At 40.6% G+C, this 121896-nt stretch overlaps 1 protein-coding gene and 1 pseudogene across 3 annotated transcripts; both read right to left on the reverse strand.

The window, feature by feature from the left end:
- Positions 1-20017: 20017 nt before the first annotated feature.
- On the reverse strand, positions 20018-21846 carry LOC307188133 (proteasome subunit alpha type-2-like; annotated as a pseudogene). Its single transcript has one exon. The product of its transcript is annotated as a proteasome subunit alpha type-2-like (transcript).
- Positions 21847-59976: 38130 nt separating this feature from the next.
- On the reverse strand, positions 59977-116921 carry AP1S3 (adaptor related protein complex 1 subunit sigma 3). Of its 2 annotated transcripts, XM_079924702.1 has the most exons (5): positions 116797-116921; positions 78396-78574; positions 76418-76526; positions 67383-67520; positions 59977-62281 (listed from the first exon to the last, which is right to left on the reverse strand). In XM_079924702.1, exons 1-5 carry the CDS (start codon positions 116797-116799, stop codon positions 62246-62248), a joined length of 465 nt encoding a protein of 154 aa, XP_079780828.1. In that variant the 5' UTR covers positions 116800-116921; the 3' UTR covers positions 59977-62245. The 2 variants fall into 2 exon arrangements, with proteins under 2 accessions (XP_079780828.1, XP_079780827.1); XM_079924701.1 differs by lacking the exon at positions 59977-62281 and having other exon boundaries at positions 66998-67520.
- Positions 116922-121896: the final 4975 nt, after the last annotated feature.

Consider the following 121896-nt stretch of genomic DNA (forward strand, 5'->3'; position numbering starts at 1 on the left):
AGAATTTTTAAGACTGAAGACACACACCAGTCAGAATGGCCATCATCAAAAACTCTACAAACAATAAAGACCCAGCTCCACTCAATGACTAGCAAGCGACAGTGCTGGACACCCTATGCCAAACAACTACCAAGACAGGAACACAACCCCACCCATTAGCATAGAGGCTGCCTAAAATAATAATAGGGTCACAAACACCCCAAAACACACCACTGGACATGATCCTGTGCACCAGAAAGACAAGAGCCAGCCTCATCCACCAGAACACAGGCACCAGTCCCCTCCACCAGGAAGCCTACAAAACCCACTGAACCAACCTTACCAACTGGGAGCAGACACCAAAAACATTGGGAACTACAAACCTGCAGCCTACAAAAAGCAGACCCCAAACACAGTAAGTTAAGCAAAATGAGAAGACAGAGAAACACACAGTAGAGGAAGGAGCAAGGCAAAAACCCGCCAGACCTAACAAATGAAGAGGAAATAGGCAGTCTACCTGAAAAAGAATTCAGAATAATGATAGTAAAGATGATCCAAAATCTTGGAAATAGAATGGAGAAAATACAAGAAATGTTTAACAAGGACCTAGAAGAACTAAAGAGCAAACAAACAATGATGAACAACACAATAAATGAAATTTAAAATTCTCTAGAAGGGGCTTCCCTGGAGGCACAGTGGTTGAGAGCCCGCCTGCCGATGCAGGGGACATGCGTTCATGCCCTGGTCCAGGAAGACCCCACATGCCGTGAGGCGGCTGGGCCCATGAGCCACGGCTGCTGAGCCTGCACGTCCAGAGCCTGTGCTCCACAACGGGAGAGGCCACAACAGTGAGAGGCCCATGTACCGCAAAAAAAAAAAAAAAAAAAAAAAATTCTCCAGAAGGAATCAATAGCAGAATCCCTGAGGCAGAAGAACGGATAAGTGACCTGGAAGATAAAATAGTGGAAATAACTACCACAGAGCACAATAAACAAAAAAGAATGAAAAGAATTGAGGACAATCTCAGAAACCTCTGGGAAAACATTAAACACACCAACATTTGAATCTTAGGGGTCCCAGAAGAAGAAGAGAAAAAAAACGGGCTGAGAAGATACTTGAAGAGATTATAGTTGAAAGCTTACATAATATGGGTAAGGAAATAGTCAATCAAGTCCATGAAGCACAGAAAGTCCCATAGAGGATAAATCCAAAGAGAAACACACCAAGACATATATTAATCAAACTATCAAAAATTAAATATGAAGAAAAAATATTAAAAGAAGCCAGGGAAAAACAACATACAAGGGAATCCCCATAAAGTTAACAGCTGATCTTTCAGCAGAAATTCTGCAAACCAGAAGGGAGTGGTAGGACGTATTTAAAGTGATGAAAGGGAAAAAACTAAAACCAAGATTACTCTACCCAGCAAGGATCGCATTCAGATTTGACCGAGAAATTAAAAGCTTTACAGACGAACAAAAGCTAAGAGAATTCAGCACCACCAAACCAGCTTTACAACAAATGCTAAAGGACCTTCTCTAGGCAGGAAACACGAGAGAAGGAAAAGAATTATAATAACAAACCCAAAACAATTCAGAAAATGGTAATAATAACATACATATCGATAATTACCTTAAGTAAGAATGGATTAAATGATTCAACCAAAAGACATAGACTGGCTGAATGGATACAAAAACAAGACCTGTATATATGCTGTCTACAAGAGACCCACTTCAGACCTAGGAACACATACAGACTGAAAGTGAGGGGCTGGAAAAAGATATTCCATGCAAATGGAAGTCAAAGAAAAGCTGTAGTAGTAATTCTCATATCAGACAAAACAGACTTTAAAATAACGACTATTACAAGAGACAAAGAAGGACACTACATAATGATCAAGGGATCAATCTGAGAAGAACATTTAACAATTGTAAATATTTATGAACCCAACATAGGAGCACCTCAATACATAAGGCAAATGCTAGCAGCCATAAAAGGGGAAACTGACAGTAACACAATCATAGTAGGGGACTTTAACACCCCACTTTCACCAATGGACAGATCATCCAAAATGAAAATAAATAAGAAAAACCAACCTTTAAATGATACATTAAACAAGATGGACTTAATTGATATTTATAGGACATTCCATCCAAACACAACAGAATGCACTTTCTTCTCAAGTGCTCATAGAACATTCTCCAGGATAGATCATATCTTGGGTCACAAATCAAGCCTTGGTAAATTTAAGAAAATTGAAATCATATCAAGTATCTTTTCTGACCACAATGCTGTGAGACTAGATGTCAATTACAGGAAAAAATCTGTAAAAAATACAAATACATGGAGGCTAAACAATACACTACTAAATAACAAAGAGATCACTGAAGAAATCAAAGAGGAAATCAAAAAATTCCTAGAAACAAATAACAATGAAAACACAACAACCCAAAACCTATGGGATGCAACAAAAGCAGTTCTAAGAGGGAAGTTTATAGCAACAAAATTCTACCTAGAAACAAGAAACATCTCAAATAAACAACTTAATTTTACACCTAAAGCAATTACAGAAAGACGAACAAAAAACCCCAAAGTTGGCAGAAGGAAAGAAATCATAAATAAATGAAAAAGAAATGAAGGAAATGATAGCAAAAATCAGGAAAACAAAAGCTGGTTCCTTGAGAAGTTAAACAAAATGGATAAACAATTAGTCAGACTCATCAAGAAAAAAAGGAAGAAGACTAAAATCAATAGAAATAGAAATGAAAAAGGAGAAGTAACAACTGACACTGCAGAACTACAAAGGATCATGAGAGATTACTACAAGAAACTATATGCCAATAAACTGGACAACCTGGAAGAAATGGACAAATTTTTAGAAAAACACAACCTTCCGATACTGAACCAGGAAGAAATAGAAAATACAAACAGACCAATCACAAGCACTGAAATTGAAACTGTGATTAAAAATCTTCCAACAGGGCTTCAGTGGTGGCTCAGTGGTTGAGAGTCCGACTGCCGATGCAGGGGACATGGGTTTGTGCCCTGGTCCGGGAGGATCCCACATGCCGCGGAGCGGCTGGGCCCGTGAGCCATGGCCACTGAGCCTGTGCATCCGGAGCAAAACATTCCAACAAACAAATATCCAGGACAAGATGGCTTCAAAGGAGAATTCTATCAAACATTTAGAGAAGAGCTAACACCTATACTTCTCAAATTCTTCCAAAATACAGCTGACGGAGGAACACTCCAAAACTCATTCTACAAGGCCACCATCACCCTGATACCAAAACCAGACAAAGATATCACAAAAGAAGAAAACTACAGACCAATATCACTGATGAACATAGATGTAAATATCCTCAACAAAATACCAGCAAACAGAATCCAACAGTCCATTCAAAGGATCATACACCATGATGAAGTGGGGTTTATTCCAGCAATGCAAAGATTCTTCAATATACACAATTGAATCAACATGATAAATCATATTAATGAATTGAAGGACAAAAACCATATGATATTAATAGATGCAGAAAAAGCTTTCGACAAATTTCAACACCGATTTATAATACAAACCCTCCAGAAAGTAGGCATAGATGGAACTTACCTCTACATAGTAAAGGTCATATATGACAAACCCACAGCCAACATCGTTCTCAATGGTGGAAAACTGAAACCATTTACACTAAGATCAGGAGCACAACAAGGTTGCCCACTCTCACTACGATTATTCAACATAGTTCTGGGAGTTTTAGCCACAACAATCAGAGAAGAAAATGAAATAAAAGGAATCCAAATTGGAAAACAAGAAGTAAAGCTGTCACTGTTTGCAGATGACATGATACTATACATAGAGAATCCTAAAGATGTTACCAGAAAACTACTAGAGCTAATCAATGAATTTGGTAAAGTAGCAGGATACAAAATTAATGTACAGAAACCTCTTGCATTCCTATACACTAATGATGAAAAATCTGAAAGAGAAATTAAGGAAACATTCTCATTTACCATTGCAATAAAAAAAATATGATACCTAGGAATAAACCAACCTTAGGAGAAAAAAGACCTGTATGCAGAAAATTATAAGACACTGATGAAAGAAATTAAAGATGATACAAATAGATGGAGAGATATACCATGTTCTTGGATTGGAAAAATCAACATTGTGAAAATGACTCTACTACCCAAAGCAATCTACAGATTCAAAGCAATCCCTATCAAACTACCACTGGCATTTTTCACAGAACAAGAACAAAAAAATTCACAATTTGTATGGAAACACAAAAGACCCTGAATAGCCAAAGCAATCTTGAGAACGAAAGATGGAGCTGGAGGAATCAGGCTCCCTGACTTCAGACTATACTACAAAGCTACAGTAATCAAGACAGTATGGTACTGGCACAAAAAAAGAAATATAGATCAATGGAACAGGATAGAAAGCCCAGAGGTAAACCCACGCACATACAGTCGCCTTATTTTTTGATAAAGGAGGCAAGAATATACAATGGAGAAAAGACAGCCTCTTCAATAAGTGGTGCTGGGAAAACTGGACAGCTACATGTAAAAGAATGAAATTAGAACACTCCCTAACACCGTACACAAAAATAAACTCAAAATGGATTAAAGACCTAAATGTAAGGTCAGACAGTATAAAACTCTTAGAGGAAAACATAGGCAGAACACTCTATGACATAAATCACAGCAAGATCCTTTTTGACCCACTTACTAGAGAAATGGATATAAAAACAAAAATAAACAAATGGGACCTAATGAAACTTAAAATATTTTGCACAGCAAAGGAAAACATAAATAAGATGAAAAAACAACCCTCAGAATGGGAGAAAATATTTGCAAACAAAGCAACTGACAGAGGATTAATCTCCAAAATTTACAAGCAGCTCATGCAGCTTAACATCAAAAAAACAAACAACCCAATCCAAAAATGGGCAGAAGACCTAAATAGACATTTCTCCAAAGAAGATAGACTGATTTCCAAGAAACACATGAAAGTATGCTCAACATCACTAATCATTAGAGAAATGCAAATCAAAACTACAATGAGGTATCACCTCACACAAGTCGGAATGGCCATCATCAAAACAATCTACAAACGATAAATGCTGGAGAGGGTGTGGAGAAAAGGGAACCCTCTTGCACTGTTGGTGGGAATGTAAATTGATACAGCCACTATGGAAAACAGTATGAAGGCTTCTTATAAAAACTAAAAATAGAACTACCATATGACCCAGCAATCCCATTACTGGGCATATACCCTGAGAAAACCATAATTCAAGAAGACTCATGTACCACAATGTTCACTGCAGCTCTCTTTATAATAGCCAGGACATGGAAACAACCTAAGTGTCCAAAAATAAATGAATGGATAAAGAAGATGTGGTACATATATAAAATGGAATATTACTCAGCCATGAAACGAAATGAAATTGAGTTATTTGTAGTGAGGTGGATGGACCTAGAGACTGTCATACAGAGTAAAGTAAGTCAGAAAGAGAAAAACAAATACCGTATGCTAACAAATATATATGGAATGTAAAAAAAAGAAATTTGTTCTGAAGAACCTAGGGGCAGGACAGGACTACAGACGCAGATATCGAGAATGGACTTGAGGACATGGGGAGGGGGAAGGGTAAACTGGGACGAAGTGAGGGAATGGCATGGACATATCTACATTACCAAATGTAAAGTAGATAGCTAGTGGGAAGTAGCTGCATAGCACACGGAGATCAGCTTGGTGCTTTGTGTCCACCTAGAGTGGTGGAATAAGGAGGGTGGGAGGAAGACGCAAGAGGAAGGAGATATGGGGATATATGTATACGTATAGCTGATTTACTTGGTTATACAGCAGAAACTAACACACCATTTTAAAGCAATTATACTCCAATAAAGATGTTAAAAATAAATAAAGAAAAATTAAAAGTACTAAATGCAGAGCATAATTTCCATAGCTAAAAAATGTCATTAGTACCAGTTATTAGTTCATCTATTTTAGTAAAATGATTCTCCTTAGAAACTGATTTTCCTTCGTTAAACATGCTGAACCCAAATAAAATTGAGGGATTATAATTACCAGGAGAAGGAAAGATCAACTGCTTGATACTGTTCCATAGGCTGTCCTTTTCATTTCTTCCTTGTGAATCATATGAACTTTAGTGAGATCTCACACCCATGTTTTTCATTAAGGAACAGGTAATACATTTAGCTTTCTTTTTATGACTCAGTCTAGAGAACACTATGATCTGGCCCCTGGGGTTTTGAAATAAATAAACTACTCCCTCATCAATATTGAGATAACCTCAGAGAAGCTGAGAGATAGGTTTTACTCAGCATAGGAAAAAACCAGTACATTTCACAAATACATATATATATATATACATACATACATACATACATATACAGCACGGTGATAGAAGTTGTCTGCCAAGGTGTGTGACACAACACCCACCTGGGCTTGCAGGTCAGGAGGGTAATTCTCTCTGACACAGTAGCTTCCAGGGTCAACTCTGAGAGGGAGGCTAAGGACTGATTTATCACCTGCATTGGGAGTACTGATTCCCACTGCTCTCCTGATTCAGGCAGTAAATCACCTATACGTTTTGTACCCACATTATCATTTGAGGCACAATTTGATTCTAACTACAAAGGGAGCAATACTTGGGACTCGGTGGGGGTGAGGGGCCGGGATCTGTCTCCTTCATTGGTGGGGCAACATATGTATAGCCCCCCATCCCCATAACCAACTATATACCTTCCTTTTATTTCACAGTCTTGCTTTTCCTAAAATATTCTCAGCATAGCCTTCCCTGTTGAGTTAACACATTACTCTTTTTTTTTAATAGCTTTATTGAGGTACAATTGATATACAAAAAAACTGCATATATTTAATGTATACAACTTGATGAGTTTAAACATATGCATATACCTGTGAGACCATCACTCCGATTAAGGTAATAAACATATCCCTCAACTTCAAAAGACTCCTCCTGCCCCTCTGTGGTTTTTTTCTTTGTTATTTTGTGTGTGTGTGGTAAATACACTTAACATGAGATCTACCCTCTTAACAAAAGTTTTAAGTGCACAATACAGTGTTGTTAACTTTAGGCAACATACTATTCTAAAAATATTGTTGAAAAGGAGCTACATTTGCAGAGTGTGCTCAAGGAGAAAGACTGTTTATCCTGCTCTTCCCCTAGCAGTGCTTCTTCTTGTCATTAACAGATTTTAAATGGTCACTAAATACTGTCATCACTGTCCTAAAGAAGGAGAAACTATAGGATGTATTCTTTAAAATGACTTTGTATGGACTCTTGGAACAAACTGAGATCTAAGCTATATGGACCCAAAGTCTTATCCTTTCCCAGATGTTATTTCTTACCTCCAAATGACATTCATTAGATGAAGAAGGCAGGTTTTTTTGTTCATTACAAACAAGTACAAATACTGTTAGAAAATGTCCCAATCTATTCTTAGCACCTTTTGAAGTCTCTCAATTTCATAAAATCGAGCACACATTGTTTCTACTCTTTCCTGGTCATTCAACCAAATTTTCTCTAAGGTCTCTTCCTCTCCAACACAGGAAATGGAGATTGACTCAGTCTGCACACACATACAAAGCTAATGTCTTTATGATCCTGACTACAATACAAGAACCAATTTAAGTCATCTACGTCTCAGACTCCTGCCTCTGTGTTTTGAATCCAGCCACCTTGTCCTCTTAGGAATGGCTTTATTATCCCACCTCAGCAACTAGCCCTTCTCCCTGGTAGAGGGGCATTAAGATGTGACAGGGGAGGAAATTATTGTTTTGGTGCAGAAGCTAAATCCAGGAAAGAGTGGGGTAATTGTCAGGTAACTTGAGGTAGGTAACAATTGAAAGGGAGTGGATTTTTGATTCAGTTGTAAAACTTGACCTCAATTATGGGAAAATTTCAAATCAGTTCCAAGCACAAAGTTAGTTTACTTGGATTGTGTTAGAGGCAGAAAAGGGGATGTGAAAGTTAGAGAAAGTTTAAAGGAGGACAAGTATGTAAGAAAGGAAAATGAGGAGAAAGAGGCTGAACCATCCAATTAATGTTTAATGATAACTCATGGTGCTGCCCATGAGTCACTTAATATATTGTTGACAGAAAATGAAGATGTATTTAGATACCTCCCTACCTATTTAAAAAGAACATAAGGTACTTTGGAGCTCATCATGAGACGTTTTGCGTGGATATGATGAACAAAGATGAGTTATGACTCAGTGACTAGCTAGAGGAAATGAGTCATAGGATGGAGTATGTAGCTGTTTGAGCTTCTGCACCAAAATCAGCCAATATGACATTCAGTTTGTAAACTTACTGAACACTATTACTATGGTTAATGTATTCATTTATCAACATAACATGCATTTCTTGATCCTGTAACTTGAGATCCAACTTTATAATTGTTTTCTCTCAAGAGCCAAGAGATTTTTACTTTCTTTTTTTCCAAGTAAACATCTGCATTGATCATGGAATTTATTCAAATTACAGGAAACTCATAAATACAATGAAATAATCTATGCTCTCTTCCTGTGGGGCCTAACAATTCATATGTATTAAAAAGAAGCCCATCATGGCAGCTATGTCACAGCCGCATCATAAAATATACAACCTCAGGGTCCAGAAAATGATTCATAATTTATCCAATGAAATACAAAATACCAAATTTTTCATGTTAAAGGAAAAGATGGTCTTAAATTTCTGTTGCATTTGGTTCTTATATTCATCCAAACACTTGGATTCATATTCATAATGAATAAACATCTCTTTTTAAAGCAAAGTGAGACCCTGAAGATAGAACATATTTTCTTTTTTTCCAGCGTTACTGAAGTATAATCGACAAATAGAATTGTACATAAAGTGTACAACTTGAGGAATTGATAAATGTGTATTATGTATCGATAGCCATAATCAAGTTAACACAACCACCCCTGCACAAAGCTATGCTGTGTGTGCGTGTGTGTGTGTATGTGTACGGTGAGAATGTTTAAGATCTACTCTCTTAGCAAATTTCAGTACAGTATTATTAACAATAGTAACTGTGCTGTACATTAGATCTCCAGAACTTATTCATAACTGGAAGTCTGTACCCTTTGACCAACATCTCCCCACTTCCCCTCCCCCACCTCTGACAACCACCATTCTACTCTGATTTATGAGCTTGACCTTTTTTGAAGATTCCATATATGAATATGATCATATAGTATTTTTCTTTCTCCATCTGGTTAATTTCACTTATAATGTCCTCCAGGTTTATACATGTTGTCACAAATGGCAGATTTGCTTTTTTTCTGGCTAAATAATATTTCATTGTATATAATTATACCACATTTTCTTTATCCATTCATCTGTCAAGACAATGAGGTTATTTCCATATCTTGGCTATGTGAATAATGCTGCAACGAGCACAGAAGTGCATGTTTTCTTCAGATATAAACTCAGAAGTGAGCTTGCTGGATCTTATGGTTGTTATATTTTTTTTATCTTTTGAGGAACCTCTGTACTATTTTCCATTATTGTTGCACCAGTTTACATTCCCACCAACAGTGCACAAGGGTTCCCTTTTCTCTACGTCCTCGACAACACTTCCTTATTTCTTGGTTTTTTGATAACAGCCATCCTAGCAGGTGTGAGGTGATGTCTCATTGTGGTTTTGATTTGTACTTCCCTAACGATTAGTGATGTTGAGCACATTGTTATGTATGTGTTGGCCATTTTTATGTCTTCTTTTGAGCAATGTCTACTCAGGTTATTTGCTAATTTGGATTACTTGGGGGTTTTGTTTGTTTGTTTGTTTTGCTATTGAGTTTGAGTGCCTTATACATTTTGGACATTAACCCCTTAACAGATGTATGGTTTGCAAATATTTTCTGCTATTCTATAGGTTGTCTTTAAATTTTGTTGATTGTTTCCTTTGCTGTGCGGAAGATTTTAAGTTTGATATAACCTCACTTTATTTTTGCTTTTGCTGCATATGTCAAGGAGATTTATCCCTATGTTTTCTTCTGGGATTTTTATGGTTTCAGTCTTACATTTAAGTCTTTAATTCATTATGAGTTAATTTTTGTAAGTGGTATAAGATAGGGGTCCAGTTTCATTATTCAGCATATGGCTGTCCAGTTTTCCTAACACCATTTATTGCAGAGACTGTCCTTTTCCCATTGTGTGTTCTTGGAGCTCTTGTCAAAGATTAGTTGACCATGTATGGGGTTTTATTTCCGGGCTCTCTATTCTGTTCCATTGACCTATGTGTCTGTTTTTAATCCTGGTACCATACTATTTTAATTACTATAGCTTTGTAATATAGTTTGAAATCAGGAAGTGTGATGCCTCCAGCTTTGTTCCTCTTTCTCAAGATTGCTTTGGCTATCCAGGGTCTTTGTGGTTCCATATGAGTTTTAGAACTATTTTTTCTATTTCTATGAAAAATGCCATTGGGATTTTGATAGGGATTTCATGAAATCTCTAGATTGCTTTGGGTAGTATGGATATTTTAACAATATTAATTCTTCCAACCATGAACGCAGGAAATTTTTCCCCTTATTTTTGTCTTTTCCAATTTCTTTTATCCATGTTATACTTTCCAGTGTACAGGTTTTTCACTTCCTTTGTTAAATTTATTCCTAAGTATTTCATTCTTTTTGATGATATTAAAGAGGTTGTTTTCTTAATTTCTCTTTCAGATAACTCATTGTTAGTATATAGAAACAACTGGTTTTATATATTTACTTTGTATCCTGCAACTTTACTGAATTTGTTTATTAGTTCTAACAGTTTTTTGGTGGACTCTTTGGGGTTTTCTATATATAAGATCATGTCATCTGCAAACAGAGACAGTTTCACTTCTTCCTTTCCTATTTTGGATGCTTTTTATTTCTTTGCCTTGCCTAATTGCTCTAGCTAGGACTTACAACACTGTGTGAGTAAATGTGGTGAGAGTGGGCACCTTTGTCTTGTTCCTGATCTTAGAGGAAATGTTTTCAACTTTTCACTGTTGAGTGAGCTTTTCATATGTGGACTTTATTATGTTGAGGTACATTCCTTCTATACTTAATTTGTTGAATTTCTATCATGAAAAGATGTTGAATTTTGTCAAATGCTTTTTCTGCATCTATTGAAATGATCATATGATTTTTGCCTTTTATACTGTTAATATATTATCAAATTTATTGATTTGTTTATATAGAATCATCCCTGTATCCCAAGCCTAAATCCCACTTGATTATGGTGTTGAATCCTTTCAACATGCTATTGAATCTGTTTTCTAATATTTTGTAAAGTGTTTTGAATTTATGTTCATCAAAGATATTGCCTGTAATTTTCTCTGCTTGTAACGTCCTTATCTGGCTTTGTTATGATGTTAATGCCAGCCTCATAAAATGAGTTAGGAAGTTTTCCCTCCCCTTCAGTTTTGGGAAGTTCAAGAAGGATTGGTGTTACTTCTTTAAATTTTTAGCAAAATTCACCCAGGAAGCCATCTGATCCTGGGCTTTTCTTTGTTTGGAGACCTTTAATTACTGATTCGATCTTACTAGTAATTGGTCTTTTCAGATTTTCTATTTCTTATGGTTCACTCTTGGTAGGTTGTATGTTTCTAGGAATTTTTCCATTTCTTCTAGGTTATCCAATTTGTTGGTGTGTAATTGTTCATAGCAGTCTCTTATGATCCTTTGTATTTCTGTGATATCAGTTGTAATATCTCCTCTTTCACTTCTAATTTTATTTATTTGAGTCATCTCTCCTTTTTTCTTAGTCAGTTTAGCTACAGGTTTGTCAACTTTATTTTTTTAAAAAAACAGCACTTAGTTTCACTGATCTTTTCTGCTGTTTTTCTAGTCTGTATTTCATTTATTTCTGCTCTGATCTTTATTATTTCCTTCCTTCTGCTAATTGTGGGCTTAGTGTATTCTTCTTTTTCTAGTTCCTCAAGATGTAAATGTAGGTTGTTTATCTGAGATCTTTATTTTCTCTTAATGTAAGCCTTTTTCACTATAAATTTCCCTCTTATAACTGCTTTTGCTGTGTTTCATAAGTTTTGGTTTGTTGTGTTTCCATTTTTCTTTTTTTAAGATACTTTTTGATTTTCCTTTTGATTTCTTCTTGATTCTTTGTTCAGAAGGGTGCTATTTTATTCCACATATCTGTGAATTTTCCAGTTTTCCTCCTGATTTCTAGTTTTATGCAATTATGATCAGAAAACATACTTGATATTTCAATCTTCTTAAATTTGTTGTCTTGTTTTGTGACCTAAAATATGGTCTATCCTGGAGAATGTTCTCTGTGTGTTCAAGAAGAATGTATATCAATGTTACTGTTGAATGGAATGTTCTTTAATGTCTGCTAGGTCCATTTGGTCTAAGTGCATTTAAGACCAGTGTTTCCTTACTAAATGTCTGTCTAGATGATCTATCCATTGTTGACAGTAGGGTATTTAAGTCCCCTACTATTATTGCATCACTGTCTATTTTTATCTTCAGATTTGTTAGCATTTGCTTAATACATTTGGGTACTCTAATGTTTGGTGCATATGTATTTACAATTTTTGTATCCTGTTGTGGAATTGACGCCTCTGTCATTATGTAATAACCTGTTTTGTCTTTTGTTACAACTTTTTATTTAAAGGCTATTTTTCCAATGTAAGTATAGCTACCCCTACTCTCTTTTAGTTTCCATTTACATGGAATATATTTTTCCATCTCTTCACTTTCACCCAATGTCTGTTCTTAAAGGTGAAGTGAGTCTTGTACGAAACATATAGTTGGGTCCTTTTTAAATCCATTCAGCCATTCTCTGTGTTTTGACTGGATAAATAATTTATTTACATTTAAAGTAATTATTGATAGGTAAGGACTTACTATAGTCATCTTGTTATTATCCTTGTCTTGTTATTTGTCTTCTTGGCTTCAATATGCAACATCATATATTGAATACATACACATTTATTTAAAATATTTGATCAATCATCATTACCTAAAGGTGTTGGCAGGATGTACAAATTACTTTTGATAGGTAGAAAATCAAATAGCTGCTCAAGATTTTTACTTTCCATTCCTGATCTCCATGGTTTGACATCTCCTGAGAAATGTAACCTCATCTGGTGTAGAAAAAAAAATGATAATGACCCAAAGATTCACTAATTTAAATCAGGAATTGGCAAATTGGCATTTTCTATAAGTGATCAGATAGTAAATATCTTAAGTTTAGTGGGTTTTACAGCCTCTGTCACAGGCTCTGTCACAACTTCTCTGCTGTTGTAACACAAAAGTAGCCATAGACTGTATTTAAAAGAATGGACCTTGCTGTGTTCCAATAAAACTTTATCTACAAAAACATGTGGTAAGTCAAATATGGCCCACAGACATAGTTTTTCTGACCCTTACCTAAATTATCACAGGTGATTTTACATGTCCTACTCTTCCTTAATCAGGTAGTAATGAGAAAATGAAAAATATAAAACAGTAAAATTTAGTCATGAGAATAATCCACAGGACTTTAGTTCTCAGAGAATAACAGGACAAACATCTTTTCCTCCATATTTAACTGATAGTAACGTCTTGAACTAGTGGATGGGTTCAAAGTATACTTTGTCAAGATAACCAACAGCAAATAGGACTCACTAATGTAAGAGAGGAATCAATGATGACTCCAAACTTCTCAGCATAAGTAAATGGTGATGCCATTTATTAAAATAAGAAAGACTAGGTAGGAATATACTTGTGGCTGGGGTTATAATTAAAATTCTAGATTGGAATGTTGATTTTGAAATGTCTATAAAACATCAAAGTAGAACTGCCAGGTAGGCTGTTGAATGTACTCAGAGAAGAGGTTTTTGACTAAAAAGATAAATTTGGGAGTCATCAACTCATAGATGGCATTTAAAGCCATAGAAATGGATGAAATTAGGCAGAGGATGTAAAAAGAGAAAGCAAGACAAGGAAAGATCTTGATGTACTTTCTGAATCATCCAAGAAAGAACTAATCACATTCAGCATAGTTAACTAGTGCTAAGAGGATTTTATTGTACTCCCAATCTTGGTGAATCTATAATATGTGAGTGGCAAAAAACCCACTTTTCTATTCCCCAAATAATTTTTTTTCAAATGTGTTGGATCACATAACCTTTCTCTAAGAACTGTCTTGGCGTACATGTTCATCTAAACAAAATTTGGGAAATGCTTATAATTGTGATTAGTGTAATATATTTAATATAGCTTTTTTTTTTGTTTTTTAGTCACACGGTGCGGTATGCAGGATCTTAGTTCCCCGACCAGGGATTGAACCCATGCCCCCTGCAGTATAAATGCAGAGCCCTAACCACTGGATCACCAGGGAATTCCCATAATATAACATTTTTTAATAAATTGATTTTCTTATACATATCACCTATTTTTTTCTAGTCAAAGGGATAATACTAGCCTTCACAGCATGAAGAAAAGCTGCTGATTTCAAATAATCTCTGCAATTCAGACTTGCACTGCATTTTAATTTCTATCTATATAACATACTCAATGCACTCCCTCTTGTGGTGTTACCTGCCCAGAGATATAGGTAAATTCCCTGCAGTTTAATAATGTGAAGAGAACAAAAAAGAGTGGATACTTTCTGTCATCTGCTCAAACATTTTATCCTTCACATGTACAAGACCACTCCCTATTTTTAGGAAGGTAATAGGAAATGGAAAAGGGAATAATAGGTGAGAGAAGAACAAGAGTGCTCAAGACAATGAATTTATTGCAAACAGCAATACCATTTTCTGGAGAATGGGGAAAGAGGTGGAGTAGTTCTACTTTCAGTATGGTTGAGTGGCTCCTTTCAGACCAACCCTCCAGTAAATAACAACTACAAACTCTGGACAAGGTATAAAACAATTAACTGAAGGTACTGAAGGGTGAACAGAAGCAGGCAGAAAATGGAGTGGAGTCAATATTTGTAAAAAGAGAATGGCACTAGGTAAAATTTTAGTCTTATAACTTTCTGATGGATGGGAGTCTTTTTTTTTTTTTTTTGATGGATGGGAGTCTTAAGGATAAAAGAACTGAATTGAAATTTGAGCTGCCACCTACTGCAGGAGAGACAAAAATTTTCTATTTCAGTACAGCCAAGTGACCAGCCTGATTTTCTTTTTTAAAAATCAATATTCTTCAAAGGAACATAATAGAATCAAGAGTTTCTATAACACATTCTTCACAATGTCCAGGATATAATACAAAATTTCTCAACATATAAATAAATAGAAAAACATGGCCCATTCTCAAGAGAAAAGACAATATAATATAGACCAGTCCTGAGATGACTCCGATGTTGACATTAGCAGATTAGGATTTTAAAGCAGCTACTATAATTATGCCCAAGGATGTAAAGGAAAATATTCTCATAGTGTGTGAAAATTAGGACATCTCAGCAGAAAAATAAAAACTATAAAGGAATCAAATATAATTTCTTCACCTAGAACATGCTATATATGAAATTAAAGTGTTACCAGATGGGCTTAACATCAGACTGGAGATGATAGAGGAAAGATCAGCCAACCTGAAACTAGATCAGTGGACGTGATCCCATCTAAAGACAAGTAGAGGGACTTCCCTGATGGTCAGTGGTAAGGAATCTGCCTTCCAATGCAGGGGATGCGGGTTCAATCCCTGGTCCAGGAACTAAGATCCTACATGCTGTGGGGCAACTACTGAGTTCGCACACCTCAATGAGAGAGCCCACTTGCCACAAACTACAGAGCCCACTCACACTGTAGCCTGCGTGCCACAACAAAGAGACCATGTGCCACAACTAAGACCCGACACAGCCAAAAAAATAAATTAAAAGTAAATAAAATAAATAAATATTTTTTAAAAATAAAGACAAGTAGAAAAGAAGATTGAAAATATGAAAGGAACAGAGCCTCAGGGACTTGTGGGACAATATCAAAAGGCCCACTATATGTGTAATTGGAGTGCCAGAATGAGTGAAGAGAAAGTATGGGGTAGAAAAAATTTTTGAAAAAATTTTCAACTTCAATAGGTGAATTGTTTTCAAATTTGCTTAAAGTAATAAATTTACAGTGAACACCAAGCAGAATTAATGCAAAAAGAACTACTCCTATACCCATCATAGTCAATCTGGTGAAAACCAAAGAGAAAATCTTAACAGTAGACAAAGAAAAGTAAAACATTACACACAAAGGAAAAAGAATCACTGACTTCTCATCAGAAACAATGATTTTTAAAGTGCTGAAATGTTTTTTTAAATAGTGAATGCAAAATTGTATCTCCAGCAAAATTATCCCTCAAAAATCAAGATCAAATACGGACATTTTCAAATAAGAGAAAACTAAGATTTCATGGCCTGCAGACCTACACTGCCAAAAATGGTAAAGTTCTTCAGGCTGAAGGGAATGGAAACCTAAATCTTCAGGAAGAAATGAAGAGTATTAAAATTGAAAAATATATGCAAATATGTAAGAGATTATTTTTCTCTTAAATTTAAAAATACATATTGACTATTTAAAGAACCGCATTGATCCAAATATTTGAAGATAGACAGGATTTTTCACTTTTCATCTAAATGTTATCAAGCTTAGATCTTACAAGGTCATCAAATTTGTCCTGGCATGAAACTGACATTTGAACATAATAGTTATTATTTTCTGAAATTAAATATATGTTTTCTATCAACATTTACTTGTCACATTCATTCTATTTGCATTTTTTTCTCCCCTTTATAGAGAAATGTGTCTGGAGTTAATAAGCTTAGCAAGCTTCTAGCCTAATAGGATTATTCTCAGAACATCTCTTTTGAAAGGGAGACATTTCCTAATGGACTTTCTTTTAAAGAGATTTCTGAGTTGTGAATCAATGATAAATAATGAACACACTCCTGTGTAGTTAGAACTCCTAGGTCCCAGAATATGTACTTTATACATTGACTCTGCTGACATTAAAGTTAAAATAAAGATCGAAACATGTTCAGATAAGAGTAAAATTCTTAGAGGAAAACAATAAAATTTATACCCCCTGGAAAAGAATTATAATGTACAATTCCTCCAAAAAGCAAAGTGTAATTAAAAAATTAAGTTAAAAATGCATTCAAATGCTGGTGGACAGAAGAAGGAAATTATGTACTATTTAAAATCTTGAGCAAAACTATCCAAAATAAAGTCATCAAAATCATATTATATTCAGAATCTTTTCCTAGTTTCTAGAGGTAAACAAAAAAAATATATTTTCCCAGTTCTTGCATTTGCCTGCTGGACATTTGTTCTCAGTGCGCTGACAATGCCTCAGTATCTATGTATCAGCAGTTAAAGTCATCTTCTGTCTTGAAACGTTTTCTCTCCTAACTTCTCACTCCCTAGTATCACCATTGTCATTGTCTCTGAAGTTCCAAACTTAAAAAGGAGGCTTGGTTTCCTCTTACCTCTCATAAAAGGATTGACCATGTCCTGACTATTTTTTAATTGCAAAGTTTCTCTAAACTAACCTTTTATTTCCCTTGCCCCTGCCTCCAATCTAATTCAGGATACAGAATATGTCACTTTTCACCAAGAAACCTGGATTTGGGGATAAAGAATACAGAGGTGAAAAAGATATTGTCCAGGCCTTAAATTAACTGGTATGTATTGAGCATTTAGATTAATTCATCTAATCTTACTACAACTCTATGAGGGAAACATTATTATTACCCTAACTTTAGAGAAGACTAATATAGAGAGAAATTAAGTAACTTGTCCAGGTAACGCATCTATGTACAGTAGGCCTAGACTGAAGCCAAGTCAAAGTATAAGTCTTAACCAATACAAGTGTTGCCTTCCAGGGTCAGGTACTCAGGTCATAAGGTAACCTGACGGCATCACCATGCCTTTACTCCAGGACAAGTCCTCTCCAATCAATTAAGTTCAACGTGCCAAAACACGTTAGTCATAGAAATTTGTTCCATGGATCAATACCTGTTTTCTTCTGTTATATTCACCCTCAGCTTTAGAGGAAAGATAAAGATGGAATCTATCTAGCTAATTGGCAATATTTTCTTGTGTTAGGGGACCAATCTATCCTATATCCCAGTGGGTTCAGCTTCTGCTGGGTTGGCCCTAATTATTTATCGCTTCCCTGCTCTCAGTCGCTAAGGTCACTCCTATCCAGAAGAAGAAGCATAAGATACAAACAAATTTTTTTAACTTTTTATGTTATATTGGAATATAGTTGATTAACAATGTTGTGATAGTTTCAGGTGTACAGCAAAGTGATTCAGTTATACGTATACATGTATCTATTCTTTTTCCATTTAGGTTACATAATATTGAGCAGAGTACAGTATAGGTCCTTGTTGGTCATCCATTTTAAATAAGATGCAAAAATTTTAAAGCAGCTGGAGTTTAAAAGTGTCCCTGCCAGACCTGGAAGAAGATAAAAGAACCGTTGCTGCTGAAAACGCCAGTACCGCCAATAGAAAGCTATTCTTCCATGATCCTGAAGATACAGAAAGAGAAGAGCTGGAGAGGGAGAGGAGAATTTATGGGGTTGCCAAGGCTGCCAACATAACTGGAAATTTTTCCATTGCATTTTGGGATGCACTTTCTGAGTATGAAATCCATCTTCAATTGTGCAGGAGGCCTGTGGTGGAGGAACTCTCTTCCCCTCTAAATCTGTTTATCCTATTAGCACAGATTAGGAAGAGGGTCCCAGAGACTGGGCTAGGATAGCCTGGAGGTCAAGGGGGACTTGCTCCATATGGGATCCCAGGAGCAGAACATTTCGTCCAACCATCTATTCATCATCTCCACAACCAGTGTCTGCAAGCAGCTTTCGGCCAGAGCCACGGCTTAAGGGGCCATACTCTTGGGAGAAACTGGCAGGATCTGAGCTTTTAGACTGTCAAAATCCATACTGGCTGGCACAAGAACAGAGATTCCTTTTAAAATTGAACATGTCAGCCAAATTAATCCTATTAAACTCTAAATGACCCTCCATTGAGGAAAGCATGTTAAGAAGATTGTTGCTATATTACAATTCCTTCTCTACCACAGAAATCTTCTTAGGAAAAGAGAATTTTTTGAAATGTCATAGAATGTCAGAGGTAGAGGTAATCTTGAAAGACTATAGACTGCCTTAGTAATCATCCCATGCAACCATTTTATTTTACAAATGCTTGGCATAAAGAGAAAGAAAATTCATCAAAGTATGTGAATCACCTAAGGTTTTTTCCTTAATTGAAACATAAAATATATATAATATATTATATCTATAATTTGGTTTATGAAATAAAATAATAAATTCTGATGATTTTTAGTCCCTTAAAATAAACCTCAGTATAATCTAATCCAAAGCCTCTTCTAAGGATAACTTGAAATACCACTCCTGTGTTGATGCAAATGTCTACTCTGGCCAGACTGATCTTCTCTCCACCATTAGAATAAGCCTTACAAAGCATTTCTTTCTGAGCTCTAACCCACTCTTGATATATTTTCACAGGTTGAGTCCACTGTCTTTGCCCCTGTATTACTATACATATCTTGACTTCCTTCTTCCCTGTGGACTTAATTCTAGGTTGAACTTTTAACATGGTAGAAAGTTCTCAAACTGCAGGTTTGGGGCTTCCAGTGTCAATCAGACTTTAGGAAAAACAAGCAAAGTCCAGCATGAGATAGACTATTGCCAACCATCACTAATAGTAACATTACAGCTAATAGGTAGAGGGTGCTTAGTAAGTGTGAGACAACTTAGTAAGCGAATTACCTCATTATCATGGCACCTGATTTTATCTGGAGGTTGGTGATATTAAACTCTCCATATTTCCTACAAAGAAAGAGGCTCAGGGACTTCCCTGGTGGCACAGTGGTTAAGAATCTGTCTGCCAATGCAGGGGACAAGGGTTCGAGCCCTGGTCCAGGAAGATCCCACACGCCATGGAGCAACTCAGTGTGTGTGCCACAACTACTGAGCCTGTGCTCTAGAGCCCGCGAGCCACAACTACTGAGCCCACATGCCACAACTACTGAAGCCCGTGCACCTAGAGCCTGTGCTCTGCAATAAGAGAAGTCACCGCAATGAGAAGCCTGGGCACCACAACGAAGAGTAGCCCCTGCTCGTCGCAACTAGAGAAAGCCTACATGCAGCAACAAAGACCCAACACAGTCAAAAATTAATAATTAATTAATTAATTTTTTAAAAAGAAAGAGACTCAGAATTAGGAAATTCTCCCAAGGTCACATAATTAGAAATAGTAGAACCAGAATTTTAATCCTAGCAGTCTGATATCAGAGTCCTCTCTCTTAACCACTATGCAAACCTGCCTATAAACCTATGATGGACCATAGTGAGAGACAAAGCTGGGAATTAATTTGTGATTAGAATTATTGGGAGGCTTCAAATTTTGTGCTACAGGGCACAAAAGAGGGGCACCTAACCCAGCCGGGGGGGAGTTCCAGGAAAATTTCATAAATGAGTTTCCTTCAGAGCTGAGTTTTGAACAAAAAGTAGGAGTCACACACTATGGCAGAGGTGTTCTCTAATCAGTGGGAAGACCATTGAGGAAAGAATGGAGGTATAAAAGGGTGTGGGGCACTTTTTTTTAACAATTTATTATGATTTATGTGTCATTTTAAAAATGTCAGTCCATTAAACTATGTAGAAATAAGTATGCAAAAAGTTGACAAGACAAAGTATAATTTAGATATGTTTAAGTAGACAGATTGTCTGAAATTCTGGATTTTTCAGTCACTTTATTATTATGCTAGGGCAGCTAAGTAATCCTTAACTTCAGCTGGAGTAAGACTTGTAAACCTGGCTTCACTGAAGATTCCAACTTCTATGTAATCTTCTGTCCTTTGCCCTTCCAAACTTTCCTTTAGGATTAATTTGACTGTATGAGCGGCATCTTCAAGTTCCAGATCTTGGTTATGTCTTTTCTCAAGGAAAGATTTCCTATTCACATAGTTCTTTCCCATTGATGTGACTTTCCAGGCAAAGTAAGGTCCAGATGGATCTGACTGAAATAAATATGGTCATCCCTCATTCCAACCACAAATAGTTAAAAAGAAAAAAAAACCTCCAAGTGGAGGCACACCACCTGACTGGGTGTATTCTTGCATCACAGAAGTTAAGCTCTGTACTAGCAGAGTTGTGAGAATGGTTTCTCGGTAAACAAGATAGATTGCTGAAGTAGTTTTCCAGCTCTGTGCACCGGCACTCTGAGATCTGGACTTATGCCACCGTACACCAAACCTCTATGCTTGGTCATCACTTCCACTTTGTGCACACTTCACTCATCTTACAGAATGGATTTCTGTTTCTTCTCAGTTGCTGATACCACACCATTTGCATCTATAATTCCCACTGAAGCGGCCCCTCCAGCTACAGCAGACAAAGCATATTCAATCTGGACAAGTTTTAGATACAGGCTGAATGCGGTCAGCGAAAAGCTATAAATGTGCCCCACCATCTTTACCTGGAGATCCCTTTTTTGTCGTTTATAGCAGCTTTATTCATAATTGCCAAAAACTAGAAACAACTCACATGCCCACTCATCAGTGAGGAAAGCAGAGTGAGTTCACTGATTGTTGAGTAGGCAGTTGGTGGGTATCAAAGGATAACATTAAAAACTCCCAAACCAGATAGTGAAGATTAAATAATAAAACAGAGGAATGGAGGCCTTTCAAAAAGATAACAGTGCAAAAGTAACTACTAGAAAAGTAAAACCTTCCTAAATATCAAAGGGAAAAAAAATTAAAGAAAAAAACACATCACATAAAGAAACATGGAAAACAGTACAGTACATAGAAAATAATTTGAAAAAGTTAAGACCAAACACAAAAACCCATCAATAAGTGGACTTAACTCACCTATTAAAAGAAATAAATCTCAATTATATTCACAGAGCAAGATCTAACTTTATGCTGTATTCAAGGGACACATGTAAAAGCGATTCAGAGGTTTAAATGAAATGAGCAAAAATATACTAGGAAAATATAAATAATAAGAAAGCAAGTTTTCAGATTCTGATGTCTCAAATAAATAGAATTCAAGCCAAAATTCATTAAAGATAACTAAGGTCCATATAAATACTGTTTTAAAATTCACAAAAAAGATCAAACATCTCTGAGCATCAAAGCACTAAGGTCGAAGCTAGTTTTATTAAGCAAAACCACAGGAGATGCAAAAAGAAAAGGAAACATACTAATAATAGATTTCCACTCTCAGTACAAGATAAATCAATAGACAATAAATAAATATATAGAAGACCTAAATAACATATTTAATAAGACAGCTCTTACAGACCTATACTGAACTTTAACCCTGATAATAGAAAGCATATTTTCTTCTCAGGAACACATAGTCTATTTACAAAAGTGATCAAATATTAGGTCACAGGGGAAACAATAGTAAGTTGCATAAGACAGAAAAATAACTCTCTGATGACAATGCAATAAAACCAGTAATTATTAATAAAGTATTTTTTAAAAAGCTGAAAGACCCTTCCTCCTGGAAATTTGAAAGCTGCTATTTAACTGGCACAGGCCAGAGGAGACTAAGGAGATATGACAACTAAATGTAATGTGATCCCCTGGATTGGATCTTGGAACAGAAAGAACATTAATGGAAAATTGAAAAATCCAAATACAGTCTGGAGTATAGTTCACAGTACAGTGTACCAATATTGGTTCTCAGTTTTGACAGATGTACCATGATAATCTAAGATATTAACAACAGAGGAAATTGGTTGAAGACTATGTGGGAACTCTGTATTATCTTTGCAACAGTTCTGTAAATATGAAATCATTCCAAAACAAAAAGTTTGTTTTAAAATTTTTCAATTGAAAAACACTGCTATCAAATAGCTATTAAGTACAAAGAGCTTTATAACCGAAATAACAGAACTTCTAAAAATTATTATGTTATTTTTGACTCAGATATTTATTATTCTCTAAGACATGACCAATGGGCCTACTTATCATTCATAAAACCTCCAAAAATCTATTAAACTTTCTAATGTCTGTACACTGAAATCAGTATTACAAGCCATATTATTAAAGAATTATGATAGCAAAACTGAGTGCTTGAGAGATTTTGACATAGAGCCTAATATATAGGTAAGAGAAGCCAAAGACTCACCGTTCCTCATTAATCTTTATAATTGGTTGAAACACTAGAATTCAGAATCTGTGGGATAAATTTAAATCTGTTAAGAGAGGAAAATTCGAAGCCTTAAATACTTTATCAATACAAGAAAATATTTTTTTAAAGCTAAACTCCCAACTCATAAAAGCCAAAAAAACCCACCACCACTACAACAAAAAATAAACCATGGGCTTCCCTGGTGGTGCAGTGGTTAAGAATCCGCCTGCCAATGCAGGGAATACAGGTTCAAGCCCTGCTCTGGGAAGATCCCACATGCCACAGAGTGACTAAGCCCATGCACCACAACTACTGAGCCCGTGAGCCACAACTACTGAAGCCTGCACATCTAGAGCCTGTGCTCTGCAACAAGAGAAGCCACTGCAATGAGAAGCCTGCGCACCGCAACAAAGAGTAGCCCTTGCTCGCCACAACTAGAGAAAACCTACGCACTGCAACAAAGTTCCAACACAGCCAAAAATAAATTAAATAAAATAAATAAATTTTTTAAAAGCTTTAAAATAAATAAATAAACCAAAATATAAGATAAGGAAATAAATAATAACTATAAAAACAGAAATTAATGAGGGAGATGACAGAAAAGCAGCATATCTAATTAGTAAGACAAAATATTAATTTTTAAACAGTAACAAAATGAATAGAACACTAACTTAATTGTAGGAGAAAGCACAAATACACAAAATTAATGCATTGGGGGAAATAATCACTGAAATAGAAGACTTTTAAAATAAGATTAATTTGCAGACCTCTATACAAATACATTTGAAAAATTAGATGAAATGGATAATTATGTAGGAAAATAGTTTTCCAAAACTGACTCATTAGATAGAGAGTTCAAAGAGATATATTGCTGTAGAAGAAATATAGAAAGTTTATAAATTGCTTGTATAAATTAAAATAAAAAGAACAAAAAAAAAACTTTTGAAAAATTAAAAAGGTGAATTCTAGACTCCCCACCTATTCTGAAGTTCTTCATTTTGATTCATTTTATTTTTTTCCTGGTACTCTCTTCTGCCATTTCCCTCCATATTTTTCAGCTTGGACACTGGTTCAGAAAGAATTTTCTCATCTAAATTTCTCTTTTTTGGCTTCAATTCATATTAGAAGATCTTCCAGTAACTTCATCAATAATGTAATTTCAGTTTATTGGTCTTACATCTAATCCCAAATGGCAAATATAACTTTCATATGCCCTTCTGAAAATCTTATTGTTGCTTAAAATATTAATTTGTTAAAGGCTAGAAAAAATTCAAATTCCAAACAAGAGACTTGGCTTTACATTTGAAATAGGTCTCTTCCCAATTGGACTTGATCAATGTCTTACGAACTGTCTTTGAATTCAAACCTGTCATGTTTCCCTCTGAACTCCTCCTAGAGGTACCATCTGATCTCTCCCCTCAGAAGCATTTCTCCTTCTCATAAACTGTCACTTGAGTGAGTAAACAAGTTTCTTTTTGGCATTTCCTCACTTTTGCCATCATTGTGATATTGGGTGTTTTTCTCTGAATTCCATCAGCCCTAGTGGAAATCACTGGCATGAACGATCAAAACCATTTATGTGGTTCACAATGAATTAAAGTAATTCTTATTTTAATGGGAATAATAAAGTACTGAATGACCTTTGTTATCAAATGATAAAAAATATTGTTATTGATTATTCTTTGATTATTTGATTATTCTTTGATTATTCTTTCTTTTGAGTTTGAGTATTTTTTTGTTGAGCCAGACTCTTAAGAAATAATGTTGGGGCTTCCCTGGTGACGCAGTGGTTGAGAGTCCGCCTGCCGATGTAGGGGACACAGGTTCGTGCCCCGGTCCGGGAAGATCCCACATGCCGCGGAGCGGCTGGGCCCGTGAGCCATGGCCGCTAAGCCTGCGCATCCGGAGGCTGTGCTCCGCAACGGGAGAGGCCACAACAGTGAGAGGCCCGCGTACCGTAAACAAAAAACAAAACAAAACAAAACAAAACAAGAAATAATGTTAATTGGACCGGTGCTATTTTTTCATTTATATGTTTCATGCTGTCAGCAGAACTTAAAATTTTAAGGAAAATCAAGCTTTTCTTCTAGAGGAGTTATAATGAATGCACAGATAACTCTGTATAAGATTCAGTTGAGACTGTGTCTTTTTAGCTGCAAAGAGGAAAATACAATTATTTATCATTTTTTCTTAAATATTCTCAATAGAATAAAAAATTAAAGATGCTAGAAAGTGTCCTGGTTTCATCTTTCACTCCCCTCTGCTATCTCTCTTCAATTTCCTTCTTTCTGTGACTTCTCTTTTCTTTTAGAGCTTAAGACAAATTTTGTTTTTCATCATTATCTTGGGTTAAGTTCTGTTGGGAAAGAAATGAGAAGCATAGGAGTTGATAAGCATAAAAATTCAATTCAAATAAAACTGGCTTTTGCATTTTTCAGTCTTCAAATAAGAGTCACAGTTAGGTTTGAGAGGAGCGTTCATTCTGCTGCAGTATTGATACCCACTTCTTATTCAGTAAGTATATCCTGTGTGCCAACCACTGGGAAGGGGTGTTGCTGGACTCTGGGGATAAAATGGTGAGAAAAACAAGACAGAAACCTGACCTCACAAAGTATAGAATCAAGTCAGAAGGTTAATTAAATAATCATGTAAATTAATGTAAGTTTGGAGCATGCTAGAAAGGAAAGGTAGGTGTCGTGATGAGCACATATTACGGGAGATCTGGAGCATTCCATCAAGGTCAGATGAGGCTTCCCTGAGGAAATGGCATTGTGCTTGAGAGTTGAAGATGGCTGGTAACTAGGCATGGGGTAGAGGATGAGCAGAGTATTTGGGTAGGGGAATGGACTGTATGAACCTTCTGCAGAAGGTTGGTGTAATAGGAGCCGTAAGAAGTGCTTCATAATATAACGTCACAGTGATGCATCCGTCATTTTGAGGGAAAAAATAGAAAAATGGGTCACAGTACTTAGCACAGAATAAGTACTAAATAAACTTGGGCTTCTATTATTATCATTTTCCATTTCAACATGCCAACTCCCACCTCTCTCCACAGCTGCAGCTCTCCCAGCCTGCTTCCAAACAGCTTCCGAGGATGACAGAACTGTACTCTCAGCCCCCAGGCGAGAACCCCTTGCGATGTGTATTCTAAATTCTGTGACATAGCAGAAGTCTTCCTTGAATACATAAAGTTAATGTATTGTTCATTTAGCAAATACGTGTTAAGCAAGTATGTGATTAACAATAAAGACAGCTAACATTTGCTGAGGATGTACTCTTGGACCAGGGATATCTTATGAGTTGTGAGCTCTTCAGAACAATTTTATGAGGCAGGAACTTTTGTGGCCACCATTTAGCAATGGAGGACAGAGAGGTTAAATAATTTCTCCAGGGCCACATACCTAGAAAGTGGCAAGGCTGGACTTGGAATGCAAGAAATCTGTCTCCAGGATGTGAGAGCTCCATACTGCCTCTTTGAAGACAGACAAGTCATTTGCTCACCTAGAGCTTACAACCTACTTGGAAAGAGGCAGGGAGGTGGTGGAAATTCAATAAACAAGTAAATGAATAAGCTGGATAATTGCCATTTGTGATTAGTTTTACAAAGCAATTAAACTGAGTGATGTGATGAATAGGGATTAAGGGTGGGCAGGGGAACACTGATTTAGAAAGAGTATTCAGAGATGACTTCTTGAGGAAGGGGCCTTAGAACTGATACTTAAAACATGGAAAAGAGACAGCTCTGTGAAAAGGGGAAAGATTCCCAGCAGAGGAAATAGCAGGTGCAAAGATCTTAAGGTAGGTCAAGATTGGTGCATGGGAGGACTAAAGGAAGCCAGAGCAAGAAGATGAAAGAGGAGGGAGATAAACCAGATCATGTAAGACCCTGCTGCCATGATGGGAGGTTTGAATGTCACCTGAAAAACAATGGGAAGCCAGTGGACATTTTAAAACAAGAACCGGGGTAAAAAGATCTGGTTAATATTTTTAGAGTTTCACATTAACTTTCGCAGTGGAGAATAGATTATAGGAGTCAAGAATGAAAGAAGAGGGCTTCCCTGGTGGTGCAGTTGTTAAGAATCTGCCTGCCAATGCAGGGGACATGGGTTTGAGCCCTGGTCCGGGAAGATCCCACATGCCTCGGAGCAACTAAGCCCGTGCACCACAACTACTAAGCTTGAGCTCTAGAGCCCATGAGCCACAACTACTGAGCCCACGTGACACAACTACTGAAGCCCGTGTGCCTAGAGCCCGTGCTCTGCAACAAGAGAAGACACCACAATGAAAAGCCCGTGCACTGCAATGAAGAGTGGCCCCCGCTCATGGCAAGTAGAGAAGGCTGCACGCAGCAATGAAGACCCAACGTAGCCAAAAATAAATAATAAATAAATTATTTTAAAAAAATGAAAGAAGAGAGACCAATTCAGAGCTACTGCTGTCAATCCATTGAGAAGTGGCGATGGTTTACATTAGAGTATTGACATTGGACATGGAGAGATGGAAATAAAGATATAAATTTAAAGTCTTACTCATGAATTGGATGTAGAGAATGAGGCCAGGGAAACCAAAGATGACTCTTAGACATTGGCTTAAATAACTACAAATGGTGGTCCCTCCTAAGGGAGACAAGCAAAGAGCAATTTGGGAACAAAAGTCATGAGCTCCACTTTGAATATGAAGACTCAAATACCAATCAGATCTTCAAGTAAAGGTGTAAAGCACAAAGTTGTATATGCAGTTGGACCCTAGGGCTAGAGAAAGAAATGTAAGAGTCATCGACATGTATGGTCTACAAAGCCATAGAGATCCCCCAAGAGGGTAAAGAAGAGAAGAAGGCTTAGACCATAGTTCCTCAGTACACTGGCTAGTTCACCATCCCTTTCTGGGTCTCAGATTCCCCACCAGTTCAATGGAAGCAAAGCAATAATGATACATTCTGTCTCAGGCTGAAGGAATTCCTTTTATTCATTCTTGATCATTCCTCTACATTGCTGGCGAGTAAGGAGATATTTTTATTCTTTTCCCTAACAGGTTCTCAAATAGGTTGAAAGATTGATGAGGGCTTTGGAGCAAAACAAAGAATTATTCTTAGAACACAGTTCAATTTTCCTTCCACTGAATGTGGCCTGCAGATAAAGCTCCAGAAAAGTCCTTATTCATTTTCCTTTCAGAATGTTTATGATAATGGAGCCAGGGATGTTATTAACTTCTTTATGTAAACCTGATGAACCTGAATGACATTCCATGGCTCTAAGGAGTAAAGAGGCACAAACCTCTGTATTTAAACCACATAATCATACCTGAAAACTCAGTTTCAGCACCAAGATTTACAAGGACCAAGCAGATGCTTTTGTCAGTCAATCAACAAGTATTTACTGTGCGCCCTTAGGGTGCCTGGTAGTGGGTGAGACTGTTTTTGTGAGCGAGCAAGTGGGTTCTCTGCTTTGAAAACAGAAATTTAATCTCTTTTTCATCCAAGCATTTCCCTTCAGCTTTTCCAATATGCCCTTTTTTGTGAATGACTAACAGAATAGCTCCTGCAAAGGCAGCCTGCAAATCCCAGGCAGAGGCCCCGAGTGGAAAGATGACTCATCTGCACCTGACATCAAAGCCTCTGCTCCTTTCAGAGGAGTAGGAAGAGAATGGTAATGGCCTGGGTAAAATGACCCAGATGCCCTCATGAGTCTGTGTGGGTCGTGACGGCTTACTCCTCCCCCGCCTGATGATGATTTCAACCCAAAGAAAGTTTAAGCTGTGAAAGCACCAACTTCATTGTCAAGTTGACTGGAAAATTAAAAACAGGAGTTTTTCTTCCTGTCGAGTAAGAGCCAATCTTTGTTGTTAGTTTTTTTCTCTTTGGAAAATGCTGAAGGAATGCAGTCCCTTTTCATAGTGTGTTTTGTATTGATTTGTGTCTTAGCTCAGGCTACTATATCAAATACCACCAACTGGATGGCTTAAAAAACAGACGTTTATTTCTGGGATATCCAAGGTCAAAGTGCCAGGAGATTCGGTGTCTGACCAAGACCACCTTTCTGGTTTGCAGATGGCTGCCTTCTTGCTATATCCTCATGTAATGGAAAGAGAGAGAGCTCTGGTCTCTTCCTCGTTTTATAAGGACACTAATCCCACCTGGGGGTTCACCATCATGACTTCATCTAAGCCTGATGAAGGTCCAAAGGCCTCACCTCCGAACACCATCACACTGGGGGTTAGGGCATCAACGTATGAATTTGGGAGGGACACAAACATGCAGTAAATAATAATTTACTTACAACATATTAAAAGTGATCATTTCCAGTTTGCCTTTTACTTCCTGATTTCCAAGGACTTTACCAGGTTATGCACAGAGCCATTCCACTATTTAATCACACTTATTCAAACAGAGGTTCAAGTGCACCAAGTAACCCCTGGGTCACAGTTCAACAAAGCTCTGACAGTCGTCAAAAAAGTCAAACAAATGTGCCCCTGGAAACTTTCTGGCCATGTCACAGTTCAGCCCCCTTTGATATTGGTCCTGGGGGCTCCCACCCAGGCTCTGTCATTGTTTAGTCCCCTGGGTCATCTGATCTATTCTAAATCCTTCTCTTCTTTCCAGGGAAACTAGATATCTAATTAACAGATCAAGCCTAAATTGATGATTGTTAATTGGTTACTTGGTCTTCCTCTGAAATCTCCATTCAAGTAACCGTCCACTCCAGCACCCACAGATCACTTGATTCTCTGAATTTCTATTTCATAAAGGTCTTTGCCACGCCTTTCAGCCTTTTTTGATACACTACTAAGTTTTCATTGTACCTTATAGTTTGTTTTGTGGCTCTTGAGAGAGGTAAACTTACTTTATCGTCATCCTAATTTTTCTTTTGTTCTTTTACTCAGAGCACCCATCACAATGCTTTGCACTAAAAGTTCACCCAATAAGAGTTTTTGAGGTTAAATATAATTTACATGATGGTGACCTCTGGAACTACAGTCTAATGGCATAAATCTAATAGCAGCATTTCAGATATTATAGTAAGTGGGTAAGAAAGATAATTCAGGGTAAGAAGGACTTTGGGGACCTCTTAACATATCCACATATACACTATGGATGTGGGAAACTAATTAATTTGATGCTAGTCCTGCCCCAGCTTAGGCCTCAGTGTAACATCGTCACCCAAATTCACACAGGACTGATTAGTAACAGAAAACCAGTTGTTAACATCATGAGAGAAGGACCTAGCCTATGCACGACAACACTAGCAGAGGACACTTCCTAGAGTACAAGTTTGCTAAGGAAAGCAAATTACAACAAAAAGTAGATGCCTGATGAATATCGGAAAAGAGTTAAACAGATATTCTCAACAAGCTTTGGAAAGCTGATGAAGTGCCCTGTCCTTCTTTAGACGGATAAAATTTTGGTCTCTTGAAATTGGAACCCCAATCTCTGGGAAATGCCTAGAGTCACCAAGACCAATTCTTGTTCTCTGACTCCTTTTTCTAAAGTTTATGTAAATCTGTATCTTCTGAACTCTATATCTGCATTTTATTTCAAAACTCTCTTCCTTTCCCCCTGTCTTTAGGGGGGTCATTGCTGTGCTGGTTGTTACTATTATCACTCTCATGGAGACCCTGACTAATAGACCCCTGAGGAACATCTGCCTGGTAGCCTCTAACCCTTTGTATTCAATGTTCAATCTGGAATGTCCCAAGTTTGGGTGTGTGTCTAGAAAGTGAATCAGTTACAGGAGTTCATCCTAAAGAGATCCAAACTCTTGGCATCTACTGGGGAAAAAAGGAAGAATCATAAATAATTACTAGAGTATATACATAACTGATTCACTTTGCTGTACAGTAGAAACTAACAACATTGTAAAGCAACTACACTCTAACAAAAATTTTTTAAAATAATAATAATAAATAAAACCACATATCATAATATCATTAAAAATACTGCAATTTTTCAATTCACATTCAAAAAACAATAGTATTCTAGCTATATTCATATATCATCCACGTAAGTATCTTCATCATAAAAAAATATTATTAGAGATCAGAAAAAGACAGGTGGTTCATGGTTATTATACGGGAAATCTTTAGGGAAAGAGCAGGCTCAGAATGAAGCATGTGATAAGTGCAGGAGGAATAAAGGCACTTATATTTTAACTCTATAAAATCAATGTGTGATGGTGTAATAATAATCTCAAGGTTTAATAATGTGAGTAATGTCACAGCTTGTGATAAAGCTGAGATTTGAACTAAGTTCTTGTCTGGCTCAGATGCTTCCCTATATTTCCCACCATGTGCTGGGCCCGTGGGTTGCTGCCTCTCACCTCCAGGAATCAGTCACTATATTTCTATTGACTTTCTACTTGTTTTCTGTAGGCATTTCATCTCTGCCAACATCGATGCTAAAGTGGAATAAAAATGAGCTATATCTGCATGAAATATATCCTACATTTTCTTGAATATTACCTCATCTTATATATTTATTTCTTCATCCCATTCCTGAAATACATCAAGTCGAATAAATTTCCCAATATGGTAAGTATAAACTGATGTTCCAACAGCCTTGAATGAACCTTCATTTTCTGTCCAACAATAGTTCCTACTGTTATTTCTCTCGTTCTTCCATTGGTGGAAGATTTGAATGTCAGTAACTCCGCAGGGCCACCGCTTCCCCAACCCCCAAGTTCTGAAACTCATCAGAGGCCCAGGCCCAGCTCTGGAATATTCCTCCTCCAAGATTCTAGGTTCCAATAACTCCAACCTCTTTCCTCTTTTCCGTAAGACTGTGAACTACCTCTGTGACACATGATGATTCCCTTTTAGCCTTTTCAACCTTCCATCCTGTCCAACAAATTCTTTATATTAAATTCTTTCTGCTAAAATGATGGATATCTGTTTTCATGACTGAATCCTAACTGATACAGTTATTGATACCAGAAATTGAAGTTCTTTCCCACTCACTGACTCACATTTGCTTTAGTAAGGTACCTAAAGTAACTGGTATTTCCTGTTCACCTAAGTCCAATGGGCACAATGTCATGATGTTGTAGACTAGTGTATTATTTTTTGGACTATCAAGATGATCAACATCTCTACATACTACATTGTGGCAGACAGTAAGAGAGTGAACACAACCCTGAGCCTATACTAAGAAGATATACTTTTGGGCCTGTCAGGTAAAAGCAAACTACGTCTAGTAGTCCTTGCAAATTGGCATAGGGACAAAAGCAGTTGTGAGGTCAGTCACTGCATACCAAGCGCCAGGGGCTTTCTGATTTGCTTCAGTAAAGATACTACATCTGGAACAGAGGCTACAATTGGAGTCACCTCTGATTAAGTTTATAATAATCCACAGGCATTCTCTCACACCTCTCTTCCTTCTGCATAAGCCCAATAGGCAAGAAAAATGTGGATATAATAGACTTTACCACCCCTGTGTTTTACAAGTCTTTGAGGTCATTTTGTGAAAGGCTTAGGGAAAGACTTAGAGTATATAGCTGTGATTCTGTATGTGTGTGTGTGTGTGTGTGTGTGTGTGTGTGTTTAAACCAATCAGTAATGATATTTTCTCAGCACTACTATGTATCAGGCACTGAGCAAAGGATGAAAAGATAATGAGACAAGAGGGCTGACCTCAAGGAGTGTTTTTTTCTGGAAGAGGCAGTCCAGTAGAAGTACATGTACACAGATAAACTGTAATACAATCATTAAGAGGGTATGATGATGTACAAAATTAAGTGATGAGGGACTACTTTATATAAGAAGAAAGCTACCATTTATAGAAAAGATCCTTGAGAAGTCTGTAAATACATTATTTTGGAATTGTCTTGAAGCCAGTGTTAGTAGTATAATCCAGGTCTTCTTGATACAGTAGGATAGTGAGCAGGATTCATTTTCTTTTTTTAAATTAAAATTTTTTTAATTTTCTAAACTCTGTCTAATGAACTTACACTTGTTTTATAATTTGAATAAATCTTGTTTAAAAATCCTCTCAGGGAATTCCCTGGTGGTCCAGTGGTTAGGACTCCACACTTCCATTGCAGGGGGCATGGGTTTTGATCCCAGGTCGGGGAGCTAAGATCCCACAAACCATGCAACATGGCCAAAAAATAAAATAAAATAAGATCTAAAAAATAAATAAATAAGATCCTCTCAAAAGAAAGCCCTATCCTATTTAATAGCTACACAATAATCCTCCTTCATATGTAGTCCCCAAAGCCAGATATAAGTAATGGTGGTAATAATGATGCTTGTGATGATGATAATCCAGTTTCACTACTTACTTACCAGCTGTGTGATCTTGTACTCTCTGATTGTTTCCTCACATGTTAAATGGAAATGATAAGAATATCTACTTAATAAGACTGTTGTAAGAATTAAATGCACAAAGAAATACAAAGCCCCTAGAAAAGTGTGTTCCACATAGTAAGAGCTCAGTAAATAGTAGCAATAATAACAACAGCAACAAAATAATTGCAACTAGCATCTACTGATCACTCACTGTATACCAGGCACTGTGCTAACCATCTCAGTGGATAATGTCATTTGCTCTCCCAGCCAGATGTAACTAATGAAGATGAGATTTTAATTTCAACTGCCTTAGTGACCCACATTCACAGTCTTGAATTAGAAAATTGTGCACAGGTATGAATAATTCATTACTCCATTAGCTACTCATGTCTATAATTCTTTTCAGTCTTTCTACTTAGAAAACAATAGGACAGATCACATCGTCACACCATGACCTTGGACGTTTTCCCAAAACTGAACAAAAGCTTTGGACTCTTTCAAGGCAACACAGACTTGCTTTTACAACTTGCCCTTTGGAATAGGGACTGACTTCAGCATGGCCCTTGGTTAGCAATCTCACTGCCAAGTGATCTAATTACTGTTGTGGTTGTATTTACACTCGTTTAATGAGGCTTCAGTGACCCAAGAAGGAGGAGGAGGGGGAAAGGGGGGAAAGGGAGGAAAGAGAGAAAAGAGAGGGAGGAAGGAAGGAAGGAAGGAAGGAAAGAAAGAAGGAAGGGAGGGAGGGAGGGAAAAAAAGAAGGAAGGAGGGAAGAAGGAAGGGAGAAAGGAAGAATGAAAGAAAGAAAGAGAAAGAAGAGAGAGAGAGAAGGAAGGGAGAAAGGAAGAAAAGGAGGGAGAAAAATGACAAAAACAAACAAACGAAATCAGCTTTGAATATGTTCTGTACTGCAAGTCACAGGTGGAGGTATTTTTTAACCTTAAATAAGGATATCTTTAATAAAATGCTTCTTGCTCCCAGTTTATCCAGATAAAACCAGATTAAAAGAGACAGGCTCAAATGGGAGCTAGATGGAAACCCTGAGATAAACTTTTGGCAATCTCTCTTAAAAAATTGCCTGGGGCTTTTGAAGCTATATTCAGTCTTCTGAGTTCAAGTCCACATCATAAATACAGTAACTAAGAGGAGCCTGATGTACCTGATACGCAGGCTGCTGAGTGTCTTTGAGGGGTATAATTCTCACATCAACACCAGTTATTCTTATTTTTCTTATTTTTCTGTGTCATTCCCTCTTCAGGGACAATTTTAAGTCATCTGTGGGTAGACAGTTCAGCCAACTACAAGTAACTTTTTCAATTTTTATAAAATAGATCCTATACAATAAAACAAATGAACATAAGGGCACCTTATTCTCCTTTTTTGGGGTATTCTTCTCTCTATTTGCATCCTCCCTTAGCATCATAGACAAACTCATTCATCCCGGAAAAGACTGTGTGCTGAGTACATACTCATCCCTTCAGAAAATATTTAGCATCCATTGCCATATACGAAGCCTTGGTGCTAAACTCTAGGGGTAAAAGGACAACCAACACAGAGCCCATGGTCTCCAGGAACTTATTGTCTAGAGATGAATACAGATAAATAGACAAGCAGCATGAAAGTGCTAAGCCAGGGATGTACTAGAGAGTAAAGAAGTACCCAGCCTGAGTATATGAGTGCATTACTACTGAGTACGGGGAATCAGAGGAGGCCTCCTGAGGGTAACATACAGGCTGAGGTAGAAGGAATTTAATATCAGTTCTTTATTCAACAAATATTTATTGAGCCACTTATCTGCACAACCTTAGGGATACAGTAATGAATAAGACAGAACCCCTGCCCTCAGGTAGTTTATTGAGAGAGACTGACAATAAATAAGTAGATAATAAATATATACTAGCACTTTAGGTACTGATAACTGCTAAAAGAAACTAAAGCAAGGTAAGGAAATAGAAAGAATTTCTGAAGAAATATAAGTAAGGTAATAATATAAATAAATAAATTTATTTTATTAAACAATAATAATTAAAATAATAAAGAAATAGAAAATGATGGAAGAGTCAGGAACAACCACTTTGAGTAGGAGACATTCAAATATAAATGAGTAAAGTGAGGAAGTCAGACAGTTGGCGCTTTTTTTTAACATTCTTTTTTTTGTGTTTTTTTTTGCGGTACGCGGGCCTCTCACTGTTGTGGCCTCTCCCGTTGCGGAGCACAGGCTCCGGACGCGCAGGCTCAGCGGCCATGGCTCACGGGCCCAGCCGCTCTGCACCATGTGGGATCCTCCCGGACCGGGGCACAAACCCGTGTCCCCTGCATCGGCAGGCGGACTCTTAACCACTGTGCCACCAGGGAAGCCTCTTTTTTTTTAATTGAAGTACAGATGATGTACAATATTATATAAGTTACAGGTAAACAATATAGCGATTCACAATTTTTAGAAGTTATACTCCATTTATAGTTCTTATAAAATATTGGCTATATTCCCTGTGTTGTACAATAACAGATAATTGGCTCTTTATTGACAAATGGTGCCTATAACAAACAAGCGTGGAACCTCTGTGGAATATAGCACTGAGCTTGTGTTGCCCACATGTCCAGGAGGCTTAGCTGGGTGTCTGCTGATGTTGGCTGGGCTCCATCACAAATCAGGGGTGAAAGCCAATATGGCCACAGTAAACCAAAGGGGAGAGCAACCTGAGAGTAGAGACGTTGGGTTGAGCCAGGTTCATGCAGATGATGATGAAGAATTTGAACTTGATATATGTGTGATGGGAAGCTTCTGGAGGCTTTTGAAAAAAGAAGTGCCACGATGTGATTATTATTTCAAAAAGATCACTCTTATTGTTACAGGATGAACTGTAGTAAAGCAAGAATGGAAATGGCCAGCTAAAGGACCTTTATGATCTCCAGGCAATAAATTTTGGTGGCTTGACAGACTCAGATATAGAGAACAAACTAGTGGTTACCAGTGGGGAGGGGAGGGAAGGGCTATATAGGGGTGGGGGAGGGGGTACAAAATATTGGGTGTAAGATGGGCTCAAGGATGTATTGGACAACCCAGGGAATATAGCCAATATTTTGTAATAATTTGTAAATGGAAAGTAACCTTTAAAAGTTGTATAAATTTTTTTTTAAAATTTGGTGGCTTGAACTAGGGTAGTAAAGGCAGAGGTGACAATAATAGTCTGAATTTTTAAAAGCTTCTGAAGAGACAATTGACAGGTCTCAGAGGTAAGCTGGAGGTGAGGGAGAGGGATAAGCAAAGTCTAGAAGCAGATTCTGCAGGCTGGACTCACCAGTCAGCCCCACAGCAACATAGATTGGGTTCCCTTCTTAGCCCCTCTGACAGTTGTCCAGAGAGGTGACATTGCCCCTCTCCTCCACTCTGACAGGGGGCATCAGCAGATTAGACATAAAGCAGAGTGGCCCTCACCCCTGATTGCCAGTGGGAACACTGAATCCACACCCAGCAGCCTCAGGGTCAGCAGTCTTGGGATTAAACCCTGTCTCTACAGTCTCTGCAAAACTACTTCACTTCTTGAGTCTCAACTTCCTCTTTACAACGGAAGTAATGACTGACAGCAGCAAGTGCTGGCAAAGATGTGGAGCAACAGGAACTCTCATTCATTGCTGGTGGGAACGCAAAATGGTGCAGACAGTTTGGAAGACAATCTGGCAGTTTCTTAAAAAACTAACATACTCTTACTCTACAATCTAGCAATCACACTCCTTGGCGTTTACCCAAAGGAGATGAAAATATAAGTCCACATAAAAACCTACACATGGATGTTTATAGCAGCTTTACTCATAATTGCCAGAACTTGGAAGCAACCAAAATGTCCTTCAGTCAATAAATGGATAAATAAATTCCAGACAATGGAATATTATTCAGCATTAAAAAGAAATGAGCTATCAAGCCATGAAGTCATGGAGGAAACTTAAATACAAATTACTAAGTGAAAGGAGCCAATCTGAGAAAGCTATATACCGTATGAGTATGTAGACAAAACTACAGAGAAAGTAAAAAGATCGGTGGTTGCCAGGACTGGGGTAGAAGCAGAGCACAGAGGACTTTCACGGCAATGAAAATATTCTGCGTGGTATTCTAATGATGGATGGATGTCTTTATAAATTTGTCCAGGACCATAGAATGTATAACACCAAGAGTGAAGCCTTAAGTAAATCATGGACTTTGAATAATTATGATGTGTTGATGTAGGTTCATCCTTGGTTAAAAAAAGAAAAATGTACCATTCTGGTGAGTGATGTTGATAATGGGGGAGGCCATGCATGTGCTGGGGTAGGGAGTATATGGAAAACATCTATACCTCCTTTGATATTTTTTTGTAAAATGCCTAAAACATAAGAAAATTAAATGGGGGTAATAATGTCCACTTTGTAGTGTTCTTGAACACTAAGTGGGAAGACTGTGTGGACAAGCACCTACCATGGTGTGACCCTCTCCCCATTGGAGCATCAACTTTACATGAAGCAAAGGCAGCATCCTCCATGAAGCATTAGTTCTCTGGGTTGTGAATAAGTACTTTCTGGAAAAAATGTTTCTATCACTCAAATACAATTAGGAAACACCAAATTAAAAGGTCTCTTTGCAGTAGGAGTTTCCCAAGCCTGCAATGGGCTCAGATGTACTGTGACTCTCCACGAGGGAGGAGAGACTGCAAAATTTCTGCATGTTTCTAAAGCATTTTTCATCACAGGACCTTATTTTCTTGAGTATCTCCTGCAGAGACTTGGATGTTTCACACCTAGGGGAGGAGCGGAGTAAAAGCAGAGTAGTCCAAGGACCCCCAGTAAATACTCAGGAGAAAAAACCATTAACCCACTCACCTTCTCTGCAGGAAAGTGGGTATGATGAGGTCCAGTCTCAGACTTCAAGCTGCTGGGAAGGGTGGTTCGGAGGAGTGGACTCTGAGGCCAATTCCAAGAGGTCAAATACCAGGGAAGGTTCTGGAGCCATACGGAACTGGGAAGAGAATGCAAGCAAGGAACCTGTGGTCAGAGGTCAGAGATCAGAGTTGGAAAACCCCACCTCTATGGGCCCCAAAGCTGGGGGTAACAAAAGAAAAGAGGGAATACGGAGCCAGGGATGAGCACAGGTCGACAGAGAGGGAGCGATGTTCAGTCTTGGCTCAAGGCAAACCTTGTGACTATGGAATTGTGACCCTGTGATCCCCTGATCTCTGGCTTAGCCTGTTCTATTTGAGCTGGGGCAGGGCCTCTCAGAGGCAAGGGCTGCTTAGATGATTGGGATGTTTGCATGGATTTGCCAACGGGACAGAAATGGGTCACTTTGCACCAAGGTGGGGTACCTCTGCTGGAGCAGCAAACATGGAGAGGCCCCTTGGAGAAGGTTGCAGGCAGGGAGGGACTCCAAGCAGGAGTCTGCAGAGAAGAGCCAGGGATGGGCCGCATGGTGAATGGCTTCTCAGTGTTGCACAGGCTTAGCTTGAGCCCACAGCGATTTCTCTCACTCTAGGTCAGAAGTCCACGGAGGACCCTGTGCAGGATCCTGTGTATCTCCAAGGACATCCAGAACTTGGAAGCACCCGAAAGACACAACCACATTCCTCTCTTGCCCTCCTCCTTCTGGTCAAACTTCCATTCTTCCATTTTGAGCACATTCTTGGCCAATCTAGGAATAGGCAGGAGTCCATTTTTAAAAACACTGCGAGCCAGGAATTTGACCTTTCACTCAGCTGTTTCTTTGGCAAAGTTCCTCAGCACATTTATCATCTACCCACTCACCAGCATCCTGGACCAATTTACTTTCTGACTGCAGTGTGGCTGTCTCAGAAGAATGTCTGTCACTGCAACAGCTGAATTCCACTCATTCAAGTACCCATAACTGGGTTTAGCTGACGTTTATTGAGGACTTTCTGATTGTTAGGCATTGAACCAAGATCTTACAAGCTTTACTTCATTTAATTCCCACAACAACCTTCAACAAAAAGGGGATTTTTTTTCCCCTCAGTTTCACTGATGAAAAAATTGAGAAGTTAGGCAAAACACAAGGTCCCACAGAGAATAAGTGGCAGAGCTGGGATTCAAACCCAGCTCCAGCTTGAATATTAAATATGTTAACTATGACATCGAATAAGGAATTCTAGTCTAAACATGGCATTGAATAAGGAATTCTGGTCTAACTTCAGCACTAAACAAAAAATCTGGAGATGTGGGTTCCAGCTCCAACTCTGCAATTCGCTATCCAATAGGAAGTCACTTGCTGAAAATAAATTTATTTTAAACTTATTCAAAAGTTTTTCAATTATAATAAAGACATGGGGTATGGGAAAGTGTTATGGGTGAGAGAGCTAGATTGCAACTTAACTGGAGTGATCAACAAAGAACTCTCTGAGGAGGTGACATGTAGGTAGTAAGTTCCAAACATGCAACATTTCAGAAGAAAGCAAGAGCTTATCACATGTTGGAGGTGCAGTTACATGGGGCGTACTGTGATCACTGAGGTAGAGAGACTGGGACAAGACCTCGTTCCACTCCAAGGAGTCTGGACATTATCTTACTGGCACCAGGGGACCACGGCAGGGTTTAGAGTAACAAAGGGAAAAGTATCTTAGCTGTGCTTTGCTCAGTCCCAAAGAAATCACTGGCACAGGACCTGAGTTAGAAAATTCCTCTCAAATTCTTCATTGGAAAGACTAAAACAATCAATGTCTCTTTCCCTGAAAAAGGGCAAACATTGTGAACTATATCTGATGTTTTTCAACAGAACAAAAATGTGACCATGATTATATTCCTGGTCAAGGCTGTGAAGACAGACTTTTACAGAAATAACCACAAAAGCCACAGGAAATGAGATATATGTAACAAGTCTTACAGTATCTGGTTTCAGAAAGACATAAATCAATTAAAGAGCATAAGAATCCCACGCACCCACAGCATACTCTGTGGAAACGTGGAGGAAGGGGTCCTGAGAGATGCTGGGAAAAGGAGAAGCTTCTTTAAGAGAAAATGAAGAATAGAGTGTCCTGAGCTTGAACACCTCTCCAAGTAAACTGTGCAACCCTGGTCACCTCCTTCTTACAAGGGTCCTAAAAGCCAGAGCACAGGTATCAGGAGCTGTCAGGTCTATTCCTTAAGTTCAAGGCTGAACATCCTCAAATTTTTAAATGTGCAGTTTATCCGACATCTGCGTTGAGCACTTAGGAGTGAGAAGACGTGGGTGAGCCATGGCAATCCATCGAGCCTTCCTGAGACAGACAAAATTCACAGTCCCAGACCCGCGGCCCTCACTAGCCATCACTTAATTGGTGGTAAAACACCCTCACGTGAATTACTTAATCGTCACATAACTATCCCTCTATCCTAGGACCAACAGATCTAAATCTATCCATTTAGATTGGCCCTAATCTTTTCAACTATTGCAAAACTATTGCACAGATCATCCTTGTTCAAGTACATGCCCCATATTTTGGATTATTCCTTAAGTAAGATCTGGAACAGGCAAATTTATGGTGGAAAGGGCCAGACAGCAAAAAGTTTAGGCTTTGTGGGGCATGCAGTCTTCCTCCTCCTTTTTTTTCTCTTTCCTCTTTTAATATTTCTTTAAAACTGCACATCCATCCTTACCTGGTTGGTCATACAAAAAGAGTCCTTGGGTTGGATTTGGCCCATGGACCAGTTTGCCAACCCCTGCATTACATTCTCAAAATTCCTGGGTTAAAAGATATGATCAGGGCTTCCCTGGTGGCGCAGTGGTTGAGAGTCCGCCTGCCGATGCAGGGGACACGGGTTCGTGCCCCGGTCCGGGAAGATCCCACATGCCGCGGAACGGTTGGGCCCGTGAGCCATGGCCGCTGAGCCTGCGCGTCCGGAGCCTGTGCTCCGCAACGGGAGAGGCCACAACAGTGAGAGGCCCACGTACCGCAAAAAAAAAAAGATATGATCATTAAAATGTTATTTACATGCACTAACATTGCTTCTTCAGCAACGTATGCTGTTCACCTGTGGCATCCAACATTGGGTGTCATGTTTAGTTTTCATTCTTTTTTTGCTAAATATCACTTGAATTTTCATTAAAGAAATTTTGCCAGAAATTCTTATCATTTCAATTTTACTAAAACTTTTAAGAGTTTCGAAATGGAGCCCATGGCCCCAGAAAAAGAAAATGCCTCCTTATACCTTTCTTTTAACTGTACCGTGGGGAGGTAGCCTAACCATATCACAGAAGGTACCGTTTCACATCAGGCCCTCAACACACTGAGGATATTATGCTCCAAGGCTAGCCTGTGGCCTTTCCAAGCTATGTAAAAATTAGCTTTTCATTTGGGAATTATCCTGAATATGTCAAAGGAAGAGACTATTTTAAACCTAGAGTTTGCCTATGATTAAAGCTCATCTTGTGTCAAATTTGTCCTCTTGGCCTCAGGGGTGATATTAGTCTCACGCTTGCTTTGTCCAGTGAAACAAGAAATTCGTCCTGGCCCCCATCACAGCTGCAGACAGGAGCCCAGGAAGGACCCCACGGGGAGAGGGGGAGAAGGAAGACCACCATGTTTGCCTTAAAGGAATCCTCTTCTTTGAATTCAATATGTAAGAACTGGTATTCAAGTGCAATTTCTGTAATCTCTAATTTCTATAAACTCACAGGATGCTCTATTTTTCTTCCATGAAGCTATTTTAGGCAAAACAAACCATCTCCCCAACATCAGAGTTGGGATAGCTCTTCTGCCGCTTATCAGATTGATCTCAGATGGCCTGGATTGGCAGTAGCTTGAAGCAGCATCTCAGTTCCCTGACCAGAGATTGAAGCCAGGCCACAGCAGTGAGAGCACTGAATCCTAACCACTAGACCATGAGGGCCAGTGGCTAGTGACAAGGCCCTGGCTTGTCTGCTTTGCAGAAATGAATTTCAACAAAGAGATGGAAAGTAGTGAAGCAAGTAAGGTGCTTCATAGGAGGAAAAAGTGTATAGTACTTGTGGACAGACACACAGGCGGGTTCAGAGAGAGAGTCACACCTCCATAGTCGTTTGTATCACTTATATGGGGCATTTCTTCCGGGTTTCCTCTGGCCAATTATCTTGCTTTGCCTGGCTCTGAGTCCGCATTTGGTTTATCTCAAGGTCCTCCCCGTGTGCGTGTGCATCTCTTAGCCAAGAAGGATTCCAGCCCAGAGAGAGGCCTGTGGGAAGGTTGACACCACCTATTATGGGGTGGTTCCCCCTCCCTTGTTGGCCCCCCCGAGGAACCTTTCTGCACAAGTATAGTCAGGAAGTTCTCCTTGACCTCAAGAATGAGAAATATGTGGTCTGTTTATCTCTTATCTGGGCAGGACTCAGCTCCTCCTTCCCCCCACCCCACCATTGTCTTTATCTTGGAGTGTCTGTCTACAGAGGACAGACTTCACTGCTCAGCCTGGGGCCTATCTATCTCCTGCCTCAAGATGATCCAGAAGAGAAACCAACACCAGCACTGACTAAGCACTTTCGAAGTCACACAGCTGGTGTGTGCCTGAATCCTGAAGTTTCAGGTCCAAAGCCCACCTTACTAATCAATTCAGAGATTCTAGGTACTAATTTCAAGAGTTCATAAAATGCAATACGTAAAGAGATTCCCCTGGTCTTAGAAGCTGAGACAGACCCACCTCTCCCCTTGCTCCCATGCAGGTCTGCCTTTCCTGATCCTCAGAAGGACCAGTCCCAGCAAGGCTGATGGACAACCTTCCCCGGGCAGAGTTAGAACCCCAAGTCTGCAAAATTGTCAGTTCTACATATTACCTTTTCTTCACCTCATCTTTTTCCCTTGGCAACATGGAGATGCATCCAATGTCAGAAGAAATAGAGCTAAGAGTCTTTCCCCAGCCAGTTCAACTCTGGCTCTAACTATGTAATCCCGGTAAAGAGGAGAGACCCAAACTCCTCACGGGACCCACTACACTCTGCCCCCAAAACACCTTCCCTGGCTTTCCCCTTATTGGTCTCCATAATTATTTGTTTTCAATACCATACTTCTAAGTAATAGCATCTGACTAAGGTTGTTGTCGGGGGTCCGCAAGACCAACCTCAGGCTCGATAATTCGCTAGGACTCACGAGTCTCAGAAGCTATGAGGCACAGTTACAGTTTATGGCAGTAAAATTATAGAAAATAGAATCAGCAAAGGGAAAAGGGATGTGGGGCAAAGTCCAAGAGAAACCAGGCACAAGCTTCCATGTGTCCCCTCTTGGTGGTGTTGAAACAGGAGGGAAAGGGGCAGGGCACAACTTTTAAAAGAATGACTTGGCCCAAGGACACGACATAAACTGATTAGAACAAAACAGGTCCAAGATGGCAGACGAGTCGATTTCCACTAGACCTTGAACCTCAGTATATGCTCATTGTAACACATCAAGAAGATAAATGACACACCCACCCACTCCATGACAGTTCCAAGGCTGGCCATAAAGGTCAAAAAGTGGGCAGTGGGGCTTCCGGGAAGATGGCGGAAGAGTAAGATGCTGAGATCAACTTCCTCCCCACAGATACACCAGAAATACATCTACACGTGGAACAACTCCTACAGAACACCTACTGAACGCTGGCAGAAGACCTCAGACCTCCCAAAAGACAAGAAACTCCCCACGTACCTGGGTAGGGCAAAAGAAAAAAGAATAAACAGAGACAAAAGGATAGGGACGGGACCTGCACCAGTGGGATGGAGCCGTGAAGGGGGAAAAGTTTCCACACACTAGAAGCCCTTTCGCGGGCGGAGACTGCGGGTGGCGGAGGGGGAAGCTTCGGGGCCGCGGAGGAGAGCACAGCCACAGGGGTGCGGAGGGCAAAGCGGTGAGATTCCCGCACAGAGGATCAGGGCCAACCAGCACTCACCAGGCCGAGAGGCTTGTCTGCTCACCCGCCGGGGCGGGCGGGGCTGGGAGCTGAGGCTCGGGCTTCGGTCGGAGCGCTGGGAGAGGACTGGGGTTGGCGGCGTGAACACAGCCTGCAGGGGGTTAGTGCGCCACGGCTAGCCGGGAGGGAGTCCGGGGAAAAGTCTGGAACGGCCTACGAGGCAAGAGACTTTTTCTTCCCTCTTTGTTTCCCGGTGCGCGAGGAGAGGGGATTAAGAGCGCTGCTTAAAGGAGCTCCAGAGACGGGCGCGAGCCGCGGCTAAAAGCGCGGACCCCAGAGACGGGCATGAGACGCTAAGGCTGCTGCTGCCGCCACCAAGAAGCCTGTGTGCGAGCACAGGTCACTCTCCACACCCCCCTTCCGGGGAGCCTGGGCAGCCCGCCACTGCCAGGGTCCCGTGATCCAGGGACAACTCCCCCGGAAGAACGCACGGCGCGCCTCAGGCTGGTGCAGCGTCACGCCGGCCTCTGCCGCCGCAGGCCCGCCCCGCACTCCGAGCCCCTCCCTCCCCCCCGGCCTGAGTGAGCCAGAGGCCCCGAATCAGCGGCTCCTTTAACCCCGTCCTGTCTGAGCGAAGAACAGACGCCCTCCGGCAACCTACACGCAGAGGCGGGGCCAAATCCAAAGCTGAGCCCCGGGAACTGTGAGAACAAAGAAGAGAAAGGGAAAGCTCTCCCAGCAGCCTCAGGAGCAGCAGATTAAAGCTCCACAATCAACTTGATGTACCTGCATCTGTGGAATACATGAATAGAAAACGAGTCATCCCAAATTAAGGAGGTGGGCTTTGAGAGCAGGATTTATGATTTTTTCCCCTTTTCCTCTTTTTGTGAGTGTGTATGTGTATGCTTCTGTGTGAGATTTTGTCTGCATAGCGTTGCTTCCACCATTTGTCCTAAGGGTCTATCCATCCGTTTTTTTGTTTTTAATTTTTTTCTCTTAATATTTTTTTAATTTTATTAACTTTATTATATCTTATCTTACTTTAATTTATTTTACTTTATCTTCTTTCTTTCTTTTTTTCCTTCCTTCCCTCCTTCCTTCCTTCCTTCCTCCCTCCCTCCCTCCCTCTCTCCTTTCTTTCTTACTTTCTACTTCTACTAAATCTTTCTTTCTACTTTTTCTCCCTTTTATTCTGAGCCGTGTGGATGAAAGGCTCTTGGTGCTGCAGTCAGGAGTCAGTGCTGTGCCTCTGAGGTGGGAGAGCCAACGTCAGGACACTGGTCCACAAGAGACCTCCCAGCTCCACTTAATATCAAATGGTGAAAATCTCCCAGAGATCTCCATCTCAACACTAACACCCAGCTTCACTAAACGACCAGCAAGCTATAGTGCTGGACATCCTATGCCAAACAACTAGCAAGACAGGAACACAACCCCACCCATTAGCAGAGAGGCTGCCTAAAATCATAATAAGTCAACAGGCACCCCAAAACACACCACCAGAAGTGGACCTGCCCACCAGAAAGACAAGATCCAGCCTCATCCACCAGAACACAGGCACTAGTCCCCTCCACCAGGAAGCCTACACAACCCACTGAACCAACCTTAGCCACTGGGGACAGACACCAAAAACAACGGGAACTGCGGACCTGCAGCCTGAAAAAAGGAGACCCCAAACACAGTAAGATAAGCAAAATGAGAAGACAGAAAAACACACAGCAGATGAAGGAGCAAGATAACAACCCACCAGACCTAACAAATGAAGAGGAAATAGGCAGTCTACCTGAAAAAGAATTCAGAATAATGATAGTAAAGTTGATCCAAAATCTTGGAAATAGAATAGACAAAATGCAAGAAACATTTAACATGGACCTAGAAGAACTAAAGATGAAACCAACAATGATGAACAACACAATAAATAAAATGAAAAATACTCTAGATGGGATCAATAGCAGAATAACTGAGGCAGAAGAACGGATAAGTGACCTGAAAGATAAAATAGTGGAAATAAATACTGCAGAGCAGAATAAAGAAAAAAGAATGAAAAGAACTGAAGACAGTCTCAGAGACCTCTGGGACAACATTAAACGCACCAACATTCAAATTATAGGGGTTCCAGAAGAAGAAGAGAAAAAGAAAGGGACTGAGAAAATATTTGAAGAGATTATAGTTGAAAACTTCCCTAATATGGGAAAGGAAAGAGTTAAGTCCAGGAAGCACAGAGTCCCATACAGGATAAATCCAAGGAGAAATATGCCAAGACACATATTAATCAGTCAAAAATTAAATACAAAGAAAACATACTAAAAGCAGCAAGGGAAAAATAACACACAAGGGAATCCCCATAAGGTTAACAGCTGATCTTTCAGCAGAAACTCTGCAAGCCAGAAGGGAGTGACAGGACATATTTAAAGTGATGAAGGGGAAAAACCTGCAACCAAGATTGCTCTACCCAGCAAGGATCTCATTCAGATTTGATGGAGAAATTAAAAGCTTTACAGACAAGGAAAAGCTGAGCGAGTTCAGCACCACCAAACCAGCATTACAACAACTGCTAAAGGAACTTCTCTAGGCAAGAAACACCAGAGAAGGAAAAGACCTACAATAATGAACCCAAAACAATTAAGAAAATGGGAATAGGAACATACATACTGATAATTACCTTAAATGTAAATGGACTAAATTCTCCCACCAAAAGACACAGATTGGCTGAATGGATACAAAAACAAGACCCATATATTTCCTGTCTACAAGAGACCCACTTCAGACCTAGAGACACATACAGACTGAAAGAAAGGGGATGGAAAAAGATATTCCATGCAAATGGAAACCAAAAGAAAGCTGGAGTAGCAATTCTCATATCAGACAAAATAGACTTTAAAATAAAGACTACTAGAAGAGACAAAGAAGGACACTACATAATGATCAAGGGATCAATCCAAGAAGAAGATATAAAAATTGTAAATGTTTATGGAGCCAACATAGGAGCACCTCAATACATAAGGCAAATACTAACAGCCATAAAAGGGGAAATCGACAGTAACACATTCATAGTAAGGGATTTTAACACCCCACTTTCACCAATGGACAGATCATCCAAAACGAAAATAAATAAGGAAACACAAGCTTTAAATGATACATTAAACAAGATGGACTTAATTGATATTTATAGGACATTCCATCCAAAAACAACAGAATACACATTTTTCTCAAGTGCCCATGGAACATTCTCCAGGATAGATCATACCTTGGGTCACAAATCAAGCCCTGGTAAATATAAGAAAATTGAAATTGTATCAAGTATCTTTTCCGGCCACAACACTATGAGACTAGATATCAATTACAGGAAAAGATCCGTAAAAAATACAAACACATGGAGGCTAAACAATACACTACTTAATAACGAAGTGATCACTGAAGAAATCAAAGAGGAAATTAAAAAATACCTAGAAACAAATGACAATGGAGACACGACAACCCAAAACCTATGGGATGCAGCAAGAGCAGTTCTAAGAGGGAAGTTTATAGCAATACAATCCTACCTTAAGAAACAGGAGACATCTCGAATAAACAACCTAACCTTGCACCTAAAGCAATTAGAGAAAGAAGAACAAAAAAACCCCAAAGTTAGCAGAAGGAACGAAGTCATAAAAATCAGATCAGAAATAAATGAAAAAGAAATGAAGGAAACGATAGCAAATCAATAAAACTAAAAGCTGGTTCTTTGAGAAGATAAACAAAATTGATAAACCATTAGCCAGACTCATCAAGAGAAAAAGGGAGAAGACTCAAATCAATAGAATTAGAAATGAAAAAGGAGAAATAACAAATGACACTGCAGAAATACAAAAGATCATGAGAGATTACTACAAGCAACTCTATGCCAATAAAATGGACAACCTGGAAGAAATGGACAAATTCTTATAAATGCACAACCTGCCAAGCCCGAATCTGGGAGTAATAGAAAATATGAACAGACCAATCACAAGCACTGAAATTGAAACTGTGATTAAAAATCTTCCAATAAAAAAAGCCCAGGACCAGATGACTTCACAGGTGAATTCTATCAAACATTTAGAGAAGAGCTAACACCTATACTTCTCAAACTCCTCCAAAATATAGCACAGGGAGGAACATTCTCAAACTCATTCTATGAGGCCACCATCACCCTGATACCAAAACCAGACAAGGATGTCACAAAGAAAGAAAACTACAGGCCAATATCACTGATGAACATAGATGCAAAAATCCTCAACAAAATACTAGCAAACAGAATCCAATAGCACATTAAACAGATCATACACCATGATCAAGTGGGGTTTATTCCAAGAATGCAAGGTTTCTTCAATATATGCAAATCAATCAATGTGATACACCATATTAACAAATTGAAGGAGAAAAACCGTATGATCATCTCAATAGATGCAGAGAAAGCTTTCGACAAAATTCAACATCCATTTATGATAAAAACCCTGCAAAACATAGGCATAGAGGGAACTTTCTTCAACATAATAAAGGCCATATATGACAAACCCACAGCCAACATCGTCCTCAATGGTGAAAAACTGAAAGCATTTCCACTAAGATCAGGAACAAGACAAGGTTGCCCACTCTCACCACTCTTATTCAACATAGTTTTGGAAGTTTTAGCCACAGCAATCAGAGAAGAAAAGGCAATAAAAGGAATCCAAATTGGAAAAGAAGAAGTAAAGCTGTCACTGTTTGCAGATGACATGATACTATACATAGAGAATCCTAAAGATGCTACCAGAAAACTACTAGAGCTAATCAATGAATTTGGTAAAGTAGCAGGATACAAAATTAATGCACAGAAATCGCTGGCATTCCTATACACTAAGGATGAAAAATCTGAAAGTGAAATCAAGAAAACACTCCCATTTACCATTGCAACAAAAAGAATAAAATATCTAGGAATAAACCTACCTAAGGAGACAAAAGACCTGTATGCAGAAAATGATAAGACACTGATAAAAGAAATTAAAGATGATACAAATAGATGGAGAGATATACCATGTTCTTGGATTGGAAGAATCAACATTGTGAAAATGACTCTACTACCCAAAGCAATCTTCAGATTCAAGGCAATCCCTATCAAGCTACCAATGACATTTTTCACAGAACTAGAACAAAAATTTTCACAATTTGTATGGAAACACAAAAGACCCCGAATAGCCAAAGCAATCTTGAGAACGAAAAATGGAGCTGGAGGAATCAGGCTCCCTGACTTCAGACTATACTACAAAGCTACAGTAATCAAGACAGTATGGTACTGGCACAAAAACAGAAAGATCAATGGAACAGGATAGAAAGCCCAGAGATAAACCCATGCACATATGGTCGCCTTATCTTTGATTAAGGATGCAGGAATGTACAGTGGAGAAAAGACAGCCTCTTCAATAATTGGTGCTGGGAAAACTGGACAGGTACATGTATAAGTATGAGATTACATCACTCCCTAACACCATACACAAAAATAAGCTCAAAATGGATTAAAGACCTAAATGTAAGGCCAGAAACTATCAAACTCTTAGAGGAAAACATAGGCAGAACACTCTATGACATAAATCACAGCAAGATCCTTTCTGACCCACCTCCAAGAGAAATGGAAATAAAAGCAAAAAGAAACAAATGGGACCTAATGAAACTTCAAAGCTTTTGCACAGCAAAGGAAACCATAAACAAGACCAAAAGACAACCCTCAGAATGGGAGAAAATATTTGCAAATGAAGCAACTGACAAAGGATTAATCTCCAAAATTTATAAGCAGCTCATGCAGCTCAATAACAAAAAAACAAACAACCCAATCCAAAAATGGGCAGAAGATGTGAATAGACATTTCTCCAAAGAAGATATACAGACTGCTAACAAACACATGAAAGAATGCTCAACATCATTAATCATTAGAGAAATGCAAATCAAAACTACAATGAGATATCATCTCACACTATTCAGAATGGCCATCATCAAAAAGTCTGGAAACAATAAATGCTGGAGAGGGTGTGGAGAAAAGGGAACCCTCTTGCACTGTTGGTGGGAATGTAAATTGATACAGCCACTGTGGAGAACAGTATGGAGGTTCATTAAAATATTACAAATAGAACTACCATATGACCCCGCAATCCCACTATTGGGCATATACCCTGAGAAAACCATAATTCAAAAAGAGTCATGTACCAAAATGTTCATTGCAGCTCTATTTACAATAGCCCGGAGATGGAAACAACCTAAGTGTCCATCATCGGATGAATGGATAAAGAAGATGTGGCACATATATACAATGGAATATTACTCAGCCATAAAAAGAAATGAAATTGAGCTATTTGTAATGAGGTGGATAGACCTAGAGTCTGTCATACAGAGTGAAGTAAGTCAGAAATAGAAAGACAAATACCATATTCTAACACATATATATGGAATTTAAGAAAAAAAAATGTCATGAAGAACCTAGGGGTTAGACAGGAATAAAGACACAGACCTACTAGAGAATGGACTTGAGGATATGGGGAGGGGGAAGGGTATGCTGTGACAAAGTGAGAGAGAGGCATGGACATATATACACTACCAAATGTAAGGTAGATAGCTAGTGGGAAGCAGCCCCATAGCACACGGAGATCAGCTCGGTGCTTTGTAACCACCTAGAGGGGCGGGATAGGGAGGGTGGGAGGGAGGGAGATGCAAGAGGGAAGAGACATGGGAACATATGTATGTGTATAACTGATTCACTTTGTTATAAAGCAGAAACTAACACACCATTTTAAAGCAATTATACTCCAATAAAGATGTAAAAAAAAAAAAAAAGTGGGCAGTGGCCCAATTCCTGGAAATCCCCACCCCTTCCCCAAAATAGCTGGAATACTCCTCCCACTCATTAGCCTATGAAATGACCCACCCCTATAAAAGCTGACTACCCCATACCCTGGTGCCACTCTCACCTTCTGAGATGGCCCACACTCTGTCTGCGGAGTGTGTTTCTCTCTAAATAAATCCACTTCTTACCTATCACTTTGTCTCTCACTGAATTCTTTTTCTTCAATATGTAGTGTAATATTTTATTTAGGTATAATTGATATATAACATTATATTAGTTTTGGATACAACATATTGATTCAATATTTGTATGTATTGCACAATGATTATCACGATAACTCTAGTTAATATCCCTCTCACTGAATTCTTTCCGTGATGAGACATCAAGAACTTGAGCTTCATTAAGTCCTGTTACCAGGTGTGTGCTCTCAGTTAGAGAACCATGGGTTCAAGACCCAATCTGAGTTGCACGGTTACAGTGTCACATGGGAATCTGCTTAATTCTCCCAGCAGCCATGTGCACAAAACATGCTAAGTGCTGCCAACTAGGGATGCTCACCGGGCCTTGGTATCCAGGAGTTCTACCGCGGATCAGTCCTGAAGGTGGGTAGAGCCCATGTGACTGATCTCAGGTACTCAGACTTCAGCCCCAGCCCAGAGTTAAAAAAAAAAAAATAGGTGTTTACCATCAATCACATTGTCAGGATAAACTGTCACACTGCAGTAGCATGGCCCATCCCTCAGGCATAAAAAACACTCTTATCAGGCAGAACATTCCAAGGGCTCAGAGGTTACCTCCCTAGAGCCAGCCAGCTGGAGGCAGGTTTTTATTTAGAATGTGCCGGGTCTGAGCAACCCAGACCTGCTGAATTAACCCTTTCCTGTACTAGTTGTGATCTGAGAAAAAGATGGATCCCCTCAAATGCTTTTTTGGAATAAAAAAGGACAATGGAACCAATCCAATCCTCATGCATTCAGTGGAAACCCCATGACCAAGGTTTTAACTTTAACTTCCACCTGAAGTTCAAAAGTATTTATTTATGTAACAAACATTAAGTAGATATCTTGATAGCAATATGAAGCTCACAGCTTCTGCCCTGAAGACACTCGCAATCTTGAGGGAGAGGCACCCTGTTGTCAACATATTATCATGTATCTCTGAGCCACAATGTTCTCTGCTCCTGTAGCATCTGATGTCATCCATTAATGCTGGGGAAGAGGCAATGGGGGAAGTTTCACAGGAGCTGACACCTGAACTGAGGCCCAGGTGGTGGCCAAGAATTGCCAGGTCAACAGTGAGCAGGGTACCCTCAAGGCAGGAAAGGAAAAGGTAGGATTTTCAAACCAAGGGTACAGCACTTGTATTAGAGACAGAGAGCTCAGTGTATTGGGGGTTTCTGGACTATCATATAAATAATGAGGACTTTTCTAAGTCCTCTCTCTAAGGTCAACTTTGTAAGGCTAGTTTTTACTGGGTAGTTTATGACAGTTTGCCAACATTTTTTACATCATAGCACTCATAAAAAATAATCCAACTTGGCTCTCAGGCCTCCTTGACAATTTTTGCTCATTCTAAATTCTTATGCTACTATTTTTCATCTATTAACAGGAGCATGAGATGAGAGAATCAATACATGGAGAACCTTTACATTTACCAACACAAAATAACTTATTCTCTTTTATGCTGCCTGTCCTTCCTTACCTGCTCATCTGTTCTAAATTTTTAAAAGAAACTACCTTTCTTGTCCCTTATAAGTAATATCTTAGCTAGGTCTATTGTGAATTGTAATTTATTGGTGGTTCCCATTCCCATGGCAAATACCACCTTCTGCTATAGTAAGCTTCTTTGAAAGGTGTTTTTCCATTTCTGTTTACCAATGTGCCTTCATACCTTTGTTTTCACATCACTTGCATTTGTACAGATCTCACATGGTATCTAAAAAGCAATTCAACTCATTTTTGGAGCAGAGGGCAAAGGAAGGCTGAAGAGACAGAGAGGAATAAGCACATCACTACTTTCTACTCCGTAAGTTAGAAAAAAAATAATCAGAAAGGGAAGTTGCATTCTAACAAAAAGCCAACCCCTGTAATAATCACGTAGAAGAGTCATACAGTGTCCATGTGACACAGTTAAAAACACAAAAGAGTGTACACCTTTGGGTAGAAGCGAACCATATATGTATATTTTTAGGAGGCTGTTCTTCGTACAACCACATCAACAAAGCCCTCGGGTTCTCTCACCTTGCTGGTAAGAGCTGGTGATGGGTTTGCCACCCAGATGAATGGCTTCAACATAAAAGCTCAGTGTCACTCACATAAAAGATATTGAATTAAGGCTGACCTGGAAATGTGATAGCTTAACTTCTGGTCCCAACTCACTTGTGTTCTTTTCTTGTTTCTTCTTTCTCAAGAAAATAAATATATCTTTATGGTACCACCACTAAGTGCTCAGTTTTAAACTTGGTCACTTTACTATCACAGGAACAACTGCAGCCAATTAGGTGCCATATTGAATTTAGTTTTTTGTCATCCAGTTTCATTTAGCAAACATTTATTGATATTTTACTGAGTGTCAGGCACTGATACGATTTCTGGGGACCCAGCTGCAGACAGAAGTGCAGCAGTGTCACCTGAAGTTTTGGGAGCCTGTCATGCTTAAGAAATACAAGATTTTTATGCTATTTCTTATTTATTTGTTTGTCTGTTTGTTTATTTAGGCTGCCCTGGGTCTTAGTTGAGGCACGTGGGATCTTCGTTGTGGCATGTGGGCTCTTAGTTGCAGCAAGCACATGGGATCTAGTTCCCTGTTGGACCACCAGGGAAGTCCCTAATTTCTGAACTCAAGACAAGAGATAGTATATCTTGATCAAAAATAAGCTATACTGGTGATCCTCTAGAAATGAGCAGACTGCTTGCTGGTCTAATGAATTTCTTTCTTTCTTTCTTTTTTTTTTTAAATGAATTTCTTAAAGTACTTCAAAAACATTCCAATCCGGGAGTGTTAAGGAAAATATACCTTTTTGATTTTTTTTTTTTTTTTAGCCACACCATGCGGGTTGTGGGATCTTAGTTCCCCGACCAGGGTTTGAACCCACGCCCACGGCAGTGAAAGCCCCGAGTCCTAACCACTGGACCACCAGGGAATCGCCAAAAAACATACCTTTTTTTTTTTTTTTGCGGTATGCGGGCCTCTCACTACTGTGGCCTCTCCCGTTGCGGAGCACAGGCTCCGGACGCGCAGGCTCAGTGGCCATGGCTCACGGGCCCAGCCGCTCCGCGGCATGTGGGATCCTCCCGGACCGGGGCACGAAGCCGTGTCCCCTGCATCAGCAGGCGGACTCTCAATCACTGCGCCACCAGGGAAGCCCAAAACATACCTTTTTGAGGGGGGGGGGGGGTGTTTCAGATTCTGGTTTGATATCTATAGGTTTCCTCCATTATCTGAAAGCAGGGTGTCCTATGAAACATTTCGTAAGCCAAAATGGTATAAAAGCAGCTAAAGCACAGAGGCTTATAGACACAGTTCAAAGCTATGGCGGCTTGAGGCGGAGATGCTGACTGTAGCTCCTGGGGAAGGAGCTTGGTAGCGCCAGTCTCCTGTTCAGGGTGCCCGCTGCCTTTATAATGGCTCCCCGCAAAACACAAACTGAACCCTATTTCATTTTCTGTTTTGTAAAATCAAAAATCCTCTTCAGATTTCTTTTGGTTATAGAAAACAGGTACTAATACAGGTCTTTTGTAAAAGCCAAGGGGCGTAAAGCGAACTTCCGAAAAGTAAGGAATAACTATAAGAGAAATTGTGTCAGTGAATATAAGACTTTAACAGGCCCTTTAGGAGACTCAGAAAAGCAATCTTTCTCTCTCTGTCTCTCACTCACACACATACACACATAAACACATACACACACACACACACACCTGGCTCTCAAGGATTGTTCATGTCAGCAAGAGATAGGGCATGTATATAAATATTTATAATACTAAAAATAATAAGTACCCTGGGAGGTACTAATGTAAAACAAAGGGGTTTTAGAGGGGGAAGGAAGGCTGGAATAAGAGAGGAGTCATGAAAGTGACACTTGAGCTGGGTATTAAAGAATCTGGACATAGGGAGGGGGTAAATCACATTTCAGGTAAAAGGAAAAAGTAGAACAAGCAAAAGCCAAGAAGAGTAATACATCGACCTGTGAAAGGATGGGATATGTGACTTAGAATTCAGATGATGGAAGGTCTCAAAAGCCAGACTAAGAAGCTGCATCAGCAACCACAAAAGCAAGGTAAACATTTAGTACAGGGTAACAAGTGTGCAAATCTGTGAGGTGGGCAGGTATAGTGGTGGAGACTGCAGAAGTCAGCAGTGCACACCCTCCAGCTTCAGTTGATTATTGCATGCAGATGTGCAGGCCCTAAGTGGCCAATTCTTACAATTTTTCAAGAGACGGGGGAAAAAAATCTAAGTTTTATATAAAATCACAAAATTGATTCCATTTTTCATACAGTGAGGGCCAAACAAAATTTGTATGCAGGCTCAGGGTAGCTTGTGGTACCCAATTTGTACCTCTACAAAACTGACTTCTTGTGTGGATAGTAACATTATCTTTCTACTTCTCAGGAGCCTCAATTCTTTTTTTTTTTTAAATAAATTTATTTAGTTGTTTTTTTTTTTTTTTTTTTTGCGGTACGCGGGCCTCTCACCGTCGCGGCCTCTCCCGTTGCGGAGCACAGACTCCGGACGCGCAGGCTCAGCGGCCATGGCCCACGGGCCCAGCCGCTCCGCGGCACGTGGCATCTTCCCGGACCGGGGCACGAACCCGCATCCCCTGCATCGGCAGGCGGACTCTCAACCACTGCGCCACCAGGGAAGTCCAGTTGTTGTTTTTTTTTAATTTTAATTTTTGGCTGTTTTGGGTCTTCGTTGCTGTGAATGGGCTTTCTCTAGTTGCAGCGACTGGGGTCTACTCTTCATTGCAGTGCACAAGCTTCTCATTGCGGTGGCTTCTCTTGCTGTGGAGAACGAGCTTTAGGCATGCGGGCTTCAGTAGTTGTGGCATGTGGGCTCAGTAGTTGTGGCTCGTGGGCCCTAGAGCACAGGCTCATTAATTGTGGTGCACGAGCTTAGTTGCTCTGCAGCATGTGGGATCTTCCCAGACCAGGACTTGAACCCGTGTCCCCTGCATTGGCAGGTGGATTCTTAACTGCTGTGCCACCAGGGAAGTCCCTCAGCATCCTCAATTCTCTCAATCAGATTTATTATCTGATTACCTCTTCTACATAATTAGTGTGTATTAACGCTAAAGGGTGCTATGTTTTTCCATTCTCTGAAGAAAATCTTGATTAAACATATCCTGATCCCACTGATGTTAGCCCATGATTGTTTCACGTGTCAGGGTAGGTTCACTGCTGTAACCAACAAATCCAGGAGTTCAGGGTCTTAACATCATAGTTCACTTCTGTCACACGTTTACTTCTGTCCAGTGTGACTATTCCTGCTTGGTTGGCTTTCCTGACAGCCGTTTTTAGGTTCCTTCCATCTCATGGCTCTCTGCCTTCTCTGGATCCTAGAGTATTTTCCTTTGGCTATAAACCAGGAAAGACAGAATGCAGGGTCACACGTGGGAGTGCTTTAAGAGTCAGACCTGCAGTTGGGCATATGTTACTTGGACCCACATGCCACTGGTTATGATTCCATTATGGATAAACCAAACTTCAAGAAGGGTGGGAAGTTAAGTCTAGCTGTAAACCCAGCAGGAAACAGGAAATGGCCTGGTAAGCAAACATCTGGTCTCTATCATATTTTCCAAGCAGTGCTCTGGTTTCATCCAGCACTGGCTCCTTGACTCAGAACTACATGTGAAGGTCTTACTTCATAGTTAGGTATAAACAAGGTTGAAATGACAAGCTTTAGCTGAATGCAAGAAATGTCACATAATTCAATGACTTTTCTAGATCATTAGTCCCTTTTATTCACATTAGCCAAAAAATGTATTGCCCTTCTGTCCTCTCCTTTCACCTAAAACACGTAAGATATTCTACCTCCAAAAATCAACAATGCAACCTTGGTGATTCACGCTTTATCTGTATTCCAAGAGCAGCTCTTCTTTCTACTCCTATAATGGCACCCTTCATCTAAAGTGCACTCAATATACTTCACTTGTATCATTTAAAAGGGTGAAAAACATGCTTGAATGTCATTAGGCTTTTATTTCATACCAGGAAACAAGCTCATCAAATACTTTCATGAGGTAACACCTTTGATCAAGGCAAGATTTAATTAAGCAAATGATTAGCACTGGGACCTGATTAAAACATAAATGTCAATGTAATGATTATTCTTTCCTCTCTTGTATAATGAGTAGTTCAGACTAGCTCACTTCCATGATCCCATCTGATTCTGACATTCCATCCATTCCAAAGAGCAAGTTCATGAACCTTGTCAGTGGTACATTCAGGACAAGCGTGAAGTCTCCCAATCCCTAGTCCATTTTGATGCTCTAAACATCATCATGACACTTAGTCTTATGCCTCAGAACATCCCGACCAGAGAGAAAACCCACTTGCTTGCTCTGAGACTGATGGATGAAAATCATATACAGAAGTTTAAAAAATGATAAGCAGTTATTTCTCATCGATTCAAAAGTTCACAAGAGTTGAACTTATATTTGAATAGCATTTGGATGGCTGCCTCAGAAAAATTCCTAAATTCAGTAATTATGCTCATACGATTTTGAATACAGAAAGCACAGAGAACTGATAGGACGTAAATAAAATATACACACATGTAACACTTCCAGATGAGTTAGTCTGATTTTTACTTTATGATTTATCATTCTTGAGCTTCTTTGTGTGTAGGTAAAAAATTTAAATTTTCTTCCAACTTAATTTGCTCTCTGCTCTTACATTTTTAACGAAGTGTTCAACTAATAGCGGAAGTATGTACACATCATTTTCTTTACAACTATTACTATCATAAGATTAGACATTTTAAGTAGAACATAATTGATTTTGTCCATTTTTCTTATTATGTGCCTTCGTTTATTCACTCATCCATCCATCGTTTCAGTTTTAGCTTTTAATATAATTAGCCAAATTCTGACCCAATAAAAGAGCATTAAAATTTGGCTTCAAGAAATAAAAAGGCTTATTTCTAAAAACAGGAAAATATAATCAATCCTTTAAATACAGATTCTCCAAAATTATTTAATCCTACATAAATGAAAGTAATGTTTATAATTTAAGACATTTTTAGACGTTTATTAAAGGGAAATTAATATTTTAATACTTCCAACACTGACTGCCTTCATTTTCAAAATTATATTTTTATAATTTTAAAATTTATTTTTGTACCATTCTTAAAAACAAATTATTTTTTAAACAATTTTCGACCATAAACCCCTTACAAGTCCATTAGTTTTTTTTCTTCACATTTATATAGTCTCAAATTTTAGATATTTTTCCACTGTAGAGGAAAAATTTTATTAAAACTGGAGCCTTCACAAATTCAACAGATTTCGTTCCCTCCAAAAAACAGTATAAAAGAGAGTTTGAAATCACTATTAAAGCAGTATGAGGATTATCTCACATTTGGAACCAAGTGTTCTCAGAATTTTTCCTCTTCTTCAGTCTAAATGTCTTATTTACTTCAAAATATTATCAAGTAAACTATGCTGGCGTCTTTCTACTAAACAACCACTTTACACAAGATTAACATTTTAAACATGCACAAGTGTAAAATAAGAAGCAAAGTTCTCTTATAAATTATAGCAATATCAGGTGTAGCTCAGTTATAAGATCATGCTAACAACAGCAAAAGCCCACATTAACTCACACAATTGCATAAATGCTCTCTTTACCACCCTCCATGGAAACACTCACTATTTTCCAAAGGAATGAGTAAAAATTACCACTTTGGAATAATACTATTAGTTAAACAAAGGACATGTCAACCACATGAAAACAACTCTATCTAATCTAGAAGACGGTTAAGTCTACCCTTGTTAGGAACTATGCTGTTAAGCCCTGAAGGGAAATGCTTAGAACATTCAATAAGGATTAAAAAAAAAAAAATTTAATGACCCTCCCTTCACAAATTATTGAAAGAGTCATTGGCTTGCTTACTCACATTCCAGAGCATCTACTGAACTTAATTTAAAATTGCAGGGACCATGTAAAAAAAATATATTAACACTTACCAATAAGGTTCATTGATTAAAACTTAAAAAAGTAAAGTTAAAGACAGTTCTGAGTGATATTTCATGGGTATTATAATACAAATCCTAAAGAAGAATTACTAGCTTTAGAAGAACATCTGTTGTATGTTTGATGAAAATGCTTTATACTATTTCAGAAGACTTGATACGGGAAAAAGTTTGAATTAACAATTCACTTGGGCTTCGCTGGTAGTGCAGTGGTTAAGAATCCTCCCGCCAGTGCAGGAGACACAGGTTCGAGCCCTGGTCCGGGAAGATCCCACATGCCACGGAGCAACTAAGCCCGTGTGCCACAATTAATGAGCCTGCACTCTACAGCCCGCAAACCACAATTATTGAGCCTGCATGCCACAGCTACTTAAGCCCACACGCCTAGAGCCTGTGCTCAGAAACAAGAGCAGCCACCGCAATGAGAAGCCCACGCACCGCAACAAAGAGTAGCCCCCACTCTCCACAACTAGAGAAAGCCTGAGCGCAGCAACGAAGATCCAATGCAGCCAAAAATAAATAAAATAAATAAATTTTTAAAAAATTCACTTGAGTTATCATAAGAAATGTCAACTTTACATTTGTTAATGAACGAAAAGGAGTTAGTAGATTTAAAGGGTGGTTGAGTCATTAACTACATGTAAAGAGATCAGATTATCAAAATGTGGGTGAATGGTGAGAAAAAAGCCAATAGGAGCAGAACAATAAATTCTCTTCTCTCATTTGCTGTCACCTGCTTATGAAGTTCCACCTTGATAGGTAATTGTCTAGAAAATGAACAGGTTATATTAGAAGGACTTCACCAAGAATTATGGGTAGCAATTTCAAGCATAAAATCTGATTTAAAAAAATATATATATATTCATAAAAACATGCTCAAGTTCCTCAATAAAAAACTAAAAAAATGAAGAGGTTATATTAGAAGGACGTCAACAAGAATTATGGATAGCAATTTCAAGCATAAAATCTGATTTAAAAAAGTTATATTCATAAAAACACGCTGAAGTTCCTCAATAAAAAACTTTAAAAAATTTTATTTGCAAGTTTTTATACAAGTTTAATATTTATTATCTTTCCCTTGGTGGTTTTATTACAATTATATGATATAAAGAAAACATAATGACAATTATATGATATAAAGAAAACATAATGATTATTTTCACCAAAGTCCATGTAAGATGTCCCCCAAATCCCTCAGATTTACCCCAGAGTGCCACATCATTATGTTCACACCATATGTGCGCTGCTGACATAAAGTCTGAGGAGCCCCCGCTATAACTAGACAGTGTCTAATATGGAATTCCCCAGAATATGTGGAGTACATTTGAATGAGATTCAATCAATACCTTCATCCAAAAATGGTGGAGAGCTTCAAAAGAACCAGAAAAACTTACATCAATTTACATAAAGTTTATACAATGGTTTTTAAAATAAAGAGTTCTGCCATATTAAAAAAAAAAAGGCTAAAGCACAAAATCAAAGATCTAAAGTAAACAAAGTGATAAAAATGACAAACTTCAACCTGATGCCCTAATTGTAAATACATGATTAATCTGAGGAAATATTAGATATTAAAAGCCCCATAATTACTTCATATACTAACCTGAAGTTTTTCCTTTTAATAATGGTTATATTTGGGAGTTGGTCAATTTTTCCTCATGTTCTTCCACTCTTGTCTTGCCATCTTTCCCTAAATATGTCTGGCACGATGAATCAAAGAGGACATTTTCCCCTCATGTTGGATTCCCCAACAGCAAGCACACTCTTCTCTTAGGAAGAATACTAGAAGGTCCCCAACCACTGCAACATGATGACATTTGACCTCAAAACTAACATTGAAAATGCACAGGTAAGACATCAAAAGCAGGGCACCAGACAGAACAGTACAAGCTATTTCCCTAGAATGTCTGATCACTTCTACCACCTGGTTATATAGAACTTTCCAGGAAGCATGAATGCGACATAGTCACAATAGTAACAGTCAGCAGCAAATATTTTCTTTGGGAGATGAGGAAAGAAAAAGGAGGCAAGGCACCTACTATATAGGTTGCAATAATATTAAATGCTCCAAGTAAGCCTAATAGACAATGTCTTCAAATATATTAGATATACATGAAAACATACTGGAAACAAAAATCTCTCAAGCAACTAAGGGTGCTTGTAACATAGAAGATTATTAAAATAGTAGTATTAATAAGTATTATTGCTACTGTTATTCATCTTTATTATACTATTTTTATAGTAAGGGAAGTTATAGACACTTTTTCAGATGTCTCAAAACCTTAATAAATACATAGAGTTTGTACAAAACACAACCTTATTGGAATGCCCCTTATATTCAATTAAAAGGTAAAATTAAAACCTCAGCCTAGATAGCAGCTTCCAAGGCATCAAAAACACTTAAGGCCTATACTATCTTTGGTTGTTGTCCTTAATTCCAGCCCTGAAAAATTAATGAATTCAGGACATTAAAATCAGATACACTGTATCTGGACTGAAATTACAGTATTAAGTGTATTTAAAATGTCTAACATCATGTATGAACTCTGAACTATTAACATAATTTTGAATCATTATACAATTTAAAAAGCTAAACATTTAGAAAAAGTATTATTGATATAAGATATACTTTACATTCAAAATCATGGATTATGACAATATAGTTTACATCCTGTCAGTAGAGGACCAAATGCGACAAAACACATTGCAATAAATTTATTTAAATTAGCTCAAAAATATGACATGGAGTTAAAACACTGCAAACAAACATTCAGCCTATTGAGCAATGAAGCAGTTGTTTTAACATCCAAGTAGTCATATACAGTATAATACAGAAATGAATAATGATAAATATATTATGTTAAACAATAATTTTTGCTAATTAACAGAAAAATCCCTTTTAAGTTATTTTTGGCATGGTACCAGAGGCTCTGTCAAATAACTGGATGCAAGGCACTGCTTATTTACAGGTTCACAACATGTAGCACTTGGAGTCTTCAAGTAGATGCATGGTTAAAACGTAGGCTTGTTCATGTATTCTTCCATTGTCTGAAAGAGAACCATATATAAGAGCAATTTTCCCTTAAACCACATCCTTTAGCAGACTGTGAAAATTCTTCATTCTCTTACTCATTTATCTTGCCATTAGAAGAAAGAAGTTTTTGTTTTTGTTTTTGTTTTGGCTGCACCACACAGCTTGTGGGATCTTAGTTCTCTGACCAGGGATTGAACCCAGGCCCACAGCAGTAAAAGTCCAGAGTCCTAACCACTGGACCACCAGGGAATTCCCGAAAAGAAGTTTTTGAAGTGTACATGGTCATAAATCTTTGCATTCTAATCAAGAAAGGTGGTTCAAAGTTTGAGTATAATTTGTATACACATCCATATGGCTGGAATTAAATAACTTTCAACAGAGAAATGGCTAAACTTGACCATAAAAGGAATGTCTGATAAGAGAAATGCTAAAGCAACAGCTGTGAAGCTATCGCTGTTGACTTCAGAAAAATGTGCCTGCTAAAATAACCATGAGGACTACCTCCAGACACAGGTATTAGAGAAATCTGTATAACGTATGTATCGTTACATACATACATAACATATGTATCATTACAGATACAGATCATCTTATTGCCAAGACATAAGGGATAAACAGACCGTAATTCTTAAGAATTTCTTTCATGTAGTTTGAAAAGGCTTTCCTCCAAAGTACATAAATTATGTTTCTTCATCCGCCTCATAACTTACCAAGTTTGCTAACATGCCACAAGGCCCTAATTTTTTCCCAGTACTTTAAAAAAATGTTTAAATGGATTCACAACCACAGGCAGAGTTCAAAGTTACAGTCATGATGCAAGCCCTTTATTATGCATGATGGATGGACTTCCTCTTCTACCCTCTCCTGTTATAAACATATGTTTGTGTAACAAGGTCCCTGGGTTGAATCAATCAGGGAGCTCAAGGGGCCAGCCTTTGGTAACACCCCTACCTCTTACATGGAAGTCACAGCGCAACCAGCAATGCTTAACCTGTTCTTAAGCTTGAACCTCAGGAGATGTGATTCACGTGCACCTGCCAGGGAAGACATCGACCAGCGTTGCCCAAAGAGACCAAGATCATGGCTAAGCAAGACTGCTCAGAAGATACTAGGGTTAGAAATCAGGTTTTCTGACTGTGTTCACCAGCTCTACTTCAAACTCCAGTCTTCCTCTGCTGAAAATACTTGTGGTCCATTATCCACACTTTCTTATAAAGCTCTTACACCTCCTGGATGAGCACTGGCCAAGAGAAGCCCACACCTTAAGACCTCTGCCCTGTCTCTCCTCTTACAGATACTGTCCATGTCTGTCAACTTGGCAGGGGTATCACATTGGCCAGGGGCCCATGACTATTTCTTGGTACCTAGACTTTAGCCCATTTAAAAGAGTGTACAAAATTACAAATATAAAATTGGGTACGAATTTACTTAGAATGAGAAAAAAATGAGAGTAGATTACAAATTTTTTTTAATTACAAATATCGGGGCTTCCCTGGTGGCGCAGTGGTTGAGAGTCCGCCTGCCGATGCAAGGGACACGGGTTCGTGCCCCGGTCCGGGAAGATCCCACGTGCCGCGAAGCGGCTGGGCCCGTGAGCCATGGCCGCTGGGCCTGCGCGTCCAGAGCCTGTGCTCTGCCACGGGAGAGGCCACAACAGTGAGAGGCCCACGTACCGCAAAAAAAAAATTACAAATATCACAAAATCCAGAACAATAGCAGAATGGTTTCATTCACTAAGTGCCTGACACACTTCTATAATATCTTACATATTCAATAGATGGCCACAAGTTCTTTGCAGCTGAGCTAGCTTACCTTTGCAAATTTGACCATATGAGCCTGCAGCCTTAGAAGGGATCTGGGCCAGGAAAGGTCCTGGAGTTGTCACTTCACTGGCTTCACAGTTCATTGGTCTCTAGCTATTGGCACTGCCTCACACCACCGGATAAGTCAACCTGCCTGAGACTGCGCTGGCTGCCCTTTCTGAGCTGTACTGTTACGTACAGTTACATGAGCCAATGACATATGAGGTTGGTACTTTCTTGGGCTTGCCCCTTTAAAGGTTGGAACAGACATTTAAGGCTGGCACAAACTTAAAGATGTCTGCCCTAGCCTTTCACAAGAGGACTAGGGTATCTTGGGACCCCAGTTATCTATCCAGCACAGCAGTGTTTCTTGTGCATTCATCACTATGCATGCTACGAGTTTTTATTGCATTTTAACCTGGTTAAACCACAATGCAATAGCTGTTTAACATGGTTTGTGCTTTTAAGGGTGACAGTATTGGGGTGCACCTAGCCGGTTCTCAGGAATCCGCACATACACATATGAGGTATCCTATTGCTTGATCTAATGAGGTACCATTTGACCCTCCCTTCTTAACTTGCTTTCTTATTCTGTGGTCGGAACATCTTCTGTTTGTCGCCCCCACTGGTGATCCCAAGAATTGCAACCTCTGTATTTAAGGATCACTACCTTATTTCAGAGTTTCTTTTTCCTTCTAATCATTTTTGCACCATTGTCCACAGGTACCTTCAAAATAAGGTACCTCTTAAAGTCATATCCAACCAATTAAACTGTTCCTTTCTTTCCATATTATCAACATCTAGCCCCGGTACACTCAGAATAAGCTCTGAGCATTTAGGGCTTTAAGACTACATATCTTCTTACTAAAAATGTAGAGACAGTTTTTTTATTCTAAAAAACTTTTATTGGGTAGAGTTCAGGGAAGAGTTCAGGGCCTACTCTGAGATTTTCAGTTGTGCTAAAAGTAAAAGCAATATTACAAAGGCCTCCCTTAAACGTAAGCAACTGAGTTTGTATTCAATACAAATACATGCTCAGGTCCAAAGGACAGGGGAAAAAGAAAGCAATCAGTTTTTCTCTTTATGCAATTATATTACTTGTGCTCAACTGCTCTGACCAGATACACAAAGCAAACCATATATACAAAGTCAATTTTTCAACCAGCTCCCCAGATGTTCACTGACTTAGCTGAAGTACCAGATCCCGAGAGAACACTGGTAACACTGTTTCTATTTGGCAGGTGTTGTGAATTCAGTGAAAGATTTGGAGGGCAGTCATGATACTGCCTGCTCCCTATGGGGACACGGCAGCTAAATGGAGGGTCCCCTGAGACCCACCTATCAAGACCTTCCACTCAATCACCAGGGACACCAGGGAATGACCAATTAATGTTTAATTGTGAAAGGCCTCTCTCTTGAAATAGCAGGCAATACCTGCTTCCCAGATTTAAATGGAACTAGAAGCACCAGATAACCCGCAGGCCCTTTAAAATTCTACTTCCTGCAGAGGGGAAATTCAAAATAACCCAGGTGTACCTTGGCCCTAATTCAAGGAGCTTTAGTTACTGAAGTGCCCAAGACCCTGTTCAATGTCTGTTTCTCCTATAATGTGATTCCACAGTAAGGACCCTGAGGATAGAATTATAAATAACCCGCTGGCATATTTTAAGAAAGGTAATGGAGAATTTCCAAACCACTGATTTCTCAAGTACCTTGTAAAATTCCCTTCCTGTGTCATTTGGAGACAGCCAAGTGAACATCAGAAAGTTTAAATGCATTTTTTTGAGGTGATAACGCATCTAGAAATAAATGCATCAGCTTCCTAACAGGCAAGCACGGAGGCTCAGGGGTACCCTGTATCTTTCTCGGTATCCATTCACCTGAGGACTGGTTCCCTAGATGGGCAGGAGCTAGTAATCAGCTCAAAGATGTGCCAAAACTGTTGCTCGGAAGGCACGTCTAATGTTTTAGTCACTGAAGCAGGCTCTTACGTCCAAACAGCAGCAAGAATGGCTTTAATGCCAATTTTTAAAAGACACTTGATAATGCTCTGGAATCTTCTGACCAGCTATCATGAAAATAGAAAGATAGATTCAATGATGCTGTGAGAAGAAGAACCTAGAGGTGGCAGAGCTGGGGTAGAAACCAGGTCGGCAAAGGCATGCTTGAGCAGGGGCTGGTCAGATCATCTCATTTGGAAGGGCAAAGTTCAGTGGGGTGAAGCACCCTTTCTCACAGTGCCCACGGGAGGACTGAAGGGGTTAATGTAGGTACGTTCCGATATTAGGGACAATGCAAATCTGGACTGTATCTACAAGAAAAGCCCCAGTGTATTTTATATAAGTATCACAGAGTCAGGAACATGACCAAATGGCTGCTGCAGGGCCCATTTATCCCTTGACAAGCAAGCCACAGAATTCCCAATTTATTTATGCAAATAAGAGCACACATACAGCCTCCCAGGAAGGCAGGAAATTTTAATTAATATGATGATCGCCATCTTCAATAATAAAGCTCTAGTATCCCTGGCAAGTAAAATAATGATGCATTGCTATTCTCCTTTCCCAGGGCAGCACAGATATTTTAATGAAAGGCTTTTTATACCTCCCATAAAATTATTCTTGAAAAGAACAGCACCAAGTATGTAATCCCTTTTCGATAGTGTGGTATCCTCACTGAAAAGCTCAGACATGAAGAGCAAAGACTCTGGAGCCCAATTACCTGGGTTCAAATCTCTATTCCATGCTTACTAGCTGTGTGACGTTGAGCAGTCATTAAACCTCTCTGTGTCTTAGTTTACTCATCTTTAAAATGAGGGTAACAATATACCTACCTCTTAGAGTTGCTGTGATAATTAAATAAGTTAATACACGTAACTTACTTAGAAACTGCACCCTGGGACTTCCCCGGTGGTCCAGTGGTAAAGAATCCTTCCAATGCAGGGGACTCGGGTTCGATCCCTGGTCGAGGAACTAAGATCCCACACGCCATGCGGCAACTAAGCCTGTGCGCCACAACCACCGAGCCTGCGCGTCTCAACTAGAGCCCGCGTGCTGCAAACTACAGAGCCCATGCGCTCTGGAGCGCACGTGCCACAACGAAAGATCCCGCATGCTGCAACTAAGATCCAATGCAGCCGAAAATTTTAAAAATTAAATAAAAATTAAAAAATAAAGAATTTACCTTAAAAATAAAAACTACCCAGCACAGAGTAAACACCCAGTAAGTGTCAGTCAGTCTATCACCACTACCACCATCGCCATCACAGCACCACCATCATCTTTTCCCAGGGCATGAGAAACTGTGTACTGACCTCCTGTAACATGTCAGAATCCTCAATGGCTTTAACAGCAGATTTCTTGGATGTTTCCTGAATTTCTCCACCGATTATAAACTCATCCAGGATAAAATAAGCCTTTTCAAAATTAAAGATAATATCTAGCTCGCAGACCTGGTAAGACAAAAATGAATATTTTGATAAACTTGCAGTAGTATCAGGGGAAACATGGGCCAGTGATTCAAGCTTTTCAACAGTGACACCCATGTGGCACACCAAAGATAAAAATATCAGATGGTATTGTAAAGCCAGAAAAGTAGAACTATGGAAATCCAGGCCCTGAATAAAAGTAAAACCACATTCTATTAAAGCTGAGCGTGTCCTTAGATAATACTGTTTAATGTCACAACAGGAAATTTGAGACTCAGTCCAGGAGTGAAGCTGCCCAGCTCACCTCTCCATCCGCACAGATAAAAGCTGAGCCGCCACTGCGTTTCAGGCACGAGGGCAGTGCTTCGTTGCTCCGGCCCTCTGGTCTGTAAATTTGGCTCCTAGCTTTAGAACTCTCAGAAGCTCATTCTTCAGAGGCAAATTAGCTCAATTGTGTTATTTTTTCTCAAAATTATGTCCCAGGCCGGTGCTTCTCAAACTACAGAGTATATCCCAATCACCCAGAAAGCTCATTGAAACACACACTCCTGGGCCCTACCCTGGAGTTTCCGATTCAGTAGGTCTGGGTAAAGCCCGACAGTTTGAACTTCTCATGGGTTCCCAGGTGATGCTAATGATGCTGGTGTGGGGACCACATGTCGAGGACCGCTACCACTGTCACAGACCAAAGCAGAGTCTGATAGATTTGGTTAAATGTAGCAAGTAGCAAGACCACTCCCCATAATGCAAATAAGGCTCAATTCCAATGTTTCAACCAGACAGCCACTCAGGCACCATCCCGGCTGTTTCCCTTCTCACATATTCCTCAACTCTCGCTTTCCATACCTTACGGAAGGTCTGCTCACTGAAAGTTTTCAGTCCTCTCCCACCTTTATGGCTCAACGGCATCTGATACACTTCACCCAACCCTTGCTTGAAAATCTGCTCTTGCTTACACCCTGATGTTGGCAATACCACTCAGTGCCCGTTTTCCTCCTCCATCTCTGATGGTCCTTCTCAGGCTCCTTGGATGATTTATCTGCCCCCCGAAACTTGCATTCATTTAAGAAGTATTTACAAAATGCTTGGGACACATCAATCAGCAAAACAAACATCTCTGCGGCAGGTTGCTTACATTCTAGGGACCCACGTTCTTCCTAAAGACTGGTGCTTCCCAAGAGAGCCTCTTCTCTTTGCAACACATACATTCTCCTAGATGATCTCATTGACGCTCTACAGCTGGGTCTTCCATGCAGGTGGCTTAACGAAGTGAGATCTTTATCTAGGCCTGATCTCTCTCTGCAGCGCTAATCCAATATTTTCATCCACTGACCAGAAATTTCTGCCTGGATATTCCTCAGTCTACATCCCCGTATTCCAAACTGAATCAAGCATATTCTTTTCCCTTTAGTCCCTGTTTTGCTTAGTAGCTGCAAGCTCTATCTCGTGGCTCAATCTAATTCGTTCTACAGTTCAGCTTAAGTTCCCCTCCCTCTCATTCCTCTCGCCCCCTTGATCTCATGCCTTTCAAATTTGATCACCAATTTCTATGGATTCCATCTTGTAAATAAACCCCTAACCTCTTGTCCATTTTCGCCGCTACTCAGGCCTGCAACGTCTCTCGCTTGGGGTGCTGCAGTGACTTTCTAGGTGGTGTCTACCCACATGAGGCCAATGACCACTAGCACTTTGCTAAAATGCTGATCTGGGTCCTTTCCTGGGTGAGGTCTTCTGTTCAGGACAGTTTTGATTCCTCAGCATGGCATATAGGAATCTTCACAGCCCAGCTCTCTGGCTTCCTGTGCTGGTACCCACACCATGCTAAAGCTACACATTCCACAAACGCACCCCGTTCTTTCATGCCTTTACCCTTCGCACATTCCAGAAATTCCTGGAATGTTCCAAATGTCTTTTCCTTTATTCTGCTGGCAAAATCAGACTCATTTTTCAAGGCCAAATTCAAAAGGTATGAGCACAATGATTCCCCCAAATCCTCTTTTCTCACATAGAGATTCTGCATCCCTTCCTTCGTGTTCTCTTACATCTTGTGTGCCCAAGTATACGCTTACTTATCAATCACTTCCCCTTGTAGTGTGAGCTCAGGTACAGAAATTGTCTTAGTCATCCATATACCTCTGGAACCTGGCACATAGCAGGATGCAATAAATGTTCTCAGGATAAATGAATGAGTCGGCCACCATACAGGCCTTATTTTTATGATGCTGGGGACTAATGGCTTCCCAGATCGACAATCCTATGACTTTACATAAATGGATGTCAATATTTTAACAAATTGCTCCATATATTTAGGATTTAGGTCAATAGACTTGCAGACTCTCCAAGGAAAATGGTTTATATTGACAGATCCAACTGAATCTAGAAGCATAAGAACAAATAAGTACAAAACCACTGTGATAAATGGCCACCTAAGAAAAACTAATCTAATGAATCTGCAAAGGGTGTGGTCTCTTCATTCATTAGAAAACAGCATCAAATCAACAAGTGTGTGTGTGTGTGTGTGTGTGTGTGTACACACACACACACACAGCTAATTTCCCCCTCCCTACAGGGTCTGTCTCTTTCTCTCTCTCTCTCTCTCTCTCCACACATACACATACACACACATATATGTGTAAAACCAGTTGAAAATAAGAGTCTATTCACTGGGACATGATACTATAATCCAGGACTTCCCCAGAACTTTAGGGTTCTCTCTGGAGAACAACCATCAGAAAAAGGATGGCATCATAAAAGGAAATATTCTCATCTCATAAACCCTTTTATTTCTAGAACACTCACTCCAGAAATTTGAATGAGACTAGAAGTGAGCTTCCCAGGCAAAAAGGGAGAGATCAGAGTACAGGTTAAAAGTACAACAATGGATTGGGAATAATATTTGCAACATATATAACAGAAAGGAAAGTACAGTATCCATGATATAGAAAGGATTCTCACGAATCCCTGAGACAAACACCACAACATAAAAAATCAAAGAAAGGCTGTCAAGAAGCAATTAATAGACAAGGCAAGAAATGGAAAAGGCCAATGCACATCTAATAATGTATACAGCCTCACTAGTGATCAGAAAAATGCAAATTGAATTAATGACCATCTGACTATTAAGAAGAGATAATATCCATTCCTGGTTAAGCGTATGGATACATAGGTACTCGCACTCACTGTTGGTGGAATTTGTCAATTTTACAGGCATTTTGAAGGCTCAGACTGTAGTGTCCATCAGTTTTAAATGTACAAATCCTTTGACCCAATCATTCCGCAAGGAATTTACTCCTATGCTATACCCAAACCAGTGCATAATAATATATATTAATAACAAGGATGATGGCAGCATCATTTATAATAAAAATTGGAAACAACTCAAAAATCCAGCCATAATGGAATTGCTTAAATAAAGTATGGTCTACCCCTACTGTGTATTGTATTATATACCATGGGAATTCTATGCATAAAGTTGGAAAGAATGAAGTAGATTTCCATGGATAGACATGGAAATAGCTCTAAGATAGACTGGTAAGGGGAACAAAAGAAAGTTGCAGAATAATATGTATAATACAATACCATTTTTTTATTTAAAAAACTGTATATGTCTAGAAGGATATGTAAAAATATGTATTATTTTGCAATTTTAAACAATATAGATAAACAGAAAGAAAGCACAGTAGATTAGACATTCATGCACATTAAAGAAGGTACAAGAAGTAAGCAGTTACCAGAGATCAGAAGAGGTGGGAAGTCAGGATTTATAGTAGCAAGAGCTGGGGAGCCCCAGAGTTCAAGGCAGGTGTAGACCAGGAATCCAGGACAGACAGGAACCTCATGAGAAGAAATGAGCAACCAGAATCCTGCAAAGTGAACTTGACAGATACTAATACAAGTTCTCTGGGAACTTCTCATACCCCACTCTCCACTCTCCTACCAGCAAGCCATCCCCAAAGCTGTAGGGCTCGCCAATGGCCACGGGGCAATTAATTTACTGCACCTAGTTTCAAGGGGTAGGGATAAGGTTAGGTAATATGCAAAGCCAGATACACACACACACACACACACACACACACACACACACACACACACACACACACCCCTTGATTATACAGTTACTATCTCCAGATCATAAGGGAAATGGCTACACAAGTTCTACTGGCCGAATAGAGAATGTTACAAACAAGCAAGTCATTCATATACAGCAACTTCAAAAGACTATTCTATTTGCTATTGAGTCTAACCCCGAGGGGTTATTGTACCTGAGAGTAAGAAGAGAAAACACCTCAGAACCTGAGACATAATGTAGATTTCTTCAGCTACTGTCTAATTACTCAAATACTACTTCTAATTCTACCTTCAGGGCGCTGCCCCAGTATATCAGAAATGTACCCTTGATGCTCAGATGACTGCACTCCATCTAATTACGCAAAAGCACATGGCTTCTGTGTTAATAAACACATGAGCCTCTTTCCTTATTTTTTCTCATTTTCTCATGTCTCTCTATTCTGGAAGAAAGCTTATAAAAGGAAAAAAACAGTGGTAATTTAATGTTACCTTTGATCTCCTAGCCTTGTGTTTACTACAATTTTACTATAATTTGGCTTGAGGGACTTCTGTTATAGCATAATACATGGTGTAGTGAGATTATTTCTGGCATTTAAATAACTAAATCTTTTTGGATAGAATTTAAGAAGGACCTTCCCTTACTGAATTCTGTTCTAAAGTAAGTACAAAAAGTTCAAGTTATGTACAGCAAATGCATAAAAGGATGTATAAAATAATAATGCAAAGTACAGTTACATAGCGATTGACAGTTTATAAGTATTGTTAATTATACTGTCTTTGATCCTCATAATAGCCCCCATGACATTAGCAGAGTAAATATTTCTATTCAACTTTTTGAATATCATTTTTCTTATCTGTGAAATAGAGATCTATGATGAGTCCAATCATGCGTTTGTTGAGAAAGCCAGCTGACACCAGGATCCAGCAGGACATAGAGCACCCCTCCCCTGACAACAAGAAAACTCCCTGAATCAAGACAGAACCTCTCAGGCTTCCTTGGTGGTGCAGTGGCTGACAGTCTGCCTGCCAATGCAGGGGACACGGGTTCGTGCCCCGGTCCAGGAGCCCACATGCCGCAGAGCAGCTGGGCCCCGTGAGCCATGGCCGCTGAGCCTGCGCGTCTGGAGCCTGTGCTCCGCAATGGGAGAGGCCACAGCAGTGAGAGGCCCGCATACTGCAAAAAAACAAACAAAAAAAAAGACAGAACCTCTCCAGCACAGCAACCTCTGCACCGTCCGGGTGCATCAGTAAAACCTCACATAACAGCCTGTAATGGGAAAATATGGCAGGTGTCGAAGTCCTCAAACTGACCCTTATCTAATCTGAGACTCTGAGGCATTGCCTCTCAGCCTCTTATAAACTGGGCTTCATGCTGCTTACTGAAGACCGAAAGATTAACTAGTTAATCCTTGTAAATCTCCTGGGAATTGAAAAGTGCTAAAAATAAATAAATAAATAAATTAGTAGCCAGAGGTTTTGATTTATCTGTCATAGGAAGGTAATATTTTCTAGTCTTACGAGAAACACAGTACAGAGTTTTTTCCTGGGATAGCATAAGGGCAAAATTCAAGGAAACCTTCAGGATTAACACAAGAGGAAAAGAAAACCAAAGAGAAAGATATCATTCCTGAGACAATAAGAATTGTCATAAGAATGTCATAAGAATCAGTATTGCTGGGCTTACTCATCACAGTTAATTAATAAGAATTGAACATGTACTGGGCACAGAGGCTTGAACTGCTCTTAGCTGCTCTTAGCTTAATGAAAGATTCACTGAACTTTTTTAGTGAATTAAATTTTGGTCCATGACAAAGACAGAGCTTCTAAAGGTATGCCAAAACAGGATGAAAAATTAATAATATTAGAGAAATAGGAATGCATCCTCATTCTGCTGACACTTTAACTGGGCTTAGAATTAGGGAAGTTGATTCAGATTCTCTTGAGAAAGCAATGTGTTCTGAAATATCTGATATTTGGTCAGATAAGATTGAGATAAAATTCAATCCCAATTCACATGATCACAGTTGGATAAATCTAAGAAAACACAACAGGTCAAACCAGAGTGCGGAAATGAGGGGGGAAAGGCAGGCTATGGGAATCTCTGGGCCTCAGGAGAACTCTTTCAGGGCTTTGCTAAAGGCCAAGTCTGCGGTTTATTTCAAAAGAAAGTACTGCAATGTCAGAATTCCTCTGAAAAATTGAAAGCATAAAATTAAATAATCTCAGGTTTGAAAACTTGCCACTATATATTTGCAAATCTCTCTTTAAAAAAATGAAAATAAACTTGGTGAACCAGGAGAGAGCAAAAGAAAAATGGTCTTTTTTTTTTTTTTGGCAGTACGCGGGCCTCTCACTGCTGTGGCCTCTCCCGTTGCGGAGCACAGGTTCCGGACGCGCAGGCTCAGCGGCCATGGCTCACGGGCCCAGCCGCTCTGCGGCATGTGGGATCCTCCCGGACCGGGGCACGAACCCATGTCCCCTGCATCCGCAGGCGGACTCTCAACCACTGCGCCACCAGGGAAGCCCTGTCTTATTATTTTTATACGCTGACCAACAAACTGAAATCTCTGAAGCAATATTTAGGTCTTATAACTTACAAAGACAAAAAAAAAAAAAAGAAGAAGAATCAAAGAGAGGGATGGAAAATTATTTCAGAAATCTTTCAGGTACTCATCCTTGTAAAAACTGTTGCAACAAACCTGACAAAACCTTAACCAATACTTCAACTGCTGTTCATTCCATTATATAGAATACAGTACAGAAAACTCTTCGGAAAGCAAATTCTCTTAACAGCATTTAATAAAAAACTTCAGAGGGCTTCCCTGGTGGTTCAGTGATTGAGAGTCCACCTGCCGATGCAGGGGACACGGGTTCGTGCCCTGGTCCAGGAAGATCCCACATGCCGCGGAGTGGCTGGGCCCGTGAGCCATGGCCACTGAGCCTGCGCGTCCGGAGCCTGTGCTCCGCAATGGGAGAAGCCACAACAGTGAGAGCCCCGCGTATCACAAAAAAAAAAAAAAATCGTCAGTGAGCCAGGAAATAGGGAAGAGAGTATTACTGAGAAGAAAACATTTTCCTAATCCACTGAATCATTTCTTGAGACGGTGAACTAGATAAAATATTTCTGGAACATTCTCTAAAATCTGGCCCAGAGCTGGTTCCAAGGGCTGAAAAAACGAACAAATAAGTCCCAGGTCATGATCTCGAGATACTCGCAATTTGGTGGTCAGGCAAATCCTGTACAAATTGAGGATAATACAAGGCTGCTCCATGTTGCTGGAGCACTGGATATGTCAGGGATAAAAAGACAGAGAAGTGAGAAGGCTGGAGCAGTGGTCTGGGACCAATGTTTACAATGAGTAAATGCCAAGCTAAGAAATTTGAATTGTATTCATTAAAGATGGAGGAGAGTGACCGAATGTCACCAGAGATCTGTGCATTGGAAGGACAATGCTAAAAACAGGCCAGGAAAGGCAAGCAGAGATGAGCCCAGAGGCAGAAAGGGGGAGAGATGAGGTTTAAAGGAAAAGCAAAACTGTAATCCCAAGTAAAACTATACTAGCGAGAGTGAAAGGAGATGAATTTTCGTCCAATTTGAATAGACAGAGGCAGACTTAAGTAAAGGGTGGAGAAATATGTAAGGAACACTGTCCTTCTGCGTTGAGAGATCCTAGGACGTCATAATTTCAAGCACAAGACTGAACAGGTTTTCAGGAGCTAATTTTCAGCTCGTGTCACGTTAAGACTGAGGTGAGCGTGAGAAGCCCAGTGAACAGCATCATCAGCAAAGTGAAGAAGAGTCATCTGGTGATGGATTTCCAGGAGACAGAGTCTAGTAGACACACAGGAGAGAAGAAAGAAGGAGCAGGAGGGCATTTAGGGGGCAGGGGGAGGGAGGGAGCTGGGGAAGAGACCAAGTTGGGGCCTTCAAAAACACAGGATGGGGCTTCCCTGGTGGGCCAGTGGTTGGGAGTCTGTCTGCCGAGGCAGGGCACACGGGTTCTTGCCCCAGTCCGGGAAGATCCCACGTGCCGTGGAGCGGCTGGGCCCGTGAGCCATGGCCGCTGAGCCTGCGCGTCCGGAGCCTGTGCTCCACAGCGGGAGAGGCCGCAGTATTAAGAGGCCCGCGTACCGCAAAACAAAAAACAAAAAAACAAACAGGATGAGAATTAGCAGAACTCAGTGTCAGGGCAAAATAAAGAGGAGAGGATTTAAAGAAAGCATTGCACTGAGCAAGGGTCCAGTGCTGCAGAGAGGTTAGGCAGGTGAAGATTAAAGCAGCATCACTGGTGTTGACCATTATGATTTCCTTGGAGGAGTAAAGGTGAAGCCAAGCCCTAAGCTGCTGCAGAGTGAATGTGTTCTGGGGATCAGGGCACCTCGTAGAGTGTACTGCTTGGCAGTAAATGCATGGAGATTGAATAGCAATGTGAAGGAAAAGGATTTTGGTTTTGTTTGTCTGGTGGTGTTTGTTTTTCTTATGTATAAATAATATTAAAGAACCCTTGGAGCTTAGTAAAAGAAACCAGAGAGAGGATAGAAAGGCACAACAGAAAAGAGAAGACAGTCAGTGGGGAGTAAAGGACAAAATATCAAGGAAGCCTTCACAATTAAATTCTAGCGTCTAGTGTGGCTGTGGTCTGGACATACACACACCACCTGCCTCTGGAAAGCTCTGGATCTTCCGTTTACTAAGAATCACAGGAAAGGGGGAAAGCGTTGCATTCTGGTTCTCGGCGCAAATGCAGTTCATATTTTAGACTTGAGAGAGAAAAGGAATGTGAAAACAGACAGAACTGAAGTCGGAGCTGGGGTGGAGACTGACTCATTCTACAGACCAGGACACCACTTACATTTCCAAAGTATTTGTCCAGCAACTCCACATAACGATGCACAGTCTCTAGTGTCAAGAGCTCATTGTCCTGATTTTCTACTGCACAGCAAAAATATAAACTAGCATACCTTGAAAAGAAAAGAAGATCACATAAAATATAATGACACATTACACAACCTGAAGATGGTTTTTTCCATGAATATGCAGTTACCGCTTCCTCTCCAGGGATTCCTCCTGTCCACATCCAAGAGGGAAATCATTATTCATCATACCCAATAGCCTCCCAAAATGTAAAATAGAATATATAAAAAAGATGGTGGGGATTGGGTTATTTCTGTTAATTATGTGAAAGGTCCTCAAAACTTTACCTTAAGGAGCTGTGATCAGGGGACACAGAGTCCTTTGACCCATGGTAATCAGGGTGCCTGTTCATGCCCCTCCCTGGATTGTGAATTGTCCTTTCTAAACTCCAGAGCCCTGACCAAGGGGCCCAGGGGCCCACGTGCCCACCCTCTTACTTCATACTGTAGTGTGTCTCTTCATACTGTACCGTACTATAGTGTGTCTTACTTCATACTGTACTGTAGTGTGCCTCCCATCCTCAGCTTATCAAGTCCTCCCCCCATCATGTGTGTTTCTTCTGCCTAATACCCTCCTCACCCCATACATGTGGCTCACTCCTCCTTCTCCTGTAGCTCGGAGCTTGGATGTCCTTTCCTCCAGGAAATCTCTGTCCTCTCTGACTGCACTGGAGGCCCCTGCTATGCATTCCTGTGCCTCCCTCACAGAGCATCCAGAGCTCTTCATTCCGTATTTCATGGCCTGTCTCTCCCCCACTAAATCAATGGCTTCCCAAAGGCAGGTACTGAGTCTGCGTTGTTTACCCAGTAGTCATAGATAGCTGTTGAGAGAACTGCTGAAGCCTATTCTTCAGGTAATGGTTTAAATCACAATTGAACCCCAAGTTGTAGAAACCAGGCAGAGAGTAGGGACAAGCCTTTTGTCGGCAAGGATTTCCTGGGACTCTGTCTTTCTATCCCTGGGATGCTTATTACTATAAGGGCCTTTGCTGACGTCTCCCACGATGCTAGTACGAAAAGTTTTGACCTTGGGCCCAGCAAGAGAAGCTTGGTCCAGGCACTTCCTGGTAATTTACTCCATTGAATACAGCCTTTGATGTTACCTCTGTCTTTCCCCTTCCAGTTTTATAAACACACCTCGTGAGAGCCTTTCTAATGTGTGTTTGCCCTCTGAAAGTTGCAGTATGATGTTGGATGCAGGGCCAGATCGGCTGTGTTCTGGTCCTGGTTTAGGCATCAGTTATCTGGGTCTTTATGAGCAAAATGACTTTACCTCTCAGGGCCTTAGTTTCCTCACCTAGAAATTGAGGTCCCTTTCTAGTATGGTCTTGCCATGGCAAGTAGGTACAGTAAAGAGAGGATATACAGTCTTTAAAGTCAGAAAAATCTGGATTTGAATCCTGGCTCTGCTGATTACCACTCAATTACTGTGACTGGGGACTAATTACTTAAACTCTCTGCAGCTTCAGTTTCCTCATCTGCAAACGTGAATAATAAAGAGCTGCCCATCTCTCTATCATGTTAACCTTTTTTCTATAGCATTTGTTACTAACTGAAACTGTTTTGTTTGCTTAACAGACGAATAAGTTCCAAGAGAGCAGGAATGTTCTGTGTCTTGTTTGCTACCGTACGCACAGTCATTAGAACAGCGCTGGAAATAGAATAGATGCTCATAATTTCCTGAATGCATGTGTACATTATCAACACATAAATTAAGTATCTAGAATCCGTCCTGGCATATGGAAAGCCTTTCAATAAATGAGAGTTCTCTTCTATTTAGTCTACTGGTACAAACGTTTGGCCTCCAGCCTTCAAAGATTTCAGTAAATGATAGAATTGGTGTTGCAATCTCAAATGCTCGGGACTCAACAAACCAAAGAGTAATAAGAAATTCAGTTCTCATGAAGTTACTCACACCTTTTATAAACAAGTTTTAGCTCCTTCCAGTCAACAAAACTGCTTGTCCTCTGACCACGAGAGAGAATAATCTGAACAATTTCCCGGGTGATCTTTTTCCTTTCCTTGTCAGGGAGAGTAGTGTACCATTTCTGCAGCCGTAATTTCCCTTGTCGACTGAAGAGCAATATGAAATGAATCTAGAACAAATAAAGGGAGAGGAAAAAAAACAGAATTTGGTCAGCCAAATCATTCTACCATAGATATTAAAATACAGCAGCAGGGTTTACAAAGGATTATTCTGAACCGAGGAAAAAAATAATTACCAGCATGAAAACTATCCCCTCTGACAATTACATTTAACCCCAAAAGAACAAAGAAATGTACACACCACAAACATAGCTTATTTATACTATAGGAGAGAGATAAGTTTTCTTTTACGAGTCACAAACTCATAGTGAGAAAAAATATATCAAGGCAGAATAGAACTCTTTTGAGAAAATATTAAATTCTTCCTTCACAAGCCAAAAAAAAGTTAAAAACAGTAGAAAGGTTTACTTTAAAAATTATACTCTTGCTTCATATCACAAGTATAGAAACCAAATGATAATATAGACATAAAGAAGAGAAGTAAGGGAAGGAAATAAGGATGAAGCAAGGGGGAAAAGTGAGAAAACTAGAAGGGGACCATATTCTAATTTTTTAATAAAAATTATATATATATTTCAGATGTACAACATGATGACTTGGTATACACATACATGGTGAAGTGATTACTATAGTCAAGCTAATTAACATATTATCTCCTCACACAGTTCTCAGTTTTTGTGTATGATGACAGCACCTGAAATATACTCTTAGCAAATTTCCTGCATTCAATATAGTATCATCAACTATAGTCAGCATGCTGTACACCAGATCTCTAGATTTAGTCATCTTACATAACTGCAACTTTGTTCCCATTGACCAACATCTCCCCATTTCTCCCACCTCCCCATCCCTTGTAACCACGGTTCTACTCTCTGCTTCTGTGAGTTTGATGCTTTTAGATTCCACATGTAAGTAAGATCATGTAGTATCTGTCTTTCTGTGCCTGTCTTATTTCATTTAGCATGATGTCTTCTAGGTTCATCCACATTGTTACAAATTACAGGATTTCCTTCTTTCTAAGGCTGAATAATATTCCATTGTATGTGTACGTACGTATGTATACACATACACACAGCATACTTTCTTTATCCATTCATCTGTCAATGGACACTCAGGTTGATTACATGTCTTAGCTATTGTGAATAACACTGCAATGAACATGGGAGCGCAGATATCTCTTTGAGAAACTGATTTCATTTCCTTTGGAACTATACCCAGAAGTAAGATTTCCCTTGGAAATATACCCAAAAGTACTATCATATGGTATTGCTTTTTTTTTTTTTTTTTTGCGGTATGTGGACCTCTCACTGTTGTGGCCTCTCCTGTTGCGGAGCACAGCCTCCGGACGCGCAGGCTCAGCGGCCATGGCTCACGGGCTCAGCCGCTCCGCGGCATGTGGGATCTTCCCAGACCAGGGCACGAACCCGTGTCCCCTGCATCGGCAGGCGGACTCTCAACCACTGCGCCACCAGGGAAGCCCGGTTTTGCTATTTTTTAATTGTTTGAGGGACCTCCATACTATTTTCCATAATGGCTGTCCCAATTTACATTCCCACAAACAGTGTGCAAGGGTTCCCTTTTCTTCACACCTTCACCAACACTTATCTCCTATCTTTTTGATAATAGCCATTCTAACAGGTATAAGATGATGTTTCATTGTGGTTTTGATTGGCATTTCCCTGATGACTAGTGATATTGAGCATATTTTCATATACCTGTTGGTCATTGGTATGTCTTCTTTGGAGATATGTCTATCCAGGTCTTTTGCCCATTTTTTTTTAAATTGGATAATTTGTTTTCTTGCTATTGACTTGTTTGAATTCCTTATACATTTTGGGTATTAACCCCTTAACAGATGTATGGTTTGCAAAAATTTTCTTCTATTCCATAAGTTGTCTCTTTACTTTGTTGTCTCCTTTGCTGTGCAGAGGCTTTTTAGTTTGATGCAATCCCATTTGTCTATTTTTGCTTTTGTTGCTTGTGCTTCTAGAGTCGTATCCAAAATATCATTGCCCAGATCAACGTCAATGTCAATATCAATGTCAAGAAGTGTTTTCCGTAGGTTTTCTTCTAATAGTTTTACAGTTTCAGGCCTTACATTTACGTCTTTAATCATTCTAAGTTGATTTTTGTATGTGAAGTGAGATAATGGCCCAATTTCATTCTTCTGTGTGTGGATGTTAGTTTTCCCAACACCATTTATTAAAGAGACTGTCCTTGTCCCACTGGGCATCCTTGGCACCTTTCTCAAAGTTCAAACTAAGTCTCAAATGTAAGCTCTTTACTCCACCTTGTGGGATACCTGGCTGAGAGTTTTAGAGTCAACCATCTCAAGATACAGTTTGGCATCATAATAAATGTTTACAATTTAAACAGTGTGTTGACCACATTAGGAAGAAACCTGATTTTATTTTCAATTAAGTTTCAAAGTGTGTATTTGAAATGCACATTCCTATTTCAATGAATTTTGAAAGCTTTACATGAATAGAAGACGCTGTAGAAATTTACTGTGGAGCCTGGGAGGTACGGAAGATTTGTTTTTCAGAAATTGTCAGATGGTCTGATCTTTATTTTATGAGATTAAGTTTTCTCAATCCACAGTATGAGAAGATCAAGTTTAGAATCATAATTTATTCTGTCACGTGTTTGTTTTGTTTAAAAAAAATAAAATTCATTATTGAGGTTAATTGTATCACGGAGAGAACAATATATACTAGGAGCCAAAATAATTACAATTTTAAAACTTTCTACAAATAAAATATTCAACTCTTTTTATTAAAGAGAGTTGGCTCTGAATGTCACAGCACAAATCATACAAACTCATCCAAAGACCAACAGAAACCAGGCTCTTTCCTCAGAGCATCCCCTACCCCAACCTATAGAATTTGAGGTCTTCTTAATAAACTACATTCTTTCTTAGAAAGGAAACATCTGTTAATAAGGACTTGAAAACCAAGACATGGCAAGTGAAAAGAAAGCAAGTTAAAAAGCCCTGCTCAACTAGCAGCTTTAAGAAAAATCACCCTCAGTCCAGAATTGTAAGCATCTGCTTAGAACAGAGCATTTTCTTAAATACACCTTTCACTATCAGCACAGGTATAGAGAATTCAATAATGAAACACAGCTACCGCTTTCTAAGAATCATATTGAGAAAGGTATTTTTTGCTTCCAAGAAGAGATCATCATAAAAGTGACATTCTATGGACTTGAGGATATGGGGAGGGGGAAGGGTGAGCTGTGACAGGGCGAGAGAGAGGCATGGACATATATACACTAACAAACGTAAGGTAGATAGCTAGTGGGAAGCAGCCACATAGCACAGGGAGATCAGCTCGGTGCTGTGATCACCTGGAGGGGTGGGATAGGGAGGGTGGGAGGGAGGGAGACGCAAGAGAGAAGAGATATGGGAACATATGTATATGTATAACTGATTCACTTTGTTATAAAGCGGAAACTAACACACCATTGTAAAGCAATTATACTCCAATAAAGATGTTTAAAAAAAAAGTGACATTCTAAAAGTACACAATTGAATGGGAATAGAATAATAAAACCTCAGGATCTTGAGAACAAGGTTCAGCTTTCGATTATCACCGGTGGCTAAGACTATTCGATCCCATTTCTAGTGACTGGTCAGACCTTTGCTAGAGAAATGAAATCCACACATTTTCTTGGTGTTTACTTTGCATTTCCTGTCAGAAAATTTTCTTCTTCACATCTATCCTAAATCTTTTCTGTTACAATTTAAACCGATTTTCCCTGATTTTATCCACAGAGCAGATTAAAAGACAATATATCACTACCCTCGAAATAATAAGAAACTCTTCAAATACTTGAAGACAGACTTTAAAGTGTACCTGGAGTCCTTTCCTTCCAGAAGAAATTACCCTGGTTTCATGTCTTCTTCTTATTGGTTCTATTATCAGATTTCAAAACCATCATTGTTACAATTCCTCCAGGATTACTTCATAGATAAACGTCACTTTTAATTTATGGAGCTCAGATCAAGGAGCTCCAGTGAGTGGCTGGAACTATTGCTGCGTTTAATTATGGATTACTTTCTATTCCTTCTACTGCAACTTTCCCTCAAGATCAAGTGCCTGCCTTCTTAAACGGCTCAACAGGGTAGAAAATAAACAAATAACCCTTTTTCATTCTAACAATGAATTCAAAGAGAAAAGATGATCAGGAACATAATACACACATCCATGAAGCGATTTAAAATACAAAAATGTGTTTCAAATTCAAAAGAAGTAACAAACAGGTTCAAGTTTATCCAGTAATTGCATTGCATAAGACAGTGTTGACAGACTTCATTCTCTCAAGTTCTGCTCTGAGGGGGAAGTGTAGCTCGCTCCTGTGTGTCTGGTGTCTGTTGCCTCTCCAGAGTTAACAGTGTAGCATGAGAAAACTGGCGGAATGAATTGTAGTGATTCACAGGAGTTCATCACCTCGAGCAATTAATTGTATCCAATTTATCAGTTTAGTCATTCAAGGCATATTTGGATAATATGTTTCAAGAGGTTAATCAAATACCATTTTTGATTAGCATTAGCTTGAGAGTATGAGAAACAGGCAATTGGGAGGGTTTGGATTTTTTTCCCAATATTTACAAAGAGTCAACTTCAACTCAAGTTGATGTCATAAACAAACTTCAACTGACTTCAGAACACCCAGGCATTTTGTTTCAATAATAGTGCTGGCAAGAAAGGAATAATGGAGAGGCTGATTGGTAATCCTCTTCTGGGAAATGCCAACTCCAGAAACAACCATAACATCCAACGAAGTGTGATGGGCAAGCCTGAATTCTTACATTTGGCCCAAACGCTCTGGCCTTAGGTAGGCATCTGATTTCACCGAGCTCTCCCCTCCCTCACTCAAGGTTAACCTGAGACAATAGCAGAGGAAATAATCACATTGGCAGCTGAATTAATTGTATTTTAGAGACCTTAGAGCACAGATCATTTATTCACGCAACGCCTATTTACCGAGTGCCTACTCTGTGCACTATGAACCTACAACGTAAAACTTGGTTCTTTACCTTGAAGCGCTTTTAATCGTGATAAAGAATACAAAAACAAAAACCCAAAGTAAACATACTGAATTAAACCACAGGGCTTTATCTCCTCTACCTCCCAAAATGCCACTAAAATGACAATAGTAGAATTTTCTTAAATGCATTAACCCTCAAAGACTAGGAGAATGACAGGGGTTGTGATAGCAGCCAAGAGATTTCAACAAATCTTTGGAAGATGGAAGGAGACAGAAGAGTGATGACTAACCTAGCAAAATAAGGAAAATCGTAGCTTAAGAGGCAGATTACAAAGACAAACCAGCCACGCTCCCAGAGAAAGCCTGAGGGCAGCACTTGTGGGTACCATGGCTCCACAAAGCTCTAAAAACAGGGACACTGGCTAAAGGTCTACCTACAGAGTGGTTGGCATGGACCACCTGTGGCATTTCCAGGGGATTACAGCTAAGTGAGAACACTGACGCGTGTGTACACACATAGCACACATGCACATACACACACTCCTCGGTAAGTTCCCAGCTGCTTTACTCAAGGGCGCAGAAATGTAGTGGAGGTCATGCAGTTGAAGCACCTCTTAGCTCGGCTTCCTCTGGCCCCCAGTCAGTAATGGACAGCAAGCAGCTGTCAATGATGATCCAAACAAGGCACGGTTTACTCAACCTGAGAAGCTCAAATTTGTGCAATGCCATATGTCTTCTCTACTTAAGGCTCTCAGAGACCTTACTGTAAGAAGAAATATTTAGAGACACCTGCAACCCTCCTGGATCTTAAACGTAATTCAGAGCCTGCAAAGCTATATATGTATCTTCACCAAGAAAGAAACATGTTCCTGCACCTCTACCACCAAATTTGTTGTATAAAAAAACCCATCTCCTAATCAGGAAATGGAATGATTCCTCTCTGGAGACACTGAATGGCAGAGAAAAGACCTCTAGGTACTAACAACGGAGCTTTCCAGCCACCTGACTATGCCCTCAGAACTGCCTATTAGCATCTTAGCACCCACTTTCAAATATGAGCGGAGGCCAAGGATTACCAGACATTTGAGAATAGTCTCGAATGTCAAAGAAAGAGACTGAAAAAAACAAAGAGAAAAAAAGTAAGCACTGGATACGGTAGGAAAGCATGCAGCGGGACAAACTGTTACACACACGCACACACACACACACACGCACACACACACACACGAGAACATGAATATGCTCAGAGTTCAAAGAAGATGGAGTTCCTATATCAATAAAACAAAAACAGCATTCTATTGGGGGAAAAAGAGAGAAAACTCTTGCAAATTAAAAAGTATGGTAACCAAAATAAAGTCAGAGGATTCTCCAAGAGATTGGAACAAACAGAAAAACAGATGGAAAATTAGAGGAAAAAATAAAACTATTAAGGGGTCAACCCAGAAGGTGCAAAATCCAGAGTTACAACAGAGATAACGGAGAGGAAGAACTAAGGGTTTGCATGCCACAACTAAGGAGCCCACATGCCACAACGAGGAGCCCATGTGCCACAACTAAGGAGCCCACCTGCCGCAACTAAGACCCAGCACAACCAAATAAATAAAGAAATAAAAATTTAAAAAAACAAAGCAAAACAAAAGAGCATTGGACTCCTCACCTGCATTTGTTGGAAGACTACACGCCTACACCCAACCAAATTATCAATCGAGTGAAAGAGGGGAAGTGACCTTTGAATTTTCATACCTGCAAAGACTAAAAATAAAGAGAGAAAGATACAGAAATTTGCACTCAGTATATCTTTCTTAGGAAGCCGCTGTAAGACGTCTCTGAGCAAAGAGTAGAAAAGAGTTAGACATGGTTACCTAGGGCACAGGGAACCCAAAGCAAAATGATGCTGAAAGGAAAGGCCAGAGTGACAGCCACGTATCAGACCAAGAAAGCAACCATTCCAGACAGAAGTGGTGGAGGCTGGAGAAGGGGGAGGGGAAGGGAGAAATAGAATTTATTGATCATTTCATTTCTTTTTACAGTTGGAAAAAAATATTGATAGCCATCTGAAAGATCTGCTAGTGCACTGGTGGGAAAAAACAGGGATAGATACATAGAAAACCAGGCCAGTGGAAAAAATATTTATAAACTCCAGAAAAAGAAATGATACAAGCAAGAAATCATCATCCTTAAAACTACTTTGGGAGAAAGAGAAGTGAGGAAATACGCGTGTGAGCAGAAGGAAGTAAATGCCCAATTACCATGACAGGAAGGCAGGAGACAATGTAAAGAGTTAGGAGTAGAAACTTGCCAGCATAAGCATATTATTTAGAAATATAGACATAACTACCCGAAGAAAGACTGCAATTATTGAAAGTGAACAACGTGGTAAAGGAAAAGAGTTGCTGTGTTTCATTATAAATTATATGTCTGTTTGATTTTTTTTAACTATGTACCTATATTACTTGGATTTTAAATTTTTTTAAGGAATTAAAAATAAATAAATAAGGGATGGTGGAATGCCTATATTTGACAGTGACATTAAAAGCATATTCTGAGGGGATTCCCTGGTGGTGCAGTGGTTAAGAATCCACCTGCCAGTGCAGGGGACACGGGTTCAATCCCTGGTCAGGGAAGATCCCACATGCCACGGAGCAGCTAAGCTGGTGTGCCACTACGGAAGCCCGCGTGCCTAGAGCCCGTGCTCCGCAACAAGAGAAGCCACCGCAATGAGAAACCTGCACACCGCAACGAAGAGTAGTCCCTGCTCGCTGCAACTAGAGAAAGCCCGCGGGCAGCAAGGACGACCCAATACAGCCAAAAATAAATAAATAGAAATAAAAAATAAATTTATTAAAAAAAAAACATATTCTGAGATATTTTCCCTTCTCCCTCCTAATATTAAACTCTGAAATTTAGAGGGAAAAATCCTTTAATACGTTAACTGTTCTAAACTATCAGTTTTGAGCTCTCATTTGATTTTATCTGAGGCAGTTTTAGTTTTCAACCTGTACCAGTTCATGAATAAGAGTGCCATTAGTTTACTAGCTTCCAGGTGGAATAATACATTTTATGTCCTGATTTTACTTCAAGCACATAACATTTGACCAGAACTTTACTGTTCCTAATATAATTTTTAAAAAGAGAGGATGGATTAAAAAGTTTTTGCAGATTCTGTACCTATCCTTCATGTACTAACAATTCACTATACATCCCCCTTAGCTATCACCTGTGCAGCTAAGACGTTCACCTCTGAAACTTCTTTTCATACCATAGGTTTCTCAATTCCCTTATCATTTTGCATGTTTCTTCCTGGATCATGTCTAACTCCACTTTTTGCTCATAACAGGGACTTAGTAAATATTGGTGGAAGTGTTGAATTTTGAGAAACGGCAACCAGCCCTGCATTAATGTTCTGAGTAGAGAACTGGGTTTTCTATAAGGGTTAGAGAACACTGTGGTTTGGGGTTTTATTGGGATCATATGCTTGTAACTGGGATTACTTTTCTCCAGATGCAATAAACTCAACTCTCCCTTGTTGTATTTGCCAGATCTTCTGGCAGCTTATCCTGTCCGGCTTAACAGTTCTCTGGCCAGAAGAGCTTAATAGCATTTAAAAACCAAGAGCTCCAGCTGCCCTCTTCTCTCTGCTAGATCAGTTGTAAAAAATGTTACCCACAACTGGTCTGGGCACTCATTCCTTCGGGGTCCCACAGTTTATACTTGCACGTAGGAATGATCCCTTTAACAATGAGCCTGATTTCCTTCCTCTAAGCCTGCTCAGAAAGCGACAAGACCAACCCTCCAAGGCTGCTGCCTCTCGTGCGTCTCCCTTTGGTCGGAACCCCAATCAGAGGGTTTTCCAGAATGTAGAAAGAAGGGATATCCGCTGCTTCTTCACCAGCCTCACGTATTCACCTTCGCATTGGGCTCCAGTTCCCTCTTCCACAGCCAAGTTTCCTTCTCTCTAAAAAGGTCATCTGCTTAAGCTTCTAGTGATCTACCTTTATTATAGATGTTACCAGCATGCCCCAGGTGGAAATAAGAAGATGATGTCAGACCACAAAGTTTCCCAGAAGTCATTTACTCGTGTTCTTAGGACAAAGGTTCATTGACAACTGGCTAGACCTCTAACTTAGTGACCCTTTGAAACAAACTAGTTGCGTGTTGGAAATTTTTTTTTTTTTTTGGCCATACCACACGGCTCACAGGATCTTAGTTCCCCAACCAGGGATTGAAACCAGGCCCCTGGCAGTGAAAGCACTGAATCCTAACCACTGGATCACCAGGGAGTTCCCTGGAAATTTAAATGTTAGTTTTTCCAAACTCGTTATATGCCACCCAGTCCAAATGGTGTACCTCCACCACTGTTTCAGATTTGATCCAGGACATGCTGAGCATTTACCAGTAGGCCAACCCAAATTGGATTCAGGACATGAAGGGCATTTATCACTAGGCCAGGCCTTGGCCAGGGCTGGGGGGCAGTAGAGCAGGTTGGTTGTTACGTGGGAAGACTCTGGTGATAGGCAGCTTTTGAGAGTTTGCATTTGAATCCTGGTTCTGTCATTTGTGAGCTAAGTGGACTTGGAAAAGTTACCTGACCTCTCTGGTCCTCAGTCTCATCATCTATAAAATAGGGATGACAACAGTCATGACCTCAGTAATGTAGAGGATACGATGATATCACACGTCTACCTTTTAGTGCGGAGCCTAGCACAGAGTAAGCTCTCAATAAATACTTGCTATGGCTAATGAATCATCCAGGAGTCAGCCCAGCCCATTTACAATCCCATTTATCTTCACCGAGGCAAGCAAAAAATTCCCTGCTTCCACCTTCGGAATCACTCCATGTCTACCCCATCACTCTTCCACTAATTGGTCCCCACATTCTGATGGAAAGTGTCTGTGACAGCCATTTCATAGGTACCCAGAAAGGCATTCTGCTGTTTCTTTGGATAATAAACCATCCAGTTTCTAGCTGATTTGCTACCTTGCCTTCTCAGTCACTCTGTCTCATCAACCACCTTCTCAATGCTTAAATAAGGAGTTCAGTCCAGAGATAGCCTAAACGTGCAGGTAGCCCTTTAGGGTTCCTTTCTTTCTTTGGACGGCTGACCAGTGGTATTCTGATCATGTATTTGTTAATTCTCTCCAAGTTCCCTGTAAGGTGTTTACTTGGGGGTTCCTCATCTTTTCACTTGTGTGTCTGTGTATGGCTCTAGTTTCTTTTTCTATATTGAGTAACAACAGGTGTTCAGGTTTTTCACCTTCCCTCCTGACTCTTTGTTTAAACTGCATCACACTTCTGTGGTGGGTCACGCTCACCCTTTCCCCACCCGTTTCTCTTTCACGGGCCAACAGGGCTCAGCGGGAATTCCAGGGCAGGTGTGGCACTGAATCAGCTGTCAACTCCCCTCTCTGGGCCTCATCTCCTCCTCTAAGAAACAGGAGAGCAGGGTCACGTATTCAAATACCTTTCACAGGCTGGCAGCGGCAGGCAACATTTTCAATGGGGGTGAGGGTTCCGCATGCAAAGGGGGTGGAAGACACAAAGTCAAGCTGTAAATCACAAGTTCCAACGGAAGGGACAGCCTCAACTCAGCCATAGGAAGGTACTGCCAAGAAAAACATTCAGCCAGTATTGCCAGGCCTTCAGATTTTTTTTTTCCCCAGAAGAAGCCTGAAACCTGGATGATTATGTGAAATACTGGGATTGTTTTAATATTCGCAATCAATAGGAATAATGATAACAAAACCCTGTGCAAGCCAAACGAGGCGCATTGTGAGTGGCTGTGGTCTGTGAGCTGCATGTGGGCGGCAGGCCTCATTTGAAACTGCTGAATTAAATGACAGCTGAAGCGCCTTATTTCACGAATGCCTTTCTACAGCTTTATTGCATTCAACAGATTTCCCCATTTTTTTGTGGTTTCTGAATCTATCTGTTTGAGGAAGTGGCCCTCAGACCCCAGAAGCTTGCTTCCACCTCTCAGCCTAATATTACTGTTGAAACTATTCTCAGATCAGGGTCTCCTGTTAACTCTTATTCATCAAAATTTTTAACTTTTTTTTTTTTCCTCAAGATTTCCAGCTCAGGGTTCTGCTTGCACAGTACAGGAAGAGAAAATGTACAGAGAGAAGTAAAATCTACACGATCTCAGGATCTCATTTTGGGCTTATTATGTCAACTTTCTTCCTGAGATAAAATGTTGAAAAGCTGCCACATCGGCCAGCGTGTTTCCAATCCTTTCCCAGTCCTTGCACACCATCTGGTGGCAGAACTATCTATTTATAACAAGGGAAATGCTCAGTGAAGAAGGAAAAGTAGGTGAATTGGGTGAAGAAGCAAGAGTTAGGAAGAGTCCAGTAAGAGGGGCAGCAAGAGAGAAAAAAAAAAAAAGGAAATGAGATGGAAAAAAAAGTCATGAGTAAGTCACAAATTAAAAAGTCAACTGCTGAGAATTAGCTCGAGGCCATTTATGTAAAGCTTTAAAGATGTTTCTAAAATTGTTATCAATCTGCTTGTATTGCACAGTAATGTTTATTGGAAGAAAGGAAGGAAGGTAAGAAAGAAGGATGGAGAGATGATAGCTATACAAAAAGGACAGAATAAGCAGCCTGTTAGGGGTTCAATTGCATCACCCAAAGATTCATAGGTTGACATGCGTCCTAACTCCAGCACCTCAGAATGTGACCTTGGTCACTGCAGATGTAATAAGTTAAGATGAGCTCATACTACAGTAGGGTGGGCCCCTAATTCAATATGACGCATGTCATTATAAAAAACGGAAATTTGGACAAGACATGCACACAGAAAGAACACCACGTGAAGATAAAAGCAGATCGAAGTGATGCAGCAGAAGTCAAGGAACACCAAAGACTGGCAGCAAAGCACCAGAAGCTAGAAGAGAAGCATGGAACAGACTGTCTCTCAGAATCCTCAGAAGGAATCAGCCCTGCTGAAACCTTGATTTTGGACTTCCAGCCTCCACAACTGTGAAACTATACATTTCTATTGTTTAAGCCGCTCAGTGTGTGGTACTTTGTTACAACAGCCCTGATATACAGCTTGTCTCTGGCTTTTCATTTTGTCTTTTTTTTTTTTTAAATCTCAAAATCACCACCATTGTTTTCTGTCATTACAATTCAATATCATAAAACTAAATCATCGGGACTTCCCTGGTGGCGCAGTGGTTAAGAATCCACCTGCCAATGCCTGGGACACAGGTTCGAGCCCTGGCCTGGGAAGACCCCACATGCTGCGGAGTAACTAAGCCCGTGCGCCACAACTACTGAGCCTGTGCTCTAGAGCCCGCGAGCCACAACTACTGAAGCCCGCACGCCTAGAGCCCGTGCTCCGCAACAAGAGAAGCGACCGCAATGAGAAGTCCGCGCACCGCAACGAAGAGTAGCCCCCGCTCACCGCAACTAGAGAAAGCCTGCGCACAGCAACAACACCCAACGCAGCCAAAAATAAATAAATAAATTTATTTAAAAAAAAAAAAGATCATCTCAATAGATGCAGAAAAAGCTTTTTAAAAGAATCATCTACATTCCAGAGATAAAGTCAGCAGATTCCATTCAACTTAGCAAATATTTATTCAGTGTCTACCCTAGTGAGGTATTTGAAATGAAATAACCACTCATTCCTGGACTCACAAAAGGCTAATAACATTAGAAAGGACAGCAGAGCTGATTTGGTGTCAACCTCATCTTAAGACAGAGAGCTGGTGACTTGACCCTCGGTTGGGTACTTAGCAAGTGGCAGAGTTAAGACGATCTCCCCGCTCCCAGCCCAAGGCTCTTTGCACTTGACACCTTAAACCAGTTTTTTCCGGCAAAGCTAATTAACTACTACTTTTTTTCCCATTTATGCAAATAATTACAATAGGCAAGTCTTATGCTAATCCCAGAGACCTATTTACAATGACTGGCATGTGTTGAACACGTGCCAACACCATGCTAAGCACATTACATGCAGTACCTCATTTAACCCTCATTAAAACTGTAAGATGTAGATACTATTATTACCCTCATTTGATTGGTAAGGAAACTGGGTCCCAGGAAAGTTAAGTACCTTGCTCTGAGTTAATCAGCAAGAAGAAGGTTCCAGAGGTGGGCTTTGATTCTGGAGCCCACTTTTTAAATTGCTCTGCAACATCACCTCGTGGGGAGACAGCACAGATACAGACAGGCACCAATGAGGCTGGATTCACCCACTTCTAAAGTCAATATGATATTGACCATCTTTATAACTAGAAGGTAGTCCTTGAAGCTCTCCCTACCTTATCCAATACCAAGAGCTTCTGTAACAATTTTAAAAATGAGCAGGAAGGGCCAAAAGGTCTGTACTTATAGAAATCAAAATAAGAGAAATAAATATTCAACTGAAGATAATAATGACATTAGCACTGAATCACTCTGAGTCACTACTATTAAACATATCGCAGCAGTGACATCAAGATGGGTAGAGGAAGTATTAAGCGAAGTTTATTGGACTGGAAACTTTTTTGCTAGCAGAGAAAGATCATCTAAAGCCATCTATGCAGTTTAGCTAGATCCAACATGGGCCTGTATCGCTTCTCATATAAATGGGAGCAATGAGGAACTTGAATTTGGGAAAAATTTGCATGGATAGCTCTACTCAGGGTCTGTAACATTATTGAGAGGGAAGGCCATTACTTCCTATGAGGTGATAACTAAAACAGGGCCTGCATTGGTAGGGAAGTCCCTGTACCTAACAGAAATGGGGTAGGAGGTAGGGAGGATGATGGCAAGAAAAGAGAGGAAGAAGGTACAGCTGCTGCCTGCTAGGCTTGCTTTCTTATTGCAAATTCACAGAATTTTACCTTTCTTCCTTTCTTTCCTTCTTTCACGTATTCATTCAGCAAGTATTTACTGAATATCTACTATATGCCAAGTACTGTGTCAAGAGATGAGGATACCACCAAGAGCAGAACAGAAAAAGTTCCTACCCTCATGGGGCACACATTCTAACAGAGGGAGATGGACAACTAAACAGTATGAATTCTATCCGAGCCCGATGCGTTAAAGCACAAGTAGCACAAAGAACTATGGGAAAATAAAATAACCTTGTCTAACAGTCAGGGAACCCTTGGGGAAGTGATCTTCAAGATAGGAGCTGAAAGATGAAGAGGATCAGGCAAATGGAAACAGGGAAAGGAAAGGGTAGAGCTAAGTAAGAATGACCAGACAGAGGGAACAGTGGACAGGAAAGCCACAGGAAGGAAAGGCGATGGCATCTTCTGCAAACCGAGGACAGCACATGTGGCTGGTTGACTGGAGAGGAAGAGTGGGGAGAAATGGCACAGGAGAGATGGCAGAGGCAAACAGAAGGAGGGTCTTGTAAGCCAGGGTAAGGAACTTGGACTTTAGTCTAAGGGAAAGGGGAATAAAGAAGCCCAAGAATGGAGTAAGACATGCAATAGATGACAACAGTGGCCTCCATCACTGTAGCAGTGAGGATGGAGAGAAGGTAAAGGAGTCGAAGCTATTTAAGTAGCAGAACCAGTGGGACTTGGTTAGCTGTGGGTGTGAGAGAGAGAGAAGGGTCAAGGATAATTCCCAAGAGTGGCAGCAAATTTTCTGAGCCAGGGAAGCCAGGAAGAGTAGGAGATAAACCACCAAAGAGGAGGGGGCAGTCATGGCGGTGGCAACAGGCTTGGAGACTCAACCAGGTCATGCTTCAAGATCCTCTGGAATGTAGAGACTGTTCTCCAGCAGAGGCTTAGAATAGAGTTAAGTTTAAAATCACTGGCTCTAATCCCATGCTTTTAAATAAAGAAACTGAGGCACAGAGATGGGAAATGATTCACCAAGACCACAAAGGAAGTGAGTAAAATCAGATGTAGTAACCAGCCCATGTCCACCACCCTACAGTGCTTCTCGTGAAGTAAGAGTCAAACTTTTTACCCCTTCCCATGACCTCCCTAGAGCCAATCTGTACAACCTGGAGAGAAAGACAGCATTAGTTATATCCTGTGTTGCTTATCTATTTCTTTTTAAATTTTGGATTCACTAAAGAAGAACATTTCAAAATGTCTCAGGAAGAAAGAAATAATACTATGTCGATTGGGAGTGTCTCAGTACTTCACAATAATGAACCACTTTCCAATAATAAACCATGTAATCAGCAATGCTTCTATGCAGGGTCCCAATTAATGTTATTTTAACATGTAAAAAAAATTCATAGTGATTTTTGCTAGATTGTTATAGCCATTTCAAAGGTTTTCAAAATAAGGACAAATAAAAGTATTTTCGTATAAAACACAATGTAAAAATTACTTACGGTCTTTTGCCTTTTTGATTCCCAGTAATGAATCCCATTTTTAAAAAATAATTTCCAAAATCATAAATTACATTCTTAAGCAATAATGTGAACTATGTTAAAGAACAGTAGCTCTTACACAATTTGAACCAAAAAACCACACAAATCCCAAATGCAGCAAAGACAAACTGTTTTCCTCTATTGAACCTCAGTGTCTAGTAAATTAAGAGTTTCATCAATGGTTTCAAAAAGGAGCATTTTTTTTAAGTGTTTAGTCCTCTCCACCACCCACAGTTCTCAAAAGAAATATCTTTCTGCAATATAGATAATCCAGAAATATTTTGGAACAATTAAGCATTTTTTATAGATGAAACTGCAATAAATAAGCACCTACATCCTTGGCTATATAAACCAGTATATGCTAGAACCAAAGTAAGATGGTTTCCCAGTTATGGCAATCTACTTAATTGTGTTAAAGTCTGAACATTTCCATCAATCAAAATTTCTGTATTGGTTGACGGTTCAGACCAACCTTTTTCTATGACTACTTGAACCCTGTTTAGGGTAACTTTAAACTGCAAAGATGTTATCAAATGCAAATAAACACATCAGCAGTCAAGTTTTTTCTTCGTGTAAATCATTGGTACTCACTGAAGACAAACCAGCCCAACTCCAAGATCTATCCTCAAACAATTCACTTATCAGTCTTCCTCTTTTAGAAAGCTAAAGCTTTATTCAAAGTTGAATGCAACCAGTTAATTTTTAAAATTTATATCCAAAGTGATCAAGAGGCACCAAAATGGCATGCAAAAATTAGAGACTGTTAATAAGGTTTATAATGCCCCCATTTCATGGTGCAAGTTTAGTGTCACTAAATGTTACTGCTCAGCATTCCATACGTAAGTGCTTTCATTTCATGCAGTAATTAATTGGTTTTACCCTAATAGCATGGCACCTAGCATGAGGGTACAAGTGACAGGTCAGACTCAAAGAAAATTGTTCTTAAGAAGTCCCAGGGCGGCAGGTCACTGATTATCTGGTTTGAAAATTAGGTATCCAAAAAATACTTAATAATGAGTACAATTTTCCTGACCTTTGAAAGGTGGAATGGATAGCACAAATGTGGAGTGTAAGGATGTCTATTCAAACTTAAGTAGAATGTTGATTTTGACCCAACCTACCCTGCATCTCCCCTTTTCCATAGGCTGAATTATGGCCCTTTAACAAAAAAACAATGTGTGATGAGAGTCAGGTAAAGCTAGACGTGGAGAACCTCCCAATTGACGCCTAGGTTCATGCCCCTAAATTTAGGTCCCACCCATGACTCTAGCATGACACAGCAGCCAGTGGCTGAGCACACATCCCAAACCCAAATTAGTGGCTGCAAATCTACACTGCCAACACAGAGGTGGAACCACTAATTATCTCCACAATGTACTCTCAAGTAAGCATGCGTGCTTTGCCAACGCCATAATCACCTTTCTTCCAGTTTTCCCGGTCCCTGATTCCACACTAGGGGAGGTTGGAAAAGACAAGACTCTTCTGGATCAAATGAAAGGAAGGGGAGTTTCTAAAGTAAGGATATTAATGGTAAAATTTACAAATTGCGTTTGTATGTACATCCATCTTGAATACTGAATCTTAGGTAAAGTCTTAATTTTGCAGCAGTGTTGTAGGGAATGGGCACTCTGTTTCTAGTTAGTTGAAAACCACCTTCAACTAACAGCTAAAATTACACAGGCATTAAGCTCATATGTGTACAAGTCAAGTAAAATGAACCTGTGAGAAAACATTCCTGGAGAAACAAGTGAAGTAAGAATCTGCCTCTGAATGGCCGGCAAAGAAAAAGCCAATGTTGAATCCTTTAAATCCGTCTTTAAAGCCTTTAAAGCCGTCAGTGGGCATAGGAAGTAGGAAATAGTGACCATTACAGCTTTAACATATGTTGATGTACAAATTTCCAAAATACTTCTGAAGACTGTGCCTTTATAGTTACAATATATGGCGCTACACTTCTGGTGTCAAGACAAAATTATTTAGTCTCAGAGTTCATTCCGCTCGGATACTTTAGATGTGTATTTAATACCATTCCAAATTACTTTAACAAATATATGCTTAATACCTCGTTGTCATTCAGAGCCACGTCTAACTTCTTATACTTCTAAAAAAAAGTATTTTGGTTTCTCACAGGTTGCTCCTCGACCTATTTTGCTTTGAAGTCTCAGAGAGGGTTTTCTTTTCCCCTTTTGCTTTACTTGTTTCACTCAAGTAATATACATAATTGAGTTATGTAGGGCGCGGTCAGCTAACTGCTACGCGGCAGGAAGCTGAAATAAGCTGAGTCATCCTTCCTGTGGCCACTGCGCTTGCGCTAAGTATACTAATGAGGTTTTAAAGTAGCGACCTATCCGATGCTGGCTCACAAATCGCACCATCGGCGAAAGCCAATCACAGAGCGACACATGTTCTTAATCCCTATATAAGCAGACTGCTATAGGATTGCGGGGTCTTCCTTCCATCTTTCTTCAACCAAGCTGTGCTCCAATAAAGTGTGATACGAGAAGAATCTTGCGTGTGGCGGCTCGTTATTCTGCTGGTCGGAAACGGCCCGCCGCAGAGTTACAATTTTTTTCAGAACTTTTGCAAACGATGGCGAATCGGAGGTTAAATTTGAATACTTTCTGTGTCTTCACTAGTTTGAGTATACCAGAAACCTCCATTTCTAACACTGACCAAGTACAGAATCAAATGTTACAGGAGAGATGGTGGTACTAAGTAAAGGTTGTAGCAAATGAGAGACAGAGAAAGAATGTCAAACTTTTAACTTCTAGAAAAACAAAAATAAAGACAAACTTGAGTACAGACACTAGAAAAACTGCATAGCTCTCTAGCAGGTATGCTTGCCAAGTTAAAAAGAAACCAGACAGGTTCCAACTGAGTGGATGCTTTCACTTTTCAAAGTGCCAAACCCAAATAATCCCTCCTCGTAATCACGCCAGTAAATGCAAAATGCACGTCTTGTGAAATTCATGGTCATATTTCAGTTTTTGGTATAAGGGAAGAATTATTTTTATATTATTTTAGCTGTATATATTTTCATATCATTTAGCTGATTGTTTTTATATAATTTTATGTCCTTTAGCTGTATTTTATATCATTTTAGCTGCATATCATTTTATATCATTTTAGATTCCCCTTTTTTCTTTTCTTATTTTTGGAAGTAAACTTTATACTTTCACTATTCAGAATATATGTAAATACTTATATATAGATATATAATATATATATGCTGAGATATTGTTCCTGTTTACTTTTTATAGTATTTGAAGAAAAAAGTAATAATATAAACAACATTGCAGTGGTTCTCCCAAGGCATCATTTCAGGTGGTTTTTATTTTCTTCTTCACGTTTCTGGTGTTTTCTCCAAGTTTTCTATAATAATTATGTATTAGTCACAATTTTTAAAAAATTTAAGTTACAATTCCTAGGGAAATATAGAATATAGTAGCTAATCCAACACAGGAAGGGAAGAACTGGGCTTTCCGGAATGCTGGATAGCTAGAGGCAGTGGTATTACTCAGGGACACCGGAGCAAGGACTCTGCCACACACCCCAGCCCAGGCCCCAACACACTCCAGCCAAGAAAACATGGCTTTGTGGATGTTTGGCTTACGTCAAGAAAGAGACTAATACTTGTAAGAATTTCCTTAATCAGAAATGAAAAAATCGGTAACATAAATTCTTCCCAATGGCAAGATAAGGCCTGAGAACACAAGAAGGTGACATAGGTAGCAAGAGCTTCAAGGATTTGGAGAAGCCCATCTTGTCACCCTGTCATCACCAGCAGCTGCTAACCAACATCATCCCTGAGGGCCCCGGGAAGCCAGGCTGAGGAGTACTGCTTCTTCTCCTCCCTGTGTAGCCCCATCCCTTTGGATGAGTTTTAAATTCTAGGTTAATTAATGGGGATTTACTGCTACATGGAAGGGGGATTTTTTTTTTTTTTTTTTGGTCATTCCATAGGCCTCTGGAAGCATTACAGAAGGAAGGACTCTTTCCAATCACTTTTCATTTGAAAGTTGTATGATGTATAAGTTCTCATTTTAAATGACATCTTTTCATTAATGCAGACCTAAATAGGCCCCTACATTTTGATTCTTTGATGGCAAATCAACTAGAATGCACTAGAATCACGAACTAGAAAACAATGCAGCTAAATTTCCTCGGAAATATTCAACATTTTCTTTTCAATAAATGTTGACAGGCTGGTGAAGTTTTAGGAGAGCTCATTAGGAAGAGCATAACAATTACTCCCACCATTGCTCCCTTACCATCTGTTCTTAATTCCGCAGCCAGATCGACTGTAGGTCAGAGCAGGTCATTCCCCTCCTCAAACCCTTCTCTCCAAGCAAGCGCCAAGTCCTTACCATGACCTACACGAGGCCTTACTCCACATGCCCCTCTCTACCTCTGAGGTCATCATCTACTCCTGCCCTCTGCTCAATGCTCCCTTCCCCCAAATACCTGCTTGCCTCACTCCCTCACCTCCATCAAGTCTATTAAAAAATCTGCTTCTCAGTAAGGCCTACCCTGAACACTCCGTATAAAATGCGCCACTCTCACTACGCTACCTCAACACTCCTACTACTGAACGCCGCTCCATTACTTTTCACAGTATTTTTTTTTTTTTTTTTTTTTGAGGTACGCGGGCCTCTCACTGTTGTGGCCTCTCCCGTAGCGGAGCACAGGCTCCAGACGCGCAGGCTCAACGGCCATGGCTCATGGGCCCAGCCGCTCCGCGGCATGTGGGATCTTCCCGGACCGGGGCACGAACCCGCGTCGGCATCGGCAGGCGGACTCCCAACCACTGCGCCACCAGGGAAGCCCCACAGTATTTTTGACCTACTATTTTACTTATTATGTTGCTGCTACTCCACACCCTACAATGTAAGCTCCAGAGCCAATGATTTTGCCTTTTGTTCATTGTTGTTTCCCACTCTTCCAGAACAGTGACCGGCACATAGTAGGTCCTCAAGAAATACCTTCTGAATGAATGGATGAAGTTCTATGGCAGATCAACTCTTGTGTGAAGATGATAAAGCAACAATTTACTTAATAGTAGTTCCATAATACAAAAAAGAAAATATGTGTAAAATGTAATTACTTAATTAACTTACAATAGAACTGTGAGAATTCAGAAGGTTAATGTTTAGAATATTGATGGGTTTCAAATTATGTCTAAATCCATTGCTGCCTCACATTTTAATGTCAGATTTTGCCTGTGGGAGAGGAGATAAATTAATTTTTTCTGGAAATTGTTGATGTACCATCAGCATACAAGTATATTTGGTGTCAATCTCTGATGGATAATTCTAGGACAACATACTAAAAGCAGAATGAAAACACTATGAATTTTCCTTCCTGTAAATGTCATTGTAAAAAACAAAAGATGCAATGATCCATCATAGCAAAGTCAAAAAAAATCTCCCTTAGCCCATTTATTGGTAAGACTAACAATCAAAGTAACTGCCATGGGGACTGAACATTTACTTGAACTCAAAACGAAGAAATGAGCATTTAACTTTTCCAACTGGCTACCAAATATCTGTTTTTCCAATACATTCAACATTATCCCCTCCTAGCAAATGAGACAGAGACAATAAACAATCAGAAAACAAATAATGGCCAAAAGAAAAGTCTTGACAACACAAAAGTAGACTAGGCTGTGCATCTGGGATGCACCTAGTTATGAGAATTCCCACTGTACAAAAGCAGAAAACAAGCCTCTACCTAAGGACACTTGAAACTGTAGGTAAGTATGAACTGAAATTTAAGAGTTTTCTTAAAGACATTATTAGAGGTAGCCATTTTATTTTTGTTTTTCTGGAAAAACTTAAGTTTTAATTTCCAAGCCACCGAATTCAGAATGGGGATCCAAGCCTTTGTCATCATCCATCCCCTTCTCTTCTCCTTATGATTTTTCTAGGTGTCCTTCAAGTCACAGAACAGCAGCAATGTCCACAGCTGCAGAACGCTAGAATGAGTGAATAACTGATTCCATCAGCGCTAGCATCAAGGGCTTCATAACAGTTTTCCCAATAATGCTTCTATCAGTAATACTGAGAACAATGTAATAGAACACCTTCTAAAATCAAGAGGCCTTTACATCTTTGACCATGGCCCTTCTCAAGTCAGGGCTATTGACTGAGTCCACTAGGCTTCCTATAGTTCATTCAAAATCAATGTTGGAGTGTTTTGGTTTAGAAATTAGAAAAGAGCTATATGGATCAAAAGCAGAGAGCAAAATTTGTGTGAGCGATTTTTCTATGACTTTCAAAGCCTGTCGTTTAGAATTGATACCTAGAGATGGAGTACAGCATCTCTATGCGGTATATTCATGGGCCTCCATCTCCTACCTGAGCCCAAGAACAAGAGAACAAATAGATTAAAATCTTGGGGAGAAGAATAAATAGTACAACAAATAACAGTAATTTATTACCATTATACATTATTTGGAATATCATTTGCTACCAGTCAGTTTCCATTTCTTAAGTTGGGGCAACTGAGGGACAGAGACGTTAAGTAACTTGTCCAAGGTCACACAGCTATAGTTGATAGAATTGGGCTTGGAAGCCAGGAAGGTCGGCAGCAGATCCCCAGCTCTGAATAACTTTTACCAACTATAGCCCTGTTTGGAGGACACAGCCTGGCTAAGCCCACTCTGACACAGCCCCTGCCTGCCTCTTGTAAGCCATTTTCCAAAATATGGACACTATGAGTGCTAATGTGTGGGACAGCAAAGACAGACAAATTAGCCTCGGAATCGGAGGTAACCCCACTGAATGAAATTTAGAATCATGCATTAGTCAGACCGTCACAGAAAAAACCCAATGGGTCTGAAAGAGGCATTCTTTATGTGGCTATAAGCTTGTATCCCACTACCAGTTCAAGATCCTGGCACACACAATGAATCAATAAAGTTTTATAAATCCTTAAAGTATTTTGCAAAAGGCAAAACGGAAGTGCACAGAATTTTATGAACACTGCATATATTATCTTGTTAGGCATAAGGTTTGAAAAGGTGCCACAATACTTACAGCCTTGTTTGGCCACTTCTTTGTTTTGTCACATGTTTAGACTATGGAAGTGGCCTGGGCTTTGTGCCCTCTCTGCCTCCCAGCCTCTAACCCCCTGTGGCTCTCATTGCCAGGAAGACTGCGCTGACCAAGTCAGAGAAAAATCACAGGGAAGAGACCGCGGTGGACACAGCTGGCATTATTGAGTATCCCACCCTCTGTTCTTTGTTTCGTCCGTTAACAATGGTAAGCAGCTGTTTTCTGCCTTTCATTTTCTGTTCTGCTCTGTTTAATTCACAGCCTAGGAGCAGAGACCATGCCCATCAGTACTGAGCTTAACAAAGAGGCAGAAACGACAAAGGGCTGGCCTTTCTGCTTCTCAGACATCACCTAATTCTGAAACTGAATACGCTTGGAAGCTAACATTTAAACCATCCCTGGCCGCCCTCTAGGCCACAATAATCAGGGGCATGTGGCCAAGACAGGTTTTCCAATGACCCTACCAAATAGCACAAATAAAATTCTCACTGATCATGTAAACAGCCACCATTTGCGAATATGTAGTCTCACGTTTCAAATATAGTACTTCAATCAAAACGAGGCTTGTACGTTAAACAAAAAAATACTAAGACTGTATAGGAGATTTCAGGCTGACAATAATAACAAAGACCCAATCTTTATTTTTATTTTTTTTTATTAATTTTTTTTTTTTGCGGTACGCGGGCCTCTCACCGCTATGGCCTCTCCCGCTGCGGAGCACAGGCTCCGGACGCGCAAGCCCAGCGGCCGTGGCTCACGGGCCCAGCTGCTCCGCAGCATGTGGGATCTTCCCGGACCGGGGCACGAACCCGTGTCCCCTGCATCGGCAGGCGGACTCTCAACCACTGCGCCACCAGGGAAGCCCAATCTTTATTTTAAATGAATGTGATTTCGTTTTTGATTTGGACTTTTGGACTTTTAATTCATTCTACCAATAGGATAGATAAAGTTAGGAAAACAATACCGTTGATTCTGAAAGTAAATATCAACGTTCTATAAACCACATTGGAAAACCTTTGAGAATCTTTTGCTATAAAACCAGGACATTCATTGGTTCTCCTTAGTTGGTAAATTTCAGTTGTGGCCTCCAGTGTAGGACACATTTTCTTTGAGAGGAAGAGTCTGAAGGAACTCATTCTGGAAGAAACCATCCAGGGTTGATTTTGGATGTAATTCAAGGAAAGCAGAGACTGGGTTAAATTCTAGACAGACCCAAGTAATGATTCTTCAGGGTCTGACTCAACTCTCAGATAACAATCACTTTCCCTCTTAAGTTTATGAACTAACTTCAAATTCCTAAGGACTGTGGTAGAAACAAGCCTAAAATGAATATTGCATAGATTTGTGAAACCAACCTAACATGTGAACCTTGTAAGAAAAACTAAGGCAATGGGTCCTAGTTGACTAAAATCTAAAATTTTTTACATTCCACAGCAAATAGTCCAAGCGCATAAACCATTCTTATTTATACATTATTCTGCATTCCATAGAACACAATACTACTAGAATGAACTTTGTCATCAGCTAGCTTAATTGGTTAAATTAGGAATGTAAGTAATATATTCAATGATAAATCTCCAGGACAGATAGTAAATGATTATTTTTTCCATCCTCATGCATTTGAAAAAACTACTTCAACTGGTCACTTGTCAAAAGCAAATCAACAGATCAGATGGCCCTTTTTGCACAAAGCCAGGGTTCCAGGCATGAACACGCAGCATTGCTAAAAGAAGCAGGAAATGTAAGTAGTCACAAGCCATCACCATCAGGACAACCACCAGCAAGGAACAGATAGTGAGTGTTCATTTGAGGGCATGGATAGATGCACCATAATACCTACATTAATGACTGAGCTGTAAGGCTAGTAAACGGCAGAGAGGGATTCCAACACAGATCTGACTGTAAAGCCTGAGGTCTTCCCATTATCCACACATCAGTCCTTCCCACAATCAAAGGCAGTCTTCAGGGCTTCCCTGGTGGCGCAGTGGTTGAGAGTCCGCCTGCCGATGCAGGGGACACGGGTTCGTGCCCTGGTCCGGGAGGATCCCACGTGCCACGGAGCGGCTGGGCCCGTGAGCCATGACCGCTGGGCCTGCGCATCCGGAGCCTGTGCTCCACAACGGGAGAGGCCACAACAGTGAGAGGCCCGCGTACCACAAAAAAAAAAAAAAAAAAAACTACGCTGTTCATATGTGCACAGTGTAGACGGGACTGCTTTCCACTACATGAGTCTTTTGAGTCTGTGTTGCATAACACTAGGCTCAACAATACTGCAGACTGTTGACAAATGACTGCATGCAATCCCCAGAACTTGGCAATTAAAATAAAATAGTCCATAGGCAGCGTGATTAGCCCTCTGCAGAAGACATGTTCCAATCAACACAACCACGGTGTGGTCAGAGGACGACATGGCTGGAATGACAACCAGAAGGTGGCTCCAGGATCTGCTCCACAGGAGCCTGTCTGAAGAAAGGACAGCAGTGGTCTGCTTAGAGTCCTTGAAAAAGAAGACAGTTTGGAAGAATTTGTGAACACATCTCCAGGGGCAAAGGTGCCCTCGTCTGGCCTCTGTGATTATCTGCGGTTGACTTCTTCACCTCAAGTGGAGACAGACGCAACAGCTATGAGTTATATGACACTAAAGACATTGTCACCGGCCCACCAACTCTCACTGCTCGGGTCCTAAGCCCCCCAAAAATCTTCTGGTCATCATCTAACTGCTCAGGGGTCCTTTCCTCCAGGAAGATGCAAATCTGCTGACCAACTAAAATGAACGCAGTGTTCCACACGGCAATTATATTAATCAGTAGAAATGGCCCGCGGCATGGCAGGCACAATGTTGGTATGTTTATATGCATTATATTGTTTAAGCCACATATCGAGGCAATGTACCAACATGAAAGACAATAATAATAATAATAATAAATTAAGTTTCTGACACTTAAAAGACATTCCCGGAGTCATCAAGCTAGAGATGGCAGGGCTAAGTGTTGAATTCAGGTAGCGTTCTGTAGCTTTACAAGAAATGCCCAAGGTCTAAGGATAATCTGGAAGAGAAAGGTAGACTTGTTGGTAGACTTCCTAAAAGTATATTTTGGATTTATAAGCATTGCTCTAAGGACAAAGTGCAGAAAGTTTAGCAGATTTCCAAAAGGATTCTTATCCCAGAAAACTTTAAGAATCACCAGCTGCTTTGAAGAGGACATTATTTAAGAGATATGGGAACATATGTATATGTATAACTGATTCACTTTGTTATAAAGCAGAAACTAACACACCATTGTAAAGCAATTATACTCCAATAAAGATGTAGAAAAAAAAAGATAAAGGATATTAAAAAAAATAGTCACAGATTTAAGCTTCAGTCATGGAGAAATAGTTTAAATATATTTTAATTGCCAACAAAGTAATTTCAGGGCAGTTACATGATAGTGAGTCTGGCCTTCTGCTCAAATCTCATTATATAACCCCTTTCTGGGCTCTCTATTCTTATAGCGTGATGAGACTAAGGCTGGGCAGTAAATAAACGCGCACCGGCTAGAGTGCACCCGTTCTCTACTTGGCAGTCTCCGGCTCCCTACACAGCTCAGGGAACACCAGACAACACCCAGCACTGGCCTGGCCCATCTTGGGTTCATGGCAATCAGCCATGCGCAGGCTGAAGATGGTTGACATCTTCAAGTCTGAAAACTTGTTTCTTTTTCATTAGACCTGACAAATAGTATGACTATTTTAAGGGGAGGATGTGACAGATATTTTGGGGTCACTTTTGTGGGAAATAATCATTCTTTACGTCATCCAGCAGAGAAAAAACAGGCAATGAAAGAAAAGCACACTCTATTTTTCTCAGTTCTTTCCCTTGCCTAACATTTTAAATGCTTATTTAAAATTCAGAAATCTAACCTATTTTTAGCAATGTATAACTACAATATAAACTGTAAAGTCATCAGCACCCATAAATAAATATGGCAGTTGGCAGTAAAACTGATGTTTAATTATAAATCTTTCAAGGATATTACCAAAAAAATACCACTCCAAGATGCTTTGGTCTATTCTATCTCAATAAAACTGGGAAGAAAAAAGAAGCTTTGGAAAGAAAAGTTCTATTCTAGTTGTGATTATTTCACAGTTAATTAAAAAAGGATTTGTGCCTTTTTTTTTTTTTTGGTCACTTTTTAAAGGTCCAAAATTTTTAGCTTCCGTGTCTAAGACTGTAGTACAGAATATAATTCTAAATTGGAAGTGTATTATGGAAGCATTCATGTTGTAAATATTTGCTAAAAACATAATGATTATTGCAGTTAGTTATCTTAAATATTCTGTTCTTGAGCTCTTACTGATAAAACACAATTGTCCTCACTGGTTATAAAAAGGAGCTCAGAAAAATGAGATTTAAAAGCTGACTTTGTTTAAAAGTCTTGACATAATTCTTTTTAGAAAGATTTAGTGGGGTCTTCAAAATATCAATGTTTTGATCCCAAAACTGACTTACGTGCAGCAGAGACGGCGCTAACGCAAATTTTATTGGCATAATGTTTGCTAAGCAGCTGCTCCAAAAACTACATCCTATCGTGATTTAAAAGGCTTTTTTTTTTTTTTTTTTCCAGTACGCAGGCCTCTCACTGCTGTGGTCTCTCCCGTTGCGGAGCACAGGCTCCGGACGCGCAGGCTCAGCGGCCATGGCTCACGGGCCCAGCCGCTCTGCGGCATGTGGGATCTTCCCGGACCGGGGAACGAATCCGTGTCCCCTGCATCGGCAGGCGGACTCTCAACCACTGCGCCACCAGGGAAGCCCTAAAAGGCATTTTTGATATTGATTTTACTAATAAATATGGATCAACATCAGTTAATCAGACAAGCCCATTATTACAAAGCAAGTCACTTTAAAAAGGTTTTTTCTCAGACCAAAAGTTATTTGTCTTACAATTGACACAGGATAAGTCTTTTACCAAATGCTTTACACAGGAGCAAGAGTTGAAGTTTTCACATTGGTCCATTATGTTTTAAAATATTTTATTCTTCAATAAGTTTAATGGTTTGAATTTTAACAAGCAATGACATATAGCTGCTCAATAAATAAATATATTTGGCCTGAATTTCCTTAAAAAAATGACTATGGGTGTTAACTGGACTTATTGCAGTGATCATTTCACAATATATACATATACTGAATCGTTATATTAGTTACACCTGAAACTAATATAATGTTATATGTCAGTTATATCTCAAAAAAAACTTTTTTTATAGCAATTTGGCATTGCCCCAACACCCAAGCTCATGATCAGGAGGTTCGTCTCAATAAAGAGGAAATAAAAAAGAAAAAATTATGCAAGATAGATTCAAGTTTTTCTGAGATATGGGTGTGGTTGTTCAACTTACCTACTATAAAAGAAAACGAACATACAACTTTAAAGTTCACTTTAAAATCTTTCTGAACCGAAAACAAAAAAGCCAGACCTTCCTGAACTGTCCTCCCAACAAATGACAGGGAGAAAATCTCCTCTGTCATTCAACAGCCTCCACCAACGACTCCACTTTTTCTCGGGAACTAGGTTTCTGCGTGTGTATGTTTCCCAAACTGATTCCCAGATGCAGCCACGCCAGTCTGCTTGAAGGCCCTGAAACACGCCTTGTTAGAGCGTATCTCACACCCCATTCCTCATCCCTCTCCCATGCCCAAAATATACTCCTCACCCAACCAAGTCTATAACATCCTTTCAGAATCTCTCATAAAATGTACACGTCCCCATGTACCCTATCCCATCCCAGCTACATCTCTATTTTCGATATTCTTGAAAGAAACGTGCAAGTTGTACTGTTTCTGTTTTCCCTCCCTGTGGGATAAGAAGCATACTCACTTCTGTCTCCTTTATATCTCTTAATAATCTCCAATTGCGGGTACAGACCACACGGTGGGTATTCAGTAAATGTGTACCTATAGCAAAATAATAATGCTGTTCTTCTTTTACACCTGACTTGATTGAAGCCAAAAGTGCACTTAAACCTGTGCCTAAACACACACACAAATAGATGTGTGAGCAATGCAACGATTCGATGCACACACACAAATAGATGTGTGAGCAATGCAACGATTCGATGTAAAGTTCCATGAGCTCTGTTGGTATGGCCTTCCTGGTACGTGACAACCCCACCTGCAAGCTGCACTTACGAGGAGCCCAGCTCCTGATCAACAGCAACACAAGGACATATGGCTCAACAGTTCAGCGTCAGGCTTGCCCTGCTTCTGGATCTGACACGTGCAGAAAATAAGGTACATTGAGTTTGGAGAGGCATACGACTTTCTTGTAGCTGATTACAAACTGTGAGAACCAGAAAGGATTTTTAAGATTCTCTCTCACCTCAAGAGACAGCTGAGGACTGGCCCCGGGAAGTTAGGTAACATGGTAAATAAAGGTCATGGTTACTGGCGTAGCTGGGTACAGGACCCGGATCCCCTTATCTTCCAGTCTAGCAATCCTTCCAAGCATCACGCTCCTCTTTCTAGTGATGTCTGTCTTCGGCTGCTATTAAAATAAGCTTTCCTTTTCAAAACATTCATTAGAGTGATGGAGGAAGGTAACAGCAATTGTTTCTTAGAGATACACAAGGAAACTAGCCCACTCAGAGACAAAAACACACACACACATCCCTAAACACACCTGCAACTTCAGTAACATTGTTTCTTGGCTGCTAAGAAGGCAGCTCATCTCCAAAACTATGCAGCTGAGTGAAGTGAGGCTCCTCCGGACTCTGGACAAGCCTCAAGCTACTTTTGACCCATTTCCCCAAATGCTTAAGTAAGATATTAATTTTTTTTTAACTCTAAAATAAAAAGTTTGTCCTTTTTCGTTATCTGTAAAGTCAGTGAGAAATGTCATTCCTGATAATACTGGATAAAGAATTTCTTAGTGGGGTTGACTGGAGGGCAGAGTTAGAGATGGGGGAATCAATAAGAAACCAGTTTGGACTTCCCTGATGGCGCAGTGCTTAAGAATCCACCTTCCAATACAGGGGACACGGGTTTGATCCCCCGTCTGTGCGCCACACTACTGAGCCCACATGCCACAACTACTGAAGCCCGTGCGCCTAGAGCCCGTGCTCTGCAACAAGAGAAGCCACCGCAATGAGAAGCCCGCGCACCGCAACGAAGAGTAGCCCCCCCACCCGCTCGCCGCAACTAGAGAAAAGCCCGTGTGCAGCAGTGAAGACCCAACACAGCCAAAAATATAAATAAATAAATAAATGAAATAAAACTAATTAAGAAAAAAGGTACATCTTTAAAAACAAAAAAGAAAGAAACCAGTTTGTCATGGTAGACCTTCAGCAGGCCCTCCTTCAGGACTTACATTTTCTTAATACCACCTTTCCGTATTGTCTACTTATTAACCCCTTCCCACTCACATACATACCAGACACACACACCCTTTTCTGAAAAGCTGGAGGCAGGGTCACCTGCTCTTCTGGGGCTCAGCCCCACGACTGTCTCTTCCATGAGCCCCTCCCATGTCCTCCTGCATGGAATTCCTGCAGCAATTATGTAATCTGAACGACATACTTCACAGCTTAATTATCTACTCCCATACTCATCTAGGTTTGCTATGCATGTGAGAAATTTCTTCCCAACAACACAAGTTTCTTGTAATCAAGAAACAGATCTCATACTTGTGGGGTTTTCTTTTCTAATAACCTCCTTGGTTAAGAACACAAGGATTAACAAATGAAGAAGAAAAAAAAAACCCTGAAAAGTGATTCATGTACTATTTCTCCATTTATCATTTCATCTGGACAAGGTAATCAACTTAGGGTATATCAACAATAGCTGTTGGTGGTTTAATTTTGTCTTATAGTCAAGATGTCCCTAATTAGGTTTTCTCCTGGAGTCTTTTGAGAGGCAGACTGGCCTTTGGTTCTGTTTCAAATCATTCGAGGAGGAAAAGGTCCTAGAAATAGGGAGCAGAAATTCCAAGCAATTTTCAATTCGCCTTTGAAGTCGAATGAAACCTTAATAACTTGGGACCCCATTCATATTTCATAGTGATGCTTATTTGATCTTTCTTAATATGAATTTTTTTGTGGCCAGGAACAACTTGCTATGATTACTATGCTAAACTCAGCGCCCTGCATCGTAACGATCACTTAAACGTTTATTAAGAACCTTCCTTTTTCTTCCTATTGCAGCCTATACTCCACACTCATTAAAAATCTGTCCCTAGGGCCTTTATACCTTGACAACCATGCCAATGGTTGTGCACAAAATTTAAGAGGTGGGAGATTGCCCATCCATCACACTCTGAAAATTCAGGTTCAATCTGACAGACAGACCTGCCTTGTTATATAGTCAAGCCTCCTCTTTTCCCCGTAATTTTTTACAAAGATTGTCAACGTAGATTAGATTTTCTGAATTCTTAAAGTATCCAAATCGTGAGGCCAAAGAGACTTAGAAAGGTAGGACTCATACACAGGACACTTTGAATTGAGAACCTGACTTCTCACAAAGAAACTGGAGGCAAGCAGTTGTTTCAGAAATAAAAGGAAAACGTTCTATACACACTCTGACTTTAGAATCACATTTTCTTAAATGTGATATTACAATAACCCTTATCTTCTCCCACCTCCCCAATATTTGCAGTCTGTGATATTTTGTTTCTTTGTTTCATCCGTTCAAATAAATTTCTCATTAAAAAAAGAAAAAAATTTAAGAACTATTTTTAAGTTTTTCATTAGCTTTTTCCTATCTCCCTTAAAAATGTCCTGGCTAACATTTATGGAATGTATGCCAGGTGCCAGCCCCCGAGCTAAGGGTTGAACTGGATTGGCTCATTCAATCTTCAGGCAAATTTAGGAAGTGGGCCTGGTTACGAGAGCAAAGAGCAGAGCCTCCCAGATCACAGAGCCTGCACCCAGGAGCCCAGGGCCCTCTGCCTCACCACCACGTCACACCTGTATCCCACATCTGCCTTTAGAAATGAGCACAGGCAGGCTTCCTGAAACGCTGTAGGCATGTCACCTCCACAGGCAACGTGTATCTCAACATTACCCAACAGAGATGTCTCCTCCAACAGCACTTCTGCCTCCCGAGGAAGTTCTGACACTTAAAAGAAACAGTCATCTTTTCCAGGCCTCTTGTAGCCTCACCTGCATAATGAAAAGTTGCTGCCCTGATTTCTTTTTTTCAGGGAAGCCAAGAGAAGCTGGAGGTGGGCAGCAGACACTGAAACTGGGGGCTGAACTATTCAGTCACAATCTGAATCTGGTACCGGGCTTGACTGGTCCTCCCTGACTCTTTCAGGGACAGGACTTCTCAATCTTGCTAGAATGTTCTGCTGTCTACTGAATACAGTGAGGCCAATTCTAGTTCATCTGACAAGCACCTCTGTGCTTTCATGGTTCCCTCCTGTGAAGTGACTAGCAATATTATTTTACCTTTTTACCAAAAGTTTTCAGAGTTGCTGAAGTGAGAAAGATGGATCACATTTTTTTCCCCCTCAGCTAGTCTCGATTCTCATTCAAAAGCAAGGTACAGGGCTTTCCTGGTAGCACAGTGGTTGAGAGCCCACCTGCCAATGCAGGGGACACGGGTTCGAGCCCTGGTCCAGGAAGATCCCACATGCCGCGGAGCGGCTGGGCCCGTGCGCCACAACTACTGAGCCTGCGCTCTGGAGCCTGCAAGCCGCAACTACTGAGCCCACGTGCTACAACTACTAAAGCCCGCACGCCTAGAGCCCGTGCTCCGCAACGAGAAGCCACCGCAATGAGAAGCCCGCGCACGGTAACGAAGAGTAGCCCCCACTCACCGCAACTAGAGAAAGCCCATGCACAGCAATGAAGACCCAGTGCAGCCAAAATAAATAAAATAAATAAATTTATTTTTTAAAAAAAGCAAGGTACAAACAGGAGTCCTGGAAGCCTGACCAAGAGCCCAAGTTAAAGAGAATAGAAGAGAGAAAGTGTCTGTGTGTGTACATGTATGTGTGTGTACATGCATGTGTGCGTACATGCATGTGTGTGTCTGTGTGTGTCTGTGTGTGTGTGTGTGGACGTATTGTAAGGAAACTTCTGTTTCCATCCCAATTCCAGACACATCCAGGCTTAAGAAGTTACAAAACATAGGGAAAAACAAAGCAGAGTTTTGCTGGAGAAGTAATATAAATGGGAACATTTTTTAAGTCATTTTTCATATAATTTAAAAGGTGCTATGTTCAAATACAAAAAAAAACTGAGATGTCTAATAGAACACACAATAAAAAGTGACTCTTTTTACAACACCAGATGCGTAGAGCCCTTCCCAGAAACAATCACTGTCTCTAGCATACCCTTCTACAAGTTTTCTGTTTATTTGCAGGTTTATCTGTGTCATCATTTTACACAATTTTGTCTAAGCTGACAAATTATACCACACCTGACAATCAGGGCAGACCCAGGAAGAGCTGGGGAAGCCATGGCATCCCGTGCCCAGGGCTCCACTGGGACGTGGACAGAGGCAATGAGAGCAGCGGAAGCACTGACCTAAGGATCTAACCTACAGCAAACGCGGGGAGCAGATACAGCTGAGAACTCCCCATCCAGTCAGAACTGGTTCAGGAAATGACCAAGTACAGTCCAAGCCAGCCGGACGAACGGCCCACGACCTCAGGACAAGAAGGGAAGGGGTGGCAGGGCCTGACGTAGCCACCAGGATCGGCACTGCTTGGGTCCCCATGCCACCTGCCTGGGAATCATCTACAACTTCCATGAAGTAAGAATGAGATGATGACTAACCACTACTTTATAGTATAATCCTTTTCTGTATGCTTGATACAAAATACACATTAAGAAAGTTTAGAGAACTTCCCGCCAAGAACGTGGGCTCCAGGAGAGCAGGAGAGCTTCTGGCTTCTTCAGTACAACCTCTGGGGCCTAGATCCAGGGCTGGCTTTTGTGGACACCAGAGCCCTGGGTTCACAAAGGGAGCACCCCTGATTTAATGCTCTGCTGCCATTGTCTTGAAATTCCCAATAAATTCTGAACGAGGGATCCTACATTTTCATTTTGCACTGGGTACCACAAATGATATAGCCAGTCCTGCCTGGAACACTGCTTGTCATAGGGCAGGTGTCCAATTTATTTGTCAAATGTACACATGAGTGAATTAATGGAAGTTGCCTGAAAACATGGGTCTACAGAACAAACTCAGCCTCCAGGCCAATTCTGGCCCTCCACCTGTTTTGGTAAATAAAGTTTTATTAAAACACAGTCACAGCCATTTGCATCTTGTCCATGGCTGCTTTCACTCTACAGCAGAGAGGTTGAGTAACAGTGACAGAGACTGTAAGGCCCAGAAAGCCTAAAATATTTAGTCCGGCCCTTTACAGAAAAATGTTTTGGACACCTGCCTTAGAACACTGTCTCAAATTTCTCTTCCCAAATAATTAGAACTGCAGAAAAGGCAGGTAGACTTGTGAGACCTGGAGGGTCAGCCTTAAGCAACTAGCCATAAACGAACTATATCTTAGGTGTTTATCTTTAAAGTTTATGGGAGGTTTGCCTCTTGGACCCAAATACATTGATGTTTTAATGCAAAAAAAAAAAAAATTTTTTTTTTTTTAGTCTATAATGAGCTGGATGAGTCGTTTTTACCCCTGAAGGTCCCCCCTCGACAAGGGCGAGTATACAAAGGGCAGAAGCACCACAGTTTGTACTGTGGCCTTAGTTCCTCCTCTTAATAGACCCAGTGTAGAAGGAAGGCTCCTGTAGCATTTAAGTGGCCACTGAACCTTGCCACACACCCATCGTTTCTTACCGGCCTAGAAGCCCTGCTACAGAAGGTCCAACAAGGACATTAAAACTGGAATCCTGCATGCCTATGTCCTTGACTGAATGTAATATAGGTCTATGCCCCATCGCACTGCGGGACTAACAAGTGGTTATATTATTTTTCCCCAGGCAGTTTTCAGAAACTATTTAGAGAGCTATTTCAGAACCCAGCTCTACCTGTTGGGAAGTGTTCAGACTTGGGACTTCGTGGGAGATTTTTTGAAGGCCAGCTTCCTCATAATGGTCAGTGGCATTTCATTTCTAAATGAAACAGTGGGCAGTACCCCCTTTCCACTGTAAAAATTCTTAATTTATCCCACGTTAGCAGCCATGCAAGAAGTACATTTTCTCTTGCTAGTCAGAGTGCTGGAGAGACAGTTTAGTACACCCCTGAGAGGATTTCAGGGGTGTTTGCCTCTGATCTCTGCATACATTCTTTTACATCACAGGATCTGGAAAGGGAGCTTCTCCTGGGTAAAGAGCTAGAAAACAATGAATTCCATCAGAGAAAAACAAGATACGTGAGAAAGGGAGGCTATAAGAGAGGCAAGGGGACTTTCCCTGGTGGCGCAGTGGATAAAACTCCACGCTCCCGATGCAGAGGGCCCAGGTTCAATCCCTGGCCAGGGAACTAGATCCCACATGCATGCCACAACTAAGAGTTCGCATACCACAACCAAGGAACCCACGTGCTGCAACTAAGGAGCCCGTGAGCTGCAACTAAGGAGCCCACGTGCCGCAACTAAGACCCGGTGCAAACAAATAAATAAATAAATATTAAATAAATAAATAATTTAAATAAAATGGTGTCGCTGCTGTGGAAAACATTAAAAAAAGAGAGAGAGAGAGAGAGAGAGGCAAGGACAGGCCCCAGGAAAGAAGGAACACCAGTGAAATCTCAGCTCACTCGGAGAATCTCTGTACAGTAACAAGAAAATAAAATTGAAAGAATGATTCATAGAGATGTCAAGGAATGCTAATCTTTGGGGACTCATACAGGAACTTTCTTTATTTGTGTTAGGGGAAGGGGTGACTTTATCCATTATGTCTTCATCCGTAATAAAATAATTCATGGGACCCAAAAGGACAGACATTGGAAACAGTGGGGCAAATACACAAACTGCTGACCATTTCCTGCCAGCTGTTGTCAATAAAATACCACACAAAAATTGTAAGCTGCTGACAGTATTTGTCACAGAAACCAGCAATGGGAACTCAGAAGTAACAACCCTGGGGAGGGGTAAACACAAGTCTCACTGGTGCTGTTGGGAGGCCTGTGGGAAAGGTCTGTTGTGGGTGAACCCTCTTGGGAGAACTGAACACCGCACAGGGTCTCTTCCCAACCCCTCAACCCCACAGTAAGTGCTGGCCAGCAGCCCAGACCACGTCTCCGTGGAGGACGGCGCTCGCTACTGCTGCCACAATAGGCTTCCTCACTCAAGCTGGAATTTAAACCACCAAAATAACAATACACACGAATCACAATTTACTGAAGCGTCAGACAATAAAACTGATATACTGGGTGCTGGAGAGGGGTTCCCAGCAGGATCTCCAGGTTCAGAGTCAGATATCTCCACCCTCACCCTCTCGGCTTCTCACTGTTCCTATTTCTCTGTAATACAGTGAGATTATGATGGACATGGGAAACTTGGAATTACCCTATTTAGGAAAAGGAAGCATTCATGCTGTTTCTAACATAAATTCAGATAAAGAAATAACTTCACAGCTCAGCTTGGGAAGGTGAATTTACTGTATCGTATTGTAAATTTAAATAGAGAAACATTTCAGATACTTGCTGATTCACTTAAAAATTATAATCAACCTATGACACATTACCAGAAACAACTCTTTGATGAACAGTAACAATATTTTCCAAAGCAAAAAAAAAAAATATTAGTGAGAAGAGTGGCACTGTTTTACTTTTTGGCAAATTTCCTTAATGTCTGGCTCAATAGAAGACAGCTGGACTCTGCTACCACTTTTGCATTCACTCTGTTGCACTCTCGCAGGTCACGTTAGCCTTGAGACAACTTCATGTACAGTCATGTAGGAATGAACGTGTAAAGGGCAAATAATATCTCTACGCTATTATGAAAACCGTTTTGGCCTTGTGGACCTCTAAAAAGTCTTGGGGGGCTTCCCTGGTGGCGCAGTGGTTGAGAGTCCGCCTGCCGATGCAGGGGACACGGGTTCGTGCCCCAGTCCGGGAGGATCCCACATGCCGCGGAGCGGCTGGGCCCGTGAGCCATGGCCGCTGAGCCTGCGTGTCCAGAGTCTGTGCTCTGCAAAAGGAGAGGCCACAGCAGTGAGAGGCCCGCATACCAAAAAAAAAAAAAAAAAAGTCTTGGGGACTCCTAAGTGTACCCAGCCCACACTTTGAGAACCACTGCCTTATGAGTTGGGAACAGTTATTATCTCCATTTTACAAATGAGCAAACTGGCATAGAGAGGTCAAGCCATGGTCCAAGGACACATTGTTGGGACAGGTCAGAGCAGATAAAATACAAAGAGCATGATACCCTCATTTGGTTGTTTGTTGCAAGAACTGACTGAGATCATGAAGGTAAAGCGTTGAGCATCCTCCTATCACAGGCACTCAATAACATCAATATTTCCCATTGGGCTAGATCTAGTAGAAAAGCCAGGGTAACTGCACATTTCTGATCAACTCATCACTTGACACCAGCAAGAAAACATAGAATTCCACTGCAGGTGTTGTCCAGAGCGTGGACCCTACACAAGCTCTCGGGTTGGAAGATTTTTGCTACTCAGAAACTCCAGGGCCTTACTCCACCTTCCATTAGGCAAAAAATGTGGCGGGTTGCACACATGTCACCTTCTCCCTTGGGAAACCTGAGCAAGCCAGGAGAGCTGCTCCATTATTTACAGCCTCCTTTTTTCATCACGCTATATTTACAAGGAACCCTCAACACACAACAATGGCGCCTCCAGTCTGTGCAGCCAAACCTCTCCTTGGAAAGCGTCTGTGGTCTTCCCATCCAGGGGCTCGGCACTCCACTTCTCTCCTTGTCCATCAACTTTCGTAACCCACATGGCCCTCCTCCTCCTGCCTGTGGAGGGTACTCAAGCCCAGAGTGCAGGTCACTTCTGTTCCTCCTCCGATTGGGAAGTGAGCTCAGCTGGGAAAGTGAAACTCGTGCAGTTCAGGCCACCGCACTTTCAAAACACTACCCTAAGCAGAAGGCAAGAACAAGAGGTGCCTGAAGCTATTGCTTCCATCCAAGTGCAGGCAACCAGGATCTCTCACCTGGAGCACTGCAAACTGGTCTCCCTGTCTCCACTTCCACACCTCCTCACACACGTATCCCAGGCTGCTCTCCACCAACAGCCAAAGAGATCTTTTAAAAGTATAGAAGGGATAAAGTCAGTTCTCACGCTTAAACCGCTCCCAAGGCTCCCCCACTCAGTGGAAATAAAATCCAAACTCCTTAACTTGGTTTATTAGGACCTGCCTCGTCTGGCCCCTGCCTAACCTTTCTCGCTACAAGCAAGGGTTCCTTCTCTCTGGCCTTTGCTCTCTCTGCTCCCACTACCTGCAGGGCTCCCCTAGGACTTCCAACAGCTCAGAGGTCACCTCCTCAAGGAGGCCTTCACTGCCTGCCAGCTCTGCAGCTGCCGCCTCTCCATCCCTCCATCCGGTTGTACTTGAGACTTTAGAGCACTTACTCTCGGAAGTTATCTTCATTTTACTGGTATATTACTCATCTCCCTCCTTCCACATCGTCCTCCTAGAAGGTAAGCCGCCAATAGCAAGGACTCCACCTGGTCCCCGCGACATCTCCAACCGCCTGGCACCGCGCCTGGCACAGACTAAGCGCTCAGCAAACGGTGTAATGAATGAAGCGGCAGTGCCCGAGAGTCCCAAGCTGGCGTCCCTAGCGCCCCGGGCGCATCCGCACCGTCCGGGCGCCGGGACTACAGGCGCGGGAGGGCCGGGGGGCTGGGGGACCGGCGGGGCGGGACGGGGCTGCTCGCCCACCCGGCCGCGCGCCCGGCTCGGCGCAGCAGGTGCCTCCCGGGAGCGCGCACACACACGTCCGCCCTGGTCCGCGCCGCCGCCCCGCTCTCCAGCACTAACCATGGTGGCCGGGCCGCCGCCGCCGCCGTCCCCGCGGGCGAGAGACGAGCGCGGTGGACTCGAGGGCGAGAGGCGAGCGAAGGAGCCGGTGTGGCTGACAGGTGAGGTGCCCGCCTCAGACCATGGCTGCTTCCCACAATGCCCTCGAAGCGAAAGTTTGCAGACTCCTCCCCGCGCCTCTGCCCTCCCTCCCCTCCGGCTCCTACCAGCTCCCTCCCTGCCCCCTTCTCCCGCTCCTCCCTCCTCCTCCTCCTCCCTCCTCCTCCCGCCCCGCCCCGCCCCGCCCCGCCGCAGCTGGCCCCGCCCCGCGCCACGTGGGCTGCCCTAGGTGCGAATACACCTGGGCGCGCGCCTCCCCCTCCAGCCTCTTAGGCCCAGGCGCCGGGAACCAGAGCCCGCGGGATCCGCACTGAGCAGCCCCGCGCGGTGAGCGCCGAGGGGGCTGCTTTCCTGACTCTGCGAGCGAGTGTGTCATTCATTCATCCCACAAACGTTGATCAGACCTGGCTAAGAGATCTCCCGAGACACTTGCGGGAAGTGTCACTGGTTGTCTCGTCCTAAGCCGTGTAAGGCGGGGAGCGTGTGGCAGATCTGGAACTCTGCTGGCCAGAAGCGATTTCTTGCCTCGGATTTCTTTCTTTTCATATATATATACATATACACACATATTCATGCATTTTATATATATATATATATATCTGCAATCCAAGGGCATAGGTCATTTTAAACTGGCCCGGTTTTAAGAGGTCTCTCCTAAGACTGGCGTGGAGCCTCTAATCTCTCTCCTTCTCCCCTTGGTTTTTCTTAAGTCTGGAGTTTCCACCTGGGCCGTTAGGAGTCTCCAAACCCCCAAGTTGTAAGCAGAGTTATGAGTGCATTTTTATGTTCGTTTGGGAGAGTCGTTTTTATCAAATACCTAAAGAGATCTGTGACCCTAGAAAGGTTAAGAACCTTTGCCTGAGTGGTTTCTGGAAGCCAAAATTGGTGAAAATCCTCAGATCCGCCATCTGCGGTGTGGTCCAGCCCAGGTGACCTGGAAATAAGGGAAGCTCCGTCCATCTGTGCATTGATGCCACATTGATCAGTGCTTTCTCTGTGCAGAGTCCTACAGAAGGAGGGTGGGGGATCCAGCTGGGAACAAACAAGCGCTTTCTTCTGAAGCTTGTAATCTCTTGTGGCTCAACAAATAATAAACAAATAAATAGATCATTAGAAAGTAATGAGTGCTAAGTAGATGAGAAGATTTCCAAGAAGATGAGTACAGGTTTCTGGGACAGGCACAAGGGAAGCTACATTTATTTAGCTGGGGTGTCAGGGAGAGCCTCCCTCTGAGAAGGTGACATGAGATGTGGAGGTGAGATACCAGTGCACTGAAGGAAAAAAAAAAAAAAAAGAGTTGTCCTTCTCAAAAGACCCCAAAGAGAGCCTCTGTGTCTGGAGTTAAGTGAGAGGAGGTCAGAGGGCGGGCAAGAGGGAATGGATCTTCCCTACCTTAAGGCAACCCATGCACTAAAAGCCACCAAGACAACCCCAGTCTCCAACCTGGAAATTCTCAACTAGAAGAAGATTATTTAAGCAATAATTGAACCCCAGACTATGGGATGATCTGCAATTTACTGTAAATTTAGGAGAGCTGCTTTCTAAACTAATTCTACCCTCAGGGTACATTTTCTTCCTTTTTGGGCATTTTGGCTTCGGTCTAAACTTTGTGCCTCCTCCTTTCTGTCCGACTTCAGGGCAGGGCCCAGCCCTGTCCCACCCACCTTGCCCATTCTGTGAAGCTTCTTCTTTAAGGATTTTGTTGCTAGTGGAAAGAGATGGCAATGCTAAAGGTGAGACTTTAAGCTATAGAAATCTCAATGCTCTTGTCATGACAGTTAAGTAAAAGATAAAAGCAGAAGAAAGTTCCCTTACTGTATGGCCCAGGTTAGGAAAAGCTTGGTTCAAGAATAGGACCATCCTTTGCCTTCCCTCACGACCTTGCTGCGATGGGCAGAGGACACCCTCCTGAGCTTCTGCCCCCTAATGTTCTTCCCTCCAAATTCCCACATCACAGCCAAAATCACCCTCAGGGCAGGACACTTCACATAGGTGGTCTTATCTGGGCTTCAAACAACCTGTAAAAGAGGGGGTGCTGTGCCCACTGTACAGATGAGAGCCTGAGTCTCAGAGGCAGTGAGACCAAGGCAACCATAGACCAGGCTAATGAGGCTGAGCTGAGCCTACAATCAAGGCACCAAGGTGAAACAGGAGGAAAGGAGGCAGGGCACAACCTTTGAAAGAATGACATAGCCCGAGGACATGACATAAACTGATTGGAACCAAATGGGTCCAAGATGGGAGACAAGTTGACTTCCACTAGACCTTGAGCCTAAGTATACGCTCACGGTAACACATCAGCAAGCTAAATGACAGCTCACATGGAGCTCACAGACTCCATGACAGTTCCAACACCGACTATAAGGATCAAAGAGTGGGTGGTGGCCCAATTCCTGGAAATCCCCGCCCCTTCCTGAAATAGCTGGAATACTCCTCCCACTCATTAGCCTATGAAATTACCCACCCCTATAAAAACTGACAACCCCATACCCTGGTGCCTTTCTCACCTTCTGAAATGGCCCACACCCTGTCTGTGCAGTGTGTTTCTCTCTAAATAAATCCACTTCTTACCTGTCACTTTGTCTTTCACTGAATTCTTTCTGTGAGAACCTGAGCTTCATTAAGTCCTGAAACCAGGCGTGTGATCTCAGTTGGAAGACTGTGGGTTTTGGCTGGGTTCCAGTCCTAGCCACGTGGGTCTAGTCCCAGTCTGAGTTTTGGCTGGGTTTGAGTCCCGGCACATGGGTTCAAGTGCCAATCTGAGGTGCACGGTTTCAGCTGGCAACCACGAAGGGATAGTGATTAGGTAAGAAAATGTTGAGAGTTTGGTCTTGGTTCTAAAGAGGCCCATGGGACGCCACGAACCAGGCACACTGGGGAGGACGCTCTGTCGATTGTCTGCTCGTCTTTGACTGGTAGGTCAACCCCATATACTTATGCACATCCAACAGCAGATCCACGATACAACTGTCAATTCGTATACTCTTCTCCTTGACTCTGAGGTTTTTCTCCTACATTCTTGCATTCTTGTTCATTCCTGCTCTATTTCTTTCTTCTATTAACCCCAGAAGACCTGTGAGACCACCACGGTGTACTTTTTATTACTTTTACTCCCCTCCCTCTGACCCTTACAAGTGCTGACCCTTCATTCCCAACTTATAGCTAGACCAACTCCTGCTCATCGTCAACACCACTGGGGACATCTTCTGTGCCATTTCTTTGCAACTTTTGGGGCCCTAACCTGGTTGGGAGACTACCTTGGAAAGGATAGCATCTAAAATCGTAAGTGCAAATCTTGACCAAATTATGCAGTGGATTTTGACTTAAGAGTGGAATTTGGATAGCTCACGAGTTAGGCTCAGGCTTGTCTGAAATGGGCCAGGCTGCATCAATCTCAACCAATACACCCTGGACCATATACTCCGGGACTGGGAAAGATTTGGACAACAGTAATTAAAAGGAAAAACTTAGTAGGTTATGTAATCAGGTTTGGCCACAATATGAGTCAGGAAATTTATAATGAAGTACCCTATGTTCAGATTTTCATGGCCTTGTATCTAGGCAAAGAAACCCAAAAGAAATCTAAGGCGTGTGTAGCTCAGAGGGGTAACTCTAGGAAGGACACAGGACTTTTTAACTGACCTACCCTACAGGGCCATGGATCCCGAACGAACGTGGATCCCTCCTCCCCTGAGGTACAGGCCCTTTTGGTTACGCATTTCATAGCCCAGTCTGCCCCAGACATCGGGTGCAAAATTCAGAAAGCACCTGCTGGTCCTCAGACTCCAATGAATGGTTTGTTCCAATTGGTTTATTTGGTTTTCAGTAATAGGCATGTGGCCAAAAAGTCGTGTTTAACCACGACTTTTAAGTCTTTTGTCATTTATAGGTATTCTTGTAGTCTGATGCTGTTACAAAAAGTGCCTCATCATCAAGGAGATTCATAGAAAAGCTATGGAAGCAGTTACAACAGTTCCACACCAAGATGATGGCTATGCGAGGATTACAGCCCATACTGACTTAAAACAAGGAGCTGCCCTGCCCCTGGGGCCCCTAGATCAGGCATCCAGAGATTTTTACTTCCTGACAGGCAGGGTCCACACCCCTACTCAGCCCTGAAGCTGTTACATAAGCCGGACCATGCCCTTCTGCTTCTCATAAGAATATGGGAGTAAAATCTCTGAGGGGGGAATGAAACAGGAGGGAAGGAGGCAGGGCACAACCTTTGAAAGAATGACAGCCCGAGGACATGACATAAACTGATTAGACCAAATGTGTCCAAGATGGGAGACCAGTCGACTTCCACTAGACCTTGAGCCTAAGTATACGCTCACTGGAACACATCAGCACGCTAAATGACATGCCCACAGGCTCCATGACAGTTCCCAGACCAACCATAAGGATCAAAGAGTGGGCGGTGGCCCAATTCCTGGAAATCCCCGCCCCTTCCTGAAATAGCTGGAATAGTCCTCCCACTCATTAGCCTAGGAAATTACCCATCCCTATAAAAACTGACAACCCCATACCCTGGTGCCTTTCTCACCTTCTGAAATGGCCCACGCTCTGTCTGTGGAGTGTGTTTCTCAATAAATCCGCTTCTTACCTATCACTCTGTCTCTCACTGAATTCTTTCTGCAATGAGACATCAAGAACCTGAGCTTCATTAAGTCCTGAGACCAGGCGTGTGATCTCAGTTGGAAGACCGTGGGTTTTGGCTGGGTTCAAGTCCCACTCTCAGGCGCACGGTTTCAAAGGCTCAAGTTGATTCCTGCTGAAGCCTCACACCTGGCAGAGCCACTCAGGACACTCCGTGGGGGATAAGCCGTGTTTATTCAGAATACTCATGGATCTTAGTGGAATTACTTGCATTTTTGAGTCTTGACTTCCCTATAGCATCTTTGCTCCCTTTTGGACTCCACAGCAGGTCCACCAATAATGCGGCCAACCCCAGGGAGGACCCAGAGGCCCTGTATATCACGATCCTCCACCAGGAAGATGGTC

The sequence above is a fragment of the Stenella coeruleoalba genome (genome assembly GCF_951394435.1).
Source record: "Stenella coeruleoalba genome assembly, chromosome: 6".
NCBI lineage: Eukaryota > Metazoa > Chordata > Mammalia > Artiodactyla > Delphinidae > Stenella > Stenella coeruleoalba.

What these genes read in the sequence shown, in the direction of transcription:
- AP1S3 (XM_079924701.1), bottom strand. An exon ending in CTAAAACTTGTTTATAAAAG is followed by an intron (nt 76,527 to 78,395) that starts GTGTGAGTAACT and finishes TTTCTTTTCAAG; the next exon opens with GTATGCTAGTTTATATTTTT. An exon ending in TGGACAAATACTTTGGAAAT is followed by an intron (nt 67,521 to 76,417) that starts GTAAGTGGTGTC and finishes TTGTCTTACCAG; the next exon opens with GTCTGCGAGCTAGATATTAT.